This window comes from Eubalaena glacialis, chromosome 5 (genome assembly GCF_028564815.1).
Source record: "Eubalaena glacialis isolate mEubGla1 chromosome 5, mEubGla1.1.hap2.+ XY, whole genome shotgun sequence".
Lineage (NCBI taxonomy): Eukaryota > Metazoa > Chordata > Mammalia > Artiodactyla > Balaenidae > Eubalaena > Eubalaena glacialis.
The window spans coordinates 94,129,293-94,273,471 of NC_083720.1; the positions used below are offsets into that span (position 1 = coordinate 94,129,293).

Here is a 144,179-nt window from a genome sequence, read left to right on the forward strand (position 1 = left end):
AGTTCTTACAAATGAATGCGAAAGACTAACAACTAATAGAAAAAAATGTCAGGAATGGGTAATTCACAAAAGAAGACATACAAAAAGCTAATAATCATATGAAAACATATTCAACTTCACTAATTCTGGGAGACAGAATAATGGCCCCCCCAGGGATGTCCGAGTCCTAATCCGCAGACCTGTGAATATGTTACTTTACATGGCAAAAAGGGACTTTGCAGATGTGATTAAGGATTTGAGGATGGGGAGACTGTCCTGGAGTATCTGAGTGGGCCCAAAGTCATCACCAGGGTCCTCAAGAGAGGGAGGCCAGAAGGTCCGCGTCAGAGCGAAGGCAATGTGAGGAAGGAAGCAGAGTCAGTGAAGGAGATGAAACAACGCTGTGTTGCTGGCTTTGAAGATGGAGGAAGGGACCATGAGCCAAGAAGTGCAAGTGGCCTCTAGAAACTGGCACAGGCAAAGAAACCTGTTCTCCCCGAGAGCCTCCAGAAGGAAGCAGCCCTGCTGACACCTTGACTTCAGCCCAGTCACTGTGCCTGGAGGAGAACACACAGCAGTGCCAGCTGACCTCACTGGCCTACTGACTTCCAGCAGGCCCCCAGTGACCCTACCTCCACTGCCACTGCGATTATACGTTTCCTACCAATTTGCTCTCCTAAACGACTATGTCACAGCTTCTCTGCTCTCCTCAATTTGCCAACTTCCCCCACTTACCTTCCCAATGCATTCCCTTTGGTGGTGCTGTTTGTTAGAGGGACTTAATCCCACAACACAGTCAAGAGCAACCAAGACACTTGCAAACCCTTCCATCCATGTACCAGCATCTGCACCTCACTCCCTGTCCCCCTGCTGCTTTCTATACACTGTGCGCCCACCTAAGGCTAATCCTCCCCTCTCACCTACTCACTGCTGCAGTTCTTCATCATCACTACTTTTTCTCTCTCCACTGGATCCTTCCCATCAGCACATAAACGGGCTTTAAAACAACAACAAACTTCCCCTACCACATTACCCTCTAGCTACCTCTCCATTTCTTCTTCTTAGAGTACAATTCCTCAAAAGAGTTTTCTATAGTTGCTCTCTCTAATTCCTCTTCTACCCTTTTTGAGCCCACTCCAGTTGGCTCCATTCTCAGCACAGATCTGCACGGTGGGAAGCATTTCCATTTACAGAAGAGGGAACTTGTTCAAAACCACATGTCAGTCCACAGCTGACTCTGAAGGCTGGGCCCTTCCTATTCACTGCTTCAGCCTGCCTCTCCCACTGTCCTTATTTTCTCCTGCAAGTTGGACCACCCAGCCAGCCTCCTATAACCCTGGCCTTGTCTGCATGCCTTATAAAGTGTTTATAAGATTTGATTCTAATTAGTGTATGAACCACAACATACTATATTGATTTTGAAACTAATGTATTTCAGATTTTATCTGCCTGTGTCATGGCTTACACTGAGATAATGTTTTCACCTATAGTTATTGCTTTTAGGAAACGTTTCATGAATATTTCCCTAAGCTACACCATATCACTGATTTGTAAGTTTACGCATTATTTTCATTTTCACTAATACATACTCAGTACAAAAATGTAGAAAACGGGAAGCAAAAATACATCAGCCATAATTACACCACCGAATACAAATACTGTTAGCTTAGCACTTTTATTTCCTTCCAGGTTTAAATATGTACGTTTCTTGCCTAGTTATAAGCAGAGCAAATATGGAAAAGTAATCTTGTATTATCCATTAAAATATGCAAAGAAATCAACATAAATAAAAACAGGAGTACTTAAGGACATATGATATAAATGTTTAATTGAGCATGGAAAAAAACAGGACATAATGTTCATCAGTAAAAGAATAGTTACATAATTTGTTTCCTCTTCTGTAAAATCGAAATAATACTAGTACTTTATGGGACTGTTGTAAGAACCAAATTAGGAAGTTTAGAAACCATATGATATATTAAATACAGCTGATCAGAAAGCATATTATTTGTACAACAGCTTATCTCCTCAACCCTATATTCTCTAATTCAGTCCTGTCTAGCTCAGGTCAAATTCCTCTAACCTGGCATCACTATTCTAGACAGCCTCATTACTCTTTCGATTTCTAGGTTCCAAAGAGATGAGGTCATTCTGTCAACGCAACAGATATCAAGGATATTTATTCTTCTGTGTCCTATTTCTCCAAAAGATAAGGTCTGCTGCATTATTTTGTAGGTACTGAACCTTTTCTCCAGCTTTAGCCATAATTTACCAATTCTAACCTTTCAGGAGTTAAGACTGCTCGGCATACACCTGTTTTTTTCCTTTCTCTTTTGGTGGCCACTTCCTCAAAGTTTTCATTCACTTCATCTCCCTGGGGGTAGCAAGCTCTTGGTCTTTTTGATCCTGTATTTAGTTTCCATGTCCATCTTTGGCACATCACAAAATCAGGTATAAAATAAAACTCCCAGCAAATAGAACAGGGCTAGTAAGATAAATATTTCTTGAATGAATGAGATTATTTTTTATTGTCAGAGAAAGAGAAAAGGGTGCAGAAAATATACTATTAGAGTTTATTAATGCCACCCTTAAAACTGGGAAAAGATTAAATAAAATTGGCCTAATAATTTTAAACCATTTGGTTTGAATAAAATTGTTTTCTTATGCCCCTTAATTTGCTAAAAGGAATCTTGTTGAGTAAGCAATATTTTACACTTGAAACAACAGTGTCATCTGGATCCAGTAAATAATATCCTAGTCACTATGTTTGTTTTTATTTGTTTTATATTCTAGCCCCTTGTTTGAAGGTTTCTGGGCTCAAATACAAATACCGATATAATTTGGGAGAACAATTTCATCCAATTCTCTCCTACCCACTGAAATACTCTAGAGTAAAAACACTGTGAAGGGGTCCAGAATATGTCACTGTGGCATAAAAATTATTTTGAGCAGAAGGTATTTGAGTTCCTGAAATCTCTTATCTGTCTGAAAGCAGAGCCTCCCAAAATAACTCAAAGCACCCAATTGTCAGAAACCAACCAAGGAACATTCTTATCACCAGAGATCTTGAGAAGTCACCACACCACGACTAAACAAACATTGTCACAAAAACTATCATATCTCCCATGATACTCCTCAGGGCCCATTTACCTTTCCAAAAACTTGTTTTCTCATACATGCCCTTTCTCCCCCTCCCCTTCCCTTATTAAGAAGTCTTTTGTTTTCCTGTAAATGCCCTCCTCCCCTCCCCTTTCCTCCATTAAGACGGTATATAAGCCCCCAATCCTAACTGCCCCTGTGAGTCACATTTTCTGTGAACTCCTGAACACACATTAATAAAAACACGTGATTAAATTTTGTCTTTTCTCCTGCATATCTGTTCTTTGTCAGTTTAATTCAAAGGCCCCCAACAACTGAGCCTAAGAGTGTATAGCAATTCTTTCTCCCTGACAACCTGATGATCAAGTATTTCCAATATTTCATTGCAAATACTGAATTTTAAATCTCCACACGGGCCCTGCTATAAGAATAAGCATTATTTATGGTTATATCAGCAGAAGTATATTTGGAAGCTACAAGCAAGGTGATTACTGCCCTGGACACCCCTGCCCACCAGGCCTACCCTGGAATTTGGAAATAAGATTGGCATCAGACACAGCAGAGGTATGTCAATGGCCCGGAAGAGACTTCTAAGTGTTTCCATGAGGTAAATCTGGACATAACCAGCCTGAATGTGTAAATAGAAGGCATTAGTGAGAAGGTCAGTTGGTCAACCTTGGAAGGATAAAAGAAAGGCACCCAGGGCCCACCCCAAGGGGTGATTCCTGCAGCATCCAGGGCTAGGGCCACTATACTGGCACAGTAATGCCTGCATAGCAGGAAGAACAGTCTCCTAACTTCCTCAGCTGAAGGGCAGTCCTTAAAATCACCCACATGCTTTTGTTCCAACAGAGTAGGCAATTAATAAGTAAATGCTGTTTACAGAAGGAAGGAAGGAAAGAGGCTCTCACAAGCAACCTTCTGATTGTAATCTGGCTTCCTTGTAACTTCCTGTGGGCACAAAAAGTGCTGACGAGGAGTCTCTCCCTCCTGACAGTTAACATATCTTCCTACACATTAACAAATGAACAAACTTAAGGTCGGTGCAAGGTTCAGTTAGCAGAAGCCAGTTTTCCAGGGTTTCAAGCAATTTACGGTCCAGTTGTGAGGACCAGGCACTCAGAGACCTGACACAGCACGAGGGAGCAGCCCCCAGCCCCCAGCCCCCAGCCCACAAGACTACACCTGTCAGTCCTCCCATCCACAGCACTTACCAGTTATGCAACTTCCTCCCCTGGCCATCCTTTCATTCAACAACTATTTACTAAGTGTCTACAAGAGCCAAACACTAACCTGGATGGAGGCCTGTGAAACAGACAAAACAGGGCCTTCTGTAGACTGAGGTCTGCTGAACTGGACATACAGATTAGCCAGCAGGGAAGTTTAACACAGTGGGATGAAATCTATAGGAGAGGCAGATGGGAGCACCAGATTCTGGGAGGTGGGGAGCTGAAACTGAAAGACGAGTAGGAGCCAACTTTGCGGATGGGAAGTGGTCTAGGTGGAGGGTAAGCCGGGGCAAACTTCTGGAGGTAAGAACAGTTAGGAACTGAAGCTGTTCAGTGAAGCTGGAGTTTAGGAAGTTGGGGCAAGGCAAATTTGAAGCCTGAGGGACTTATATAAACCAAACATTTTGAATTTTATCCTGAAGGCAATGGGGAAGTACTGAGGTATGTTAGCCTAGAGAGAAACCACATGTGGTTTTCTTAAAAATATCACACATGCTCCAGCAAGAACAAAGGAGGGGGCAGGAGGAAGACAGAAGGCAAGGGGCGCCTTTAACTAATATCTTTGGCAGCTGGCCTAATAACTTACCTTTCGTTCATAATTCCCTCCCCTCTTTCGCTATTCATTTGACTCATAAAATGTTTTTAAGGTCATTTCATTTTCTTATTATGGATTACAAGTTGGATTACAAGATGATTTTAACCTAAATATAATTTCATTTTATGGCAACGCCTCTTGTCTATCTCAGAGTAAATGCTTCTCTTAATAAATATATTTTGGATCTTAGACAAAATGCCCTCTGTAATTTTTCTATGAATTTTTGTTTTTTATTTGTTTATTTTTTACCTCTTGCCCTGCCCAGAGATCACCTAAATTCATTGCCCAATTTAGGGAGGAAATGCCCAGAGGGGATAATCCCCAGGGAGGGGAAGATACATTTAACTGCCTGAGGTCCCCACCTGCAGTTCCTCAAAGATGCAAATGGCCCACCTGAGGAAACAGAACACCTACACCTGCCTGGGCAGCAGGAGGTAAAGGCCCACCCAAAGAAAACAAGAGGCCAAAGCCTAAGGTAAATCTGTTTTATTCTCAAAAGTAAAAGCACAGAGGCAGAGCCTGAAGGGGATGGATGCTAGTTTACCATTTCAACAGAAGTCAAGATTATAGACTAGAGCCAAATTAAGTCACCTTCGTACTTTCTTATGGATTTTCCTACAGCTAGTTTCCAGGCCGTTCCCCTGCAGTGATTAGCTATAAAGCTTATTTAGAAAACAAAAGCCTTGTGCTGAGCAGGACAGCCAGAGAGCACTTCCCACCCACACTGGGCCTGGGGAGAGGGGTCCCCTGAGAAAGAGTGGAAGTGGGGGCAGGCCGGCCAGGGAAAAAAGGATGGAGCAGATGCCAAGGCTAAGGAGTGGCAAGTCCCTGGGACCCTGGAAATGTTCTTCTTCAGCCACTTATGAGAGCTCCCACCTTAGCACCGGCAGGGTCCTTAAGAGCTGGTAGAGGGTGAACAAGGACCTACGATACAGCACAGAGAACTATATGCAATATCTTGTAATAACCTATAATGGAAAAGAGTCTGAAAAAAGAATATATATGTATATGTGTGTGTGTATATGTGTATATATATATATAAAACTGAATCACTTTGCTGCATACCTGAAATTAACACAACATTGTAAATTAACTATACTTCAATTTAAAAAAAATGGTTAAAAAAAAGAGTTGGTAGAGGGTAAAGGAGCTGTGGAAGAGGGCTATGAAGGAGGAATGAGCGTGAGGGCTTCTCAGTACCTAGACCATTGGATATCAGAAAGTCTTACTGTCCTTGAAACTCACAGATGATTGTAAGAACAGCTATCATTTATTGAGCACAGGAATAGTGCTTAGCAAAATAAGTACTTGCTATATGCCAGGTCCTGTTTAAGGTTCTTCACATATGCACGCATACATACATACACACACACACATACACACATTTAATCCTCAAGCAGTCCTATCAGGTCAGTTCTATTATTATTTCTATTTTATAGTTGAGGAAACAGTCTCAGAGAGGTTATATATGTAACAAGATATAATTCACAGGTGAGTCCTTCGGAAACTCTACTAAGATCCTACTTACCCTTGAACTTCAGCTATTCTAATACACCTGAATATTGAGGCAGTATTGTATATTTTTGCATAGTGTTGTAGACTCTGTAGCTCGACTGGGTTTGAACCCCAAGCTGTGCCTCTTGCTGGCTGTGTGACTTTGGCCAAATAATCACAGAATGGGCATAATAATGGTAGGTACTCTACTGACCACCTAAGGGCAGTTACAAGGATTCTGTTAGCTAATACCTGCAAAGTCCTTAGAACAATGTTTGGAACACAGTACATACTCAATAAAAGCTGGCCACTACTAAAAGTCCACATTAGATCACAAGGAGCAAATCAGAGTGCAAAGGACTATCATGCATAGCAGTGGGACCTGAAAGCTAACAACCTTAACAGCAAAAGGGAAATGTAAAAGCACAGATAACCAAGTATATATGTAGAAATATGATTGATGGGAGAAGAGCATAATAAAAGACAGATATGTGCATGACATGTGGCCCTTCAGTCCTGCACATTCACAACCAGGTTAGGGTGAAGGAATGGACCTGAGATAATATCTGTAACATTTCAAACAATCATCAAATTGATGAATGAGGATGCCATTCACATTTCTTCTATAAAGGATCGTTATTGGTTAGCTTTATTAGAATCCTAGGGTTTAACAAATCAATTTAGAAAAATGTTGAGTGGGGCTTCCCTGGTGGCGCAGTGGTTGAGAATCTGCCTGCCAATGCAGGGGACACGGGTTCGAGCCCTGGTCTGGGAAGATCCCACATGCCGCGGAGCAACTAGGCCCGTGAGCCACAACCACTGAGCCTGCGCGTCTGGAGCCTGTGCTCCGCAACAAGAGAGGCCGCGATAGTGAGAGGCCCGCGCACCGCGATGAAGAGTGGCCCCCGCTTGCCACAACTAGAGAAAGCCCTCGCACAGAAACGAAGACCCAACACAGCCAAAAATAAATTAATTAATTAAAAAAATATATATATATATATATATAAAAGAAAAACGCTGAGTGGCCTTAGACTTGCCAAATATAAATTTTATAAAATTAAAATAAACTTGTATCGTTCAAATTTTATGACATTTATTCAGAGCAGAACTGGATTTAATGAGAGTAGAACCTATTATTCAATATTAAATATTGAATCTTGAGAATAAAGATGTAAACATAATCCCAATTGAATGAATTAGCTAATTGGTTTTCTTAGCTATTACTATCAATACCTGTTTTTTTGGCCAATTTATACATAAAATAGAAATTTATTTCATAGTAAATTCAAATGCATATGCAACAAACAGACCCTTCTATTATCAAGTACATGAATTGACAAAATGTGTTAGGACTGTGCTGCGTGCTGCAATGGCTACCCTGCTGGGGATAGGTGTTGTCTGAAGGGAAGTATCCTCAGTGCCAAAGCAGAAAACCAGGCACTGTGAGGGTGGATCTAAGCAAGGCTGTCAGGGCCTCTCCTTTGCCATGTCTCTCCCCTACTAGACTTGACTGTGAGAAGGGACCTTGCATTTTGTTCTGCCCAACCCCTAGCACCAAGCCTGGTAAATGATTCCTCAATGTTGGGATTAAAGAGGGCCCAATCTTCATCAATAGTCCAAGAGCCAGGAAGACAGGATCAATACACTCTTCTTATAAACCAGATTATAAAGATTGGCATCACTCCCACTCTCGGTGCTTATTTCCCTGTGGTTATCTCCTAGCAGATAAAACACAGCTTTAGTTAGGCTCAGCTGTAGATTTGATTCACAGCCAGTGACGGGTCCACAGCCTTGGAGGGGAAACAGTGCCTCCTAGAGGCCAACATGTTGGTGGCAGGAGTAATTTGTGAGAGACCCGAGGAGGTACATCCTGGGGACACAATGATGATATTATGGTCCAGTTGATCCCTCTCCACTGGGATCTTCTCCTTCAAGTATAAAGTTTGAAAGTCTGTGGCTCATTTTTACTTGAAAAGTGTCATTTTTTTTTTTACAGAATCATCTATTCGAAACATTGCTAACCTGTTAATCACGATTCCTTTCAATTCCTTCAACTTCAACTTGGTGCTAAAGTCTGATTATTTGTTTCCCCCTACAAATTCTATGTTGAAATCCTAGCACCCAATGTGATGGCACTGTAGGTGGGGCCTTTGGGAGGTGATTAGGTCATGAGAGCTCTGAATGGGATTACTGCCCTCATAAACGAGGCCCAAGAAACCTCCCTTGTCCCTTCTGCCTTGTGAGGACACAACAAAAAGACAAAGGTCTGTGAACCAGGAAGTGGATCCTCACCAGACATGGAATCTGCCAGCACCTCAATCTTGGGCCTCCAGCCACCAGAACTGGTAGAAAATAAATTTCTGTTGTTTATAAGCCACCCAATCTATGGTGTTCTGTTACAGTGGCTCAAATGGAGTAAGACCCTTGGATAATAACAAACCAGCTCTGATGACCCTTGGCTTCAATTTTATGAGAGGATATAAGCTAAAGTTGGCTAGTTCAGTTTAACGGAAAAAAAAAAAAGCTTATTGAACATACCACCACATACCAGGTACTAAGCACTAAGCTATTATTGAACGTTAATGGTAACTTATAACTTATATAAAAGCCAAAGTGTAGTGTGTGTTTGGACCACTTCTTGAGTTGGTGGATGACTCAATATGAGAAACCAAGAGAGCAATCTCTTCTTGTCTACATATGTTCTGGCAAGATCACAGCTTTGTCTCAGGCTGGAAACAACTGGGAAACACTGTTACTGGGTGGACCTCTGTAACCCATTGGTTAGGGTTCTCCTTCTAACAAATTATCTACTTCTCCAAAGTGGGAGAGCTTACCTGAGGGAAGTACTGGGGTTAAGCTATGGCAGTGGTCAGGAGCAGCCAATGACATGCCCAGGGATAGATGTGGAAAATCAGGAGAGGGCACAGGCTCTGCAGTCACAAAAATCTCAGCTTAAATCCCAGTAATTGAGCTTTGTGACCTTCGCAAGTTACTTAACCTCGCTCTTTCAACAGTTTCCTTTTGCATAAAGGGGATGAAAGTAAGGAGGTTGAGACAGTTAATGAAGACAATATATGAAAAGTGCGTAGCACAAGAAATTGTTGGCAGTAATTGTTGTTGTTAAGAAATAATACCAACTACCACTAAACTCAAGTAAAACTGAACAGTCCAAAGGGTCTTTGCAACAGGATGCACCAAATCTCCTGTCCTCCCACCTCCCTTACACTCTGTAAGCCAAGATAAAGGAGAACATAAGTAGCAATAATGAGGGAACATTTATTAAGCACACCTTCTAACCGGACCAGGATGGACACCTGACCCAAGCTGAGCCAGTCAGATTCCCAGAGTCATCCTGAGTCAGTTACTGGGAGCTGAGCTGTGAGGTTACAATGAGAATGGGCTGGGGTCCGGGCAGTGGCCAAAGCCACTTGCAAGCCTGGAAGCAGAGAGGCCGTGAGTCAGCACAGAAAGCGAGAGAATGGAATAGACTCACTGAAAAAAGCACAGACGAGATTATGAAGCCTGACATATCTAGACACACACACACACTACCTGCATGTCGACTCTCCAGTTCTCATGAGGCCAGGCTGTACTTCCTAAAGATTTCCTTGAAGATTCCCCTATATCCTTACAAGAGACTCTTCTTTGACCTGAGTTATTTTGAAGACTCAGGATGGACCCCAGACTCTCACAGAACTTCTTCACAACCTTACGTGACGCAATTTCAGAATAACAGGAATAGAAGCACTATCATGGTTGAGGTGAAAAGTGAACCAGAGGGAGGATGGAGGATGTAGAGATAGAGATGAAAGTATAAACCTCGGTATCTACATGTTTTAAATTTTGTTATTTTCAGAGACCCAGAGGTCTCTGACAGTGAACTGTCATTTAAAAGCGTGAGCAAGAGGCAAGCTACTGAATGAGCAGAGGACTTGCATTTGCATCTCAATGGGGCTGTTCCTGATCTTTACTACTTTTTTAAAAATGTACTCATTCATTCGTTCATTTATATCTTAATCATTTTGTGAAAGAGATGATATATCCTAGGAGTATTTGATAATGTGAGGGATTTAGAAAGGTCACAGATATGTATCTCAGGAATGTCCTGGTCCGAAGGCACTCTTTAAAAAGAAGTACTTGGCTATGAAGGGAAGGAGGCAGGGGAGGTACCTAAACCTGGGAAGACTTCTGGATCCCCAAGACAAACTCATACATGTTAAGGGTGAAATTTATTTCCTACCACTGTTCTCTCTTCATCTGCTTTGCCCGTCCTAAATTACCTCGTGCCACAGGACCCTCATAGTGCTTACTCGGAAACCCACTCAAGAGTACCCTTCCCGGATAGTACCTAATGGGCCTCTCGCAATTAAAATGTTCGTTCTAGCAAAGCATGGCTCTCATTTAGCTCCTGAGGTATATGACAATTAATTCACACTAACATATGAAGGACAGTTAAGCATGATGAGGATGTACTCTTTTCATTGATATTTGCATTTTAAAAGAAGATGTTTGTTGACCCAAAAGGCTAAGTCCTTCATGGCATACTTTTATGCATTGTAAACATCCGTTAGGAAGGTATTTTTTGATCCAAGGGTCCTTCCAGGACCTTTTAAATCACACTGTCTACCCCCATTAGAATATAAGTTTCACGAAAACAGACACTTTTATCTGTTTTCAATCATTGCTGAATCTCCAATGCCTACAACAGTACATTGCATAGTAATTGCTCAGTTAATGTTTGTGGAATGAATAAATGATGATGCCAGGATTCATATCTATCTGGCTTTAAACTGTAATGTTCTTTCTACTATATGAAACTCTATCTCTTTCTTAAAATTAATCTCTTCACCTACCTTACAGTATAAGAGAAAAGAAGGAAAGAAAGAATGAAAGGGAGGGAGGAAAATAGATGGTACCAAGATGGATGAAATGAAATTCAAGTTCAGGCATCAGCTGCAACATGGGGCTCTTTGGGTTTCTCCTCAAAAGCAAACTAATAGTTCTGCCAGGGGCTCCAGATGTTTCTCTTCCGAAACTGTTTCTACTTAATACCTTTTCTAAGCTTGTTATTATTTGTGATTATTTAGAGGGAAAAAAAGGGCATGTTTATTTAAAGAAAAATTTATCCAGTAAAAATTATGGAACAGTTGAAAGAAGAAAACATGCCCCATATCCTTCCACCGAAATATAACCACTCTGAATTCACATCTTACTACATTTCTTTCTAGGCTTCTTCCTATGTATATATTTTAAATACTTACCCAATTTTTAAATTTATTTTATTTAATCTTTTTTTTTTTTTTCTGGCCGCCCCACGCAGCTTACAGGATCAGCTTGCGGTAGCTTAGTTCCCCAACCAGGGATCGAACCCTGGCCCCCTGCAGTGGAAGTGCAGAGTCCTAACCACCAGACTGCCAGGGAATTCCCCATATATTTTAAACTTAGCTATTATCATTCAGTATATACAATTTTGTATCCTGATTTATCACTTTTCTATCATCATTTTTTATTTCTGTCATGTACTGATATTATTATTCTCCATGATGTTCAGTGTAAAATTCTGAGTTAAATGAAGTGACATTTTCTGCTGCCAACTGGTATTAAAATTTTATGTTCTTTCATACTGATTCTGTGACAAGGGAATTTTAAAATTCCAATTCTTAACATTGGCAGGAGACAAAGGAGTTTTACAATTCTCTCTTTCTGTTAAATATTTTTAAAACTGCAAAGAATCAGTAAAACATGGGGTTGTATTTATCTATAATGCTGAGCAGACACCCTTATTCTCTAACCATTTTCCCCTCGAAGTCTTTCCAGACTATGATTCCTGGAGGAACTAATAGCCATTACCCCAAAAGAGAACAACTGCCTTGGACTACATGGAGAGGAACACACCCAAATATAAAGAAATTTAAGTCAGGTTTTATTATTTAATATATACATAATGTTATCTTCATCTAGTAAACAGGACCATTCTACAACAGTTGTATAGATTATAGTTTTATATATTAATATACTGTAGAGGTAGTTTTAGTCATGTAGCTGAAAAGATTTAAGAGAATACAGAATTTCTAAAACCAACAAAAGGAAACTATGGTGTAGGGACCAGACTAGGGTTTGTAGACCTGTTCTGCTATTTACTAGCTATGTGACCACAAGTGATCAACAAAACAAAACAAACAAAACCCTGTTCCCACAGGTTGGGGAGGGATATTTTAAAATATCAACCATGTTACAGGCTCCTTGGTAGATGTTTTTACAAAGACCATTTAATTTAATCCTTACAATGATGCTATTGGGTTGGCAAGGTGTAGTAAGTTTTTATTCTCCCCTCTTTACTTAAGAGAACCCCAATTTTACTGGGGGTAGCAATATGCTTATACCAAAACAGAATAACATAATAATGCATTTCCCAGGCTCTCTTGTAACTAAGGCTGGGCAAAGTTCTTAACAAAATAGGTAGGAGTTGAAAGATGGAGCTTCCTGGAAAGATTTTTATACGAACAGCAGACTGGCAACTACTATTGATTCAGGTAAGAATTATCAATGGATGCTAAAACTGAAGGGTGAAAGTTTGATGAGAAACAGGATATTTATCAATATTAAAGCATATCCCCCCAATTACACTTATTAACATCAAAGGGAAAAAAACAGTTAAATGTACAGTAGAGAAGTTTGGCAGACAACACCTTAAACAGATGATCAAAATTAATATCGCTAATAGTGGGACAAACAAATGTTATGTACCTCCTGAGACGATGCACTGTGAGAAGGGCAGCACTTCTGCGATATTCCTAGCAAAGATGCCAAAGATGCACCATCTGAACTTAATCGGGAAGATCAGACAAACCCCAATTGAGGCGCATGCCACAAAATAACTGATCTATCCTGTACTATTCCAAATACTGAAATCATAAAAGACAAAGAAAGAGGAACCGTTCCAGACTGAAGATGACTATAGAGACAACATCAAAATGCAGTGTGTAATCCTGGTTTGGATACTGGACCAGAAAAGAAAATAATTGGGACTCCTGGAGAAATTTGAATAAGGCCTGTAGATTAGAAAATTGCAATGATATCAGTGTTAACTTCCTGGTTTTGATCACTGCACTGTGTTATTTAAGAAAATGTTTTTGTTGTTAGGAATTAGACACTGAAGTAAAGGGACATCATGCCTATAAATTCTTTTCCAGATGATTCAGGGGAAAATATATATATATTTAGAGAGAAAAAAATGATAAAGTAATTGGGGTAAAAATGTTAAGTTTGATCTGGGTGAAAAATATTTGGGAATTCTTTGTACAACTTTTGCAACCTTTCTTCAATTCTAAAATTAGTTCAGAATAAAATTATAAGAGTAAAAAGAGTGGGGAAGAACAGATAACTTGTTGATAGACAACTTTTGACCTTGACCTTTGCCCTTCTTTCTTTCCAGATAAGGATGCAACTACAACCAGCTTGTAACAAAAAAGATGAAAGCCTCAAGCCAAGTATCTGCTTAATGGAAAGATTCCAGCTTACATCCCAGACAATTTGTTTTAAGGCATTCTTTGGTTTTCTGTTGCAAGGCAGAAGGTAATCAAAACAGATACAGCAAAGTAAAGTTTAATTTGCCCAAGACTACACCATTCAAAAGTGGCAGGACTAGAATGAAAACCCAGTTCTGTTTAGGTTTGCAAACAAAACATGCCATTTTGACCTATACCATGCTGAAGCCCAGGCTTCGCTCTCTATGAAATGGGAATAAGAATTTTAGCACTCCAGAATGAACCTAGAGTGGGAGAGAACCTATAGCAGGGCCTGGCAGAGAGGACAGAGACTCAGATGTTTGCTGAATCAGTAGTTCAGGAAACCAAGCACATCTGTTTTCAGTATTCTGTTATACTGTGCTATTTTTAAGTACTGAAGAAAAAAAAAAAAACCCTGTATTTTTGTGGGTGTAATACTCTAGTTGCAGATATTAGTCAGCAGTTTCATTCAGTTTCTTGGATCTCTTTCACCACTCTCTCCCCTTCCTCTTCTTTGCCTCTTCTCTCCTTCACAGAAGCCTTTCTAACCCCCTCTTTATCAATCAGCTCCTGCAACTCCATCTCCTACCCCACCCCACCCCTCAAAAAGAGGGAGGGGCTGAGTATGAATTTTGGGAGAAAAGCTCTTTGAAAAAGTGGTTCATTCCTCCGGGGAAGGCAGGAGTTAGCCCCCGAGAAGGACCATCCTTCCTAAAATGGCAAGGAAAAATCAAAAACAGGGAACCTAAGTCTCTGGCCAGACCCGAGGAGCTACCTACAAGCCAAGATTCCAAAAGCTCCAGGCAGAAGACTGAAAGGTACAGGAAGGCACTGTACTCAGGTCCAACCAACCCATCAGATATGCAACTCTCCTGAAGCTGAAGGACACAGCAGAACTTAGAATCACTAATTCTATTAAAATGAAATGTGTTAAATTTGTAGTTTCATTGATTTGTTTTAAATGGTTATGAATTTTGAGCTTTTAAAAAAAACAAAGATCTTGATATTTATTATACCATGAAATAAGTACCCAAATACCAGTATAGTCATTTTGCTCTGACCCAGAAACCTGAACCAGACCCAGATAGCAGTGCCCTCACAGGAAGGAGACTGGCTGTGGCAATGACCTATTGAGACCTTGGATTCTGAGCTATTTAGGACTCACTATGCACATACCTGGGAGAGAGGGAGCAGCTTAAGGACGTGGTTGTGGGTCACTTTGGGTCTCACAAACTGTGGCCCTGCCCTGGAAAGGCCATGTGTGTATGCGGGTATTGGAGGTAGGGAGAGGGTAGTGGCAAGCGTAAGCTGGAGCTCTTCTAGTTCTTTATACTACCCACGACTAGTATGGTGTTTGAGATCCTGGGCAAGGCAGCATCACGGAACAGTCAAGCTAAAGAGAAGACTTCTCTCCTCTGCCTCTCTGTGCTCATAATCTTCTCATCTTCCATTCCTCTGCCCATGGATGCCTGAGCTGTGGGCAGACAATTATGTCCACACCCAGCTCCCTCTTCTTTCCTCAAACTGCATGCCAGTTCTGGACCCTCCACCTAATATCTGCGAGTTATTGAGCCTGCCCCAATTATTCATACAGTGTGTTTGCCATCACAGGTCATTGGTTGCTCATAGTCAACATCATTAAAGAACTGGAACTGGGGAGAGAGGGGATCTTTGACATGTGGGCTGGCTTTGAAAAGTTCTGGTCCAGGTCAGTTACCATCCTGCTGGCCTGGAGGCCAAATCTACATTGACCGACTGTACTCTGATCTCAAGAGAGAGCCTACAGACTCCCCTGGTCTTGTACTCACCTGGGCCACAGACTCAGGCAAATGAGACAGTCAGCTGCAACCTGCTCTGGGTCATGAACTGCTGATGAACGTGGCAATGACTCCATACTAAGTCATCTTAAGCTTCCAGGGAATCTTGGCATCACCTAGTAATGCGAACTTCAAAGGACCTAGTCTAGCTGTGCAATGGGGCAGTAAAATCTTCAACCCCATCCTGGCTATTCAGGACCTGCCTGTTCAGCTAGTTATAGAGGTTGGGGGAACACAGTGGGTGTGGAGAGGTGACAGTCAAATTCTCTACAGGAGGTAAGAGTGCCTGGGCCTGGAGCTGATAAATTTGTCCTTTAATAAACAGTCTTATAAAAAGTCCGTTGGAACTGAAAGTGGGATTTCCTAGTTAAGGTGTTTCATAAGTAAGCAATTCTCTTTATTTTCCAAAGAATGGAAACACACCTGGACTGTACTTTTTTAAAAGAGGGTGTAGATATGGCTTTGCTTGAAGATATAAATACAAAGCAATGTAAAAATTTTTTTTTTAATTAATTTATTTATTTATGGTTGCGTCAGGTCTTCTTTGTTGCTGCGCGCGGGCTTTCTCTAGTTGCAGCGAGCGGGGGCCGCTCTTCATTGCTGTGCACAGGCTTCTCACTGTGGTGGCCTCCCCTGTCGCGGAGCACTGGGCTCTACGTGCGTGGGCTTCAGTAGTTGTGGCGCGTGGACTGTAGAGCACAGGCTCAGTAGTTGTGGCGCACGGGCTCAGCTGCTCTGTGGCATGTGGGATCCTCCCAGACCAGGGCTCGAACCCGTGTCCCCCGCATTGGCAGGCAGACTCCCAACCACTGTGCCACCAGGGAAGTCCCAAAATTACTTTTATTAAATAATGCAACATGACCTTTTGAACCTTTCACAGAGTAACAGTACTGATGCGAGCAAATGCTAGTGGCACTGCTGGGAAAATATTTTTCAAAAAAAACTGGCAAGCAGTCAAGTCCATCAGGGGATATAGTGAGCATCTATCCTATTTTTCCTATCCTGATAAACTTTCTCCTGGAACAGTAGTCTAGCTCTCCTTTGAAGAAAGTCCCTGTTCCCCTGTTCTTATGCCATATGCTTTGAATTGAGGGGAGGATTCCCACTGCTTGTTTTAGAGGTGGGCGTGTGAATCAAGGCCAATCAGAGCATCTCACACACAGGGCTATAGGAATTGACCCAACACAAAGGCACATGCCCCAATAAGATCCAGTGAGTCATAAGAGGACTTTTGCTGAGATTCTAAGGAGAGAGGTGAGGAGTCTTCCTTGATGAACTTGGTCCTGGGAGGTTATAGGACTGCAGGAACTGACAGCCAACTTGCCCTTGTACAGAGCCAGAGAAAGAAACCAATATAAAGAGCAGAGTCCAGATATAATGAAAGCCCAGATCCTGGAGAGATTATCTTGATGCCCCAGATCAAGCCATATCTGAAGTATCAGACTTTTCAGTAACATGAGCCAATAAAGTTTGAGTTGAGTACTATTATAGGGTAATATCTTTAAATGTTCAGTTGTTAAGAAATTGATGATATACATCAAAGATATCTGAGTCTCCACTCTAACCTTTGTTAAGTACTTACTCTGCTTCATGTACTAAAGTACTAGGCACATTAAAGCTATTATCTAATAAAATTCTAACAACAACCATATGAGGAAGATACTATTATTGTTCTTCTCAAAACAGGTAGAGCAGAAATTTGCACCCTGGCCTCTAGAGCATGTGAAACTACTTCACTGTTCCAAGTGCTTGCCTTGGTCATGTTTCGCATCTCCTAAGAGAGGTGGCTGGCCAACATTTTAGCCTCTGAATCTTTTTGTTCAAATGACATAGGAAGTATAAACAAATGAAATCAATCAAATGGAGCAGGATGGGGGCCCTCTTTCTTGCACCCTCCTCTTCCAAGGAATTCCTAGGGCTTTAAAAAATATTTTTAAAGCATTTCATGGAACACAATAAGAAAGGATGAAGAATACCTCTTCTTGTATGGAACAATTTCCAAGATATATTGAATGGGAAAAAGTAAGGTGTAAAACAGTGTGTACAATGTGCTACATTTATTTGTGTTATTAAAAGCGAGAGAGTACATATACATATATGTATATCCGGAAGGATAAACAATAATTGTCTATATTAATTGCCTGGGTGGCCAAGGAATAGTAGGGAGACTTTTTGCTAAATACCCTTTTGCACTTTATATTTTAACCATATGAATGTATTACCTGTCTTAAAGAGGAAGAAGAAGGAGTCTACGATGATGACAATAACTGCATTAGTGTAACGAATTTCAAACAAAAGTGAGCTTGCCACTGGGAGGTTGAGATGGTTCTCCCAATGCGCTGCTTTCTGATCCTAAAAATTTAAGTCCTTCCACAGAAGTTTGTCTTTACATATGACTAAGTGTTAATTACTAAGTTGGTTACTGAAAGCCAACAAAATATTCTTAAACTAAAATTAGTTAATACAATTTTCTGAGGACCCTGTTTCAGACTCTACTGAGGAAGTCTGGCTGCCGTGCAATGCAGCAACACTGCAGAATTTCTGCTTCCATGCATACAAGCTGAAAGTGGGAATTTCCTCATTTGGGGAGTTCATTCATCCATTAAAGAGCTACCAAGTGCTGTCTATGCGTCAGATACTGTGCTTAAGCACTGAAGATATAGCAATTTACAAAAGGGCTAAAATCCCTACCCTTAAGGGTTTACATTCAGGTGATGGTGGGGAAATATACAATAAGCAAGATTCCATTAATGCTATGATGAACATTTCTTCACATTTTATGAAACCTAAAATTGGGATGTGTCTTTTGGTAGATGGCATCTTATAGTCAGCAGCGTTTTTGGTTTTTTTTCTTTCTTTCTTTCTCTGAGGTGAACTTGATGGCATCCTAAGAGAATAATGTATCAGACTGATAAGTGCTACAGAGGAAAATAAGCAGAGCAGAGGAAGAAGGAGTATGGGGAGGTTGCAACTTAAAACAGTCAGGAGAGACCCAAGTAGCCTTTGAGCAGACTTAAATAAGGTGAAGGGAGTGAGGCATTTCTCTATGTGGGTAGAGTAGCAAACAACCAAAACACAGGAAAAAACAAGCACAAAGGCCATGAGGGGAAATCAAATTTCAGAAACACAAGCAAGCCAGTGTTGCTAGAGTAGAAGGAATAAAGCAGGAGGTAAGGTCAGGGAGACAACAGAGGGGCCAGATTACACAGGGACTTGTAGACCACCTTTCTACTTAGTGCATGATCATTGCCTTGAGTCTAGAGAGGTGAGATAGCATAGTACGGAAGAGCACAGGCTTTGGAGTTAGATTGCCAATTTATGTCCCAGCTGTGCCACTTCCTCGTGGTATGACATCAGGCAACTTACTCTCTGTGCCTGCTTCACCATCTGAAAAATGGGGCTAATAACACTATCCATAAGGTTGTTGTGAGGATTAAGTAAATCATTTTATGTAAAGTCCTTTGAATAGATAGTCTAGCAAAGATAGAGCACAAATGTGTTTGATAGTGTTACTATTGATTGGTTATGAATTTCAATTGCTGCTTCATCATTATCAATTTATTTTGCTGTGTGTTGTTTGATTAATGAATAAAATTAATATATAATGTTATCGACAATATTTTTGAACCCTGATTTTCCAGTAACTAGTCTTTAAAAACCTGTATGTGATATATTTCAAACACAAATTATCACCTCCACTCGTCCTCCTAAGTAGGTATGGACAACACCCCACCCTATCACCACCACCCTCAATCAAAACACAATCTTGTGCAGTGATATTTCATTGTTATTGTTGAGTTTGCCACTAGAAAGTAAGAAAGGATGGGGAAAGTGGGCCACTGAGGAGAGCGACTGAACTAGGGGATTGTAAGGAAGCAATTCTAAAAGTGGATTTCAAACCAATGAATTTTGTTAGTTGCTCTGTTGTCAGAAAAATCATTTTAATTTACCCAAGTTAAAATTTTGGATTATACGTATTTTAATGATTCATGACATTCTTATACCGAATATTTAGACTTAAGAAAGTGAGAAGTATAAGGGCGTAAGTCAGGCAGTCACAATTTTTTCATGTTTTTCTCTTCCTTTATTTAAGAAATGGTGCTTGAGCATCTGCCACGTAAAAGGAATTATGCTAGATCAGTAAAGGGTACAAATAGGAACGAGACGTGGTCTCTGACTTTTCTCTATAAAATCAGTGGAACTGGATTTGCATGTAATCTCCTTTCTCTTTTCAGTCCATTTCATGGCTGCTCCCCTTTCAGACGCCCGATTGGGGGAAAAATTAGGCACTGTACCCTCTCTGCCTCCTCTTTTTCCTGGAAGCATCAAGCAGCTCTACCCCTTCCCAGACACCAGGAGAGAGGCAAGACTGTGAGGTCAAGGGGAAATCTGGGGGCTCCACCCTCATTTCCTCTGTCCCAAACTGTCCATTCCTCCTGCCCATAGTCCTTCCTGGCCAGTGGAGGCTGTTAGGGAAGAAAACAGGTCAAATGAAGGGAAAACTCATAGCACGCTGTTAGTGACTTACTACATTCACCAAAATTTAAAACAAAGCAGGGCATTTTGAAAAGGGTGGTGTCTTAAAATAATTCTGCTAAGATGTCAAGGCGCTGCTTTTTATTACCAAATAATACATGTGATAGACATCCATGAGCCCCACTTGACCTCAGAGATTTATCTCTGATAATGGGGAAGAGTGGGGCACAGGGAGGAGGGGAGGAGAGGCTCAGGGAGGGGTAAGGCTTAGGGACTGGGTGAAGTTCTTTGCACACATTACCTGGTAATAAAAATGCTGAGCATTTATTGGTTACTTTTTTTAGGCTGCAATGAAATGCCCCCATGGAAAATGTCTGAAGCAAAATGTCAAGTGTCCAGTTTTAAAGCAGAGGACAATGCTTAGTGTACAGTATTTTTGGCAGTATGAGCCCCACTGTTCTCCAAGTCACCCAGGCTTAAAACCTTGGCACTAGGAAAGGAACATGCACCAGAGCCTTTGTGATATGTGTTATCTGCAATCCCACCTTACAGATGAAAAAAGGACCTTTTTCCTCAGCATTATATTCATATATCCTTTAATGTTTTGTACATGTATCCATCAAATCACCTTTTATGGCACAATGCTAAGCCACAGAGACATAAAAATGAATAACATAGTCGTGCCCTTAACAGTCCGGCTCAACAGGCATTTATTGAGAGCTTCCCACATATCAACAACTGCAAAGTGCTAGCATATACATACGTATCTGGATTTCAGGGAGAGCTTTCAGAAGATGCCAGAGTTAAGTCTTAAGGAACTATGGGGCTTCCCTGGTGGCGCAGTGGTTAAGAATCCGCCTGCCAATGCAGGGGACACGGGTTCGAGCCCTGGTCCGGGAAGATCCCACATGCCACGGAGCAACTAAGCCTGTGCGCCAAAACTACTGAGCCTGTGCTCTAGAGCCCGTGAGCCACATCTACTGAGCCCACGCACCACAACTACTGAAGCCCACAAGCCTAGAGCCCATGCTCTGCAACAAGAGAAGCCACCGCAATGAGAAGCCCGCGCACCGCAACAAAGAGTAGCCCCCGCTCACCGCATCTAGAGGAAGCCCGTGAGCAGCAACAAAGACCCAACACAGCCAAAAATAAATAAAAATAATTAAAAAAAAAAAAAGTCTTAAGGAACTAGCAGGAGTTTCCTTGATGAAGTCGAGGGAGGGGAAGGGCATATCCAGGCATATATCCAGAGTATGTGAGGGAGACAGGAGCTAGAAAGACAGGCAAGAGCCAGAACATAACAGGCCTGTACACCAAGCTAAGGAGTTTGGATTTTATTATGGAGAGAATGGGCAACAGCTGGAGGACTTTCAGAAGAAGATCAACACAGACAGATGTTTTGTTATTGTCAGCTCACCCAAGGGTGGACTGCAGACGACTGGAAGGAAGCCAGGGCGTGAATGCAGACAAACCAGTTAGGAAGCTATTGCCGTAATCTTGGTGAAAAATGACAATATAAACTATGTCAGAAACAGAGAGCATGGAGAGCAGAGACCTAGTTGAGCAATATAAATAGACATGACAGGATTGACTACTGAACACATGGGGGTGCAATCCAGAGTTTCAGATTCCTCCCAGCTTCCTCCTTCTAGCTTAGGCAATTATTTGGCTAGTGGTACCAAAGAGCGTGTCAGGGCACGCAGAAAAAGCACATTGATTTTGTTTTCTTTAAGGGAGGCTGGGGAATCTGAGACCTGTGGGGCATCCAAGTGGAGACGTGTATTAATCAATTAGCTAACTAGACCCTGCGCTTTTTAGGTTCAAGATATTTATTTACAAGACTACTCCATAAGCGTGTGTACCTGGCACTCTCATTTCGAAAGAAACAAGGCATACCGATTTGAAAAATGCCATTTTTCATGCTAAAATAAAAACCACACTGAAAATGTAGGGGTTTAGAGTTAATAACAAAACGTCATGCTACTAGCTGCCGAACTGACACGGCAGATCAATGTATTTTCTCTAGTAAGTTAAATGCAGGGTTCGAGTGGTTTCCTCCCCACACCACAGGAAAATAGCGGTGTACCTGGTATTTAGATCCAGGAATTCCTTTTAGCAGGTTGGAAGAGCAAGAGCTGAGAAATGCGCCCTCCCGTGGCAGTGGAATGAGGGGGCTCTAGCACCCTTTTTACCACCAAACAAAGCCCTGTAAAGAAATGCAATTTGCGGGGACGAGAAGGCCACAACGCCGGTACTGCTACACCGCGAAACCAAAAGAACCCTCCCAGGGGCCGGGAACCCTTACCTGTCAGGTCGGCCGAAGGAAAATTTCACTTTCGACTCAACAAAATACGACCCCAGATTTGACAGCTTGCAGTAAGTCCGCTCGGCGACAATTAAACACCCTGAAAGCCAAAAAGCGTACACTATCCGGATTCTCTCCAGCTGGCAGGGCAGGGCTCGGACCACGTGGGTGGTTGAGACCAGCCCGAGCGACCAGCGCAGGGCTGGGGTAGGAGGTGTGTCCTTGCGGAGGGAGGCGGGGCCTGCGCAGTGGGCGGGGCTTGGGCGGACCCAGGCTACCGACCTCCTCTCGCCTACTTTCCCCCTTGCCTTCGCCCTTCGAGCAGCCACGTAATGCCACGTCCCCGCGCATGCGCATTTCGACAAGTGGTGGAGGCTGTTTCCGGGCTTAGGGGGCTGGAGCTGCAGCCGAGTAAGAGGCGGTGGTGGCGGCGGCCGGAGAGCGCTGAGTGCGGGCTTGGGGGCCAGGCCCTGCGGAGGACAGGGGAAGTTATCTTTTCTTTCCCGACGGGGCCGGTGGAGCCGGTGGCTGAGCGGCAAGATGAATTTCCTCCGCGGGGTTATGGGGGGTCAGAGTGCCGGACCCCAGCACACAGAAGCCGAGACGGTGAGAGGAGCGGCGGGTCCGGGACTTGGGAAGGGTCCGGGTAGGAACGGGGACGGAGGACTCGGGGGCCCGAAGGTCACCTCCCGCGTGTCACCGTGGGCCGGGAGTCCACATGCCTCCTCCCCCTTTGCCCCTGTGCCTTCCTTCCTCTCCTGAAACCCTCGAGTTGTTTCCTCACGCCCCCAGCGAAACCCGCAGCGCGGCGGCTCGGCCCTGCTGACAACAGCTCCGCAGGCCGCTTGGTGGTGGTCCGCGGGTGGTACCGCCCGGGAAGTCATCGATCCGGGGCAGGGGTGGCCCGACCTGTCTCCCACGCCCCTCGGGGCCGCGGGCCTGTCCCTCCCGTTTCGCCAGTGTCTACCCTGGCGGTGAGGAAAGTCCAGCTCCCTCCCTCGCGGTCCGGAATGGGGCTTTGGGGAAGACTGCAAGAAGGTTTAAAACCCAGCTGTTGACCAGAGCAGTTGGCTAAGAATAATACGATAGTTTGGGCACAAAGCTGCCTGCCCCTGTCCGTTCAATTGGAGACAGGTCGTTCTGCCAGGTGTTATTAGTTCGGACCCCGTTTTTCAGTCTTACCCAAATATTTGGGAAATACTCCCTCGGACGTTGTAGGGATCTTTCGCGCTCAAACTGCTTTGGAAACACATTTCCCTTCCATTCACCCCATTCAGAAGTCTGAACTCGTGGTAACAGGATTTGCAGCGTCACTTTAAAAAAATTGTTAGCTACTGCAAACAGTATTTGATAAGTTGGCTCGATTTTAGGTTTAGGATAAACTTTCTTCGAAGTTTGGTTAAGTGTCTATTAGAAATGAGTGTATATGACTTGTTTTTAAACTAAGCTTTTAATTTGAGAGTAATTTTAGATCTACAAGAAAGTGACAAACTGACTTTTTTGGGGGGGGCGCTGCGTTGGGTCTTTGTTGCTGTGCGCCGGCTTTTTCTAGCTGCAGCGAGCGGGGGCTACTCTTCGTTTTGGTGCACGGGCTTCTCATTGCGGTGGCTTCTCTTGTTGCAGAGCACGGGCTCTAGGTGCGCGGGCTTCAGTAGTTGTGGGACACGGGCTCAGTAGTTGTGGCGCATGGGCTCTAGAGCGCAGGCTCAGTAGTTGTGGTGCAAGGGCTTAGTTGCTCTGCGGCATGTGGGATCTTCCCAGACCAGGGCTCGAACCCGTGTCCCCCGCATTGGCAGGCGGATTCTTAACCACTGCGCCACCAGGGAAGTCCAAGGTATGGCATTTTAAAGGTAAACTTTGGGTAGTATTCGTAGACATTACTGGGTTGTCTATGAACATAGATCCCATGTTCTGTGTTCCTGAGATCCTGAAGGGTAAATAATAGCTTTCATTTGTCAAACTCTTACCTTGTGCTGGGTACTGTGCTCTTTATAGTTCACATTTTCCTTAGATCCCTAACCACCCTGAAAGATAGGTGATAGTATCCTCACTTTACAAATGAAGAAATGAGGCTTAGAGAGGTGAAGTAACTTGACCTAGGTCACACTGCTAGTAATGGAGCAGGGATTCAACCAAAGTTTGCCTTACATCAAAGCCTAGGCTTTATTGCTGCTGCCCCATATTTTAATACTTATCTGGGAATTTTGGAAATTTATATAATTATTAAAATTAACCTCACAAAATCTGAGTTAGAACTGTTTAAAGCAGAAGCTGAAAGCTGGTGAATCTATCTTCCTTCATTTGAAAATCAGGAGATTTCACATACACACACACACAAACTGATATTTGGCTTCTCTTGTCCATTCCCGCTGTGGCTTCAAGGCAGCTGAGTTGCGCTCTTAGAAGACCATGCTCTCTCCAGGTTACCATAGTCACAGCCCACCTCTTCAGCTTTTGTTCATGTATTTTATCTGTCTGATATTTTTGTTTGAGGCACCAAGTTTTATAGTGTGGTTTTTTAGGGCTTGCTTTGGAGTTAGACCTTGATTTGAATCCTTGCCTTCCACCCCTAATTGGATTGAACAGGCAAGAGATGGCTAAAACCTTATGAGTAAAATAAGGAAAATGCGTACTCTGATGGGTGTAATGAAGATTAAGTGAAATAAGGAATAGAAAGAACCTAAGACTTAGTATGTGCTTAATAAAGGCTAATTTTTATTACATGTGTTTAGGGAAAGAATACTCTTTTTGTTATAGTTAGTCTTGGCACAATGACTTCTGTAGAAAAGGTGATGTACAGTTAACTGGGTATAGGATTTTAAAGCTGAAAGGCCCTTTGCAGATCACCCAGGTGGAACCCCCTTATTTTACAAGTTAGGAAACTGAGGCACAGAGCACTAAAGCAACTTGCGCAATATTGCAGAGCTGAGACTAGAACACTTTGATCTTGCCATAGTGAATGGAACAACATAGCTTTTATATCATGGTTTCAAAGTGAAACTTGAGTATCAGATGTGTATCTTGTATATATAAACTGAAAGGAAAGTTGGGGGGTCCTTGTTCTTGCCCAACGTTGAACGTGTATACTCAAAATTGGAGAACTAATATGTCTTCGGATGAGAATTAATAGTTTATTCTGAGTTACAGTATGAATAAAATTTATTTCACCATCTCATTCCATCAGGAAGAATAATTGGTATAAGGGGGTCATAGGTCACTAATTTAGAAGTATTTATAGAGCATCAACAGAGTGTGTTGGTACAATATTAGATCTTTTAATTGGTGATTTGAAGTGACCTGGATATTCCAGTTGCCAGAGCTTATTTAGAATATCTAACTTCTGCATTATCAGCTAGTATTTTGTAGGTTTGTCCATTCCTGCACAATTAAATTATTTCATTGTGGTTTTCCATCTTTTTTGCTATTCTCATCTCTTCGCAGTGGAAAGCGTCTTTTCATTGTCTAAATTCTACTTCTCCTTTAAATCCATCATCGATCCCTTCCCTGATTTGCACCCTTTACTTCTTTCCCCCACCAAACTGCATAGAATCTCTTTCCCCTCTGAGCAATGTTCACAATTTAAGTAGATTGTGGATTTCTTAGGCTCTTTACCATTTTCTACCCTTTAAATCTGTGCCATCTCTTCTGGACTCTTAAGCGTCTTTTGGGCAGTGTTCATATATATTTTATTTTTATTTTTAATTAATTAATTAATTTTTGGCTGAGCTGGGTCTTCATTGCTGCGTGCGGGCTTTCTCTAGATGTGGTGAGCAGGGGCTACTCTTCGTTGTGGTGCGCGGGCTTCTCATTGCGGTGGCTCCTCTTGTTGCGGAGCATGGGCTCTAGGCCCATGAGCTTCAGTAGCTGTGGCACGTGGGCTCAGTAGTTGTGGCGCACGGACTTAGTTGCTCCGCGGGATGTGGGATCTTCCCGGACCAGGGCTCGAACCCGTGTCCCCTGCACTGGCAGGCGAATTCTTAACCACTGCGCCACCAGAGAAGTCCCCATAGATATTTTAATCTTTGTTTTTCCATAGTAATACTAAATAAATATTTGTTAAATGAATTAATTATGGTGTTATGAAAGAAATCACAAATCTGTAATCATAGCAGCTTACCAATTACTAGGTGCTGAAACAATACTTTTTAAGGATTGTAGGAATCAAAGTTCTGGAATGATTGAAATTCATTACGTCAAACTTTTTACTTAAAGGATTTTTCAGGTTTGCCGTGCTTTGACTGCTTTCCTGCTTTTTCTTAACTAAAGTGCCTTCTAAATGTGTGAGTTGTATTATTGCTTGCATAGTACCTAGCTTTTCATACTTAGTTAAGAGTAACTTTGGACTGGTATTAAGATGTTCTTTAGAAACAAAATAGTAAATATTTGTGTTTGTATCATATGTTAGTCAATAATTCTATAAAGTTTGGAATATTTTAAGTCTAGAATTTCATTCACATTAAACCTTTCCTGTTTTAGAGTCAAATACTTTTTAATTTGATTTCTCTTTTTTACTTTAGTAGAGAAAGGCACTGATTTCTGATGATTGTAGCCTCCTTAGCCTTGGCATACTTTGCTAGGTCCAAATAAACACTAATTATAGTAAAAATCCTACTCATTCTTTTGAGTGCTGAGACATGCTTAATTTTCCATCTACCTTCCAGCTAATATCTTTTTTTAAAGCGAGTTTATTGCAAATTCCAAGAAAAGTGTTAACTACATTCGGTGATAAATCATGGAGGGGGGGTTCTCTTCTCAAATTGTGTCCCAAGGCATGAAAGTTGCAAAAGTCCAGAAAAGATATGCAGAATTACTCTACTGTTAAGGCTTCTCTTTTTCGATCAGACTTTGGTCAGCTGGCTTAAAAAGCAAAAGGGCTAACAATATGGACACAGCTGTAGTTTCTTTTAATAAAAATTGTTATTAAGGAATGTGCACTTAAATTTAGACATAGCTTTGGTTTAGTCAAGCATATGAGATACCATGTTACTATAAATGTGTAGCCTGACTCCTATATCTGGATTCTTGTTTCATATTCTACATTAATAACCAGGTCAGTGTAGTAACTGGTATGTGTTTTCTCTCTTAGCTCTCTTACAATAACAATGTCAGAGAAAGCCTTAATAATGATTTGTGTTTTGATCACTTCTATACCCAACCAAAGATGTCTCTTATATTCTTTTTAAGTAGTGTCTATTGAAAACTACATGGCCTTTTTTTTTGATAAATTTATTTATGTATTTATTTTTGGCTGCGCTGGGTCTTCGTTGCTGCGTGTGGGCTTTCTCTAGCTGCAATGAGCGGGGGCTACTCTTCGTTGCGCTGTGCGGGCTTCTCGTTGCGGTGGCTTTTCTTGTCGCAGAGCACGGGCTCTAGGCGCGCGGGCTCAGTAGTTGTGGCTCCCGGGCTCTAGAGCGCAGGCTCAGTAGTTGTGGCACAGAGGCTTAGTTGCTCCGTGGCATGTGGGATCTTCCTGGACCAGGGCTCGAACCCGTGTCCCTTGCATTGGCAGGTGGATTCTTAACCACTGCGCCACCAGGGAGGTCCCTACATGGCTCTTTTGAAGGTTTATTATGTATAGATTATTTGTATCATTTAAAATTTGCATACCAAAGCATGTCCCAAAGAAAGTGAGTAGATGTACTTGAAAGGGTTCCGTTACTAAAGAAGTGTGTACTGAGTGATGGTCAAAAACAAAACAAAAAACCTGATACTTATTTTTTTTTGTTTTTTTTTGTTTTTTTTGTTTTTTTTTTTTTGTTTTTTTTTTTTTTTGCGAGGACTTTCTCTAGTTGTGGCAAGTGGGGGCCACTCTTCATCACGGTGCGCGGGCCTCTCACTATCACGGCCTCTCTTGTTGCGGAGCACAGGCTCCAGACGCGCAGGCTCAGTAGTTGTGGCTCACGGGCCTAGTTGCTCCGCGGCATGTGGGATCTTCCCAGACCAGGGCTTGAACCCGTGTCCGCTGCATTGGCAGGCAGATCCCCAACCACTGCGCCACCAGGGAAGCCCCCAAAACCTGATACTTATACAAGGTTTATTAAACAGGCACTGTGTTATGTTTTCAAATAGTTTCAAGATGGAGATATAATGTAAGTTGTGTTTGCCAAATCTAATTGATGATATACATTTTTTCCTTCAGGAAACCTTGTAGGTCTAGTGTTCTGAGGAACACATTTTGGTTACTATTGTCCTAAATGATATATTTTTTTAAAGGAATGCTACATTTTAGAAGTCCTTCATTATCAGTTTTATGGAGTTCATGAAGTGTTGCCCATTTGGCTGCCTAAAAGACAAAGTAATTCCTGATGTTTTATGGTTTGAGAAGTAATTGTAATCACTTCTGAATTACCTTTTAGGAGAGAATGTAAGAATTTCTTATATAAATTTGTTTCTCTTTTTATACATTTATCTCTTATTATTTATACTGTTCTGTCTGATTTTTGTGATGTAGATATCATAGAAAAGACATGCTTATATTTTTATACCTCAGGCAGAAATGCCATAAACATTCTTTGTATAAAAAGTTAGTCACCTTTAATTTGAAAACTTTGGTAGTGTTAGACTTTGAGATGCTAGCATTTGTTATTTGGTAGAGAAGTTTCATTATGATGTCTTGCTTAAAAGGGTGTGCTTTTGGAAAACATAGTTCATTTCTGAGAGAAAGCATGGAGAATAAATGCAGTATATTATGTCAGCTGACTTACTGGTAATTGTAATGGAAATAGATTGTGTTAGGTTTATGGATTTATCTGCAGAGAGACTGTTTGACTGTAATGTTCCTACTTTTTTTTTTTTTTTTTAGATTGTAATAATTTAGGTCATCTGAAGATAAGTCTGGCTTTTGCTTTTTTTCTTTTTGGAAAGTCTTCTCAGTAGTAGAGTTTGAGTTAAACCAAATTTCTAGCTCTTTTTTGTATTTGAAAACAGTAATTTTTTTATTCCATTAAAACAATATAAATGAATTGACTATTGATTAGCATGAATTATTTTAGTCCTATAGTCATGGTTGGGGAAGTTCTCTCCAAAAAAGTTATAACTATGTTTTAAGCTTCATGAAGGCAAAGTTATATCAAATAAGTTGGTATTAGGTGCTTGATAAATATTTGTTGAATAAATGATTGAATGGTTGAATTCAATTTTTTTAAATTGACATTCCTGACTTTCTTTTTTGCATGTCAGTTAAATAGTTACTGAATACTAAAAAAATATGGATTTCTGTTAGGAATTGTGAGAAAATATTGCAAACTACATTATGTCAGTGTCCTTTAAATGTGGCTCACCATCCTAGTTTTATGCCATCTTCTTTTTTTCCTCTTTTACTTCTCAGGGGTTTTTTAGTTTCACATTCCTCATCTCAGGTTTTTCTTTCCTAGTCACTCCTATTCCCATTGCTTCTTTTTTGGTGTCCTTTGTGTATTACTGAATAAAAATAAATGACACTATTAGTAAGCTAAACAAACAAACATTAAATTTGGATTATAAGGTTGTAATTCTGATTATGCTCAATTTATCAATTATTAATGGGATTTTTTGTTCTTTTCATATTTTTCTTAATAAGTGGAATTGTGAATCTCACACGGCAATTACTGAAAACAAGAGTCCTGAAACATAATCACCTGCATGAGGTTATACATATTAGTTTATTAGCTCTTTATTTTATTCCACAAAATGACAAACAATACTAGTAAAGTTTAAGTCTTCTTTGACTATCATCTCCAATTTCAGTTCTCTTTCCTGAAATAACCACTATTCTTAGTTTGGTATAAATCTTTCCAGACCTTTATGAATAATCATGCAGTATAGAATTATATATTTGTATGAGCATATTTATCCCTCTTTTTCACAAATGATACACTGTTTATAGTGTTCTACAGCTTATCTTTTTCATTGATTGATATGTCTTAGAGATCTTTGCATGTTAAAACATACAGCTACTTTATTAGAAATTATTTAAAATATCAGATTTTTAGTTGCTTTTCTTAATTACACTATATCCTCTTCTAATAGACTATAAAACATCTTGATAACAGGATCCATATCTAATTCATCATTGTATTTATCTCTGATTAACTCTAATACCTAGTTAGCATAGTATGAATTAGTTGAAATACTGCTGTCTCTTAAGTTTTTCCTTCTTATCACACCTTTCTGATCCTTTTAAATAAAATTAACTCTGGGTTAAATTTTACTTGTACATATTTTTTCTCTTTAGAACTGTTTTTTGTTAATATGTAGTATTCTGTTGTTTAATGCAAGAATCACAAACTCAAATCCCAACAGTGTCAGTTGGGTAACATCATTGTTCAGTGAAGCAGGTCGGGTTAGAGAAGAGACCAGAGGTCTGGGATGAAATTGGAGCCTGCATATCCTGCCTTGAGAGTGTAGCTAGTGCTCAGCTTCAGCCAGTTGTTGCAGAGAGCCAATTTAACGGCTTTGAATCCCGTCCCACCACATACCAGTTCTGTGAACTTGGACAAGTCACTTACCCACTGTGCCTCTGTTTCCTTATCTCTAAAATGTGGATAGTAATAGTGCCTATCAATAGGATTTTGGTGAAGATTAAATAAATTAAAAAGTATAAAGAATTTTAGAACATAGCTGGCACATAGTAAGTGCTCTACATGCCATATTTTAACAGTTCTGTAATGCACTTTAGCATTTAAACATCTCTGAAATCAGGTTGCATCTTGTAATTATAATTGGTGGTATTTCTTTTTTCTTGGCAATACATTTAAAAAATGGTAGATCTTATAATCATTGGCTTCTTAAATTGTATGAAATACAGTGTTAGCTACCATTAGCTATCAGGCTGATGTTTTTCAAGAAAAGGTGGAAATCTGGAGTTTTATATGAAGTCTTTTGATTTTGAAATGTTGGCTTAAAAATTATTTTAAACACTGTATAGGCCAAATAGATTTTTTCAGAGGTTTATAGCAAATAACTACATTATTACTTAGTAGGTAAAATTGAGTATTTTTAACATATTCAAAGTTTTGAGTATTAAGTAGCCTTAGAACTTATCTAGTTTATTCTTCCATCTTGTAGATAACAAAACTGACTTAGAAAGCTTGTATTTAAGATACAGTCAATCCTTGTTATTCGCTGATTCTATATTTGTGAATTCACCTACACGCTAAAATTTGTTTGTAACCCCAAAATTAATACACGCAGCACTTTCACACTGATTTGTGGACAGATGCAAAGTAGCAAAAAATCAGAGTCACTGATGTGTGCATTCCCAACTGAGGTCAAACAAAAAGATATTCTGCCTTCTTGTTTCAACTCTTATACTGTAAACAAGTGTCCTTTTCACAGTCTGTTTAGTGTCATGTGTTTTGCATTTCTGTGCTTTTTTAAAATTTTCGCTGTTAAAACTGGCCCCAAATGTAGTGCTGAACTGTTGTCTAGTGTTCTGAAGTATTGTATAAGAAAGCTGTGATGTGCCTTGTGGAGAAAATATGTGTGTTAGATAAGCTTACCTCAGGCATGAGTAATAGCGCTGGTAGCTGTGAGTTCAGTGTTAATGAATCAAAGGTATATATTGAATAAGATGTCTTTAAACAGACACACGTTAAACACACACAGCACACGTTAAACAAGGTTATGTATTGGATCCATTGATGAAAATGTTACCAGAGACTCACAGGAACCTAGCGCTGTATTTTCTTTAGGCACAGCAGTTCAGTGTCTGCTAGTTCAGTGTTCATGGTGACTATAGAGCATAACTATTATGAATAACAAGAACCAACAGTGTTCAGAAAGTAGACGAACAGTGAGTCAATCAGGTGGTATGTAAGAGCAGGTAATAGAATCAAAGCAAAGTCTAACATATTCTGGAAATTTCTTTAAATGTTTGTGTTATTGAAGCAGTAGTTGAAAACATGCTTATTATAAATAATTCAAATCAGTATACAGTCTAAAGTTGCCCCTTTCTTCCTCTTTTCACAATCTTATTTCCCATTACCAGGAGTAATCTCTAATGAAGTTTGTTGTACATCCTTCCAGAGTGTTTTCTTTGCATTTACCAATATGTTTGTTACACAAATGAGTTTCTTTATGAGTGAAATAGTTATATTCATAGCTATTTGATTTTTTTAAATTTTAACAGTAGGTATTAGAATTTTTCTATTTACTAATCAATGAACATAGGGTTTTTTTTTAGAGAGTTTTTAAAAATGTTTGTAAGTTTCTTTGTTTCAAGCAAATAGACAGAAGTATCTTTTCCTGTTGTTACCAGTATTCTATTCTGTAACCTTACATATCTTGACTGTCCAGTTGACCTTTGAACAACACCAACGCTCTGCACAGTAGAAAATCCTCCTGTAATTTAATTTATAGTTGACTCTGTGTATCCACGGTTCCTCCATATCCTCATATCCTCGGATTCAACCAACCGAGGATCACATAGTACTGCAGTATTTGCTACTGAAAAAAAACCGAGTATAAGTGGACCTGCGTGGTTCATAACTGTTGTTAAAGGGTCAACTGTATTTATATCTCTGTTGATTCAGGCAGAAAATCTGGGAAGGTTACCTGTTTGAAGTCTACAGAATGGTCATCTGAAATGTGGTGCCTTGGTAGTATGCTGTGATAATGAGTACTTCGGTAAAAGGCCTAGGGACAAATATTTCTGATTTTTTACTAAAGTAGACTGGATTAATTTTTTCTGTATTACAACTCATTCTTTTGATCAATAATGGCAGCAAAATGTTAACTGAAAAGGAGCAGGATGGCATTGAAATCTGTGGGATTTAAACTTGTACTTCCTTTCTAACGCTCCCATCATGTAGGTAAGGGTGTTGAGGACTAGGACAAGAGTCTGTGACCTCAAACAAATAGTAAATTTATAAATTTTGCTTTAAACTACTAAGTGGCCTCCTTGGTCGGATTCTGAGAGAGTGAGTGAGTTGATAGCAACAAAGTCTCTCACCTCAGGATCCCATGTGGGACACTGAGTAAACATATCCTTCAACTCTAAAATACTGTCCTTTTTCCTTCTGATGGTAACATCCTCATTCACTCTGCTTCCCTACTTTTCCACTTGCTTCATTTTTGTTACCAATTACCCACACGTCCGCCTATATCCAAATCATTGCTTAACTTGGGACCTTCTGACCAGCTATGCTGTCCAAAGTAGTACTTTCCACCCAGTCTCTGTCTTATTTCCCTAATCATTTCCCTCAGTGCACTTATTATTTTCTGTATTTATCTTGTTTTTAATTTATTCTGTTGTCTCCTTGCTATTATAATTTCATTTGAGTAGGTACCTTCTATAGTGATTCACTGCTGTTTCCCCAAAATAGAATTTTGCAGGGCCCAGCAAGATATTAAGCACTTTAATAGTATTTCTCAAACTGACTGTGGTGAAGAACCAGTTGGATTGTTTTTTTTTGCCCCCAATTTCCAATTCATCACAGACCAATACTTTTGTAAAATATAATAAAAATGAATTTATAGGAAAATGAAATGACAATACACACACACATACTCATGGACATACAGTATACAAGCCCAATTTTTGTTTTGTTTTTTAGTTAAACAACCATGAAGGTATCCAGTTGTTATAGAAGTTTCTAATGCTTAGTCCCAGTTTCTTTTTCTTTTTAAATTATTTATTTATTTATTTTTGGCTGCTTTGGGTCTTTGTTGCTGCACGTGGGCTTTCTCTAGTTGCAGCGAGCTGGGGCTACTCTTTGTTGCCGTGCACGGGCTTCTCATTGCGGTGGCTTCTGTTGTTGTGGAGCATGGGCTCTAGGCATGTGGGCTTCAGTAGTTGTGGCACATGGGGTCAGTAGTTGTGGCTCTTGGGCTCTAGAGCGCAGGCTCAGTAGTTGTGGCACACGGGCTTAGTTGCTCCACGGCACGTGGGATCTTCCCGGACCAGGGCTCGAACCCGTGTCCCCTGCATTGGCAGGCGGATTCTTAACCGCTATGCCACCAGGGAAGTCCTCTTTTTTCGTTTTTATTGAAGTATAATTGACTTATAATATTATAATAGTTTCAGGTGTACAACATAGTGGTTTGGTATTTTTGTACATTACAAAATGATCACCACTGTAAGTCTAGTTACTATCTGTCACCATGCAAAGTTATTACAATATTATTGACTGTATTCCCTATGCTGTACATTACATCTGTATGACTTATTTTATAACTGAAAGTTTGTACCTCTTAATCTCCCTCACCTATTTTACTGATCCCTCACCCCCCTGCTTAGTCCAATTTCTGAACTTACCTTGTCACAAACCACTGCTCTCTGGTTGCACTGACCATGGCCCCGATGAGGGTAGCAGCACTCTAACATTTGTTGAATGAATGAATGAATGAATGAATGAATCACCAACTTCAAGATTATGGCACTGAATTCTTCAGACGCTGTTACTCCTTTGACTTTACCAAAACCAGAATATTCTGAGATATAGAAAAGTGATTGTGGATTCATATCAAACTTCAGCTAGCTTATTCAGTGATGCTTTTTGATTCTCTGATTCTTTTTTTTAAATGACAAAAGAGACATTTGAATACATGCTTAAGGAAAAGCTGTAGAAGTGTATAAAATGGAAAGTGGAAGTGCTCCATGAATGGGCATTTAAGGTCCTTCTGTTTTGTTTCTTTTTCTAATACAGTGCTACAGTGGTTGTTCTTGTAATTATGACTGTACATGTGCATATATTGCCTTAGGACAAATTTCTAGAAGTTGAATTCCAAACAGCAGCTGTTTCAGACATTTTATTCTTTATTCTCAAGCCTCTTAAATTCATTTCTTTCAAATATTCTTTTGTCTTATCTATCTCTTCAGCCGTTCCCCATTGCCATCACCCTAATGCCCCCTTTTTTTTTTACCTTATTTCTTGTCTGTTATAATGAGCTGACATATTTTTTCTGTAATCTCTTTCTGCTCCAGTTTCTCCTTATTATCTCAGCCAGATTAGTTCTTTAAAAGTGAGTATATTAATTTCTTAAGTACTTATGTATAGTGCTGACTTTTTCGTTAAGTACTTGGTAGCTTCTGCTTATAGCTTTCCCAGAGTAAAGCTCCAACTCCCTTAGAACAAGGGACTACCCTGGCTGGGCAGTTAAGCCCGAGGCTTATGAGGGTCCTTAGTGGGCTGTAGTGCAAGTGGAAGCTGTTCACAGGAACTACATTACAATGTTCCCCTGTTTACAAAAAAGAAAAAAAATCTTGCAGTCCCTGTAGTTTGCAACAGGTGCTCAGGCTCCCATTTCTCTGCAAAAGAGGCAATGTAGGATAGTAGAAAGTGTGTGGGCTTTGAAGTGAGACATCTGTAGCTCAGTTAGAATCTGGACTGTACCACCAAACTGGCAGGGTATTTTGGGGTGCATTGCTTTATCCCTGAACCTTAGTTTCCTCTCCTGTAAAATAAGTTTATTAGTTTAGGTATTGGATCAGCTGCTATAACAGAGGTCTAACCTAGATAAAAGTTTGTGTCTTTGTCCAATAAAAGTCCAATTAGAAGGCAGTCCCTAGGATAGGTTAGTTATGTTCCTCAGGGTGGTCCAGGGGCCCAGGTGCTGCTTTTTATCTTGTTCTGCCATCCCCTAGGATGGTGCCCTTGTTTGAATTGTTGAAGGTGCTTCATTACCTGCAGGTTCAAGTTCCAGGCTGAGGGAAGAAGAAAGAGGAATGAAGAACAAATAGCTTCCTTTTAAGGACATGACTTGGAAGGTACAAAGAACTCATTGGCCAGAGTGTAGTCACTTTCTATGCCCAGGTGTAAGGAAGGCTCGGAAAGTAGTCTAGGTGGACAACCTTTGCGCCCAGCTAAAACACAGAGGGTTCTAATAACTAAAAGAAGGAAAGAATGGATAATGAAGCACAATCATATTGCATTGTGTTGGTTTTTTAAGTCAGGAATAAATGGAATAATGGTCTTTGAAATCTTTAGTTTCTGAATAAAAATTAAGTGTACTTGTGCTACAACATTTTTTCTTGGTAAATGTCAACTGAAAAATATAGACCTGTGTTTGGCCTAAAACATGGCTAAGTCTTTGTAAGGTTTGGAACATATATAATATTTTCCTTTCATTTGGTTTCCGTTGTCTATAAAAGGTTGCAACATAGCACTTTATTATGGAGAGATCACTTATTCAGAAACTTCAACTGTGTGGAATATTATCAGGAGGTAATATGGCTTTCGCATAGCAAAAGTAGAAGTTGCAAAGTCCATGTACTCAGTCTTGATTTCAAGCCTGAGTAGTTTGGGGTTTTAGACATATTACTATCTAGCCTAATTATCAGATTTCTCACTCAGTAGCAGATTAAAATCTGCAAAATTTGAATGGTCTGTTAGAAACGTATATGATGGAAATGACAGCCAAAAGCCTGATAGGATAGAAAATTAATACAAAGGAGTCATAGAAGTTTGGTAATAATAAAGTTTGTTAAACATTTATTGAGGATTTATAGGTGCCAGGTACTCTGCAAAAACTTTTATATTCATTACTTCATTTAACACCTAAGACATCCCTATTTCTGATATTGGAGAGGACTTAGGTTTAAATGCTAAGAAAGCTTATAATAATGTTCTTTGTTTAAGAAGACAGGGAAGGTTGTAATTAGTTTTAGATTGCTATCAGAAATCACTAAAATGAAAAGACCATTTTGGTGCCTGACAGAAAGTATCTGAAATAGCTTAATTATGGTTCTGGATAAATAAGTTGTTCTTATATTCATTTTTGACTCTTATTGGTTTGCAGTATGGTAATTGCCTTAAGTCACTAGAAAGAAAGTTCCGATTAAAATCCCCAATCGAGTGTGTCAATTATATCTCAATAAAACTGTAAGAAAAAAAAAAAGAAAAATAAGTAAATAATAAAATAAAATCCCCAATCGGGAAGAATATGTACTTGCCACTAAAACCCAAGTTTAATAGATAAAAAGCATGTTTATAGTCTTCACGTGGCTTGCAGAATCTCAGTTCCCTGACCAGGGACTGAACCCAGGCCACGTCAGTGAAAGCCCAGAATCCCAACCACTAGGCCACCAGGGAACTCCCAGCATGTTTATAGTCTTAAAAATAGTCTTGATACATATTTACCCAAACTCAGGAATGAATGGATTTTATTTCTATAATTGTAAATACTACACTTTAAAATAGTGATTAATTTTTAAGTTCCATTTTGCAACCTTCTAAAAAGCAATAGTGATTTGCTTATTAATGAGAGTCAGTTGAAGCAGAAACATATAATTTGAAGTCATTAGAAATCTGTTTTTAGCTAACAGTTTAATCTTATATAATCCTTTTTTCCCCCCCACGTTATTTTAGATTGATCATCATTCCCAGAAATAAGAAGCATTTAAAATTATTGTAGGGAATTCCCTGGTGGTCCTGTGGTTAGGACTCAGCACTTTCCCTGCCAAGGGCCCAGGTTCAATCCCTGGTCAGGGAACTAAGATCCCGCAAGCCACGTGGCGTGGCCAAAAATAATAATAATAAAATAAAATTAATTTAAAAGGAAAGCTTTCATATTTTAGAAATCTCCTTTGGTATATTATTTTAATAGAACAAGTATATATATGTATGTGCATAATATAAAAATTGTTCATAGATATATAAAATTTATAAACTCAAATTAGACCAGTTTACTTATTTGGACTATAAATGCTATTTTCTACATTAAAATATGTATAGACAATTATAAAGTAAGAAATCATTTTCTACGCCTGGCATTCCTTCCTTATATTGTCTGGTGAACTACTCATCCTTTAATTCTTGATTCAAGAGTGTCATCCTTAATATACCATTCTTAAACAGTATCTGTCTTAGTCTATTTGGGCTGCTGTAACAAAAATACAATAGGTTTGTTGGTTTAAGCAACAAACATATATTTCTCATAGTTCTGGAGGCTGGAAAGTCCAAAGTCAAGGTGCTGGCAGATTCTTTGTCTAGTGAGGGCCTGCTTCCTGGTTCATATACTGCCATCTTCTCCAGTGTCTTCATGTGGCAGAAGGCATGAAGGAGCTCTTTGGGGTCTCTTATATAAGGGCTCTAATCCCATTCATGAGGGCTCCACCCTCCCGCCCTAATCACCTTCCAAAGGCCCCTACCTCCTAATACCATCACACTGGGGGGTAGGATTTCAACACATGCATTTTGCAGGGAAGTAAACATAGCAGTTTCACTTTCAGATAGAATTCACTACTTTTTCTTTTGTGCACCTGCTTTATAAGCATATACTTATATAACTTTAATTTGTTATTGTAGTTTATTTACACAACTGTCTTCCTGTGCAAGCTCTTTGTGGCCAGAGACCATATCTTACTTTGGTTAGCACAAGAACAAACACATACATGCTCAGTGTGTATTTATTGACTGAGTAATGATTGTGCATTCTAGTCTAAAAAAAAATTGGACTTTATAGGCAATAGGGAGCCATTGAGGATATTTTTATTATGTTAGTTTATTTTTATCAATTAAGAGCAGATTTCATATTATTTTGATCAGCAGAGTAAAGATAGAATCTTTTAAAGATAAGTTCAGTCAGTCTTGAAAATATCCTAGAAATTCTGATAAAACGTAAACCAGTTCACTTTATTCCATTATTACTCTTTTCTGCTTATAAAGGTAATACTTGTTCATTATCAAAATTCAAACATCAGAAATAATGTAGAAAATGAACATTTCCAGCAACCCACTAAAAAACAGTATGGTACATAGTGTTAATTTTTTCTATACATGTTCACATAGTATTTTTTTTCTCTTAAAAATTACTTATTTCTATGTTCCTAACTTTCACTCTAGCAGTAGAATCACATTAATAATTCTTTTTTTAAAATTTTTATTAGAGTATAGTGGATTTAAAATGTTGCATTAGTTTCTTCTGTACAGCAAAGTTAATCAGTTATACATATACATATATCCACTCTTTTTTAGATTCTTTTCCCATATAGATCATTACAGAGCATTGAGAAGAGATCCCTGTGCTATACAGTAGGTCCTTGTTAGTTATCTATTTTATATATAGTAGTGTGTATATGTCAATCCCAATCTCCCAATTTATCCCTCTCCCTTCTTTCCCGCCCCCTGGTAACCATAAGTTTGTTTTCTACATCTGTGACTTTATTTCTGTTTTATAAACAAGTTCATTTGTATCATTTTTTTAAATTGCACATATAAGCAATATCATATGATATTTGTCTTTCTCCGTCTGTCTTACTTCACTCAGTATGACAATCTCTAGGTCCATCCATGTTGCTGCAAATGACATTATTTCATTCTTTTTTATTGCTGAATAATATTCTAACATATATATATATATATATATATATATACACCACATCTTCTTTATCCATTCCTCTGTTGATGGACATTTAGGTTGCTTCCATGTCTTGGCTATTGTAAATAGTGCTGCAGTGAACGCTAGGGTGAATGTATCTTTTCAAATTATGGTTTTCTCTGAATATATGCCCAGGAGTGGGATTGCTGGGTCATATGGTAGCTCTATTTTTAGTTTTTTAAGGAACTTCCATACTGTTCTCCATAATGGTTGGACCAATTTACATTCCCACCAACAGTGTAGGAGGATTCCCTTTTCTCCATACTCTCTCCAACATTTATTGTTTGTAGATTTTTTGATGATGGCCATTCTGACTGGTGTCAGGTGATACCTCATTGTAGTTTTGATTTGCATTTCTCTAGTAATTAGTGATGTTGAGCTTTTCATGTGCTTTTTGGGCATCTCGATGTCTTCTTTGGAGAAATGTCTATTTAGATCTTCCGCCCATTTTGTGATTTGGGATTGTTTTGATTTTTTTGCTATTGAGCTGTATGAACTGTTTGTATATTTTAAAGATTAATTTCTTGTCGGTCACTCTGTTTGTAAATATTTTCTCTCATTCTGTGGGTTGTCTTTTCATTCTGTTTATGGTTTCCTTTGCTGTGCAGAAGCTTTTAAGTTTAATTAGTTTATTTTCATATTTTCATTGTTTATTTTTATTTTCATTGCTCTAGGAGGTGGATCAAAAAAAGATCTTGCTGCAGTTTATGTCAGTGTCTGCCTATGTTTTCCTCTAAGAATTTTATAGTATTCACATAGTTTATTAATGGTATAGTTTTAAACCAAAATGAGCTCATGCTAAATATACTATTAACTGTTCTCTTTTTTCACTTAATGTATCTTGGACATCTTTTCATGTCAGTGCATATGGATCTGCTTTACTCATTTGATTAATTGCATAGTGTATGTGTACTATATGTTAGTTAACTGTTTTCTGATTGGTGGATGGACCTTTAGATTCCACCCCCCCCCCGTTCTTTTTTTCCCCAATAAACAGCATAAATTTATTGCTCACAGTTCTGGAGTCTGGAAGTCTGAGATCAGGGTGCCAGCATGGTTTGGTAAGGACCCTCATCAGGGTTACAGACTTCTTATTTATTATATATCCTTATGTGATGGAAGCTAGATTTATTTTTTAGCTGTTAAAAATATTGCTACAAAGAACATTCTAGTATATAACATTGTGTATTTGTGGGTATTTTGTTTTGTTTTGTTTGTTTTTGGCTGTGTTGGTTCTTCGTGCTGCGCGCAGACTTTCTCTAGTTGCAGCAAGCGGGGGCCACTCTTCGTTGCGGTGCACGGGCTTCTCATTGCGGTGGCTTCTCTTGTTGCAGAGCATAGACTCTAGGCGCACAGGCTTCAGTAGTTGTGGTGCGTGGGCTCAGTAGTTGTGGCTCACGGGCTTAGTTGTTCTGCGGCATGTGGGAATCTTCCCAGACCAGAGCTTGAACCGTGTCCGCTGTATTGGCAGGCAGATTCTTAACCACTGCGCCACCAGGGAAGCCCCCTGCGGGCATGTTTTTAAAGGATAAGTTCCTAGAAATAAGAATGCCTGGTGGAAAGGGTGTGAACATTTTAAGTTGTAATAGTTTTTGCCGAATTGACACTTTTTTAGGTTACTTTCTGTCTGATAGAATATAAGCCAGTTCATTAATCTATGTCTTTCTCTATCCTGTATAGCTCTGTTTTTAAAATCATTTTATTGAAGTATATAGAAAAGTGCACGTCATATATGTAAACCTCACAACCTGAACACACCTATGTATCCAGCTCCCAGATCAAGGAACAGGACATTACCAGCACCCTAGAAGTCCCTTTTGTGCTTCCACTCACTGCCCACCCCCATGAGCAACCACCATCCTGACTTCTGATAGCTTAGATTAGTTTTGCTTGGTTTTCTTAGTTATAAAAATGGAATCATATAGTATTACTATATGGTAGTATTATTTTAATTTTTGTGAGACTGATAGATGAAAAATAACATCATTGCTATTTTAACTTATATTGAATACTTATCTTCATAATGCCTAAGATTATTATCTTTGTGTATATCTCAAAGCTTTTTTAAAAAATTAACAAGGCTCTGGACTTTCCTGGCGGTCCAGTGGTTAAGACTCCATGCTTCCAATGCAGGGGGTGTGGGTTTGATCCCTGGTCCAGGAACTGAGATTCCACAATGCCGCACAGTGCAGCCCCCCCCCCCCACCAAAAAATTAACAAGGCTCAAATGTTAGCATGTTAGAACACAAAATAAAAGCTTGAAAGTGAAAACAAAGCAAACCCCCAAACTCTAGGATTATGATCATCTCCCTCCAATATTCCTAAAGCTAAGTGTCTCCCCCAGATTAAATAGCCACCTTCAACAGATAATGATTAAAGAGCTTCTGGACATGGAAGTTCGTATTCTGACACAAGTCTGTCTGTACACCAACCAAAGATGGGGTTGATCCTAGAGTTCAAGCATTGCAGGGTACTGGGACTAAGTACTCTAAGCAAGATGGGAATCTCAGATTTAGAACCAGTGCTTGAGGTCTAGGGCTAGGAAAAAAGCAGCAAATGCCTTCCTATTTTCTAGGTAGCTCTAAACAACCTAGAAAAAAAATTATCAAAAGATGTACAAGACCCGAGAAGCAAGAAGAACTACAATCCTGCAGCCTGTGAAACAAAAACCACATTCACAGAAAGATAGACAAGATGAAAAGGCAGAGGGCTATGTACCAGATGAAGGAAGAAGATAAAACCCCAGAAAACCAACTAAATGAAGTGGAGATAGGCAACCTTCCAGAAAAAGAATTCAGAATAATGATAGTGAAGATGATCCAGGACTTCGGAAAAAGAATGGAGGCAAAGATCGAGAAGATGCAAGAAATGTTTAACAAAGACCTAGAAGAATTAAAGAACAAACAACTAGAAGAATTAAAAAACAAACAAACAGAGATGGACAATACAATAACTGAAATCAAAACTACACTAGAAGGAATCAATAGCAGAATAACTGAGGCAGAAGAATGGATAAATGACCTGGAAGACAGAATGGTGGAATTCACTACTGTGGAACAAAATAAAGAAAAAAAAAAGAAAAGAAATGAAGACAGCCTAAGAGACCTCTGGGACAACATTAAACACAACAACATTCGCATTATAGGGGTCCCAGAAAGAGAAGACAGAGGGAAAGGACCCGAGAAAATATTTGAAGAGATTATAGTTGAAAACTTCCCTAACATGGGAAAGGAAATAGTCACCCAAGTCCAGGAAGCGCAGAGAGTCCCATACAGGATAAACCCGAGGAGAAACACGCCGAGACACATAGTAATCAAATTGGCAAAAATTAAAGACAAAGCAAAATTATTGAAAGCAGCAAGGGAAAAACGACAAATAACATACAAGGGAACTCCCATAAGGTTAACAGCTGATTTCTCAGCAGAAACTCTACAAGGCAGAAGGGAGGGGCATGATATACTCAAAGTGATGAAAGGGAAGCACCTACAAGAAAGATTACTCTACCCGCAAGGATCTCATTCAGATTCGATAGAGAAATCAAAAGCTTTACAGACAAGCAAAAGCTAAGAGAATTCAGCACCACCAAACCAGCTCTACAACAAATGCTAAAGGAACTTCTCTAACTGGGAAACACAAGAAAAGGACCTACAAAAACAAACCCAAAACAATGAAGAAAATGGTCATAGGAACATACATATGGATGATTACCTTAAACCTGAAAGGATTAATTGCTCCAGCCAAAAGACACAGGCTTGCTGAATGGATACAAAAACAAGACCCATGTATATGCTGTCTACAAAAGACCCACTTCAGACCTAGGGATGCATACAGACTGAAAGTGAGGGGATGGAAAAAGATATTCCATGCAAATGGAAATCAAAAGAAAGCTGGAGTAGCAATACTCGTATCAGATAACATAGACTTTAAAATAAAGAATATTGCAAGAGACAAGGAAGGACACTACATAATGATCAAGGGATCAGTCCAAGAAGAAGATATAACAATTATATATGCACCCAACATAGGAGCATCTCAATACATAAGCCAACTGCTAACAGCTATAAAAGAGGACATTGACAGTAACACAATAATAGTGGGGGACTTTAACACCTCACTTACACCAATGGACAGATCATCCAAAATGAAAATAAATAAGGAAACAGAAGCTTTAAATGACACAATAGACCAGATAGATTTAATTGATATTTATAGGACATTCCATCCAAAAACAGCAGATTACACTTTCTTCTCAAGTGTGCACAGAACATTCTCCAGGATAGATCACATCTTGGGTCACAAATCAAGCCTCAGTAAATTTAAGAAAATTGAAATCATATCAAGCATCTTTTCTGACCACAACGCTATGAGATTAGAAATCAGTTACAGGGAAAAAAACATAAAAAACACAAACACATGGAGGCTAAACAATACGTTACTAAATAACCAAGAGATCACTGAAGAAATCAAAGAGGAAATCAAAAAATACCTAGAGACAAATGACAATGAAAAGACGACGATCCAAAACCTATGGGCTGCAGCAAAAGCAGTTCTAAGAGGGAAGTTTATAGCTATACAAGCCTACCTCAAGAAACAAGAAAAATCTCAAATAAACAATCTAACCTTACACCTAAAGGAACTAGAGAAAGAAGAACAAACAAAACCCAAACTTAGCAGAAGGAAAAGAATCATCAAGATCAGAGCAGAAATAAATGAAATAGAAACAAAGAAAACAATAGCAAAGATCAATAAAACTAAAAGCTGGTTCTTTGAGAAGATAAGCAAAATTGATAAACCATTAGCCAGACTCATCAAGAAAAAGAGGGAGAGGACTCAAATCAATAAAATTAGAAATGAAAAAGGAGAAGTTGCAACAGACACCGCAGAAATACAAAGCATCCTAAGAGACTACTACAAGCAACTCTATGCCAATAAAATGGACAACCTGGAAGAAATGGACAAATTCTTAGAAAGGTATAAACTTCCAAGACTGAACCAGGAAAAACCAGAAAATAGGAACAGCCCAATCACAAGTAATGAAATTGAAACTGTGATTAAAAATCTTCCAACAAACAAAAGTCCAGGACCAGATGGCTTCACAGGGGAATTCTTTCAAACATTTAGAGAAGAGCTAACACCCATCCTTCTCAAACTCTTCCAGAAAATTGCAGAGGAAGGAACACTCCCAAACTCATTCTATGAGGCCACCATCTCCCTAATACCAAAACCAGACACAGATACTACAAAAAAAGAAAATTACAGACCAATATCACTGATGAATATACATGCAAAAATCCTCAACAAAATACTAGCAAACAGAATCCAACAACATGTTAAAAGGATCATACACCATGATCAAGTGGGATTTATCCCAGAGATGCAAGGATTCTTCAATATATGCAAATCAATCAATGTGATACACCATATTAACAAGTTGCAGAATAAAAACCATATGATCATCTCAATAGATGCAGAAAAAGCTTTCAACAAAATTCAACACCGATTTTTGATAAAAACTCTCCATAAAGTGGGCATAGAGGGAACCTACCTCAACATAATAAAGGCCATATATGACAAACCCACAGCAAACATCATTCTCAATGGTGAAAAACTGAAAGCATTTCCTCTAAGATCAGGAACAAGACAAGGATGTCCACTCTCACCACTATTATTCAACATAGTTTTGGAAGTCCTAGCCACGGCAATCAGAGAAGAAAAAGAAATAAAAGGAATACAAATTGGAAAAGAAGAAGTAACTGTCACTGTTTGCAGATGACATGATACTATACATAGAGAATCCTAAAAATGCCACCAGAAAACTACTAGAGCTCATCAATGAATTTGGTAAAGTTGCAGGGTACAAAATTAGTGCACAGAAATCTCTTGCATTCCTATACAGTAATGATGAAAAATCTGAAAGAGAAATTAATGGAACACTCCCATTTACCATTGCAACAAAAAGAATAAAATACCTAGGAATAAACCTACCTAGGGAGACAAAAGACCTGTATGCAGAAAACTATAAGACACTGATGAAAGAAATTAAAGATGATACCAACAAATGGAGAGATATACCATGTTCTTGGATTGGAAGAATCAATATTGTGAAAATGACTATACTACCCAAAGCAATCTACAGATTCAATGCAATCCCTATCAAATTACCCATGGGATTTTTTACGGAACTAGAACAAAAAATCTTAAACTTTGTATGGAGACACAAAAGACCCCGAATAGCCAAAGCAGTCTTGAGGGAAAAAAACGGAGCTGGAGGAATCATACTCCCTGACTTCAGACTATACTACAAAGCTACAGTAATCAAGACAATATGGTACTGGCACAAAAACAGAAACATAGATCAATGGAACAGGATAGAAAGCCCAGAGATAAACCCACGCACCTATGTTCAACTAATCTATGACAAAGGAGGCAAGGCTATACAATGGAGAAAAGACAGTCTCTTCAATAAGTGGTACTGGGAAAACTGGACAGCTACACGTAAAAGAATGAAATTAGAACACTCCCTAACACCATACACAAAAATAAACTCAAAATGGATTCGAGACCTAAGTGTAAGACTGGACCCTATAAAACTCTTAGAGGAAAACATAGGAAGAACACTGTTTGACATAAATCACAGCAAGATCTTTTTTGATCCACCTCCTAGAGTAATGGAAATAAAAACAAAAGTAAACAAATGGGACCTAATGAAACTTCAAAGCTTTTGCACAGCAAAGGAAACCATAAACAAGACGAAAAGACAACCCTCAGAATGGGAGAAAATATTTGCAAACGAATCAACAAACAAAGGATTAATCTCCAAAATATATAAACAGCTCATGCAGCTCAATATTAAAGAAACAAACAACCCAATCCAAAAACGGGCAGAAGACCTAAATAGACATTTCTCCAAAGAAGACATACAGATGGCCAAGAAGCACATGAAAAGCTGCTCAACATCACTAATTATTAGAGAAATGCAAATCAAAACTACAATGAGGTATCACCTCACACCAGTTAGAATGGGCATCATCAGAAAATCTACAAACAACAAATGCTGGAGAGGGTGTGGAGAAAAGGGAACCCTCTTGCACTGTTGGTGGGAATGTAAATTGATACAGCCACTATGGAGAACAGTATGGTGGTTCCTTAAAAAACTAAAAATCGAATTACCATATGATCCAGCAATCCCACTACTGGGCATATACCCAGAGAACCATAATTGAAAAAGACACATGCACCCCAATGTTCATTGCAGCACTATTTACAATAGCCAGGTCATGGAAGCAACCTAAATGCCCATCAGCAGATGAATGGATAAAGAAGTGGTGGTACATATATACAATGGAATATTAGTCAGCCATAAAAAGGAACGAAATTGGGTCATTTGTTGAGACTTGGATGGATCTAGAGACTGTCATAGAGAGTGAAGTAAGTCAGAAAGAGAAAAACAAATATCGTATATTAACGCATGTATGTGGAACCTAGAAAAGTGGTACAGATGAACTGGTTTGCAGGGCAGATGTTGAGACACAGACGTAGAGAACAAACGTATGGACACCAAGGGGGGATAGCCGCGGGGGGGGGGGGGGGATGGTGGTGTGATGAATTGGGCGATTGGGATTGACATGTACACACTGATGTGTATAAAATTGATGACTAATAAGAGCCTGCTGTATAAAAATATAAATTAAATTAATTTTAAAAAATTAAAAAAAAAAAAAGATGTACAAGACCCAAGTAGAATAAATTATACTCATACTCAGGAAAACTCTTTGGCCTAAGAAATTCTTTAAGCTGAGAGTACTGAGATTTATCTCTTTTCGGGAGATATTTATGTAGTTTTTTTCATGGTAAAAAAAAAAAAATAGTAGGAAAACTATCAATCAATTATTTAGTAAAGAGAAAGTTTTATTTTCATTTTGGAAAGTCAATATAATTACTATGAAGTAAATACAATTTAAGGTAGGAATAATTTCAAAATGTGAGTAGTTAGAATGAATTAAATCAAAAAGTAATGCTAAGCTCAGTTAACATACTGCATTTGCAGTATGAAGAAATGCAAATCAGTATAGTAAAAACTTCTAGAAATCCTGCAGTGCAGAAACATATTTAATTTTGTATAACCTTGTGTTTCCCACTAGTTCTGTGATCATAGGAAGTCTGTTGATATCTTCTGGGACACTGGAAGTCTATAGAACATAATTTGGAAAACACTATATGTATTTAAGACATTAATTTCAATACATAGGATGTAAAAGTTTGTGCTATGCTAAAATCATATTTGTAGAATCTTACTAAGAACTGTCATTAATGAATAAATAATAACAAAATAGTAACAAACTGTTAGAGCTATAAAGGACCTGAGTATAGTGGTTTTAAAAACTGTTCTTTATCAGATGTTTTCCAAGTATTTTCATCTATTCTGTGGCTTATTTTTTCATTCTCTTAACACTGTCTTTTGAAGAACAGGAGTGATGAAGTCCAAACTACCATGTTTTTCTTTTATCTATTATACTCTTAGTATGTGTCTGAGAAAACTTTGCTTACTTTAAAGTCATGAGGATTTTCTCCAGTGCTTTCTTCTAGAAGTTTTTATAGTTTTAAGTTTCCAAATTCTTTTTTAATGCAATTTTACATAAACACACAGTTTGGTACTTTTGCTACAGTGGACTCACAATTTACATATAGTTTTACCACTTGCTCTTTTCCCCCCCCACTGTTTGTTTATTTATTTATTTATTTATTTATTTATTTAATTTATTTAATTTATTTTTGGCTGTGTTTGGGTCTTTGTTGCTGCACGTGGGCTTTCTCTATTTGCGGCGAGCGGGGGCTACTCTCCGTTGTGGTGCGCGGGTTTCTCATTGCGGTGGCTTCACTTGTTGTAGAGCACGGGCTCTAGGCGCGTGGGCTTCAGAAGTTGTGGCATGCATTCTCAGTAGTTGTGGCTCGCGGGCTCTAGAGCGCAGGCTCAGTAGTTGTGGCGCACGGGCTTAGTTGCTCTGCAGCATGTGGTATCTTCCCGGACCAGGGCTCGAACCCATGTTCCCTGCATTGGCAGGTGGATTCTTAACTACTGCATCACCAGGGAAGTCCCTCCCCACTATTTATTAAATCACAGTATTTTCATGTCAGTACAGTTAATTTTTTTGAATAGCTGCATAGTATTCAACTGAAGAATGTACCACAATTTATTTAGTTTTTCTTCTCTTGATGGACAGTTGTTTCCAATTTTTTCCTATTGTAAATAATGCTCCAAGGTTTATTTTAAAGTTCAGTTCAAATTTTAATTCCTGCAAATTTATTAAAAACTTAGAACATTTCACCCTTCTAGATTTTGAGGCACACTTTAAATTTTTGATAAACAGTTCTGACTTTCCTCGTTCAAATATATAGTGGAAACGTTAGGGTGAAGTTATGATGTAAACAATCATTATTTTAAATTTGTTTTTATTAACTTCCCATCATATACCATAACCCTAATGGATTATGCAACCCTCTTGGTTCAAACAGCTGTAATAGGTATGTTTAGAAAGCTCTGGTTCTACTAATTTCTCTTAATTCCTCAATTTATATGACTTACTTTATTTGACTTCTCTTCCACCACTTCCATTTTTCAAGTCTCTGTGAAAAATCTATTTGATCTCTAACAAGATTATAATAATACCTAGTTATTTTGATTTGTGAAAAGACTATTTCCATGACATCCCATTTATTGATTTTTTTTTTCCAAAATAAATGGTATAAATTTGGGGGAAATTTTCATGTTTCTTTTTTGTTTTTTTTATTCTATTAATGCTATTTCATTTTTCCCTGACAGATTCAAAAGCTTTGTGATAGAGTAGCTTCATCTACTTTACTGGATGATCGAAGAAATGCTGTGCGTGCTCTCAAATCATTATCTAAGGTCTGTAACACTTTATCAGTTATTAAGTTTATTAAGTTGGATATTAGTTACTTAAATAACATTTTTCTTCTGTGCAGAAATATCGCTTGGAAGTGGGTATTCAAGCTATGGAACATCTTATCCATGTTTTACAAACAGATCGGTATGTCTCTATTTAATGATTTTTCTCCCTAATTTTTCTTGAAATTTTAATTAATTTGTTTTAGAGTCACTATTCCAGAAATGATTGACATACTAAGGCTATTAAGTTTTTACTTTCAGTTGTCATTTCAATAAACAGTTATTGGATACGAGGTGCAAACCACTGTGCTAACTAAGCATTAGGACAGACATAATCTCAACCTTCAGGGGTTGAAAGTTTTCCATTATATAAAAATGTAATGAAGTTACTGCTAATTAAAAGCGTAAAATTTGGAGTTTGAATTGACCAAGTAAATCTGTTGATTTTCATTCAGATATACTATAATGTACTGTTCTCTAATATAATATGAATATTATGGTATATCAGTTATCCAGACTTTCTTTTTTGGGGGAGAGAAACTGTACTAATAGAATGATGTCTTAAGGGAAAAATCACTCAGCCTAGTTTTTGCTCTTTCAATTTCTCTTTAGGAGAGTATCTGCATCTTTGGTTTTAATTAACAACTATACATGAATAATTTTCAAATTTTACCCCTAGTTAATAAATATATCCTAAAGCTTTAGCTGTTCAACAGACTTTTCTACCATATCAAGAGCTCTCAGAGGTATCTTAAATTATAAATGTTCAAAAGTTAATTTGTCTCTAGTTGTCCTACTCCTATTCCACCACATCCCCCCTCCCCGCCCAATCCACTTCAACTGCCTTTTGACCCAAGTTCATCCCAGTTAGCACCTTTCCATTAAAACAGGAAACTGGAGGATTTGTGCTGAACTTATCCCTCTCCTTAACCCATTATGCCCATCCAGACCAAAAAAAGCTGGAATCCATGAATTTTCTTGATTTCCATTGTTGGGCTTAGTTCTGGCTCTCAGTATCAATCACTTAAGCCATTTTCATAGCTGCTGTATTAGTTATCTATTGCTGCATAACATATTACCTCAAAACTTACTGGCTCAAAATAACAAATATTTATGTCACAGTTTCTGTGGATCAGGAATTCAGAAGTGGCTTAGCTAGGTGGTCTGGTTCAGGGTCTCTCATGAGGTTGCATGCAAGATGTCGTCCAGGAGTACAGTCATCTGAAGGCTTGACTGGGGCTGGAGTATCTGATTCCAAGATGGCTCACTGACACTGCTGTTGGCAAGAGGCCTCAGTACCTCACCTTGTTGCTCTCTCTGTAGGGCTGCTTGAGCATCCTCATGATATGGGAACTGGCTTCTCTCAGAGCAGGTGATTCTAGAGAGAGAACAAAGCCACAATGCCTTGTAAGACTTAGTCTCAGAAGTCACATATCATCAATCCCATCACATTTTATTTTATTAGAAGCAAGTAGATAAATACAGCCTACACTTAAAAAGAGGAGAATTAGGGTCCACCTTTTGAAAGGAGCTGTATCAGAGAGGTTTTTTTGACATATTTTAAAACCACCACCACCTCAAACTGTATTCTTTGCCTCTGATCGCTTTGTCCTTCCATTCATTTCAAGAATTTCATTTCATTTACATTTCTGTCTGAAATGTAAATCTTCTATCACTCACCTATTTAATGTATTTCACAGCCCCGTGCAGTGTGAAGTCCAAGTTCCTCAAACAAAGCAAAGCATATAAGCTTTTTAAAGATCAAGATGCTGCTTGTGTAACCTCATAACCCCTTTTGTAATTATATTTCAGCAATGTCCAGCTGCTTGTTCATACCAGTTAGAACCTTTCTGTCCTCCTCAGTGTAACTCACATTGTCTACCTTTCAAAGCCTACTAATTCTAATGTGTTTGAATAAATCCACTGGATATGTCAGGACTGTCTGTTTTATTAACACCAGAGTGGGCAACTGCAGTAGGCAGAATAATGGTTCCCCCAAAAATATTTATATTCTACCAGCACAACCTATGAATGTTACCTTAGATGGCAAAGGGGCTTTGAAGATATGATTAGGTTATGGATTTTGAGATAGGGGAGATTATGTTGGGTTATTCAGGTGGGCCCAGTATACTCCTGAGGCTTCTTTTTTTTTTTTTAATTTTTATTTATTTATTTATTTATGGCTGCATTGGGTCTTTGTTTCTGTGTGAGGGCTTTCTCTTGTTGCGGCAAGTGGGGGCCACTCTTCATCGCGGTGCGCGGGCCTCTCACTATTGTGGCCTCTCTTGTTGTGGAGCACAGGCTCCAGACGCGCAGGCTCAGTAATTGTGGCTCACGGGCCTAGTTGCTCCGCGGCATGTGGGATCTTCCCAGACCAGGGCTCGAACCCGTGTCCCCTGCATTGGCAGGCAGATTCTCAACCACTGCGCCACCAGGGAAGCCCATCCTGAGGCTTCTTAAAAGTAGAAGAGGAATGCAGAAGAGGAGGTCAGAATGAGGTGATATGAGAAGATCTCAGCCTGTCTTTGCTGGCTTTAAAGATGAAAGGAGGCCTCTAGAACTGGAAAAGGCAAGGAAATGGATTCTCCCCTTAAAGCCATCAGAAAGGAAGGCAGCCCTGCTGAGACCTTGATTTTAGTCCAGTGAGACCCATTTCAGACCTCTGACTTCCAGAACAGTAAGGTACTATATTTGTATTGTATAAGCCACTAAGTTTGTGGTAATTTATTACAGCATCAGTAGAAAACTAATAAAGTAACCCAAGTTAGTTACCTGCTTTAAACAATATTCCAAGTTATGAGAAAATGGGCCTTGGATAAAAAAAACTTCAGTGTGATTATTATACATACATATAATTTTTCTTTTTTATTTCATGTGTCTTTATATATACATTTTCTCACTGAGTCTTATAAAGTTGGTAATGAAACCACTAACATCTTGATATGGAAAACAGAATCTACCTCTATGTAAAGTGGCCCTTATTGTCATTTTTAGTGCACAGTAGAAAATAAATGTGTAGATACTCTTGATATAAAGGTTAAGAAATATATTTTTTAAAACATTTATAGCACATTTACTGTGTGCCAGGCACCATGTTTAGAAATAGGGTGTACCATATAGCCTGGTGAATGTGTGAACTAATAATTGATCATGTTAGAGGCTGATGGGTGTTTTATTATGACCCTTAGGCAACAAACAAAGCCAAACTTCTCTGAGCCTTCTGGTGTTTCATTCCTTCTCTTGTGCTAAATTCCCTTTCCATTTGCTTCCAATACTTATCTGTTATCTTCTGTTCTCAAAATGTTCTGTGAGTGTTTTCTTAACGTCATTGATTGCAAAGGTCTATATTCTGGAGCCATCTCTTTCCACTTCTCATCTTCATTACTCTTTTATGCTTCTGCTCTTGGCCTAACTAACACTCTCAGAATCCTTCAACTGAATCCCCTTCCTGCCTGGCTACATCACAGAGAGTTGTGTTCCCTTTCTTGGCCTGGCTTGAAACTCTCCATCTGTCCATGGGTCTGCTTCTCTTATAGCCATCTTGAGGAGAGACTGCTCATTCTCCCAAGTCCCACACTCAGAGCCTGAAAGTTGTCTGATGGAAACCGATGTTTCCAAACCATGGCACCTCAGTAGTTTTTTGTTGTTTTTTTTTTTAAGTGTACATTTCAATGGTTTTAGTATATTCACAACGTTGTGCAACTATCACCACTATCTAATTCCAGAACATTTTCATCACTTCAAAAGAAATCCAGTATCCATTAGTTGTCATTGCCTATTCCCTCCTCCCCCCAGTGCCTAGCAACCACCAATCTCCTTTGTGTCTATATAAATTTGACTGTTTTGGACATTTCATATAAATGGAATCATACAATGTGTGGCTTTTGTGTCTGGCTTCTTTCACTTAGCATAATATTTCAAGGTCCATCCGTGTTATAACATGTATTAGTATTTCATCCCTTTTTTGTCTGAATAATATTCCATTGTATGGATATACCATATTTGTTTATCCATTCTTCTGTTGACAGACATTTGGGATATTTCCGTTTATTGGCTGTTATGAATAATGCTATTATGAACATTTGTGTACTAGTTTTTGTGTGAACATATGTTTTATACAAAGGAATGCAATTGTTGGGTCATGTGGTTTAACTTTTTAAGAAATTACCAAACTCTTGCATGGAGGCTGCACCATTTCATATCTTCATCTGAAGTGTATAAAGGTCCAGTTTCTCCTCACCAACACTTGTTATTGTCCCTTTTTTAAAATGGCCATCCTAGTGGGTGTAACTTGGCATCTTATTTTGGTTTTGATTTGTATTTACCTAATGACTAATGATGTTGCGTATCTTTTCATGTACTTATTTACCATTTGTGTATCTTTTTTATTTTTTTAATGATGATTATTATTATTATTTTGGCCCCGAGGCATGCGGGATCTTAGGTCCCTGACCAGGGATTGAACCCGGGCCCCCTGCAGTGGAAACGTGTAGTGTTAACCACTGGACCACGGGGAAAGTCCCCTTGTATATCTTTTTTAGAGAAATGTCTAAGTCTTTTGCCTGCTATTAATTTGGTTACTTTTCTTTTTATTATTCAATTGTATGTATACATTCTGGATACAAATCCCTTAACAGACATATGATTTGCAAATATTTTTTTTCCCATTCTTTGGGTCGTCAAAGGACACTTTTTTTTTTTTAATTTATTTATTGTATTTATTTTACTTTTCTTTTTGGCTGTGATGGGCCTTCGTTGCTGCACAAGGGCTTTAGTTGCGGCAAGCGGGGGCTACTCTTCATTACGGTGCACGGGCTTTTCATTGTGGTGGCTTCTCTTTGTTTCGGAGCATGGGCTCTAGGCGCGCGGGCTTCAGTAGTTGTGCACAGGCTTAGTTGCTCTGCCGCATGTGGGATCTTCCTGGACCAGGGCTCGAACCCGTGTCCCCTGCATTGGCAGGCGGATTCTGAACCACTGCGCCATCAGGGAAGCCCCAAAGGACATTTTCTTGATAGTGTCCTTTGAAGGACAAAAGTTTTTAATTTTGACAAAATGCAATTTATCTGTTTTATCTTTTCTTGCTTATGCTTTTGGTGTCAAATCTAAGAAACCATTGCCTAATCCAGTGCTTTGAATATTTGTACCTGTGTTTTCTTCTAAGAGTTTTATAGCTTTAGCTCTTACATTTAGATCTTATATCCCATTTTGAGTTAATTTTTGTATATGGTGTGAAGTAGGGGTCCAGCTTCATTTTTTTGCATGTGGGTATCTAGTTGTCCTAGCACCATTTGCTCAAGAGATTGTTCTTTCCTCATTGAATGGTCTTTGCATCCTTGCCAAAAATCAATTGAAATAAATGTTAGACTTTATTTTTAGACTCTCTATTCTGTTGATCTCTATGTCTGTTCTTATGCCAGTGCCACAGTCTTGATTACTATAATTTTGCGGTAAGTTTTGAAATCAGAAAATGTGAGTCCTTCAACTCTGTTTTTCTTTTTGAAGATTATTTTGACTATTCTGGATACGTTGAATTCCCATACAGATTTTATGATCAGCTGGCAGCTGGGATTTTTATAGGGACTGTGTGAATCTATAAATCAAGTTGGGGTATATTACCATGTTAACAACATTACATCTTCCTATTCATGAACACAGATTATCTTGTCATTTATTTGAGTTTTAGGTAATTTCTTTTAACAGTGTTTTGTAGTTTTCAGTCTTGTACTTTAGTAAAATTTATTCCAAAGTATTTAAATCTTTTTTATGTTATTTAAATGGAATTGTTCTTTTAATTTTATTTTCTGATTGTTCATTGCTAGTATACAGAAATACAACTGATTTTTATTTATATTGAGCATATGTCTTTCAATTTTGCTGAATTTGTTTACTAGTTCTAATAGGTTTTTAGTGGATTCCTTAGGATTTTCTGTGTACAAGATCATGTCATCTGGGAATAGGTGTAGTTTTAGTTCTTCCTTTCCAATCTGTATGCCTTTTATTTCCTTTTCTTGCCTAATTGCTCGAGCTAGAACCTCAAGTTCAGTGTTGGATAGAAGTGGCTGGAGGAGACATCATTATCTTGTTCCTCATCTTAGGGGTAAAGCATTTAGTCTTTCACCGTTACATATGTTAGTTGTTGGATTTTCATTTTCAGGAAGTTCCCTTCTGTTACTACTTTCTCAATAGTCTCTTAAAAGATGTCCCTCAAAATTTCTCAAAAACAAGAATGATAAATAATAATAATTTTAAAGACCCACTTCATTTGAGATTTATATCCTCTGGTTGTGACCCCTTTTGTCCCTCATCTTTGCTTTCACTCCTAGTCACTTCTTCATATTCACTGAATCTTTCTGACCTGTATCTCACTCTTGCTTTTCACTCTATATGCCATCATCCTCCATCATGCTTTCACAATTTGTCTGTTTATCAACAACTAAAAAATCTTATACTTCCTGAAACAAAAGAGAAAAGAAAAAAAGAAAAAAATCTTACACTTCCTGACATTATAAATAGTACATGTTTACCATAAGATTTTTTTTTTTTTTTTTAGAAAATAAGATATAAATCAGGGAAACAAATTCTAGAGGTCCAACTAGAGATAACACTGTTATGTTTATATAAACATTATATGTGTTATATAAAGATTATATATATATTATAAAGCATATATGTAAACATACAGACTTATAAAATTACTTGGCTTGTACTAATTTTGCTGGTTTTAAAGTTGGGTTTATTTTACAAATTTATTTATAAGGTTTTCTTAAAATACATATAGACACACATGAATGTATATATATATTTTTTGCTAGATTGGATCATTCTGCACATTAATTGTGAATATTCAGTTTTTTCCTACTGGCACTAAATCAAGGGTGTTTTAATTACCATGTCATTAAACATTCTTTAAAAATACATTTTATAATTGCTGCTATAGGTATGGATTTATCACACTTTTTAAAAAAATTATTGGACATGTAGATTGCTTCTAATTTTTCACTATTATAAATAAAAATAAACCTTTATACATCTTTACAGTTTGCACTCTGATATTTTCTTAGGGTAGGTTTTCAGAAATGGGATTAATATTTCCTACAGTCTTGTTAAATAAGAGTATAAAATGGTCATAACAGCTATACTCTAACTAGCAGTGTATAAGTATAATAATTTCTTTCTTCCAGTTCGGATTCTGAAATAATAGGTTATGCTTTGGACACACTATATAATATAATATCTAATGATGAAGAAGAAGAAGTAGGTAAGTTTCTTTTACTGTGTTCTCTGTACATAAAATCAACTGGATTGTGCCAATTTTGCTGGTTTAAGGTTGAGTTTATTTTATAAATTTATTTATAAGGATTTTTTCTTTTTTTCTTCTTTTTTTGTTTTCTGTTTTTTGGTTTTTGTTTTTCATCAATAAAGGGAAGACATTAGCTTAGTTCCAGAAAAATATCTTTAAGATGATTGCTTTGTACGTGATTTGGAGATGGAATTAGATTCTTCTTTTTTAAAAAATATTTTTCCCTCTCTTCGTATTGATTTTAGTTGAGCAGAATGAATATTAGTATTCTCTAGATTAAATAATCATTTTTGGCTATTGATTAAAAATCAGACTATTTTATTAATATGTTACCTGGTGAGCAATATGAAGTTAGAGGGTTTTTCCTGATATATACTTAAACTTTTCACATAAGACTTATGTTAACTTACAAAGAGCAACAATTTTTTAAATTTAGAAGGTTTTGTCTTGTTTTGTTTTGTTTTGGTCACGCCGCGCGGCTTGCAGGATCTCAGTTCCCAGACCTGGGACTGAACCCAGGCCACAGCAGTGAAAGCCTGGAATCCTGACCACTAGGCCCACCAGGGAACTCCCAGCATGTAAAATACTTGACTGGAAGTCTATACATTTTGTTCCATTTATTGTAAAAACATGCACTGAGTAACATTTTACAATGCTGTTGAAGAGTGCTTTCCTCATATCACATTGGCTGTTGTAGTAGGACACAGTGGGTCTTTCATTTTTCTAGATAATCAGAAGGGCGATATTCATGCATTTTGTGTCTAATTTAGACGGAAGTTATAGGGTCTTCCAAAATCTGAGTAGACAAGGCATAAGGAAATGTAGATAATATTGAGTTTGCACGTATTTTATTGAAATAAAAGTAGAACAAAAATATATGTAGATATTAACTTCACAAAATACCAGTAGTAGGAACATTTGAAACTGGGCTGTGCTGAATAGTCACAATTTCTTAGACTTGAATATCCTTTTTCTTAAATTTTTATTTCTCTGTGATACCTAGCTGACAATTTAACTTTATTAATTTCTTTAGTAAAAAATCTTTAGCAAACATAATTTGGTTCCCATGGAAAAAGAGGCTGTCGGTCACATGACAATACTTAAATACAGTACACGCAAGAACACACTTTGAAGATAAAGATACTTATTTCTCCTAGTCATTTCTCAGATGAGAAAATTAGATACAATACACTTGTTAGAAAACATTAAAGAAAAAGACTCTTCTTAGTTGTTTCAGATGGAAAATTTAGCTCTTTTCTAATTTGTAGTGATAATTTTTGTGTTTTAAAAAACTATATAGCATCAATTAGGTAGTTTTCCTTTATTATAAATTTGCAATCTAATAATGTTTAAAGTCTAACTTTTTGCTTCTCTTAATGTATTTGGCCTCCTTATTTTTCATTCAACATCTAAAAATGATTCTTTGGATGAAACAGGATAAACGATTCTTTGGAGAAACAGTAGTAGAATCATTTCTTCTAGGAAAGATTAAAATATGAAGTTAGGGTAATAGCCTGAAAGAGTCAATTTTTTAAAATCTAGATATTGAGAAATATGGCCTTCAGTTCTGTTATTGATACTCTCTCTTTACTGCTTCATCAAAAGATACTTCTTAGCTGCCATAATGAACTTCATTTTAGAGTTCTTTACCTTGAGGATATTTTAATAACCCTTCAATTTATTGATAAATATGTCTCATAATCCTACATTTATAGCATATGCTGTATCTCTATTAGGATATCTCAGATTTGAGTAAAATGAGTATGAGTCTCTTCTTTCAAGAGATTATATTGTATATTTGATGTTTTTAAGCTCTTATTTATTTTATTGTGAATACTATTACATAAGAAAGTTTTTTTATCACCCACTTTTTATTTATTTCTGTCTACCTTTTCAGATGATGTTGAAGGTAAAAGATTGCATTTAATATGCATGATGCTTTTAGGCATAATTTCTGATAATATAAAAGGACACTGTCAAGTGAGTTTCTTCTGGCTGGTACAAAAAATCTTGAGATTTGTTTCACTATATAAGAATTTCTTCATTAAAGAGGAATATTTGATAATCTTATATTACTATTTATTGTTTCTATGGCTACTAAATCTATTTTCCAGAACATAGAAAATATTCTAGTGTGTATTTTAACAAAATTAAGCTTTTTCTCTGGTAGGACAATCTATTCGAATTACTTTTTATATACTTCCTGGGGAAAAAATTTTGAGGCAGTTTATTTAAAAATAAAAATAATATTTGAAAATGTATACATATATATGTATACATATAAATTTCACCTATATTCAATAAGAACTGGAAGGTATTCCAGTTCAGAGAATACTTGTATGTTGATATTGTCCCTTTAAAATAATGCATGCACAATAATATCTGGTTACTGACATTTTTTATATTAATTTATAAAACTCACCAATACTGTCTTTCTTTTTTCTGGTGGTCCTTTTCAAGTTCGATTTACTTTTAACATTGATACTTCTTTTCCTCATAATTTAAGTAACCACATTTTATTTTGTTTTACCATTTTTCGTGAGATCCTTAACTTTTTAAAATGAGGAAGGAAAAATCCTTTTCTAAAGTAGGTTTAAAATGGCACATAACAAAATTGCCTATACCTAACAAGAAACTAACAAGGAAACTAACTTATTAAGCTGTATAGCATTACCTTTTGTGAAATTTGAACCCCTTGTTTGAAAGCAGATAATATTGAGCATTATGCCTTGACTCTTGTGACAATGCTATTTCCTTGTTGAGTAGTACAGATCAGTAGTCGTTGTTTCTATTATTATTTCATCATATTTGTACAGAGCTTTAAATTTTACAGTGCTTTTATGTCCATTATCTTATTTGATCCTCATAGCAACCTGTGAGGTAGGTGACATTTTTGTCTTTTCTAAAAAGATGAGGAAATGAAAACCCAGCGATCATGTAACTTACATAGTATTGTCTAGTAAGTAGGGTAACAGGATTTTTTTTGATACATATTTTTGTATTCCTTAGATTTCTGATTTAATAAATTATGGCCATTTTTCTGACTAGATTCTTTATTAAATCTTGTAATTTATATAACTAGTTTATACGATGCAGACAAATGTTAAAAAAATATAGGTGTACTTGTTTAACTAATTGACCACAGTGTAAAAGAAGGTTACTTGATATTCCCTCACTCTGAGATAGGACTACTTTTATTAGAATATCTCTTTCTATAAAGCCGTTTTGTCCTCCATAATATGGGTTATGAACTTGATATGGAGTGGAGTTCCAAAGAGAAGGTCCAGAATGTTTTTTAATATTGTTTATACCACTGGAAAAAATACAACTGTAAATACATGTGAAGAATAAATGTATATACAAATATTTAGTTAAAAGCCAGTTACATAAATAGGCCTGAAATGTTTCCAGAGGTGTATAAGGACTTTTTAAAAAGTAATCTTTAATTTCATGTACCTGTCATAGGTTTATTTTCACTATAATATCAAAGGGCCATTTTGTTCTTAATTTTTCATTTATCTTACAATAAAGGGACATTTACAGGTTATGATAAGTATACCAAGTAGTATATCAGCTATAGGATGTAAAAAATAGACTTAGCTCTAGAATTTTTTAAATATATTGGATGAGAAAGGATGGTTAGTTGTCTCACACCTTTGCTTTCATGTGAAATAGATATAATATTTCATGAATCTAGTTTTGGTTTACAACCTTTAGATATAATTAGTGTAGTAGTTTTAGCTTAATTTACTTCTACGTCAAAATAGCTTTGTATGTTACTTTAATTGCTTAGCAAATTTTTGTAGGACTCTACATTAAAATTAGAAGTGCTGTCTTAAGACTATAACTTAAAGGAAGTAGAGTATATCTCACTAACACTTCTTTAGTTGACAATATTAAACCAGAAGGAGCTGTAGATTCCTGGAACTGGATCATATTTTACTAGTTCAATTCAAAACATAGATCTTAATTATATACTGCTAAGCTATAGTATTTTATACAGTATAGCTACAGAATAAATCCAATGCACAGTATTAAGTCTACTTCCTGCTAAGTTATTAGCGTGTGCTCAATGCATACTTTGAATTAAGCTTTTTCTTGGGTTAAACCTATGTTCCTTAAAGTATAGCACAAAAGACCTAGAGTTCTCTGTATTAAAAGGTGTCTATAGTTAAATAAACGTAACATAGTATATCCCGCTCTGAAACTTCACAAAATTTACATTAGTATAGTAAATACTGAGAATCCTGCAGTAAAGAAACCTGTTCAACTTTGTTTAATCCAAATACATTTGTACACCTGCACTTGCTTTCATGAGATACCTGTTAACGTGCCACACAATCCTGCATTTCGAGAAATACTAACCAAGGCTTAAACCCACAGCTTAATTGTTTGTATTTATCCACATAAAAATATTTCAGCATTTTTTAAATATTTCATAGGAAGAATCCATCAGGTCTGTATATGGTTTTCCTCCCTTCCTTCCTTTATTTATTTATTTATTTATTTTTGGCTGCGTTGGGTCTTTGTTGCTGTGTGCAGGCTTTCTCTAGTTGCGGCGAGCGGGGGCTACTCTTGGTTGCGGTGTGCGGGCTTCTCGTTGCGGAGCACGGGCTGTAGAGCGCAGGCTCAGTAGTTGTGGCGCACGGGCTTAGTTGCTCCGCAGCATGTGGGATCTTCCTGGTCCAGGGCTCAAACCCGTGTCCCCTGCATTGGCAGGCGGATTCTTAACCACTGCACCACCAGGGAAGCCCTTCCTCCCTTCCTTTTAAGATTAACTTACAAGTTTTTGAATATTCTCCCAAATGTCAATGAATTTTATTTTGAGCTCTTCTCTAGAAGTCACAATCTTTGGGTCCAAGGGCATTATCTGTCTTATAAGCAAGATTGGCCACTTAGTATTTTAAATAATAAATAAGTTCCTAATATTAAAAATTGGGAGGTTTTGCATCAGTTTTTAGATTTTAAACTTCTCTTTTTAAAAAATCTGAAGACCGACAACACCTGGGCCTGCATTCTCCCACGGCAGAGTCAGCTGGAGCTGAGTAACTGCTGCTTTCCTTAGATCGGGCACGTACTCTCCATCCTTTCTGTAGTCTTATACCTGGCCGGCTTCATTCACATACATTACTGTCTTGCCCCTGTAGTTGAGTTTATATTGTCTACTGTATTCACACTGCTCAAATAAAAACCATTGTAAAATAAATTATATTTCAAAAGCATTTCATTAATTATATACCCAAGAGTTGTTTCATGCAATAAATATGAAAATATGCAAATGCAAAATAGCCCTACAAAGCATCGCAATTAGGTTATTGCATTGCTGTGATAGTACTTTCTAGAGGGAAACAGTTCTAAGGTGGAGGCAGTTAAGTCACTTGCCTTTTCAACATAGATTTCTCACATATTTGGAGAGCTATTTTCTTCACATGTGTGGGCCACTTTTTGTAGTTTTCTTTATCTGCTTTTTTATCTATAGAATTTCATTAGAATCTGGCTAGGTATTTGTTCTTGGTACCATCCGCCACAGAGCCATGGTTTGTTAGGGTTCCAGGGTAGGTAAAAACAAGATAGGCTCATTAGCCCAGTGAATCTTGTGAAATTTTATTGGATACAGGGCATTTACCATACCATGGGAATCAGGGCTCTTATTCATAGCTGATTCCAAAGAGGGAGATTTTCAGAAGATTTTATTAGCTCCCAAATTTCCATATCTTTTCCAATTTCTTTGTCATCTCCCTTTCCATCATCATGTCACCTTGCAAATAAAATGGGGAGGGTGTGCACTCTTGCTACTTACCCAGTCTGAGTTTTTTTCCAACTCCATGGTAAATTCAACTTTGAGCATCGAAAACCACAATGTACCATGCAAAATTTTACGTTCAGAGGTGTTTGAATAATTAGGGCACAGGATTTTATCTGCTCCCAATGGAACAACAGGAAATCTTTTAAGCAGATCAATGATAGATATCGTCCCTTGAGTCCACGCTAGTTATGTTTGAGTATTAGACTTCCTTCTGATTAATATTAGACCTTTGTAGCATCAAGCCTTTGCCACCTTAACTTAATACCCTTGACATAATAATTGTGCAGTAACATGTAGATAGCTTTCAAGTGTACTTTTTTTCATCCCTTCATGCCCCCCTCTATCTGTTTTTCCTGAAATAATGGAAATATTTCAGTGGAAATAATGACTGCTTCCCTAAACAATTCTTCTGAAGCCACCATTAATCTAAAAAATTCAACTTGAAAGGCAAAAATTAATAGTTTACTAATGTTAAAAATGCAGGACATTTATTTTTATTTGGCATCCAAACAACCATAAACTCAAGTAACTACTTATTTTGGGAGATTGCGTGCAACTTTTATGAGAAAGAGATATAAGGTAAAATATCAATAACAGGATTTGCTTACAGACAAGCATGTTTCTGGGAATATCATAGGATATACGTTTTTTTAAACATCTTTTGCATCTTGGTGATAATACTCATTAATAGTAACCTTACAAGAATCTCAAAATTTTTTTGAATCATCAAAAGAAGATTGTTATGTTCTGTATAATTTTAAAACTTGAGGGAATTCCCTGGTGGTCCAGTGGTTAGGACTCTGCACTTTCACTGCCGAGGGCCCAGGTTTGATCCCTGGTCGGGGAACTAAGATCCCACAAGCCGTGTGGCGCAGCCAAAAGAAACAAAACTTGATAATGCATGTAGATATATAGCATATAATAAATCTTAGGACTGTGGTTCTTAAGGGCAGTTTGGCCCCTCCTGCCACCTAGAGGACATTTGTTAACATCTGGAAATATTTTTGGTTGTCACAACTTGAGGATACGTAAGGGAGTGCAACTGGTATCTTGTGGGTAAAGGCCAGGGATGCTGCTAAACATCCTAAAATGCATAGGGAGTCTCTCACAACAATGTCATTGTCAGTAGTGCCGAGGTTGAGAAATCCTGCTTTAGAGATGATGATGTTGCTGGTGTGAGTTGAGCACTTATTATTCACCAAGTACTGTGCTACATGTTTTATCAATCCTTATTTCGAATCCTCAAAGAAAACCCTGTGTAAAAGAAAATTGTTCCCATTTTACAGGTAAGGAAACTGAAGCTTGATATATTTGGGCTGTTTGCCCAAAGTAATGTGACTAAATGGATGAATATGGGCTTAATTGGTCTGACTCAAAAACCTTTGTGAGCTTCTTCCTTTTTACTGTATTGCCTCTCAAGAAAGTATTTGACTACTCCATACCCTAGCCATTCTGTTCATAAACAAATTACTTTTGCCTGTGTTAGCAATTTCTCTTTTCTCTTTTAGCAATTTCTCATTTCTCTTTCATGTTAAGTTCAGAGGTAGTACTTGACAGTTAATTGCTCCTTTCTCTTTGAAACACTTTTTCACTCATTTCTCAGTCTCCACTGTCCCCTGATTTTCTTTCTGTCTCACGGCGCTACTCTTTCTTTGCCTCCTTTGCTGTTTTCTTTCGTCTCCCCAGCCTCTTAACATTGGAACATCCCAGGACACGGATTACTTTCCTTCTCTATTCTTTCCTTTGGTGATCTCATCTAGGCTTGTGACTTCAAATATAGTCTGTATGCTTGCCTCTCAAATATATGTGTCCAACCCAGACCTCTCCACTGATGTCCATAATTGTATATTCAAATACTTACTTGATATCTCCAATTGGATTTCTTTTCCCCACACACAGATTTATTGAATTATAATTGAAATATAATAAATGTACAGATGTACAATTTCATGAGTTTTGACATGTATAAACCCATGAAACCATCACCACCACCACCAAAATAATGAACATATCCAAGTTTCCTTGTGCTTGTTTGTAATCCATTCCTCCTCCTTCTAGCCCCATTCAATCATAGATCTGTGATTACTGTAGATTACTTTGCATTTTTCTAGAATTTTATGTAAATGAGATCATACAGTATATACTCTCTTTTTGGTTTTTTTGGTCTGGCTTCTTTCACCCAGCATAATTTTGCTGAGTAGTATTGATATTTTGTTGTGTGAGTATATAACAATTTGATAATCCATTCCCCTGTTGGTGGGCATTTGGGTTGTTTCCAAGTTTTTAGCTGTTACATTTGAAGCTTCGTACTATGTACAAGTCTTTTTGTGGGCATGTATTTTCATTTCTCTTGAGTAAATACCTAGGAATAGAATGGCTAAGTGATAGTAGGTGTATATTTATAAGAAACTGCCAAACTGTTTTTCAAAGTAGTTGTACCATTTTACATTCCCACTGGTGGTGTATGAGAATTCTAGTTCCTCCACATCCTCTCCAGTACTTGATATGGTCTGTCTTTTTAAATTTTAGCTGTTCTAGTAGGTGTGAAATAGTATCTCATGGTAGTTTTAATTTGTATTTTCATAATGAATGATTATATTGAACAATTTTTGATGTGATTATTTACCATCCATATACCTTTCTATTCTTTGGTGAAGTGTTTATTCAGATCTTTTGTTCATTTTTTACTGGATTGTCTTCTTATACTTGAATTGTAAGAGTTCTGTATATATTCTAGATATAAGTCCTTGTGATATATATTTCACAAATACTTTCTCCCAGTCTGTGACTTGCCTTTTTATTTTCCTAACATTGTCTTTTGAAGAACAAAATTTTTAATTTTGATTAACTCCAGTTTATCAATTTTTTTCTTGTATAATTTGGGCCTTTTGTTTCCTATTTATGAAACCTTTGCCAAACCTAAAATCACTAAGATTTTCTCCTGTGTTTTCTTTTAAGTTTTATAGTTTTAACTCTCATGATTAGGTCTGTGAGCCAATGGGTCTATTTCTGGACTTCCTATTCTGTTGGTCTCTATGTCTATCGTTTTGCCTACATGACATGCGTTGGTTACCCTACCTTTATAATATATCTTGAAATTATGTAGTGTAAGTCCTCCAACTTTGTCCTTTTTCAAAATTATTTTGGCTCTTTTTGGTCCTTTACACTTCCATATCAATTTTAGAATCAATTTGTCAATTTCTACAAAAAAACTTACTGAGATTTTGATTGGGATTCTATTAAATCTACAGATTGATTTGGGGCAAACTGACATTTTCACAATACTGTGCCTTCTAATACAAGAACACAGTATATATATTATTTAAGTCTTCTTTAATTTCTCTCAACACCATTTTGGAGTTATCAAAGTAAATAGGTCTTATACATCTTTTATCAGATTTATCCCTAAGTCTTTCATACTTTTTGATGCTGTTTTAATTGGTGCTGTTTTTAAAATTTGAATTTCTAATTGTTCATCACCAGTATATAGAAATGCAATTAATTTTGTATGTTGACCTTTTATTCCACTTAACTTTGCTAAATTCACTCTCTAGTAAGTTTTTTGTAGATTCCATAGGATTTTCTACATAGACAAACATGTCATCTGTAAATACAGTTTTACTTCTTCTGTTCTAGTCTGTATGCCTTTTATTCTTTTTCCTACCCTATGGCACTAAGATCTCCAGTACAATGTTGATTAGAATTGGTGAAAGTAGATATTCTTGCCTCTTTCCTTATCTTAAGTGGAAAGCATTCAATCTTTTACCATTAAGTTTGATGTTAGCTATAAGTTTTTTGTAGATGCCCTGTATCATCCAGTCTTGTGACTTTAAATATCATTTTTATGTTTATCATTCTAATGTATATGTCCAACCCAAACTTATCCACTGACAGCTATGCTTGTGTTTATCCAACTGCTTACTTGATTGATATCTGCACTCACATTTTTATGTGTCTCAAACTTAACACATCCAAAACTAAACTTATGATTCTCTCTCTACTCTCAACTTGCTTCTTCCAGTGTTTCCAATCTCAGTAAGTGGCAGTGCCATCCTTCCACTTCTTTAGGCTGAAACCTTAGAACCACCTTTCCTTTTTTTTTCCCCCCCTTCTCATACCCCTGTAAGGAATATGCCAACAAATCTTGTTCCTTCTATTTTCATAAGAATTATGACCAGTGTCTAAGTCACTTTCACCACTTACCTTGATTATTGCCTCCTAATCGCTCTCATTATTTCCCTCTTTCCCTGACATCTTCTTAGCACAGCCAGACTAGTCCTTTTAAAAGTAAAGAATTTTTTTGTTTAAGTAATGTAGTTTTAAGGTTCAGAAACAGTGGATTCTTTTACTGATGCAAGAGATGATAAAAGAAATATTTCTTAGGGTTTCTGAAGGATAAACCTAGCATATTAATCAATATGCTAGAAATTAGGTTTTATTAATAACCCAGAATATTAAAATATTTCTTTTCTACTTCTGGTCTCTTCTCTTTTCTCTTTTCTCTACAAATAATTAGATGACATTATTACTGTCACTGTTGGATTGTCTTGCTTTTCTTGTCATCTGCTGGGTTTTTTCCATTTCTAAAGTATATTAGTATTAAAATCTCACATTTAAAAAAGAACTATTTGAGAGATAATAAATATGTTTGATCTTAACTGCCAACTCCTTTGGTTTATAGTCACTTTCTGGAGCAATATGTGGAAAAGGCTTAGCTGTGTCTGGAATGGGTAAGGGGATGGGGAGTAGTGTATTTGCCATCTCTAAATTGCATTTATAGAGTAGGCAGATTTTAAATGATAATTTGCTTTGGCAATTGTTGCTTCAGTTTTTAGTGATCCTTTACATTTTTTTGACAAAGTACATTGAAACAACAAATACCTTAAAGACTTTTAAGTGTTAAGGACGAATGTATATCTTTTAAAGAATAAGTGAAAAATTAAATGCAAATTCTGGTTTTATTGCCAAATAACTATGAGATATATATGTTGATTTGCTTGAAAAAGATACTGAAAAATCTGTAGATGATTGGGTTAATTTTAAAATTAAATTATTTGACATAGTAACAGAGTCAGCAAGGACTATATGTTCAGTAATGTTTGGGGGGGAGGAGCTTTTGAGGTATAATTTACATACATTAAAATTTCTTCTTTGCGATTGTATAGTCCTGTGTGTTGGGCAAATGTATACAGTAGCATAACCACTATCACATTTGAGATAGAATATTTCCATCACCCCAATAAGTTCCCTTGTACTCTAATTAGAAGTTTAACCTAAAAATGACCTTGAGAAAATGTGAAAATCTAAATATATTTTCTTTGAATATCATATTTAAACATTTAAAGAATAAAAATTTATTTAAATGACCTTGAAAGTTATTTTAAGGATATGTCTTTCCAGCATAATTGTGATATCACTTCCAGGCACACTGTTCCAAGAAAATTATCATTTCTGCTTAGCTTTTTCAACAAAAAGGATACTTTAAAATAACAAAGCATCATATTCAAATACTTTATCTTTGAATATTACAGAAGAGAACTCCACAAGACAGAGTGAGGATTTGGGAAGCCAGTTTACAGAAATTTTCATTAAGCAGCAAGAAAATGTCACTCTTCTGTTATCTTTATTAGAGGTAAGTAAAGAACCTTGCTATTTTTGTCATCTTAATAAGCTTCTTTTGTTGCCCTTTTGGGTGTTATTGAGGAAGCAACATATAGATACCTTTTTTAAAAAAAAAATAAATTTGTTTATTTATTTATTTATTTTTGGCTGCGTTGGGTCTTCGTTGCTGCACGCGGAAGCCTAGTTGCGGTGAGCAGGGGCTATTCTTTGTTGCAGTGCACAGGCTTCTTGTTGCAGAGTCTGGGCTCTAGGCACGCAGGCTTCCGTAATTGTGGCTCATGGGCTCTAGAGCGCAGGCTCAGTAGTTGTGGCGCATGGGCTTAGTTGTTCCGCGGCATGTGGGATCTTCCTGGACCAGGGCTCGAACCTGTGTCCCCTACATTGGCAGGTGGATTCTTAACCACTGCACCACCAGGGAAGCCCCTGTATACCTTTTCAAGATAGTGAAATTTGTTGTATCATTACAAGAGATTCACATGTGTGTTTTAAGAACTATGTAGTCTCTTAGAATACTGTCTGCTTCTTATTTCCATTTTTACAAAGTACTGTTATATCTAGTCAGTAACAGTTTAATCAGTTTGATCAATTTATATTAACTTTTCTTTTTATTGCTTTTTATTTCTTAAATTAATTTTTTAAAGTTTGCCAAACTCTTTGTTTATAGTTTTTGGTACCATTCTACTAGTTGAAAAGTTTTGCTTGAAAATGTGAATTACAAATGTTAAATATTTTAAATTCCTATATTGTAGGAGTTTGATTTCCACGTCCGCTGGCCTGGTGTGAAGCTTCTTACTTCTCTTTTAAAACAACTAGGGCCTCAAGTGCAGCAAATTATTTTAGTCAGTCCTATGGGTAAGTGACTCATCTTCCTTATATTATTTTGATTTAAAAGTGAGGATCATAAAAAACAAAAACAAACAAAAAAATAAAATTGAGGATCATTCCTAAAGGGGGGGGACTGAAATGATGTGTTAATAAATTGTTTATAATTTGAATCACTATTTGTGTTTTTGATCTGCCAGTGTTTTTCACATGGTTATATGTTTCTAGGTGTTTCAAGGTTGATGGACTTGTTAGCAGATTCCAGGGAAGTTATACGTAATGATGTAAGTCAAGTTTGAAGAAAAGTCTAAGAATATGCAGCTTTTTTTCTCTTTTTGCAAATGAAATCTTTGTTGACCCTTATTCAGAGTCATAGAAGTTAGATTTGGAAAGTTGGGGTAATGGTTTAGACCTTTTGAAGTTATATACAAGGCCACATTATTTCTTTGTTTCCAACCTATTCAGACCGATTCAGTATTTTGGCTTAGACAAATGACTTTGCTATTCAAATTTATGCCTTCCACAAGTTTAGGATTTCTTCCATTCTTTTCTGAAAGGTTGTACTGACACCAAATTCTACCTCCAGAAAGAGCAGAGGAAACATCCCTAGACACTGAACTGCATAAACTTAACAAAGTGTAACATTTGGAATCATCACCCTTAATTGATTGAATACATATTTCAAAGTATTTTCCTTGTAATCTCTATTTAACTATAGAGGATGATTTGCTCGGGAGTTGATTTTTCATTCTGATTTACTTTAATATTTGCATATACATTCAAGTATTTTATATTGATTCAATATTGTTTTGTTGCTTGAACATTCTTTTCTGTTGTTATCTACAACTTGATCAAAACCATAATACTTTAGGTAGCAATTGGAAAAATCTTTAAAATTAAAATTTAGAGCTAAGGGATCTTATCAAGCTAATTCAGTCTCCATATTTACACTGAGAAGCCCAAGACTCACAGAAACCAAGTGATTTGTTCTTTGTTAGTGATGTCTTATTCATCTTTGTGTTTGTGGTACCTGGCCCTGTACCTTTCTCATCTTAAGTGCTAATAAATACCATTTGGATTGCTTTTAGTCTCACAACTGTTTCGTGACAAAGCAGAGACAAAACTGAAATGCTCTTGACTTCTAATCCGCATAGACAGTTTTTTTTTAGCTTTGCATTTAAAATTTTGTAGTACATATGTCAATGCAGTAATATAAGTGGTGAAATGATATAGTAGTATAACTCATGAGAAGGACAGTTTTTATTCTTTAATATTCTTTTAAGAATTGTGTACCTATTTATTAGGAATTTCGAGCGTCTTTTCTTGACTAAAATATTAGTATGTATCTTAAACCTGAATTTGGTGTTCTGCTCTTCTCTTTCTTTTAACTCTCTACTCTTTTTTTTCTTTTCCTAACCTTTTTTCCTCAGTTTTTATTTGAGACAGATAAAATGATTCACTATGTTGGCTTTCATTACTTTTACGATTAGAGATTAAGTTATATTTTTGCTGTAATGTTTAGGTTTTGGAGTTTTACAGCCATCTTTCCTTTGGCTTCACAGATTCATTTAAATTCTTTGTGGAGACTTACTATCGAACATTATGCAGTAAAACACAGCGTAATACACCACAGTTGACTCCAGCAACCAGAGGAAACTAACTGGCACCTGTGGCAGTTACTGGTGGCACTCTGTTACTGCCCAGAATAATACACTGCTTTCCCCCATTCCTTTGTATCTTTTTCTTTCTTTATCCTTCTTTTAAAATTCTCTTTTCATTTCCTTCTTTTTAATATTTCTTATTGCATTCAATGACAGTTATTAACATTGACTAACCTCTCTGGGAGCCTGTTGGTAAAGATTTTTAGCCTCAGTTTGTTTTATGTTTGAAACATTTATTTTGATCTGGATTTACAGAATTAGTTGGTCATTTATCATAGATACAGTGAACTATCATATTTATTTATGTTACTTAGGGCTTAAAAATTAGCAAGAAAGGTTGAGAAAACTCTAGCAAGTAACTACCAGCTCACTTCTAAATGATAGACAGTAATTCCATTCTTTAATTTTTAGTTTTTTATTATGAGAAATGTAAACACACACGAAAATAGAGAGAATACAGACAAACCCGTCCCCTAAACCCATTAATTTTCAAGATTTTATTATACTTGCTTCATCCACCCCTCCCCTCACCACTCTCCTTTATTTTTGACTAGAGTATTTAAAAGGAATCAAACAATCTGTATAATTTCACTATTACATACTTCAGTATACATGTCGTGTGTGTGTGTGTGTGTGTGTGTGTGTATTTCCTTATATAACTACAATGCCATCACATTTAATGAGATAACAACTTTGTCTTAGCTCTCATTAAATAAGATAACTATTCTGTACTCAAGTTTCCCAGTTGTCTCATAAATGTCTTTTACAGTTGGTTTCTTCAAATCAGTTTCCAGACAAGGCTCTCTCATTACATTTGACTGTTAATGTCTGTTAACTTTCTAAAGGACTTGATTAGGTTCTGGTTCACCTCTTTGCTTTGATATTTCCTAGATGATGCAGTGTACTTAATTTTGCAACACATCAGGAAATGTAATATCTGGCTGTCTCACTTGTAGTGATCAGTGGGTTTGATTCAGGTGGTGACAGCCAGATCCCTCCATGGATACCTTCATCCATTACATCTGATCATTCATTAATGATCATTGCCTGAATCAGTTATTTTGTTAAGACTTTCAATATGATGATTTCTATAATTCTGTCATTCTTTCACATTTATTCAGCTGTAATCTTCCTCAAAGAAGAACTTTACTTCATCAACCAGTATATTTTATTACCCTGAATTATAATTCATAGATGAAAGGGAGGATAAATAGCTAAATCCCTTTAATTACTGGTTTTTATTTTATTTTATTTTATTTTTTAAAGCAACCCTAGGGGTTGAGCTATTCCTTTTTATTTTTTTAATTAATTAATTAATTTATTTATTTATTGGCTGCATTGGGTCTTCTGTTGCTGCACGCGGGCTTTCTTTAGTTGCAGCAAGCGGGGGCTACTCTTCGTTGCGGTGCGAGGGCTTCTCATTGCAGTGGCTTCTCTTGTTGCAGAGCACAGGCTCTAGGCACGCAGGCTTCAGTAGTTGTGGCACATGGGCTTCAGTAGTTGTGGCTCACGGGCTCAAGAGCGCAGGCTCAGTAGTTGTGACATGCGGGCTTAGTTGCTCCGTGGCATGTGGGATCTTCCCGGACCAGGGCTCGAACCCATGTCCCCTGCATTGGCAGGCAGATTCTTAACCACTGTGCCACCAGGGAAGCCCTACCAGTTTTTAAAGTAAGGAATTGGTGCCCACTTACTTTCAATGACCAATGAGTATACTTTCATTTCTAGTAACATTTTAGTGGATGTGTTTGATTAGAGGAATATGTCTCTTAATAGTCAGGGAAAAGAAACTGATATGTATTGAGAACTTAGGTTCTATAGGAGTTATTTTATCTCCTTTAGTCCTCATAAAAACCCTATGACAAAGATACCATCCTTGTTTTACACATGGCTATACTAAGACTTACATTACATAAGTTACATACAGAGTTTATGTAATTTGCTTCAAGTTGCACAGCTAGTAAGTAGACCTTTAAAAAACCCACTGTATCGAACTCATAACCTTAGTGTTCTTTCCACTGTATTTATTCCTCCCTGTGTTAGCAGTTAAACTTAAGTTAACATTAAGTAGGAGAATATGACATGTAAAAATAACCACTTTTGCTTTCTCTCTCATCTTAATGTTGAGACTGGACAGTAAGGGAAATGAGTAGGAAAAGCCCAGTAAGGCTGTGGGCATTTTTTGTCTTATGTGAATACTTATTTGCCCAGTACTGACAGCCAACAGCTTATTTGACTCTTTGGAACTTTTGAACTACTTAGTTGCTTTTCCTCTTCCTCTCAGAAATATCTGTTTTTTTCATTAAATATTTTCTGTCTCTTTGACCATTATGGTATTGTTGGGCTCCTGTGGGCTCATAAAATACTTGTTGTTTGATAGTGAAATAAGCAGAAATGGTTAACAGTGAATATTTCTTTAATAATAAAGAGGTTGCAAAATATATAACCTAAATCTAGCTCAACAGGAGCTGAGAAAACTAAAAATCAGAAGCAAAGACTACTGAGAATTGTCTCATACGAGACATGGTGTTCATGAGGCATGAATTCTCATTCTTCCTTTTTTCTATCAACTTAGAGTCAAGTTTTGGGAATTTCCGGGCCAGATAATTACAAGAATATCTGAACTTTCCCTGCTAAAATGTGGTGATGTTTATTGATTTATATTGTTGATTTCACAATTTTTTATTGTTACTATTGTGAAGCATGTACAGAGGCATTACTGAGACAGATATAATCATGTTCAACTCTCTTAGACCACAGTGAAAGCCAGGTAATGAATGATTGATGAATTGATGAATATGCAAGAATTGTTGTATGTTTATATTGTACGGTGAAAAGAGAACTGAATTAGGAATTGGTAGACATGGGTTCCAGTCAAGGATCTGTCTTTTGAGATTTATGTAGCTTAGAGAGGTAAATTGCTCACCTTCTCTGTCCTTGTTTGCCCTATCTATAAAGTGAAGGAGTTGGACTTGTGAAATTGCTGCCACTTCTAAAACTCAGTGGTTTTTAAAGTAATTTTTAAATATCTTGTAAAAGTTGTATTCCACTAAACATTATCTTTCTTCTCCATAAGGGCGTCTTACTACTACAGGCACTAACAAGAAGCAATGGAGCAATCCAGAAAATTGTTGCTTTTGAAAATGCTTTTGAGAGACTACTGGACATTATTACCGAGGAGGGGAACAGTGATGGAGGTATAGTATGAAGAGATTGATTTGGAAAGATTCCTTTTGTTCTCACTGACTTGTTAACTTTTCAGGAATGCAACTGAAGGGAGAAATGAGGACATACATTTTCTTTGTTGTTTTGTTAGATGTTGAGAGAGGCTTCCCTGAGGGAGGATGGATGCTTTATATTCTTTCTTTCTTCCATTATGGTGTGTTGAATATGGATTTCTTTTTATTTATACTGCTTAATATTTGTTAAACTTCCAGAATCTATTGATATCTTACATCATTTCTGGAAAATCTCAGCTATATCTCCTCAAATACTGCTCCATCACATTTTTTCCTGTCTTTCTGAACTCAGATTCAGTTCTCTGTCGTATGATTAGATTCTCACTTTATCATCTTACTTTCTTGTCTGCATTTTCTGTCTTTTTATCTTTTCGGGCTTTCTTCTGGATTATTTCTTCTGACCTGTTTTCTATTTAAACAATTCTCTCTTCACCTGTATTTGATCAGCTTTTGAATGTGTCCATTGAGTTTTGAATTTTTCTTTTCTAGAAGTTCTGCTTGTTTCTTTGGCAAATTTGCTAGGTAATTTTTTTATAACTTCGTTTTCTCTGCATGTATTTTCAACTTACCTTTTATTTCTTTGAATATAAGAAACAATTACTTCACGATCTCTGTCTGATAATCGCAGTATTTTAAGTCTTTGTGGGTCTGGTACTTTGCTCTGCTGGTTCTTACGCATGGTACAACATTTTCTGTGTACATGGTTTTCTTTGACTATGTTTTGTGTCGTACTTAGCAGAATTACTTATAGGAATTTGAATCCTAGGATGAAAGTAATTTCTTTCAGAGAAAATGTGCTTGTTTCTGCCAAGCCCTGGGGGTGCAGTTTGTCTGGGATCACGTCATTCCAGGTTGAAGGGTTGATATTCCCTGGACTACTCAGGCAATGCAAACCCGAGCTACAAAACCTATGAAGACTAGTTAACTTTTCATTTTTTGCACTCTGAGGATATATCCTTTTTTTTTTTTTTTTTTCCCTTAGGATATATCCTTTTGAGGTCCCATTTTATTAGGTGAAAAGTTTTCTGTTAGATTCCTTCCCTACCTTGTGTATACCCTTGGCTTTGGTTTGTTTTCCCTCTGTTCCATGAGACTGTCAAAATGAAAAGTTTAGATTTATCAAGATTGAGAAATGAACTGCCAGCCAAAAGGTACTTTTATACTTAACTAGCTGTATAGATACCCATTTTCTTGTCAGTTTTAGCCTGCTGTACTATCAGTTCTTCATTGCTCCTAGGCTTTTTTTTTTAATTCAGCATTTTTGTTGTTTTTAATGAGAAATTGATCAAAAAACCTAGCACTAGAGTCAGAGGAGAAAAATGAGTTTATTTGCATTCACTGAACTGGGGTTAGCAAGTAGTGTAGTATAGTTGACAGTTGGCTTACTAATGTGGAAGGCAGGGCCAGGCTGGAGATAAAGATTTGAGAGTCTTTACAATATAGGTAAAACAAAATTAGATAAACGAGAAAGATTAGATGAGTCACTTCTAGTAAGTGAAGAGTGAGAAGGGAAGTGCTAGGACAAACCCTAAGGAATACAAATTGTTAAGAGATCATAGAGGAAGAGGTATTGGTAAAACGGACTGAGAAGAAACAGGCTGCGAGGCAAGAGGAGAACCACACTTAGAAGGGTTGGGGGAATTGGTAGCACTGTAAGAAGTCACTGAGTTATCAAGATAGGACAGAAATGTATCTGTAGGACTTAGAACATGGACATCATTGGTGACCTTGGGGACAGCACTTGTGTTTAGTGGTTGCCTCAGAATCCAGATTGTAGTGTCAGAGGAGTAAATTAGAAGAGGGAAAATAGAATAGCAGAGAAAACTCATACCAAGAATTTGGTAAAGTCAGGGGAGAGCCAGGTGAACAGAACTGGAGGTTGACAAGGAACTATTTTTCTCTTCTTAAATTTTTTATTGAGATATGAAATATTTCAAGCATACAGAAAACAATAGAAAATAGTATAACAAACACTTGTGCGCCTACCATCCAGTTCTTTTAAATAAAGTATCCTTCTGAATATAATCTCACAACTTACTGTTTTGGTTTTTTTTTAATTAATTTTTTTTTTTTTCGCCACACGGCACGCGGGATCTTAGTTCCCCAGCAAGGGATTGAACCCGCACCCCCTGCAGTGGAAGCTCGAAGTCTTTACCACTAGACTGCCAGGGAAGTCCCACAACTTGCTGTTTTTTATTCAACCTTGTGTTTCTGAGATTTATCCATGTTGATATATGTTACTCTAGTTCATTTATTTTAAGTGCTATATATTATTCTGTATTATGAATATACTATGATCTATTATTTTCTGATTAAGTTGACAATTAGGTTGTTTATATCTTTGCTAATATAAACTGTTACAGTGAATGGTCTTTATGTATTTACTTGTGTATTAAGTTTCTCTATATACCTACAAATAGAGTTGTACTTTTTTCACCATTACCAGATATTGTCGAATGGCTCTCTTAAGTGGTTTTATCAATCTGTACTCCATCAGCAGTGTTTTCAAGTTCCTGTTTCTTCACATCCTTGTCAGTCCTTCCTTGCCAATTTGATGAATGTGAGATAATATCTTATCGAGATTTTATTTCATTTCTTAAATTAATGAGATTAAGCATATTTTCATGGGAGTAGTCACCATCTATTTTTGTTTATCTTTTACCCCTCTGAATTACCTTCTTGCCCGTTTTTGTATAAGATCGTTTTTCCTTTTCCAGTTGATTACTGGGAGTTCTTTATGTATTCTGGATACTAATCATTTGTTGATTATACATGTTTCAGTTATCTTCTATTAGTTTGTTTATAGTGTTTGTATTAAAGTTTAAAATTTTAGCATAATAACGTGTTGGGGTTTTTTTATAGTTTATGCTTCTATGTTTTGTTTAAGAAATCTATCTCTACCTCAAGGTCATAAAGAGAGTTTCCGTCACTTTCTTATACTGAAGTCTTTTAAAATGTGTCTTTTACATTTAATTAATAGGGATTTTGCATTTGAATGATGTTATAAGATTTGTGATCAAATTTCCATACGTGTGAAGGTCTGTTTCTGAGTTCTCTGTTATCTTCCATTAGTCTATCTAGTTCTACACTAAAACCACACTCTTTTAATTACAAAAGCTTCATAATAATCTCCTATCTATTAGAATATAAGAAAAATTTCCTATCTTGGCCCTCTTCAGAATTGTCTTACGCGTCTTTCCCTTTTATTCTTCATATGAATGAAACTTATTTGCTAGTCAAGTTATCTGAAAATCCCAGTTGGGATTTTGATTGGAAATATATTGAGTTGTTTGGGGTTTTTTTTAAGTTATTATTTATTTATTTTTGGCTGCGTTGGGTCTTCGTTGCTGTGCACAGGCTTTCTCTAGTTGTGGTGAGCAGGGGCTACTCTTGGTTGCAGTGTGCAGGCTTCTCATTGCAATGGCTTCTCTTGTTGCGTAGCACAGGTTTTAGGCACGCAGGCTTCAGTACTTATAGCATGCGAGCTCAGTAATTGTGGCTCATGGGCTCTAGAGCACAGGCTCAGTAGTTGTGGCACACGGGCTTAGTTGCTCCGCGGCATGTGGGATCTTCCCAGATCAGGGCTCGAACCCATGTCCCCTGCATTTGCAGGTGGATTCTTAACCACTGCGCCACCAGGGAAGTCCCGGAAATATATTGAGTTTAAAGATTAAGGAGAATCGTCATTGACTTTTTCTATCCATGAACCCAGGTATATCTTTTAATCTATTCAGGTGGTCTTTTATGTCTTTCAGTAATGTTTTATAATTTTGAGCACAAGAGTTGTATATTTTTTTTTTATTAGATTCATTCCTAGGCATCTCATACTTTTTGTTACATGTGAATGGGATCTTTTTTTATTACATTTTCAAATTGGTTACTACTTGATTTTTGTATATTGATCTTGTATCCAACCATCTTATTAAACCATTAGTTCTCCTTGGACTTTCTGCGTAGATACGATATTTTCTACAAATAAGTGTAATCGTTTTTTCTTTCATTTCAGTTCTTATACCACTTTTCTTTTCTTTGTCTCATTGCACTGATTAGAATCTCATGTATTGCTGATGGGAATGCAAAATGATACAACCATTTTGGAAGACCGTTTGGTGGTTTCTTACCAAGCTTAACATACTCTTAACATACAGTCCAGCAATCACACTCCTTGGTATTTACCCAAATGAGTAGAAAACTTATATCTATACAAATCCTGCACATGAATATTTATGGCAGCTTTATTCATAATTGCCAAGACTTGGAAGCAACCAAGATGTCCTCCAGTAGGTGAATGGATAAACAAACTGTGGTACATTCAGACAATGGAATATTATTCAACGATAGAAAGTTATCAAGCCATGAAAAGTCCTGGAGGAACCTTAAATGCATATTGCTAAGTGAAATAAGACAGTCTGGAGAGGCTACATACTTTATGATTCCAAGTATATGACATTCAGAAAAGACAAAACCATATAGAGACAGTAAAAAGACCAGTGGTTGCCAGGGATTCGGGGGTAGGAAGAAAGAGGAATGAATAGGTAGAACACAGGATTTTTAGAGCAGTGAAACTGTACTGTATGATACTGTAACAGTGGGTACATGAAATTATACATATGTTGAAATCTATAGAATTTACAACAAAAAGAGTGAACCCTAATTTAAACTATGACCGTGAGTTAATAATGTATCAATATTCATTCATCCGTCTAACAAATGTACCACACTAATGCTAAGTGGTAATAGCAGTGGAAACTGAGACGGAGGGAGTATATGGGAATTCCCTTTATTTGTTGCTCGGTTTTTCCGTAAACCTGAAGCTGCTCTGAAAAATCAAGTCTGTTTTTTGGAGTTTTTGTTGTTGTTGTTGTTTTGTTTTGTTTTTGACCCTGCCGCACGGCTTGTGGGAATCTTAGTTTAGTTCGCCAACCAGGGATTGAACCCAGGCCCTCAGCAGTGAAAATGCAGGGCCCTAACCACTGGACCGCCAGGGAATTCCCTAAAATCTGTTCATTTTTTAAAAGCAATTAATTTTTATAATCATGCAGCTTAACTAGTAGCGAAAGTGTGCATGTACTACACAGAGGAACCTACTCGCTGTGAGCATCCAGCCTCTTTTTTTCATATGCTTTGCAGAGGAAACAGAGCTCATTGGTTAGGAAGCCTGAGGAGTGGCCGGATATCTGTAAGGAAAACCAGGAGGGAGTCGTTAGTGTTTTAGAAACCAAAAGAAGAGGAAGTATCAAGGAAGAGGCATAAAGACAACAATGTCAAGTGCTTCTTAGCGATTAAATAATATATGACTGATTCATTCAACAAATGTTTAGTAGTGACCTACCATGTATACATCTGATATCTTGTCTCTCTTTTTTTTTTTTTTTTTTTTTGGCCTCACCACGTGGCATGCGGGATCTCATCAAACTTGCGCCCCCTGCGGTGGGAGCGCAGAGTCTTAACCGCTGGACCACCAGGGAAGTCCCGAAATGTAGACTTTTTTTTTAAAAGCCATTTTACTTTCTTCTTGGAATGCTTTTCTGCATCCCACCTACTTCCTGTGACTAATTCCTGCTTATCTTTCCCATTGGTGTTTATTTTATTATTATTTTTTTATTTTGGCCGCACCATGCGGCATGTGGGATCTTGTCTCTATATCTGCTGAGGATACAGAGAGGTAAGTAGGACATTCACAAATTCCTGTCTTCATGAATTATAATCTAGTGAAGACAGATACTACATAATAATAAAAGGAGCAGGCTACTGTGAGAGCATATAGCTGGTGATCCTAACCTACTCACTGGATCTCGCTAATCATTCCTGAAGAAATGATGTGTAAGCTGGATTTGAAGAAAATATGTGAGTTACTGAGGTGAGTGGATAGTTGAAGATAGAAGTCAGGAGATCACTGGGGGACCTGAGAAGGAGCAGGCTCACTGCCATGCATACTGAAGAGATGCTGAGCATTGAGATTTTTCTTTTGAAAATGTTTGAGGATTGAATTTTCCTTCAGGTTTTATCAAAACCTTAACATTCCACTTTACATTCTTTCCCCAGGTATAGTAGTGGAAGATTGTCTGATTTTGCTTCAAAACCTGTTAAAAAACAACAATTCCAATCAAAATTTTTTTAAAGAAGGCTCATATATTCAGCGTATGAAACCTTGGTTTGAAGTTGGAGATGAAAATTCAGGCTGGTCCGCACAGAAAGTGACTAATCTGCACCTAATGCTACAGGTATACTGTCCTTAGACATAAATGTGATAAGAATTTTGACAGTGATCCTTTCAAAGGAAAGAAAATGGCTTGTGTTTGATAAATCCAGGATGTTGAGTTGGTTTCAGATGGGCTTTTTAAAAAAAAAAAAAAAAAAAACCCTTTTAATATGGAGATTTGCAGTTATACGCAGAGATAGAGATCCCCCCACACACCCCCATCAGTTAGTTTCAATAATTATTAACATCTGGCAATTTTGTTTCATGTTTTATCCCCCTCTCTGGCCCTGCAGGATTATTTTAAAGCAAATCCAAACATGCAGTTTCCTGATAAGTTTTGCACTAGAAAATAACAGATTAGCTTGTTGAGTTGAATTTTTAAAATCTACTATCTTCAATTAAGGTTCTAATATCATAAATTTTAATACTCAGAATATTAAGTTCAAAGAAATTCATTCAGTAAACATTTACTGAGAGCCAGGCACTGGATGCTTGGAAATGAATGGTAATGTTCCTGCCCCCAAAGATTAATAGTCTTGAGTTTTAAATCTAATACAAGTTAAATTGACAAATCACGTGTAATTTTATTTAAGCTTTATGGTGAAAGCTTGGTGGTGATAGACAGTAAAAGCGAAGACAGTAGGATCCCAAATGAATTCTACATCAGAGAAAGTGGCGAAGTTTTTAGAGTATTTTACTTATTTATCCCTTTATTGAATTCCCCTTCTCCAGACCCTTAAGCTTATACGGGTCTCCCACCTTACTGACTCTCTAGTGATTCCTGTGGGTCTTCGAGTGTCTCTGAATTGTGCCTGCATCTCTGAAGTTGTGTTCCTCAAAACTAGATGGTTAATCAGACTGGTAATTAGAATCCACATATTGTTGCATGCTCTGGGAGTTGCCTGCATAACATTGATTGATAATGAGGGTGACCATATGCCCCAATTCACCAGGCCAGTATTCATTTTGTAATTACTAATAGTGACCTCTTTCACTTCAAAAGTGTTCCAGTTTAGATAATAAATTATATAGTTAGCCTATTTAGAATATGCCTAAAAACTGTTAGGAAAATATTTTACAGGAGAACATTGGCAGAATCTTTCTATTTATACTCCCGTCTTCATTGTCTCTGTTTTTACATGTCAGTATTACACATTTCAAGGCTGTTAGTTTTTTATGTTTTAGAAATAGTGTCCCAGTGGTAAGCTTGATATTTTTGCTCAACACTGCTTTCTTAATAAAGGAAATTCCTCTAGAAAAGTAATTTTCAAAATGTGTTTAGAGAAAATGAAGGGACATATATATTACATATATATTTCTTGCCAGAGTGAAAATTGAAACTGCTTGAGCAGCTTACTCATGTTTTATAGCTTAGGGTACTATGTAAATAATTATTTTTGAAGAAAGTCTCACTTGTTATAAAGTAAAAGTACTATTTTACCCCCTAAAAAAATTTAGAATAGAGTGCTGCATATAAACAGAAAAACACAGTATTCTAGTTATATAGTAAGTTAGTTCTTTCTGTAAGTATTCTTTACTTTTAGAAAGTGAATAAACTAGATACTAATCTTGAAGAACATAAACTTCAAAATAAGGAAACTGAGTTTAATTCACTTTAATATATTCTCCACTCAAAGACTGAGTAGTTGATGTAGTCATAGCTTCACAGGCCACAGGTTATCTTCTGCTTTTCACCCTATTAGAGGGCTCTTTCTTGATAGCTTTATTGCTTATATTTAGGGTTGCTTGTATTTCAAGTTCTCTATTATGCACCAAATGAAAATGCATTATAAATGATGATAAACAATCCTTTTTGGATAGATATTTCCATTTAGAATTACTCATCATTACAGTTATAATTATGGAATTCTAGGCCACTAAAAATTGAAATTGATCCACTTGAGGATAGTTCATTCAAATTTTGCAAATTAAATTTGGGGGAAGCATCTTATTGAAAAATTTTTTAGTTGTAAAACATTTAAATTTTTTCTTGGAATGATAATTTTATGACTAATTCTACCTACAGGAATCCGTTCTATGCCGTTTTTTGGATAAATACTGCCAGTGACTCTCAGAAAGCTCATTACCTTATGAGAGACTCCTTTTCATTATTATTATATTTGTTATGGTGATCTGCGATCAGTATCTTTGATGTAACTATTGTAATTGTTTTGGGGCACCACGGATCACACCCGTGTAAGATGGAGAACTTAATTGATAAATGTGTGTGTTTGACTGCTCCACTGACTGACTGTTCCCCGTCTCCCTATTCCCTGAGACATAACAATATTGAAATTAGGCCAGTTAATAACTTTACAGTGGCCTCTAAGTGTTCAAGTGAAAGGAAGGGTCGCATGTCTCTCACTTTAAATCAAAAGCTGGAAATGATTAAGCTTAGTGAGGAAGGCATGTTGAAAGCCTTCATAGGCCAAAAGCTAGGCCTCTTGCACCACTTAGCCAAGTTGTGAATGCAGAGGAAGAGTTACTAAAGGAAATTATAAGTGCTACCCCAATGAACACGTAACGATAAGAAGGTGAAACAGCCTTATTGATGATATGGAGAAAGTTTTAGTGGCCTAGGTAGATGATCTAACCAATGACAACATTCCCTTAAGCCAGAGCCTAATCTGGAGCAAGGCCCTTACTCTGTTCAATTCTGTGAAGGTTGAGAAAGGTGAGGTAACTGCAGAAGAAAAGTTTGAAGCTAGCAGAGGTTCATGAGGTTTAAGGAAAGAAGCCGTCTTCATAACATAAAAGTACAAGGTGAAACAGCAAGTGCCGATGTAGAAGCTGCAGCAAGTTATCCAGAAGGTCTAGCTAAAATAATTAATGAAGGTGGCTACACTAAACAGCAGATTTGCAATGTAGATGAGACAGCTTTCTACTGGAAGAAGATGCCACCTAGGACTTTCATAGCTAGAGAGAAGCCAGAGAGAAGTCAATGCCTGGCTTCAAAGCTTCGAAGGACAGGCTGACTCTCTTGTTAAGGGCTAATGCAGCTGGTGACTTTAATTTAAAGCCAGTGTTCATTTACCATTCCAAAAATCCTATGGCTCTTAAGAATTATATGCCACATCTTTTCTGCCTGTGCTCTATTAAATGGAATAAAAAAGCCTGGATGACAGCACATCTGTTTACAACATGGTTTACTGAATATTTTCAACCTACGATTGAGACCTACTGCTCAGAAAAAAAAGATTCCTTTCAAAATATTACTGCTCATTGACAATGCACTTGGTCACCCAAGAGCTCTGATGGAAGTGTACAAGGAGATTAATATTGTTTTCATGCCAGCTAACACAGTGTCCACTCTGCAGCCCATAGACCAAGGAGTGATTTTGACTTACAAGTCTCATTATTTAAGAAATACATTTTGGGGGCTTCCCTGATGGCACAGTGGTTAAGAATCCACCTGCCAATGGAGGGGACACAGGTTCAAGCCCCAGTCTGGGAAGATCCCACATGCCGCGGAGCAACTAAGCCCGCGCAGCAACGAAAACCCAACGCAGCCCCCCCAAAAAAAAATATATGTTTTGGTTTCTTTGTTTTTTAATATTTATTTATTTGTTTGTTTGTTTGTTTGGCTGCACCAGGTCTTAGTTGCAGCATGCGGGATGTAGTTCCCTGACCAGGGATCAAACCCGGGCCCCCTGCGTTGGGAGCATGGGATCTTAACCACTGGACCACCAGGAAAGTCCCTAAGAAATACATTTTGTAAGGCTGTAGCTGCCGTAGATAGTGATTCCTCTGATGGATCTGGGCAATTGAAAACTTTCTGGAAAATGAAGAACATTTGTGACTCATGGGAAGAGGTCAAAATATCAACATTAACAGGAATTTGGAAGAAGTTGATTCCACCTGTCATGGATGACCTTGAGGGATTCAAGACCTAAGTGGAAGAAGTAACTGCAGATGTGGTGGAAACAGCAAGAGAACTCGAATTAGAAGTGAAGCCTGGAGATGGGACTGAATTGCTACAGTTTGTGATAAAACTTGAATGGATGAGGAGTTGCTTCTTATGGATGAGCAGAGAAAGTGGCTTCTTGAAGTGGAATCTACTCTTGGTGAATATGCTGTGAAGATTGTTGAAATGACAACAAAGGATATTACAAAAACTTAACTGATAAAGCAGTGACAGGGCTTGAGAGGATTGACACCAATTTTGAAAGAAGTGTGGGTAAAATGCTATCAAACAGCATTGCATGCTACAGAGAAATCGTGAAAGGAAAAGAAAGCCGATGCGCTAAACTTCATTGTCGTCTTATTTTAAGAAATTGCCACAGACACCCCAACCTTCAGCAACCACCACCCTGATTAGTCAGCCGCCGTCAGCATCAAACTCCACCAACAAAGACATTGTGACTCGCTGAAGGCTCAGATGGTGGTCAGCATTTTTTAGCAATAAAGTACTTTTTTAATTAAGGTTTGCCCATGCTTTTTTAGACATAATGTTATTGCACACATAAGGGACTACAGTATAGTGTAAACATAACTTTTATTTGCAATTAGAAAACCAGAAAGTTTGTGTGATTTGCTTCATTGCGATATTTGCTTTATTGTGGTGGCCTGGAAGAGAACCTGCAATATCTCCGAGGTATGCCTGTATTTTTTAAAAAGCAGGAATAGAAGGGTAATAAATTTAAAACAAAAACCAACAAATAAAAACCACTGACATCTAACTAGAAAGGTCCAAGAACAAGAGCCAATGTGTAGTCTTAAAGCCTGTCTCCTGTGACGTCAATTTATTAATGAAGCCTCTTTGAGAATGTCTGCTAGGCCAGACGTGGAAACATTAACTATTTTAATTCTTCATAGTTTACTGATTTAACGACTGACTGAGTTTTTCCACAAATTCTAGTGATTGCCGGTCACCTTTTTATTCACCAGCAGTAAAAATAGCACTTTTCATACCCATTTTATTTTTTATGTTTTATCTCCCCCCCACAAAAACGTCCCCTTTCTTAGTGAAGTCGTTATCTATCATATGCACCAACTATAGCAATAAAATTGTTTTAGTCTCCTCTGTTATATCATTGATTACTTCTGTACATTTAGGGTAACATTTGTATAGCACCTTGTCATTAATAAAGTATTATCATAAATATGCCATTTGATCTTGATATATATATATATATATATATATATAAGATTTTGTACACACATATACATATAACTCTAGTTTTAAAATGTAAGGTATATACAAATTTATTTTGAAGATGTAACTGTGCTGAACAGTTGTTTGAGATAACATTTTTCATGGCTCTGAAATTTCATGTTCAAGGTTAGACTAATCATAGCATCATAGAACCTTAGGGATTTAATTAGCATTAACAGTCAATGAGGCTAACCCCTTGCCTAATGCACAAATCTTCAGCCATGTCTCCAGTTGTTTTTACCCTCTCTTTAAATATTTCCAGTTTGGGGGGAATTTTATCACACCTCAGGCCATTCTATTTTCAGACCTGCTTTATGATTAGGTCTTTCATCCTTACTTCCATAAGAAACCTACCATCCTCTTACTTATTCATTATTCATTTTTTGAATACGGACTATGTTACAAATACTGTGCTTGTTGTTTGGGATACAAAAAATGACTGGGGCTTCCATGGTGGCGCAGTGGTTGGGAATCTGCCTGCCAATGCAGGGGACATGGGTTCGAGCCCTGGTCTGGGAAGATCCCACATGCCGCGGAGCAACTAAGCCCGTGAGCCACAACTACTGAGCCTGCGCGTCTGGAGCCTGTGCTCCGCAACGGGAGAGGCCGCGGCAGTGAGAGGCCCACGCACCGCGATGAAGAGTGGCCCCCGCTCGCCGCAACTGGAGAAAGCCCTCGTACAGAAACGAAGACCCAACACAGCCAAAAATAAATAAATTAATTAATTAATTAAAATAACAATAATAAGTAGGGCAAAAATCTTGTTTTAAAAAAAAAAAATGACTGAGGCAGTTTCTACTCTCTGGGAGTTCACAGTGACCTGAAAGAGATAAAATTAAGGAAATAGCATAATGTGGCATGTACTGTAACAGAACTGTGGCCATGAGAGCATGAAGGAAAGAGCTCCTAGATCTGGCTGAGCAGTTGAGGGAATCCTTCACATAGGTTTTCTGTTCATATAGATCAAATTTGTCTCAAGACTTTTCAAATCTTTAAAAGACAGATTTTGTGTTCTCTTTCTTTCACAGCTTGTTCGTGTACTGGTTTCTCCAAACAACCCTCCCGGTGCTACCAGTAGCTGCCAAAAAGCTATGTTCCAGTGTGGCTTACTGCAGCAGCTTTGCACTATCCTAATGGCCACTGGAGTTCCTGCTGATATCCTGACTGAGGTAAACCAAATAAAGGCAGAGGCTACTCTTTGGAAGCTGAAATCAGGAAGCCTAGGAAGAATTAGATATCAGCTGAATGAAAAATAGGAATTGTTAACCATTCTTGTATGTTAAATTCCTTCTTGACCCTATAAAATATTAGCATAATGATGACAGTATCAATTCCAAAAGGTGTATTCATTCCTCAAGTTTAATAATATATAAATAATGTTAAAGCTTAGAAGATTGCTCATTAATTTTATTGTATTCAACAGAAGTGTACAGTATGATTTATGTTTTTAATTTTGAGCAGAGTATGACTTGGTCAAGTAAGATTTGAGTCTTATTCATAGAATAATAAATTCTTCTTCCTTGACATATGGCATTTTCTGTTTCTTGCCTATTAAGAAAAAGAAGTTAGTTTGAAGAAAAGAAGGGTTTAGTTTATTTAATTTTTTTTCTCAAATTAACACATGCATATTAAAAGCACAGATAATAGGAAAAGTTTTATAGCAAAAACTGTCTTTGGACTCCCTCCTCCCTACCCTAAGCCCCACTTCCCCCCTATATAACCCTCCCACTTTACTTCCTCCTTGTCACCCCAGTAATTTGTATTTAAATCAATAATCAGGGTTTATAGTTTTATGACTATTCCAATATTGTTTCCTGCTAAGCCAAATAGAGCCCCATATCTTTTTTTTAATAACCCTTTTTCTTTCCTGAGTTATAATAGTATTCTTTTTTCATTTTACGGATTTTCTATGTATCTATACATATTAACACTATCATCTGCTTAACACATTGTTCCCCATTCCAGACCTTCTTCTGGAAGCCCTCCATCCTCCTGCTCCAATATGGGCTGCTTATTCTCTATTTCTGCCACACATCTCTTATCCTGGGACTTTCATTCACCATCCTCCAACGATCCTTTTTCCTCTCTCTTAACTTGGGGATTCCTTGGTTATCTGGATTCTGTGTCTTTTTCTCCCACCCCTTGGTTCATTATCTTATTTTACTTAACTTCCTGAGAGAGGGCAAATGGCAAGATAATTTGTTTTTAGCTCTTTCATGTCATTCCTCCACCTGCAGTATGACTCTGATGTTTGGTTAGGTATGGAATTCAGAATTGGAAATCATTAACACTCAACTTTTAGAACATTATTCAAGTGTTGCTGTTAAGAAATCCGAAGCCATTTTGAATCGTCATCCTTTTTGTGTAACCTGCTTTCTCTCTCTACAATCTTTCTTTGCTTATGGTATTCTGAAATTTACTGGTGATGTGCTGTACTACACACCCCACCCCACCCCCGATAATTTTTGGGCCCTTTCAAGCCAGAGACATAAGTACTTCCGTTCTGAGGATGTTTTACGTATTCCTTGACCATTTCCTCTTTTCTGTTTCTGCAACTCTATTAATAGATTGTTGGACTTTCTGGATCCAGTTTGTCTTTTTATTCTGTTTTCTTGGAGGTTTTTTCAACTTCATCCTTAAATTGAATTTTTAATTTGTTACGTTTTAAATTTGTTCTCTGATTTTATTTTTAAGCATCCTTTTCTTGTTTCATAGAAATGGATTCTATCTCATAGGAGATATTAATTATAGTTTTTTGAGATTTTAAATGCATGCGGTCAAGTATTATTTTTAGTTAGAGGCCTACGCTTAATGTTTTAAAATGTTATCTCAAGAAAGTGTTACAAGACTATAATGCTGTCACTGATTTTTTTGGTGTCTAAGTTTTGCCATTTAAAAGCAAAAAGCAAAAGAATATAACATTTTCTTCTTTTGAAAACAGGTTTTTTCCCTTGACTGACTTTCTCTAAATTCTCTCCCCCATCCCCATTCATTACAGACCATTAATACTGTATCAGAAGTTATTCGAGGCTGCCAAGTAAACCAAGACTACTTTGCTTCTGTAAATGCACCTTCAAACCCACCAAGGTAGGAGAAGGGAAATACTGAGATCCCACAGAGGAAGTAAAAACTTACTTTGGGATTTTAGGATATCTCATATACACATCTTATTCTTTTAAGAAGTTCAGTTATGTGTTTTGAAACAAATTATCTGACAAGATAAGTATGTTGGTATTTTAAGAGTTTGTGGTCTTTGGAACTTATGTATTTGGGCTCAGGTATCACTTCCTAGCTATGTGCCTTAAGCAAACAGATCACTTCATTTCTCACAGCTGCAGTTATCTTTTCTGTGAAATGGAGATGAAAATAGTTACTCGCTTGTGTTCTGGCTATGGTTTTTCAGTCAATAAAAATGACTAGTTATTGATTTGTGTACCTGGATTGCAATGTTTCTTTTTGTTCTTTTCTTTTTAAATGCAACAGACCAGCCATTGTAGTACTTCTTATGTCCATGGTTAACGAAAGGCAGCCATTTGTATTGCGCTGTGCTGTTCTCTACTGTTTCCAGTGTTTCTTATATAAAAATCAGAAAGGACAAGGAGAAATTGTGTCAACACTTCTACCTTCCACTATTGATGGTAAATAATTTAATTCTTTTTTTTTTTAATATTTATTTGGTTGCACCAGGTCTTAGTTGCGGCAGTCAGGCTCCTTAGTTGCAGCATGCATGTGGGATCTAGTTCCCTGACCAGGGATCGAACCCAGGCCCCCTGCGCTGGGAGCGCAGAGTCCTATCCACTGCGCCACCAGGGAAGTCCCGTAAATAATTTAATTCTAATTACAGTTTTAAAGTAAGTAATTGTCTTTTAAGCTTTTAATGGTAAAATATATCATAAGTGTGTAGTAGATATTTAAATGTAGAATATTAGAATGTAATAGAATATTTAAAATATTGCATTTCCTTGAATTTGTTTTAGAAATGTAGTTTTTAATTAAGGTAATAATTTCTGGAGTATTACCATCATCGGTTTGATGCCTAAAGTATTCTAATATTTCTTTGTTCTGCAACTTTTCTTCCTAAGTACTTTTTTGTCATCTTTCCATTTGTTTTTGAAAAAACAGACTTTTGAAAGTGTTACTTAATACTACTAATTAACGAATTTTTAAGTAGCATTTCATACTATTTTTGTGTGTTTGGAAAGCAACATAATTAATTTTTACCTTATTATCTGCCTGCCATCTTTGTAGCAACAGGTAATTCAGTCTCAGCTGGTCAGTTGTTATGCGGAGGTTTATTTTCTACTGATTCACTTTCAAACTGGTGTGCTGCTGTGGCCCTTGCCCATGCTTTGCAAGAAAATGCTACCCAGAAAGAACAATTGCTCAGGGTTCAACTTGCTACAAGTATTGGCAACCCTCCAGTTTCTTTATTGCAACAGTGCACCAACATCCTTTCACAGGTAAAGTAGCCAGCAAAACTGCTCTAAGTGTGGGGTGGGGGGCGGGGGGAGAAAGTTTCACTTTGATGTCAGTGATACAGGGATTTAAGGATGTCCTTAGTAGATGTAGATGAAAAAGGAGAGAGGCAAGGACTGCTCATTAGCTCATTGTCACCAGAAACGGTTTTGTGGAGAGAACGCAATAAATATTCTTATAAGAATGGTTTTGTCAAATTGTGAATAAGGTCTGCATCATAATGGGAACACATGTTCTGGACAGAAAGGTGGTTTTTTTGGATTTGTTTTCTTTTTATATCATCCACACAATTCTTGCATATCATTTTCTGTTTCTGCTTAATAGCTGAATTCGGGTCATTTATGAGAGGGAATAGAATAGAGTGGTTCATAGCTGTGCACCTCGCTCTTTCTCTTCCCAGAGCAATTGATCTTCCTTTCAGAAAACAAAAATAAAATACCACTCCAATGCTTATATAGTTAAACAGTAAACCCCCTGATGTCTGTGAGCTCTCAAATCCTCAAAATGCCAAGGCGTATAATTTACCTAGTAAGATGTAGGTAAACAACTTAAAATGTTTGCATTCCTTTAGACTCCTAATGAAAACAGCGAAGCTTCATTGAAATGTGGATGCTAAGGCATTTAGGAATGTCCCTTACTATTATTAGATGATTTGCCCACACGTGCCAGCCTTGCTGTTAAACAATTCAGGTTCATACTTTAGCAAAACTGTAAAGTCATAGACATTCAGAGTCTCTCAAGGAGAGTAAAAATGTACATAAGTCTAAAATTGGTCTATCCACTGGTATTATCCTATCCCTTCCCCCTGATATGCAGAGTCCTTCTTAATTTTTAATTTTGCCACACTTGTTGAATTGTTTTATTGTGAGCTTTTAGAGGCCATCAGTGCTATCCAAATGAAGTTATAAACGAAACCTTGAAAATTAACTGCACTGAAATGGGAGTTGAACACTTCCTTTGTTGCTTCCTTTGTTGCTTAGAATAGGTTTACTTTGATTGAAAGCCTATTTTATCTTTGTCATTTGTCTCTTAGTGATTTTTTAAAAGTACCCCAAAACATTCATATCCTTACTTATTTAATACTTGTCATTCTCTTGTTGCTGTGTGTGGAAACAGCTATTCATTTCTCTTTTTTTTCCTTAATTTTTTATTGGAGTATAGTTGATTTATAATGTTGTGTTAGTTTCACATGTACAGCAAAGTGAATCAGTTATACATGTATCCATTCTTTATTAGATTCTTTTCCCATATAGGTCATTACAGAGTATTGAGTAGAGTTCCCTGTGCTATACAGTAGGTCCTTATTAGTTATCTATTTTATATATAGTAGTGTGTAACAGCTTTTCTTGAGCCAAACAGAAATTAACTGTCCAACAGTCATCACCACATACTTCACTCTAACATTACATTTACAATTAATGCATAATGAGAAATCCTCAAGATAGTGGTGTGTTACCAGTCTAAGTAATGACAATGCTATAAAATTATCCATTCCCCTCTAAAATGTATATACATTGTTATATAATAAAAGATTAGAACTATCCTGTCCCAAATTATTGGCCTGGGTTTCTAGAGACTGTATTTGAGGGATTTTTCTAGATTTACATTTTTCTAAAGCAGTAATATTTGTGAATAATTTTTAATGTATAATTTGCAGGGTGATAAGATCGACCGACGGGTATGTATTACTTGTTTGGGCTTAGGCATTTTCCTCCTACAGCAAGCCTTTTTCTTTGTCTTGGGTTTTGCTGATTGGTTTTTTTAACTGCTTGTTTGAAGTTATATTCTACTCACACTTGTATGTGTCAGCAAGTTAATCTCTATCGTGGCGCTCCAGTTTTTCTGCGTGGGGTATTGTAGTGGTGTTATTAAGGACTATGGGAATGAGAATCTGAAGCTATACTTGTGCTTCTTCTGGGGATGCTTGCACTTTCTGGAATTCCTTGGTTTTGGGTTTTTGGTGTGATTTTTCACCCAAGCTTGCTTCTTTATTTCCAATGAAACCATTTCAAAGGTAGTAAAATTTAGGATTAAGCATTTTGGCTTTAATCAGTATATGAAAGAATGTGATGACTTTTATATTACTTAGGTTATTGAAAATATACAATAGTAAGTATAATTTTGTAATTTGAAAGAGTTTAAATATCTTGAGTTATTCTGGATGTAACACATATGCTACACTACCACTGGGGATTAGTTTTTAATGCGTGTTGGGGGAGAGTGTGATTTGTGTTTGGTTTTGATTTGTTTTTTGGAGTATTTGGCAAAAATGGCATGTGCCTTAATTCCATACTTGGAATTTGTGTTCATAATTTGTGTTCAATTATGCAGTGTGGATAGTAGTAACTGAGGTCCTATTAGGAATTGTATCTTTGTGTATGAGCATGATTTAACACATGTTAATAACTCACACACACATATTTGGCAGCTTTAGCTGGCAGAATTTTTTATATTAGGTAATGTACTTTATAAGTATACATGTCATTCATTTAAAAGGGAAATTTTTGGAGGTATAATTTATATACAGTAAAATGCACAGACCTTAAGTGTTCAATCTGATGATTTTTGATGGTTGAATATACTTCTGTAACCACCACCCAAAACAAGATATAGAGCATAGTATTCAGAAACCCAAAAAGTTCCATCATGTCCCTTTCCTTTTAATTCTGTGTCCTCAGAGGCCACCACTAAAAAGTGAATCTGATCATAATATTCTAGAACCTCATTTTAATACTTAAACACTGGAAGTTTAAACTGTTAGCTTTTCATATTTTTTAAATGAACAATGCAAAAATACTAAACTTGAAATCCACAGAGTAGGAGTATGAGGGATTTTTATTTAGAAAATATAATTGGGGCAACATAGTAGCTTATGTTAAAGGTGATTTCAGTTTCGTTTATTTTGTCTGTGGTTCTCTTCCATCCTGTAGAATCTTTGGTTTTGTCAGCGGTTCACAAACTCTAGGGGGCTGAGAAGAGATAGGTACTTTTTCTTGACTTAAACCTGTAAACAAACATGCAAACAAATGTGTTTGTGTAACACATAAACAAAATGAATAGTTTTAGTCAGAAAGTGAGGTGTGGCATTCTTTTCCTTTTTTTCTTTTTTTTTTGTTCGCGCTGCATGGCTTGTGAGATCTTAGTTCCCCAACCAGGGATCGAACCTGCGCCCCCTGCAGTGGAAGCGTGGAGTCCTATCCACTGGACCGCCAGGGAATTCCCAAGTGTGGCATTCTTTTAGCTGGTTTAGCTGTTTATATTGTAAGGAATCCATCAGAAAGTGAGAGATCTCTGAAATAGAATGTTTTGATAGCTTTTATTGCTCAATTTCTAATTTTACTTGTTTGGAGGGATAGAGCAGCTTGATCAGGGTTTTGTTCGATTTATATTATTATCAACATTTTATGATAGTATACTGGACAAATACTGTAACATTTTTGCACTCTCTAATAGTTTATTTTTCTTTTCATTTTGGAAAATTTCGAAAAATAGAAAGTAGAAAGAGAATAATGTCCCTCATTCTACTACCCAAAGGTAACTACTGGTAAAATTTCAGGCTTTTTTTTCCCCTATACTGTTTATTTACATAGCAGTGATCATACATTAGATTCTATTTTGTATTCTGCATTTTTTCTTACAAGTATTTTCCGTGTTATTAAACACTAAATCAACATCACTTTATATGGTTGCACAGTATATATTTCACTAAGTAGATATACCCTAAGTTAGTTAACCATTTGCACATTTAATTATCTCCCATTTTTCCCTGTTATAAATCATGGTTTGATGAACATCAGAATAACGTAGTCTGCACAAAAGACCATTATTACGAAGTCCTCACTTTGCACGTTTACAGTATGCATGGATTTCTGTTAACTCAGCAAAGCAAGGACTTGCCTGCATTTCACTGATGTTTAAAAAAAAATTATCCCAGCAATTGTATCGTTTTTTTCTTTTCCCAGTTCAAACTTCCGCCATCTATTTTAAATTGGAGGCATTAGTTCTGCTATTAATATGCTAGTAGGTAGAGAGTCGTAGAGTCACAGAGTTAGATATGATGGTAATAGTTTATAACATTTGTAGAGCACTCACTGTGTACCGTGCACTGTTCTCTAAGTTCTTTATGTGTATTAACCCATTTATAATCCATGAGATAGGTATTAACTCTTACCCCTGTTTAAGGATGAGGAAGAGAAGTTAAGTAAGTTGCCTGAGGTTTCATGGCTGTTGAGTTTTAGAACCAGGATATGAATCCTGGTATCCTGGCTTCAGAGCCTATCCTCTTAACCTCTTTGAGATCATTTAATCCAACCACCTCTGTTTACTAAATGAAGAAGTTGAGGCCCATGTAGCGTATTGAACTTGTCCAAGGTAAGGCAGTAGAAGATTTGGTTCTTCTAATTTCCAACCAAATGTCGTTTTCACTGACACCATACTGCCACTCTTAGAATTAAAACTTTAGTCCTTTAAATTTGACATGGGTAAATACATGGTTTAGAAATCAAAATGATACACGAAGTCTTGGCCCCAACCCTGTCCTAGTTACCTGCCTCCTATTACTCTTTTCTTCTACATCTGGAAGTGTTTTTTCTGTATATGCCCTGATCTGCACCTTGGTGTTTTGTTTTGTTTCACTGAATAGAATCTTGCACTTCTCCTTGCAAAGTAAAGTAAGATTATGGTGTGCTAGGTGCTCTCTTCCCCCACAGCCTCCCAACAGTGTGTTGTCACACTTGTACTTGTGCCAGTCTGCTGATAGGTGGAAAATGTTATCTCAATGAGTTTTAATTTATATTTTTCTTACTAAAAGGCTGAATAGTCTTCTATATATTTATGCATCATTTGAAGGTTTTTTCATTAAACTCTTTTATCATCTGCCCATTTTTCTATCGGGTTGTTAATCATTTCTTCTTTATAGGAACTCATATTAAGGAACTTAACCCTTGTCTGTGATAAGTTACAAATATATTTTTCCTGATAGGATCTTGGTGTTTTGTTTTGGATTTTTTTATTTTTTTTTTTTTGGTATCAGACTTTTATTTTATCGCTTCTACATTTTAAGTCATACTTAGGCTTTCGCCACTTCAAGATGTTAAGGAATTTGCCAGTATTTGCATCTCATACTTTCTGATTTCATTTTTGCATTTAAATTTTTGTTCTCTTTTTCTCTGAATTGTGTGAGATATGGATCCTCTGCTCTTTTAAACTGCTCTCTAGTTTTGCCAACATCTTTGAAGTCTGTCTGTGACCACTGATAGTTATATTCTGTCTTTTTCACATACTAAATTTCCATTTGTAGCTGGATCATTCCTGGACTTTCCGTTCTGCTCCTTGATTTCTGTCTGTTCATGAAGTAGTATCACCTCATTGCTCTCTTTCATTTTTTTACAGTTTCTCTAGTTATTCTTGCTTGTTTATTTTTCCATTTGAACTTGAAAACCAGGTTGTTTCATTCCAGAAAAAAAAAAGAAAACCTGTTGATATTTTTATTTGGATCATATTAATTTTACAAATTAATGCAGAGTCAGTATCTTCATGATCTTGAGTCGTTCTCTCTAAGAACATGTGTCTTTCTGTTGATTTGTGTCTGCTTTTGTGCTCTTTAGAAGTGTTTTTAAACTTTCCTCATTTAGGTTTTATACAGTTTTGATTAGGCTCATTCCTGAGTACTTATCTTCTTTTGTTGCTGTAGTAAACAGGGTGTTCCATTCTATCTTCTACGTGGTTCTAACTAGTTATGTTTGACTGTGCTCTTCTTAACCTTCAGTTAGACCCCAAAGGACCTACTTTTCAAAATTGAATCTGATTCCATTATTGTTTACTCAGACATCAGCCAGTGATTTGATAGAATGCCCTTGTATATACAATGTCGGTATATTTGGTACCTGCAAATGGTATTCCAGTAATAAACTTTTTATGAATAACCAGGGGAAATCAACAAAACATTCACATTTATAACTTGAGTAATTAGTTGTAAATTCTCTGTGGCACATAGTCAGTTGAGAATAACTGTATATTTTTAAACTTCACTGTACTTGGGAAACATGAAAATATATTGTGGACAGTAATGACATAAAGGCAAGGAAAAAGTAAAAATAATGCCTTATGTAAAAACTAAATTCATGCTGATTAATGCTTACTTGGCAAATCATTTGAAGAGGTCTGATTTGAATTTGTTTAATTAAATATTAAATATACTTGAAAAAAGATTATGGAAAGGCCAAGATGCTGACATCAAGGTTCATGAAATTAGAACTGTCTGGCTGAGTGATAGAAATTTTTCAAAACACAGTAATGGTTACTTTAAATCCATTCCTTGTCTAGATTTTTGAATAATTGCATTTTGGATATTTTCTGAAATTACTCCCAGAGCGATGCATTACTGTGCTAATTTCCATTATTTTGTTTCAAGCAAGTTTTGTTTTTCTTAAACAAAAGTACAGGTTATGTAATATAATGTGGGCAATGGCAATATTATGAGCTAAGAGAATATCTCATATAAGAGATACAAATGTGTTATATTAAAATTTAGGAAACTGTAATGTTGATGGACATGCTAGTTTTCAGTATTGTTTAACATACTTGGCAGCAGTATAGTTAGTGGTTTGAGGCACTTAGCTAATTTAAATAAATCTTTTTCTCCTTCATTAAGTTTGTGATTTCTCATTATTTGGCGTTTCTCAGGGGGTTTGTAACATGGTTTATTTATTTTCTTGTTAGAGAAATATATTCGTTAATGAAATTTGACTAAATAATTCAGGAGATTATTTCTTTGTATTTTTCTTGATGTTTTTTGAAGGAGATAGAATTTGTCCCTTTATGAGAAAATTGTTTTTAAAATTCCTGTTGAAACATCATAAATTTGCCAGCAAATTTATGTTTTTGTAAAGTGTTTTAGGATTGATAAAATTTCTTAAGCATCCACATCATATATTTTCTTCCTTAGCATATCAGATTTTCCATTAATAGTATTTTAGATAACCTGGTGTATGCTTATGAGCGTGGATCAAGTCTAATTTCTGCTCTCTGTTTATTTTGGGAAGTGCAGCCCAGAGAGTACACAAGAATGCATTCTCTTGTTCAATTTTTAAAATCTAGATTCCTGACACATCTTTTATAAGATGTTAAATATCTTTTTATGCAGATGGGGAGGGATCTTAGGGCAACTTTAAGTCTGAAAAAAATAAAACAAGATTTCTGCCACCTTGTTTATTGCAGGGAAGCAAAATACAGACAAGAGTTGGATTACTAATGTTGCTTTGTACCTGGCTTAGCAACTGCCCCATTGCAGTAACACATTTTCTTCACAATTCAGCCAATGTTCCCTTTGTATCCTTTATGTTTTAGTAAGATACATGTAAGTATTTACCTTTTTTATCTTTTCTATTTCTTCTTCTCAATTAGAGTTAGCTCCATGCCCGAAATATTTGAATCCTCTTTATCTATGTTGCAACTTTTTAAACTGTTAAGGTGACACCAATGCTTACTTAAGCTGTGTGTGTGTGTGTGTGTGTGTGTGTGTATACATGTACCATTGTTTTATGTTTGCTCAGACTGTGTATAGAAATTTTTGTAGAAACTCTTAACATGAAATACATGTCAAATTCAAATTGTAAAACAAAGTACTCTGGATATTATGAACCATTAGTTTTCTTAACAAAGATTTCAGCTTACAGGACAAATTGCAGAAAATCTTGGAGAGGAAGAACAGTTGGTCCAAGGCTTATGTGCTCTTCTGTTGGGCATTTCGATTTACTTCAATGATAACTCACTTGAGAGCTATATGAAGTAAGTAAGGGGAAAATGCCAGGGGAAAATGACTTGCTAATGTCATCAAGAGATAATGATAAATTTTTTCTGCCAAAGTGTAATGTAGACCAAGCTTTTATGTTTTGTTATGACTTTTTTTTTAAGCATCTCAATATGCTTATCTCTGTAGAGAGAAACTAAAACAACTGATAGAGAAGAGGATTGGCAAAGAGAATTTCATAGAGAAACTAGGATTTATTAGCAAACATGAGTTGTATTCCAGAGCATCTCAGAAACCCCAGCCAAACTTCCCCAGTCCAGAATACATGATATTTGATCATGAGTTTACAAAGCTGGTAAAAGAACTTGAAGGTAAGACAACAAAGTTTATCTTGATATTCATTAGAAAGTAGTACCTAGGATTATATTGTATATGTATATTCTGGGTACATGCAGATTATATGATAAGCCTAAAAGTATTTTTTTTCCTAGCTCTTGGTCTGTGGCCCATTTAAGGACTTTTGGCATTCAGTAAGATTGGAAAGATGATTTCTTATCTCTCATGCAGTTAGGCCATATGTTTTTACTGACTAAGTCTTAATAATAAAACAGTATTTTAAATAAGTCTTCTTTTACAGGTGTGATAACTAAGGCTATTTATAAGTCCAGTGAAGAAGATAAAAAAGAAGAAGAGGTGAAGAAAACACTAGAGCAGCATGACAGTATTGTGACTCACTACAAAAATATGATTCGAGAGCAAGTACGTACTGAAATTATATACAATCTCTGTTATACTAAAAGTATAGATACTTCTCTACTTTAGGGAGGAATTTCTCTCGGCATTTACAAATGCAAGAGGATACACAAAGTAAAACTCATCGTTTTCCTAAACAATTCAAAAGCATCTGAGTATTCAACAAACTGAGAGCTTAGTATGTGCTAAGCAAGTCTAGTGGTAAAGATGATCGAAGGTATGTGGCAGCATTGAGAGGCACCTAATTTAGCTAGGTAGGAGCAGGAGCTTGGAGAATACAGAGAAGCTGAGTCCTAAAAGGATAACTATGAGTAAGCTAGGCAGAAGCAGAGAGAGGGACGAGAGGTGTTATTGGCATGGACACAGAACACTCGTTGGCTGTATGAAGGAGAATTTGAGAGGCAAGGCTAGAGGGAGGGAGCCCAAGGAGGAGGTGGTGGTGGTGGGTGGAAATTGGGAAACTGACGGTTGACGATGATGATAGCGGCTGCTGTTTTGTGTACTGTGTTCTAGGTGCTCACCGAATGCAGTTAAACACCATCTCATTTACTTTTCACAACATCCCTGCAAAGTAGCTGACATCTGCAGTTCAGAATAATTGAGGAATCTGAGACTTAGAGAATTTAAACTTGTCCAAGGTCACTCAGTGCTTGGTGGAACAGAATTCAAATACATGTGTGTTACTGGGACTCTAAAACTCACACTGTGTGGTGTAGAGGGGACGGTCCTGAGAAATGTGGAAACCAAAGAAGATAAAACTGACAGGACTTGGTAGTGATCGGACGTGGGGACGAGGGAGTAGAAAGGGTCAGATACAATCCTTAGATCTCTGTCTTGCGCACCCGAATAGATGATGTTAAATTAGATAGAACAAGAGGGAGCTGATTTACTAGAGTGCGTCATGATGAGTTAAGTTGAAACTACATTTTCAAAATCATCAGCTGACATTTTCTTTGCAGGATACCGATGAACCCCACACTTGCGTAGTGCTGAGCACCTTAAACCTTCCATTACGTTCCTTCAGGATGTTTCTTGGTTTTCTTCTCTCATTTAATTCCTCACTGTGGTATATATATACCTTTATTGGAATGGAATCCTAGAAAGTGCTGCAGTATTATGGTGTTAAAATTCCAGAGTCATGAAAACAGTACACGGGGGCATCTCATGTGGGGCAGGCTGCTACCCCTTCCCTGCACTGCCCTCCACCCCCTGCTGATTGTGACAGCTTGAGGCAGGTGTGGCTAGTAAGAGCTTTTGTGTAGAGCCTTCTAAATGAGAGCTGCCTATGTATTCTTCTCTTCCCCACAATCTGTATTGTTGAGAATGAAATTCTCAGAAAGAATAAAAATATACTAGTGTTGTATTTAGCGTTCAGTCTGAGCTTTTCAGTTTATAAGCAAATTAGTAAATTAGAATCATCTTTGAATGATCCAAATTTGAATCATTACACTACCCATGGTTATTAGGATTTTTCATCTGTCTTAGTGCAAATTTGGAGTCATTTCCAGATGGTAAAATGTAATTTTTAGAGCAATGGGAAGTAAATACTTGGAATGTGATATTATAGCCTGCACTTGGAGCTGATAAATATGGTTGATTTGGAAGAAGAAAAGAGTGATTTGACACAATTACTATAATCACTTTTCTTTAGAAATGTTAATTTTAAATATTCTCATCACTTAGAATGCCATTTGGCAATTAGGCAACAAGCATTGAGAGCTGTAAAATGTTTATATAAACTTTGAATTACATTTGATAATGCATCCTAAGGAAATTCTCCAAAATTCAGGAGAACAGTTATATGGACTAAAATATTTATTGTAATGATATTATCATTTAGAAAAATGGAGAGCAACCTCAATGTTGCTTTTGAGTATAAATTACATTGCATCTACTGATTAATATTGGGAAATTTTGATTGAATAGTAAGCAAATTAAAGGTTACAAAATGTATGTGGACGGATTATGACAAGTTTAAAAAACCTGGGTTGGAAAGAATTAGAAGAAAATGAAGACAGATCAAATTCTAACTAGTTACACTAGGGTGATAAGAGATGAAACCTCTTTTTTTCAGAATTCTAAATGTTCTGTTATATGATTGTCTTTTAATGTTAAAAGTAACAGAGGTACATACATATATATACATATACTAAGCTTCTTAAATAATTTGGTATAAATATCTTAAATAGTTTGATGGACCATAAAATGAAGTTTTTAAAACTGACCTCCCCCCACCCCCAAACCAAAATTACAGTGAGATTGCAGACTGTGCCATATAATGGGGCCTTGAAATCTTACAGTTCTGCTGCATGTTAATTGGCCTTGGTGCATATATTAATGTGTTATTGCTTAATTATTGAATGCTTTTGGAAATATTGAGTAGTTTAACATCCTCACCCAAAATAATCTCTAATTTTTAATTTGTTCATCCTCTTAATGCTAACTAGTCTGAATTTAAAACACTTCAATTATGTTTTGGTTCACAGGATCTGCAACTTGAGGAATTGAAGCAGCAGATTTCTACGTTAAAATGTCAAAACGAACAGCTCCAGACAGCAGTCACACAGCAAGTATCTCAGATTCAGCAACACAAGGATCAGTATAATCTTCTTAAAGTACAGCTAGGTAAGTGTAACTAGCCATTCCTGCTGTAGTGTCCCCAGGAGCTGGACAAAGTCAGACAGATTATCCTTGTGGACTGGTCTTTCTGTAACCTTAAATTAATCACTGTGACAGACGTGTAAGTCAGAGTTTGAAGTCCAAGCTCTCTGCTCTGTGTTTGATTATCTGATCCACTGATTCTCAACCTTAGCTACCTATACATTAAGATCCCCTGAGATTTTTATTTTTTTAATACCAATACTGAAACCCCACTGAGGTTTCTAATTTAATTAGTTGGGGGTTGGGTCCAGGCATCAGTGATGATTAATTTCAAGCTCCCCAGGTGATTCTAATGTCTAGCCAGTTGAGCCAGCCAGTTGACTGGTCTAACCTTTCCATTTTCTTATCTGCAAAACGGAGCTGATAGTAGCACCTGTGTCATCTGAGAATTAAATGAAATAATATATATAAAATTCTAGTTCAGTGCCTGGCACATGCTAGGAGCTCAAATGCTTGTAAATAGTCTCATTCTATACTGCTTATGATTGGAATGCTAGCTACTTAGAAATATAGTTAATTTTATTTATATGAAGGTGACCAAAATTTTCAGAAGAAAATATCTTTTACTTCCTCTATTTATGACAGTAATTTGTCAGTTCTTTTAGTCCATATAGAAAGCTATTCCTTTGTGAAGTTTTTAAAAAAATATTTATTTATTTATTTGGCCGCACCGGGTCTTAGTTGCTGCATGTGGGATCTTTAGCTGCGGCATGCGAACTCTTAGTTGTGACATGTGGGATCTAGTTCCCTGACCAGGGGTCGAACCTGGGCCCCCTGCAATGGGAGCGCAGGGTATTAGCCCCTGGACCACCAGGGAAGTGCCCTGTGAAGAATTTTTAAAGGATTTTATTTTCCCTTATATTAATTGACAGAATTGGAATTTCAACTACTGTAATTCTTTTTTTTTTTTAAAAGTCTTTATTGGAGTATAACTGCTTTACAATGGTGTGTTAGTTTCTGCTTTATAACAAAGTGAATCAGTTATACATATACATATATCCCCATATCTCTTCCCTCTTGCGTCTCCCTCCCTCCCACCCTCCCTATACCACCCCTCTAGGTGGTCACAAAGCACTGAGCTGATCTCCCTGTGCTATGCGGCTGCTTCCCACTAGCTATCTATTTTACATTTGGTAGTGTATATATGTCCATGCCACTCTCTCACTTTGTCCCAGTTTACCCTTCCCCCTCCCCATATCCTCAAATCCATTCTCTAGTAGGTCTGTGTCTTTATTCCTGTCTTGCCCCTAGGTTCTTCATGACCTTTTTTAGATTCCATATATATGTGTTAGCATACGGTATTTCTTTTTCTCTTTCTGACTTACTTCACTCTGTATGACAGACTCTAGGTCCATCCACCTCACTACAAATAACTCAATTTTGTTTCTTTTTATGGCTGAGTAATATTCCATTGTATATATGTGCCACATCTTCTTCATCCATTCATCTGTTGATGGACACTTAGGTTGCTTCCATGTCCTGGTTATTGTAAATAGAGCTGCAGTGAACATTTTGGTACATGACTTTTTGAATTATGGTTGTCTCAGGGTATATGCCCAGTAGTGGGATTGCTGGGTCGTATGGTAGTTCTATTTTTAGTTTTTTAAGGAACCTCCATACTGTTATCCATAGTGGCTGTATCAATTTACATTCCCACCAACAGTGCAATAGGTAAACTACTGTAATTCTTAATCTTAGATCACTAAACCATGCAGTTTAGTCTTAAGACTATGCTGTTTTTCTTCCCAGAAACCCTGAAAATATCAGTTCATTATTTTTATCAATACACTATTTTTCGGAACTTCCCTGGCGGTCCAGTGGTTAAGACTCCATGCTCCCAATGTAGGGGGCATTGAGATCCCTGGTCAGGGAACTAAAATCCTACATGCCGCACCTACGGCGTGGCTGGAAAAAAAACAAAACAAAACAAAACACTATTTTGCAAAGATGAAATGTGCTTACAAAAATCCTACCAAAGTAATTATTAAGGAAAGTATGTATTTATTTTATACTTGAATCGTCAATTCAGAAAATGAAAAGTTTCGTGCTGGCTTTTCAAATTTTATGCCTGTCTAATAGGAAAAGACAATCAGCATCAAGGTTCTTACAGTGATGGGGCTCAGATGAATGGTATTCAGCCAGAAGAAGTTGGTAGGTTGCGAGAAGAGATAGAAGAATTAAAAAGTAATCAGGAACTTTTACAAAGCCAACTGGCTGAAAAGGACTCTTTCATTGAAAATTTGGTAAGTGAATGTTGACATTTTTTAAACAGGAAGTCAAGAATAATTCTCATTATCCAGCTTGTTTATTTTTCTGGATTCCTTAAGCTACAGTATCATATTAAGGTTTTAGAATATGAGCTCTGGTGTCAGACTGTCTAAAGCTTCAGTGCTTCCTAGCTAACTGAATTTGAGCAACTTAGTTAACCTCTTTAAACTTGTTTCCTGAGCTATAAAACGGTGGTGGTGATATCTGTCTCATTGCTGTGAGAATTAAATGAGATGCTCTGTTAAAAGCTCTTTTACTGATTTTTTTTTAAAGGTAGATTTTATTAATTTCTTTAAAAATTTCTATTTTTTTACTTTCGGCTGCGTTGGGTCTTCGTTGCTGTGCGCAGGCTTTCTCTGGTTGCGGCGAGCAGGGGCTACTCTTCGCTGTGGTGCGCGGGCTTCTCATTGCAGTGGCTTCTCTTGTCGCGGAGCACGGGCTCTAGGCGCATGGGCTTCAGTAGTTGTGGCACACGGGCTCAGTAGTTGTGGCTCGTGGACTTTAGAGTGCAGGATCAGTAGTTGTGGCGCACGGGCTGAGTTGCTCCGCGGCATGTGGGATCTTCCCAGACCAGGGCTCGAACCCATGTCCCCTGCATTGGCAGGCAGATTCTTAACCATTGTGCCACCAGAGAAGCCCTGTATAAGGTTCTTTTAATACATGGAAATCACTCAATAAATACCTGCTTTTATGCTTTTTCTTCGTATGACCTCAGTTAAGTGCCTAGATTTAATAAATTACTTGGTATGAGTATAAATTTATTAGCCATGGAAAATTTGTAGACAATATGTGCTATGTTGAAATGTTATTTTGGGTATAAAATTTAAAATGTCAAGGTGAAATTTTTTGGTAAACGTATACCAGACATAGCTTATATGTGTACAGTTTTGGTTTTTTTCTGTCTCTTTAAACTGAATTTATTTCATAGTTTATTTCTATGCTCTTTGTAGAAATCGTCCCAACCATCACCTGGCACAAATGAACAGTCTTCAGCAACAGCTTCAGCAAGAGATTCTGAACAAATTGCAGAATTAAAACAGGTCATTTTTCAGCTTGATCCAAGCTCTGTTTTGTCTTGTTTTAATTATAATAGCATAACAGCACTGCAGTTCCATTAATCTAGAACTGCTTTGTCAGGTGTAAGCAAAATTTGATAGTGAAGACAGCCATTTGAAAATCCAGAAACTGTTTTAATTATACAGTAATGGTATTTTGCTTTATATTGTGTTTTTATTTTTCAGTGATGTTCTTTTTAACAGATCTCAGCATCTTACCCAGATTATTTATAGATTATCAGTATACTAACAATTAAGGAAACTTTAAATATATTTGTAAGCCACAAATATGAAGATATAAAGTCTTATGCCTAATTTTCACGATAACTGGTTGATTAAATGTATTGGGCATTTAAGTCATTCTATCCAGAAAAATGTTGGTTTTTAGAATTGGAAAAGGGAAAAACAGGAAGTAAACTTGTGTATATCTCAATTAGATGACTCTAGCTAAAAAGCAAAATAAACTTTTTCTGCTATAGTAATTTATATTGTTTAGAAAAGCAAATAAGCCTTTTCTTCCTTCCATCCTCCCCTCCTTCCTTCCTTTCTTATAAAAGGAATATATGTTTCTTTTAAAAAAAAAGTGATACTAAAGAAAGAAGTGAACAGCCTGGCCAAGCTAGGACTAACTTCCTTCTCCCTCCAGTAGCCAGCTGGTCCTCACCCACTGACATGTCTGATCTGATGGGAATGACTGGACAGAGAGAAACAAAATGTCTTATTTTGATAGTGTCTTTGTACCCCAGAGTAGATTCTACAATCTACTTAAATTATATTATTTTAAAATAATAATAATAATTTGTCATTAACGATTTACAACTCTCCAATATGTGTCCATAATGTTTTATTCTTGTGAGGAAGAGTAATATCTATTTTGATTTTATTAATTCTAGAACTATATTAAAATTAAAGGGAATTAAGTTATTAATATATACCCTTAGTTTGTAAATCCCAAGTAAAAATTTTTACTTTTTGTGTTTCCCAAAGATATATTTTAAATTTTATTTATTTATTTATTTATTTATTTGGTTGTGCCAGGTCTTAGTGTGGCACACGGGCTCCGTCGTTGCGGCACATGGGCTCCTTAGTTGTGGCACGTGGGCTCCTTAGTTGTGGCATGCATGTGGGATCTAGTTCCCTGACCAGGGATCAAACCCGGGCCCCCTGCATTGGGATCGCAGAGTCTTACCCACTGCACCAGCAGGGAAGTGCCCCAAAGATATATTTTAAATGACAGTTTTGTTTTTTATAATATGTAGTAAAATATGGTATAAAAAGAAAACCAGAAAGGTTCATAATTTCCATGTTTACATGACTCATTTTGATAACCGAAAAAAAGCAATCAAAGAAAAGGCGTGTATGTACATGATAGAAAGTTTTAAGAGAATGAAAAAGCTTTTTACATGACAGCATCCCACTACTTACCACAGTATCTCCAGACACTGCCAGATATCGTGTTGGAAGATAGCCCCTAGTGGAAAACCACTGTTACAATTGCTTTATTTTCCTGTACTTTTTCTGGGGAGGAGGGAGAGAGCAAGAAGTTTGGAAATTTCAACATCTATAATATATAAACTTTCAATTAATTCTGCCACTTTCACTACAGTACCTTTTTTTTTTTTTTTTTGGCCACACTGTGTGGCATGCAGGATCTTAGTTCCCCAACCAGGGCTCGAACCTGTGCCCCCTGCATTGGGAGGGTGGAGTCTTAACCACTGGACTGCTAGGGCAGTCTAATGCTTTCATCTATGTTTGGTGGCCCCCTAGTCTAAAACCATCCTATTTTGCCCTTTTCAAATAATATACCTTTAATCTTCCACCAGGAGAAAAGGAAAAGTTACCTGATGCATGAGATTAGGACAGGGATTTGGTGGTCTATTCCTAAGCCGGCTTTCAACCAACCCTGCTGTTTTTGACTCCATTTTTACTCACACTTTCCAAAACATCCCAGGCCCTTTGGTAGTTATGCATTGTAAGTCAGGTAGCAGCATGGCTTTCTAAAAGGTCAGCCTACGTTTCAGCTCTCTCACGTGTGCTGAGTCAGTTGCCACTGTCATTTGCTTTCTGAAATTCCCCAATTTATTGCTGTTTTCTCTTCTCTTACTCTCTGTCCTTGTGGGTTTCTCCCTCCTGCCCACCCTTCCTCTGTCCCTCTCTCCCTACCTCCTTCCCACCTTCCTTTCTCTTTCCCTTCCTCCCTCCCTTTATTATTTTTTACATTGGATCTCACAAGGAAGCAGAGGTGAACATGTTTAATCTACACGTTTAATTCTCCATCTTGAACCCACCAAGTTCAACAATAGTTCTTCCACTTAAATTTTAAACCTTGGAAGTTGTGATTTTAGAGAGAAGGTCCAAGAAAGGAAATAATTTTTTATTTTTTCCTGTAAATAGACATTTCCTTGATGAAATTAATGCTATTTAATGTTACAACTTAAGTATTTTTGTCTCTTAGGAACTGGCAACATTAAAGTCTCAGTTAAACTCACAGTCTTCGGAGATCACCAAACTACAGACAGAAAAGCAAGAGCTGTTACAGAAAACAGAAGCATTTGTAAGTTAATTATTGTTTTGTTCTCAAAGATAGTAAACACAAGGTTAAAAGGTTATTTATCAGCCACTATGGAAAAGAAGCAGATTGGTCAGATAGCACCTTCCATTCAGGTTATCCATTAGCCAGAGTTCCAGTCACATAGGCTTCTTGGCCATGAGGACAGCCATATTATAGTCAGACTCACCAGGTCAGTTTAATCAGTTACTTACGGTTCATTTTGTTGGTATTTTATATTTCACCCCATCTTTGTCTCCTTCAGTCTAACCCGGCAGGTTTTCTGCTGGTATAAAATTGTCACAAACCTTGTTGGTGACCCATGCAATTCACAGGGTTCCAAGCCATCAAGCAGGGTCCTCCTGGATCCCTCCTGGGGAACCACATCTCTATTACAGCTTCTACAGAGATGGTTGATTGTGTCCACGTGTCACACGAGTAACCGCCTCACAAATGGCTGTCCAGCCACACCCTTGATGTTTCACTAGAACATGCTTTGTCATTTATTGCAATAGGGATAGGCTGAGAGTCTTCTGAATCTTCAAGCTCTGATTCCCTTTTCTTAACAGCTCCTCCTTCAGTTGACCTCTGTCCTCTCACATTTCACTGTAAGCGGCAAGGAGAGACCAGCCACACCTTCAGTGCTTTGGCTAGAGGTTTCCTCAGCTCAGTAGTTCATCACTCGCAAGTTCTGCTTTTCACAACACTCGAACACAATCCAGCTAAGTTCTTTGCCACATTGTATATAACAAGGATCACCTTTCCTCCACTTTCCAATAGCATGTTCCTCATCTCTGAGAGCTCACCAAAACCTGGAACATCCATACTTCTACCAACATTCTGTTCATGATGATATATGTTTTCTCTAAGACCATAGAAGCTTTCTCTATAGAAAGCTTTATGAGCCCTTACTGGAATCACCTTTAATGTCCATATTTCCATCAACAGTCTCTTCAAGCTAATTTAGGCTTTGTCTAACATGAACCTCAAAATTCTTTTAGCCTCTGCCAGTTCCAAAGCCCCTTCCACAGTTTGAGGTATTTGCTTACCCCAGCCTTCCTCATACTCTGATGAGAGCTGATGCCACACCACTCCTGACTCAGCCTCCTGCTCCACTGAAGGGGCAACTTATCTATGCAGGGAAAGCACTTTATTGTGGGTAAATACATAAAGAATTAGACTTTCTGTTATTGGAAAGAAAATTTCCAAATAGCTAGGAAATTAAATCATCTTTGGAATCTCGTTTTGATTGTAACTGTAAAGAAACATTTTTTTTTCCAATTTCTACTTTCAGGCAAAATCAGTTCCTGTACCAGGAGAGAGTGAAACTGTAATAGCTACAAAAACTACTGATGTAGAAGGAAGACTGTCAGCATTATTACAAGAAACTAAAGAATTAAAGGTTGGTTTTGGTGAAACTTTTATTCATTGCATATTATATGAAATGAACTCCAGGAAATTTGATTTTATTTCACTTAATTTCTCGAATTCTTAGATTTATGAAGAAAGTTAATGGAGTGTAATTTTATCTCACAATACGTCCATTCCTATTTGGATGACTAAAGGTGGCACAAGTGAAGGGTTTTTTGTTTTGTTTTGTTTGTTTTGGCTGTGTTGGGTCTTCGTTGCTGCGCGCAGGCTTTCTCTAGTTGCAGCTAGCGGGGGCTGCTCTTCGTTGCAGTGCACAGGCTTCTCATTGCGGTGGCTTCTCTTGTTGCAGAGCACGGGCTCTAGGCACACGGGCTCAGTAGTTGCAGCACATGGGCTCAGTAGTTGTGGCTCGCAGGCTATAGAGCTCAGGCTCAGTAGTTGTGGCACACTGGCTTAGTTGCTCCGCGGCATGTGGGATCTTCCCAGACTAGGGATCAAACCCGTGTCCCCTGCATTGGCAGGCAGATTCTTAACCACTGTGCCACCAGGGAAGTCCCACAAATGAAGATTTTTAAATGCCATTTCAAATAGTGGTATTAAATATATAAAATAAGAATGTATATGAATGTACTTTGAAAGTAAAAACATAGATTTTAGTAAGAGTAAAAAATAGTTAAGTTTGCTTATCAATCTTTAACCACAGTAAGAAACGAGGAGTATAGATTTGGCTAATACACAAGCCACCTGTAGGTTTTCCGTAGGCTGAGGAACATAGGCATATTAAATCCTGCCAGCCTTTTGTGTGACAGAGAAATCAAAATAGATAACATGAAGAAAGGAATGAGGTAACAGTAATAAAAATAAAAGGTAGGAATTAAAACATGGAAAAAGGAAGATAATGTGTGATTTTGCCTTTTGGATTGTGGTCAAATTATTTTATTTTTAAACCATTGATTTTACTTGAAGCTATTTTTCTTTTCCATTTAATTGTATGTGTGAAGTTGGATAGAATTTTATTTTTAAACTTGAATTCTAATTCTGATGCTAACCAGGCTTCTGCTATAAAATGTTTTGTGTCTTTATTTATTCCTCTGATTATCTGAAATGGTAGGATTTTTTGAGGAATAGGTAATTAAAACTATTTTTGGTTGTTAAACTCTATTTTTCACAGTAACCATCTTTGATGTATAGCCTAACATAAATTCTCATGTTACTAAATGAGTGTGTGTGTGTGTGTGTGTGTGTGTGTGTGTTTTAAACCTCCTGTTCCTCCAACCCCTAACCCCAAATTCTTCAGACTAGACAAGCGCAGCAATTTATCAGAGAAGGAACATATTTGTTAAAACCCTAGGAGAGTGAATACTAATTTTAGATGAGTGATCTTCACCTTTCTTTTCCTAGAATGAAATTAAAGCTCTGTCTGAGGAAAGAACTGCTATTAAAGAGCATCTGGATTCATCTAACAGTACCATTGCCATTTTACAAAATGAGAAGAACAAGCTTGAGGTGGACATTGCAGACTCTAAGAAAGAACAAGATGATCTCTTGGTGCTGTTGGCTGATCAGGATCAGAAAATATTTTCATTAAAGAATAAACTCAAGGAACTTGGTCATCCAGTAAGATTGCCGTGTTTCCAAAAATGATTTATATTGTGTTTCTTTATGATCTATTTTTAAATATTGTACTGTGACATGGGAATGTTGTGCCTATATATCGATACTACAGGCAGAGATCCGTAGGTACGTGAACGTGGTATCATCTGCACTGCTCTTACGGTATTCAGTGAATTGACTTAAGACACAGATTAGATGCAGTTTCCAGCGTTTGTTAACTGTTCTCTTTGGGGCTCTGAGCCTAGAAAGTGAATTGATTTGATTGCTCCTGTGGTCACAAGACTCTCGCTATCCAAATGTGTCGTCCTCTTTTGCCGTGTTGATTCAGGTTTGTGTGTAGAGAGGTGTAGCCATCTGGCAGCAGGTTAACCTATGTATCTCATCTCATGTTAAAATGACAGGGAGCCTTGAACATTAAATCAAGGAAATCAGATGGCCTGTAATCTACTTTAATTTCTGGAGTAAAGAATTTATCAACAGAGTAGATATCATTATGTGTTGAATGTGAAGTGAGCAGATCCTCAATGTTAAATGTATATTTTCCCTTTAGGTTGAAGAAGAGGATGAACTTGAATCCGGAGACCAAGATGATGAGGATGATGAAGATGAAGATGACGGCAAGGAACAGGGTCATATCTAGCTTTACAATCTCTAGGAATGATAGGGGTTACATTGTAACTTTGAAGACGGAGTCTTAAGACAGTGCTTTGGTTTGCCTCCACAGAAAGTAAAGATTTAGAAACCAAGTGGCAGACATTCACTAATACAACTATTGATGTATTTTTAAAATGAAGCCGCCACCCATGTTGATAATCCTGTTATCCTAACTTTATGTAGAACACACATCTTTTATCGAACTGAACTATCCCAAAATATAATTTGCAAAGAGCTTCAGACACCAAAAATATAATATTTTCAGGCATGTGGTGGCAATGCTCTTTGCCTTTTAGTTCATTGGTTGTTTATATAAGTTCTGTATTTGTCTGCTATTTTTACTTTTCAGAATTTGTGACTTTAAATACTAACACGATTGATTTAATGTGTGTTGGAATCATTGTTTCTAAATTCAGTATTGGAGTTCTTAGCTAATGATTTCCTTTTAAAGGAATGGATTTACTTAAAGGCAAGATAGCATTATTCTGGGGGATAATATATCATCAGCCCTCCATCCAATGTGACCCCTAAGATGAGTAGGATAGGACAGTTTAGAATGAGTGCCTTGACACTTGATATGGCTGCATTCTGTACCTCAGTGAAGAAGAAGGATATTAGCACACAGTGAAGAGGATGGTGTTTCTGAGAAACTTCTGCAACAGTGTATCAGCATGTGTTTGGTTTTGGTTTTATTTTTAAGCTAAACATTAAAACAAATTACAAGTTAACAGCTCATACAGCTCAGAATTAGTATTACTGTTTGATTATTATAAAACATATTATGTTCCTAGTTTTAAAAAGATCCAAACTATGGTTTATATAATTTATTGGCATTTTTGCTGAATAGGTTTAAGTCAGATAATAGATTTTTAAAAAGCAATGAAGCAATGTGTCAAAATTTAATGTTTTCGTAATAAAAATAGATATTATGTTCACTTAATCCCTGGTCATGGTTCCCTTTTTTAGATTTTGAGAGTAGTAGTCTTGGTACAAGATGAGGCAGAAGGAAGGGTGAGAGGAGTCCTTCTCTTACTAAAAGGACTTTGCTATAACTGCGTGATAACAGCAATCTTATCATTTAAAGCTAATAATAAGGATTCCATAAGATTGGAGAGGGCTAATTGGAGCAAAAGCAGAAGTTGGAGAAGGGTTTGGATGTTTCTAAATTGAGCATTGGAGTTCTTTCTTCACAATGATTTCTATTTAAAGAAGTAGGCTTTCTTAAAGGCAAGACAGCAAGAGTTGGGGCATTATGTATATCATCTGCCTCCTGGCTTCAGGAATAATTTGAGCAGTCTACTAAGGGGCACAGATTTTGAAAGAAGTATCTTCACATGTCTTGAAAGGGGAGATGGCTGTGTGTTACAGAGCACCCGTGAATACTGCACCGCGCCCCTGCCTAATCCCACCGCTGCCACGCCATCCTGAGATGGCATCTGCCGTCAGAGAACCACATGATTATTACTGGACCAGCTCAGACCGTGTGAAGTTTTCCTAAACTTGACACCACGTAGTGAACATTTCAGGCTAATGTTACAAGGATAAGGAAAAATGTGTCAGGAGTAAGAATAATACTTCCAGAAATAATGGAATACCAAAGATCTTCAGAAAGAAACATCTGCAAAATCAGTGATAGTTTGCCAAAGTTCAGTCACTCAGGCTGGCTTGGAGTAGAGAAGACACAAGAAGGCCTCGAAGCTGCGCAGTCCAGCCTGGAGCCCAAACGGACACCTTCCTAACATAGCTATAGTTTTTTTTGGGTTTTGTTTGTTGGTCTGTCTTTGCCTGGATTGCTTCTGGAGCCTCCTAAACTGGTCTCTGCGCCTCCAGTTGGTTGCTGCCTCTGCAGGCCATCCTCCATATTCACCACAATAAGCTTTCTGAAATGCAGATAGGAGCCAAAGAGATCGCAGTTGCCTCCTGTTTGGAGCCCTTAGCCATGTGGGTAAGACTCTTTGTGCTCTACCACTCTCTAGTTTAGCTCCCGTCAAGTATATTTTAGAACCATACCAAGATATTTGCTATCATGGCATATATCCTGCTTTTTCATTTCTCACTTTGCTTTTGCACATGTTCTTTCCTGTGCCCATTTGTCAGCCCTCACATTAAAGGCTATTTCCATGTATTGAGAGCTACAACAGTGGAGCAATCCTGAAGCACAAAACATATTTGTCCTTATTTGAAGTTTTATTCAAGTGTAGTTTACACCTCTAGCACATTGGAAAGAAAAGAATAATCGTCCAAGGTTACTACAAAAGATAAAAGTAACAGCTCACATTTTACAGTCTTAAGTTACTACTTTGAAATTATGCTGAGAGAAGATCAAACCCTTGTTTGAAAGTTGTTTTTTTTTTGCAGCCAGGTAAGGGCCTCATAATGTTCATCAGAACCAAAATCTTTACTGTTACAGCAAAATGTATTAATTCATTCAATGAATATTTACTGAGTATAATGTGCTGAATACCGCTTGTAGGCACTGGGGATATGAATGAGACAAAGTCCCTTCCTCATATAACTTACGTTCTGGAGGAGAAAACAGTAAACCAGTACATAAGACAATGTCAAATGCTTTGTAGCTTCTGGAAAGGAGCTTGCATTAACCAGAGGAGTGATTAGATCTGATTTGTATTCATAGATTACTTTTTCCACTAGGTCGAGAATTGTCTATGGGGAGGAGGCTAAGAAAGAAAGCCAGGGGACTAGGTAGGAAGCTATTGCCCCCATCTAAGCAAAAGCAGATGTAGTTCAGACTACACTGTAGGGGTGGAGGTGTCTAAAGTGGTAGGATTTGGGATACATTTTACAGGTAGAGCTGAGAGGATTCATTGATGAATTGCATGTGTCTGGGGAGTAGAGGAGGAAGACAAGAGTAACTCCTGGGGGAAGGCGGGCGGAGCAGGTTTGGGGTGAGATCTAGAGTTGTGTGTTAGGCTTGCTAAATCTGAGACCCAAGTAGACAGATTTATACAAATAGATGTTCAGTAGGCAGTTTGGAGCTCATTAGGGTTGGAAAAAAATAGCATGGAGATGGAATTTAAGTCCACCCAGTAGGATAAGTTCTTACGGGGAGTGAGTGTAGAGAGAAGGCAGCCAAGAACTGAGCCTTTGGGCAATTCAGCCTTCAGTGGTGGGGATGGATCTTAAGAAATATTAAATGAGTAATGAAATAATCTTACTCCAGAGCAAATTTGAGCCTTGGAATTAAGGGGAGAACTGAGCAAGCTCTGACCTTTAAACTGATTTCCTACTGCAATTTTGGAAAATGAAAACTTAATTCTTTTCAAACAGCTTTAATGAAACACATTATTCTATTAACATAGACTAGTTTACTAGTGAACCTAATTAAACTGTGGGGTTTTTTGTTTGGTTGGTTTTTGTTTTGTTTGTTTGTTTTGAGGAATCTGCCCTGCTAACCAAATAGAAGACATTTATCTAAAGAAAATATCTGTTTACAATTACATTATATCCTTTGAAAGGTTTTATTTTAATGCAAGTTATTTTATCGAATTGTGCCTTTTGCGGGTTAGTGACTTGCTTCCCTTCCAGAAACTCTAAAGTTATTCTTGCAGTTTTTCTATGTCTACAACTCAGAAACTTTAGGATTTTCTATAACCTTTCAAAATGAAAATTAAAATGTTTCCAGAGAGAAAAACATTAAGGTATGACACATATCTATCTTAAATGTTTTCCTTTCCTGCGGATTGACTCATTTTGTCTAGACATAGGTTTTTCCATATTCACTCTAAGCAACCGTGACTAGTTGTTTTAGTTTGAAAAAGCTTAAACATTGACCTTGCTACAGTTATATGTTACTCTTGATTTTGCTCCTTACAGAAACATGAGATCACTTTGAATTATGTTTTTCTACCATGAGAATGTAAACAAGTGAGTTCCAGTATCTACTTTACTAGTCTTTTTTCAGCTCTGGCTTTTAATTCTAGATTTATTTAAATAAATGTATTATTCTCTGAATCTAGTGGGATATCTAAAGGGGTAAAACTCACCATTTTGTGACTCTTAACAAGTTCTGTCACCTCTCTGTGATATTTCATGCTAATACCCTGTGAAATAACTTGTTGCCTAGTATCAGGGAGAAGATGAGATGCAAACTAGTTGCTGTGGTGGACATGGAGTGGAACTTTCTGATTCTTTTTTACCCTCGTGTTCTAGACCCGAAATGAGGTTGCATAAATAAAGCCTGTAAAACAAAAAATGTAGGCAACTGTTTTGCAGCAAAAATGGTTAGCCTGTTTAAAAGCAGAATGAGCTGAATAAAAGCTTAAGTATTACCTAGGTTTCTATACTGCACTACAAATTACCACAAATTTAGTGGCTTAAAATAACACACATTTATTATCTCCCTAGTCTTTGGGTCAAGAGTCAGAGCACAGCTTAACTAGGTCCTCTGCTTTTGGTCCCAAGGCCGCAATCAAGGTGGCAGCCAGGCTATATTCTCATCTGCAGGCTCAACTGGAGGAGGATCAGCTTCCAACACTCATTCAGGTTGTTGGTAGAATTCATTTCCTTACAGTTGTAGAACTGAGGGCTTCAGTTTCTTACTGGCAGTTGGCAGAAGTCTGCCCTCAGCAACTAGTGGTCACCCCTAGTTCCTTGCCTCATGGGCTCCCTCAACATGCTTGCTGACTTCATCAAGCCAGCAAGGGGAAGCTCTAGCCCCAGTCAGCCAGCAAGACTGTGTTTTGTACGAAGTAATATAGGGACTTCCCTGGTGGCGCAGTGGTCAAGAATTCGCCTGCCAATGCAGGGGACATGGTTCGATCCCTGGTCCGGGAAGATCCCACATGCCACGTCACAACTAAGCCTGCAAGCCACAACTACTGAAGCCCGCGCACCTAGAGCCTGTGCTCTGCAACAAGAGAAGCCAACGCAGTGAGAAGCCCGGGCACCACAACGAAGAGTAGCCCCCGCTCGCCGCACCTAGAGAAAGCCGCGCACAGCAACGAAGACCCAATGCAGCCAAAAATAAATAAAATTAAAGTAATATAATCACAGGAGTGACATTCATCACCATGCTGTAGTCAATTGGTTAGAAACAAATCAGGTCCTGCCCGCTCTTGGGAGGGAATTACGCAGAGGCATGAATACCAGGAAGTGGAGATCATGGGATGCTGCATACTTTTGTTTTCTTGAACCGTATTTCTTTTTTTTTTTTTATTTTGGCTACGTTGAGTCTTTGTTGCTGCGCACAGGCTTTCTCTAGTTGCGGTGAGCAGGGGCTACTCTTCGTTGTGGTGCCCGGGCTTCTCGTTGTGGTGGCTTCTCTTGTCGTGGAGCACAGGCTCTAGGGCACATGGGCTTCAGTAGTTGTGGCGCATGGACTCAGTAGTTGTAGCGCACGGGCTTAGTTGCTCTGCAGCATGTGGGATCTTCCCGGACAAGGGATCAAACCCGTGTCCCCTGCATTGGCAGGTGGATTCTTAACCACTGCGCCACCAGAGAAGTCTCCCAAGTATACTTCTTGTTTATGTTCATGTCCTTAGCATGTCATCTGTACTCTGCTCCAAATCGTCATTCCAAGACCAACACTGAAGAAGCAGGTTCTTCCTTGGACAGGCAGGTCTCTTGGCAAAGGGAAAAGAGAGATGGCAGAACCTCATGGTGGCTCTTAGAACTTCTGCTTAGAAGTGGCATCACTTTCATTCACATTTCAATGGCCAAAGCAAGTCAAGGCCAATAATCCTTCAGTGGGAACAGGCCTGAGAGGGAGGGGCAGTGAATCACATGTGAAAGTATAACCAGTAAATGTTAGTGTCCTTCACCTCCATCTTTTCCCTTAATGATCCTGCTGAGGAAGATAGTTGTAGAGCATGAAGAGGCAGTGTAAGACGTGGTTAGTGGTTAGGAGTCTAGATTCTGGACACAGACTGCCTGAGTGTGAATCCTGACTGCCACTTTCCAGCTGTGTGGCCTTGAGCAAGTTAGTTAACCTCTCTACGCCTCAATTTCCTCCTCTGTGAAATGAGACTAATAATAGTATCTATGTCACAGAGCTGTAGATTAAATTAGTTATGTATGTAAAGTGTATAGAACAGTGCCTGGCACATGGTAAGCCCTATATAATTGTCAACTGTTGTTGCTGCTGCTGTTATTGTTAGTATTGAAAGAAACCTGGCTTAAAGTCAAAGGACTTGATTTAAAATCTCAGCTTATTCTAGGCCACTAGACTCAAGTGACTTGAGATCACTTATCCTATTACTGACCTTCAGCAAGTACCTTAATCTCTGAGTACTGATTATTTCTTCATCTGTAAAATTGGAATAACATTCATTTCTAGAGAGGCTGTGTAGGATAGCGGTCCCCAAATTTTGGGCACCAGGGGCCGGTTTCGTGGAAGACAGTTTTTCCACAGATGGGGGCGGCAGTGGGGGGAAGGCTCAGGCAGTAATGTGAGCCATGGGGAGCGATGGGGAGCAGCCAATGGAGCTTCCCTTGCTCACCTGCCGATCACCCTCTGCAGTGCGGCCCGGTTCCTGACAGACCACGGACCAGTACCGGTCCATGGCCCAGGGGTTGGGGACCCCTGGTGTAGAACAGTGAGTAAAAGCATGGACTCTAGAGCTGAGTTACTTGGGGTCAGATTCCAACTACACCACTTTTAAGCTGTGTGACTGTGGGCAAATTACTTAACCCCTGTGTGCCTCAATTTCATTACCTGTAAAATGAGATAGTAATCGTACCTTATGTTCATGGGAATATTATGGGGATTAAGTGAATTACTAAGAGTTAATATATGTAAAGGTGTGAGAACAATGCTTGTAAATGCTCAAGAACTGATGGCACATATCCAAAGTGCTTAATAAGTTTTAACTAGTATTCTTTTCTTACAGAGTTTTGAGGATTGACTGTATGAATAGGCATGAGGGACTTCCCTGGTGGTCCAGTGGTTAAGACCCTGCGCTCCCAATGCAGGGGGCCCGGGTTCGATCCCTGGTCGGGGAACTACATCCCGCAGGCATGCCGCAACTAAGACCTGGCACAGCCAAATAAATAAGTACTTACTTTAAAAAATAGGCATGAAAAGGTGTTTTATAGAAAGTACTAGTCAAATGTGAAGACTTAGAAATCTGCAGTATAGTCTTCTGTGGCTATGTAATTAGGCTTAACCTGGCTTAGCATGCCCAGGCAGCAGTAAACATTTTCTTTTGGAAGTCTGTTCAGCTCAGAGCAACCCCCTTAACTGCCTCCTTTAGCTGGGGATGGGCCCTGGCTGCTATGTTTGTAGCTTGTGAATTGTAGATACAAAAGCTGACACTTGGTCTTGCTTCCAGTATAACTGAGCACTTTACATATCAAATTTGGGACAAAGCTTTGCACCCTGAGATAAACCAAAAAAATTGGAGTCATTCTGACTGGTTCTGATCTCCAATAATAAAGCCTTAACTATTTCCTGTGAACCTGGACTCCCTAGCCAAAATAATTTTGTCCCTGATTTTTGCCATGCTGCTATCTAAAGATACATCATGACCTTTGTGAAACTGATAGTCATGTGGGAAAGTTGCTGTTTTCCCACCATGAGCAGACAAGTGTAACTGTCATAACCTTTGTAATTTGAGTTTCTTTTCCTTTAAATACTTGTGTGGTTTTTTTGTTTTCGTTTCTGTTTTAATCTTGGAAGGCTGTTCCCTTGTACTCTTTGCAAGTAAACTTTATCTTTTCTTTTCTAAATGTTCCTGTCTTGACTATAGTAGTTGATTGGACTAGGGGTTGCACCCCTGACCCAAGAAGGGCCAAATTCTCTGCTCCAGGAATTTATATTCGTGTTCTCTTCCAGCTTCTTAAACCAGGAAGGTGTGAACCGGAGGGCTGTGGAGTAGCCGTCTACACCAGATACGGAACAGAGAGGTGGAGAAAGTTCACTGCAGAGAGGAATGAAGCAGAAGCAAGGTGGGGTGGGAATGAGACAGGGGTTGAAGGACAGCCCTAACAGCCAGTACGCCAGTAGCCTCCATCCTATCACACTGTTTTATTCACTTTGTAACACCAATCACTGTCTACAAATGTTTGTGTCTCTACACCTCCAAGAATGAAAGTAAGCCCTGTGAGGGCAGGAAAATTGTCTTGTTCATCTCTGAATCCCAGTGCCTAGATCAATGCTTGACATATAGAGGGCAGTCCATAAATACTGACTAGATAAATGAATTCTATTTACTTGTTCGTATTCAAATTAGAAATCTGAGAACGTCTGTCCCATTGTTTCAAAGATGTCAATATCTGCTTTGAGTAATTACAGATTTAGCAGAATTAGGGACATTGACCAAATAATAATTGCATGTAATTAATTTTGAAGCCTGAGACTTCAAAAATTATAAAGAACTTGCATTCCATGGAATGGGTTGCATTATAGCATCCCTTCAAGAAGGCAAAGTTCATGGGTCATCATGTAGAATGATCTGGGATGATTTCTCCCAGCCATCCCTGGGGTTATAATGATGAGCCCTTAAGAAAATGAGAGAGGGCAGCCGTCTTGTTCCTGTCTTCACTATGAAATCTAGGGGCATAGGCATATAATTGCTTGGTTTTATGTGTGACTTACATAGAACATTCATTATCCCTTCAAAAGGCCTTTTTCTTACAAAATGTTTAAAGGAATGCCCTTTATAAGTAGCTAATTAACGTGGGCATTTTGTGCAATTAATAGTAATGGACTAAAATTTTTCATATATTATCTACCAGTGCTTATTCATGATAAATCTGTTTTGATCATAATGAGTGTTTTTCTCTGGTTAGGTATTTTATCTTTGTTAATATAGAGATAAATAATTTTCCACCTTAGTTAAGGAGTAATATGGATCTGTATGGTTCATTTTTGTTTCTTTTCCACTAACTTTACCTTCCTGAGTCAAAATTTCTCTGTGGGGTAAAATGTCATTTAATAAACTTAAGCACTCCTTGAGTTTTTAAAACAAAAATGTTTATTATGTCCGTTTGTTCTCAGAGTTTCCTTCTTTTTGAGTTTTTAAGTTTTCTCTCCTATGTGTGTGTGTGTGTCTGTGTGTGTTGCATGTGTGGTGTGTTGGAAACAGGTAAACCATTTGGGAGGGAATAATTGCTTTTTTAGAGAACTAACTTTCAAATTATGTGGCAGAACCTTTTTTTATTATTATTATTAATTTTTATTGGAGTATAGTTGCTTTACAATGTTGTGTTAGTTTCTGCCGTGCAGCAAAGTGAATCAGTTATACATATACATATATCCACTCTTTTTTAGATTTCCTTCCCATTTAGGTCACCACAGAGCAGTGAATAGAGTTCCCTGTGCTATAGAGTAGGTCCTTATTAGTTATCTATTTTATATATAGTAGTGTATATACGTCAATCCCAATCTCCCAATTCATCCATCCCACCCCCCCTTACCCACCTTGGTAACTGTGTTTGTTTTCTACATCTGTGACTCTATTTCTGCTTTGCAAATAAGTTCATCTGTACCATTTTTCTAGATTCCTATGTGGCAGAACCTTTGACAATATTTTAAGCCCTTCTGACCCATATTTAGCTTTACAGAGGGTCTGCCGATGATGACGACTCCAGAAGGAACAGAGCATGGGACACCACAGCTTGTTCCTGTCTTCACTACAAAACCAACAGATCTGCTCCACTGTATTTAAGTTTATTTGGGCAAAGAAACATTTACTTGAAGTCCTCTTTTATGAATACTCTTTTGAGCCATGTTCTCCGTACTTTTTCTTCATTCTTTCTGACTTTCATTTGCTTTATGTTAGTGTGACAATGCCTATGCTCTTGTGATAATTGTATATATTTTTTCTTTCTCTTCTTTTCTTTAAGAAAGGAGGTTATTTTTGTTCAAATTGACTTGAAAGCATTCTCAGAAGTGATTTGTGGGAACTTGGATGAAAACGGACCCATTGTTGGTCACTGTTCTTGAAAGTTTTCTTACTATTTATTAATTACCTAACGACTCCTCATGCAACAAATCTGATTCTTTTTTTTTTAACATCTTTATTGGAGTATAATTGCTTTACAATGGTGTGTTAGTTTCTGCTTTATAACAAAGTGAATCAGCTATACATATACATATATCCCCATATCTCCTCCCTCTTGCGTCTCCCTCCCACCCCTCTAGGTGGTCACAAAGCACTGAGCTGATCTCCCTGTGCTATGCGGCTGCTTCCCACTAGCTAGCTATTTTACAGCAAATCTGATTCTTTACCATTCTTTGCATTTAAAAAAAAAACTTTGAAAGTTTTGGGCTTTGGTCTCTATTTTCCATCTTTCCTATTTTGTTTAATTGAAATTGCCCAAACTGATTAAATTAAAATATAATCAAATTGTGAGAGAATTATAAGTCTGCATGAATTAAAAATTGTACTCACTGTCAAAAGGATATTAGAATAGAGAATGACCTTGGAGGACTGCTGTGTTTTAGAAATCTGTACACTGAAATCTATCCCTGTTATTAAAGAATTACAGATGGGGAAGATTTATCTATTAAGCATTTATTACTGCATCAGCCTCACCAATTATCTATTGACTATGTCTAAATGATGGTAAATTTTTTAAAGGCTTGAAATATAAATGTTTCCTGTTGGCACAAGCACAGAAGCTGAATCTACTGTTAATGGCCTGCTTATCCAGTTGCCTTTAATGGAGATAAAATAACCATTAGGATCTAGTCCAAGCCCTTGTGTATTAGATGAAAATTTTGCAATTAGTGCAACAGCAGCTTTTGGTTTTGAAGTCCCTGCAGCTGTAAGTTTGACTTTAAGCAGTTGATTACTTTCTGCAGTGGTAGATTATATTATTTCTGTGTGTTTCTTATAACCACATGAAATTTCTATTGTTTTTACTTTTTAGCAGATCTTCATTTATTCAAGGTCTTTTTGATGACGTGCCTGAGCCAGAATTGGCTAGTAGGTTGCACCTTGTATGGCAACTTGGTGTACTGGGTTGAGATCGTGAGACCACATTTTGCTCAGTGGGAAAAGGTACCCTGCTTGATTAGTGATGTCAGCCATGGAAAGAGAATGGATATTAGCGATGGGCTGTGCATCTGATATCAAGTAAGCACGGTTAAGCCTTTCGACAACCTTTGAAAGGCACTGAGTTACCATTACTGTGTGGAGGAGGAAAATTTTTCCTCTCTTAGGTTTGTTTAGTGAATGGGGTCTGAATTTAACTGACAAAAGACAGAGTTAACAGGAGAGAAGGAATACAAATTTATTCATTTTTTATGTGCACAGGAGTTCACAGAAGAGTTAAAGAAGTGGCTAGACTTGGGGACATATATTACCATTTTAACAAAGGAAAAGGGACTTGAGGTTCAAAGGACAATAAATTGTAGAGAAGTGACTAGAAAATTTATTGGAGAACTAATGGAAGATAAGGGTTATTTTAGTAAAGTTTGTTTAGGCAAACTCATCTCAGTGTTGACTCCCAGTCTCTGATGATGAGTGTTCTTCTCTTCCTGGTACAGTGGGGACACACCTTCCTAAAGGGAAATTTATAGCCTGCTTTCAGGCAGATAAGGGGAAGGCAGAGAACTTTCCTGTAGCTTTTTATTCTCAATTGCCTTCAGCTCAAAATAATCTGTGTGCCAGTGTGGCATATTTGTGGGTGGACATCCTGATCCCCTTCAAATGCTAACGTATTTTTCAGAGGGGAAGATTGCAGTGTAGGAAAAAAGTGAAAGTGATTGTTTTCCCAGCTCCTTAACTTTGATTTTGAAAATGTTTTCTCCTCTCAATCTCCCTTGAAAGTCAGCAAGTCTATACAGCAAGTGAATTAACTTACATTTCAAAATTTTGTTTCTTACTACAAGAGCTTTTGTGATGTCTAAGACTCTGAAGTACAAAAAATTATTCCAAATTACAAAAGGGCCACATTAAATCTTTCAGGTTGCTCTGTATTTTCCCAGCTGCATGTTTTTCTTCCTTTTCTCCTATTTCGTCATCCCATTCTAACACATGCTTTGGTGATGACAGCCCCATCTGTGTGAGTATTTCCTTTTACTTTCTTCTTCTGGATTCTTTATTAATACACATGCTTTCCTACATGCAGTACGGTACAGAAAAGTTCCTGTGGTACTTCACATTTGTAAGCACTAGGATTTCTATTTCCACTTTCATTTTTCAACTTAATGTTTCTGTGTTATGTCTAGAAATACAATAATATAGTCATTCTGGTACTGCAAGATTCCCTTGTGTCTGCTTCTTTTTGTCTTGATTTAATCTTCATGCCTAGTGGTGTGCTGGAGTTGCTCGTCAATTTTTTAGGGATTTTGTGAGCTGGTTTTTAAACATGGCCATTATTTAAAATTGAATTATATAAACTTAACAATTAAATAAATTATATTAAAAACATAGGTAGGGCTTCCCTGGTGGCACAGTGGTTAAGAATCTGCCTGCCAATGCAGGGGACACGGGTTTGAGCCCTGGTCCGGGAAGATCCCACGTGCCGCGGGGCAACTAAGCCTGTGCGCCACAACTACTGAGCCTGCGCTCTAGAGCCTGCAAGCCACAACTACTGAGCCTGCGGGCTTAGAGCCCGGGCTCCGCAACAAGAGAAGCCACCACAATGAGAAGCCTGCGCACCGCAATGCAGCCAAAAATAAATAAATTAAATAAATAAATTTTTTAAAAAATCAATTGAAAAAATAAAAACATAGGTAATAAGTACTCTAAACTCAATTCAACACTTCCTAATTACTTTACTATTATCTATGCTCTTGAGGATGTTTATGCCAACTCTATCTGTATGGAGGAAATGCTATCTATGGTGTGCTGCTGCACACCTCTTCACAACTCTGTATTTAGTGATGTCATGGCAAAAACCACAGATTGGAGCTTTATCCTCCCAGAGAGCCAGTTGTTAAACATATGCCGGCACACCACTGCTCTAAGCCCATAAAATGCTGCTTGATCATATATTAAGTTTTAATAACCAAATCCTCACTTTTGCTGTGTTTAACATCATTCTTCTTTCTTCCAATGTCAAGATTTGTGCAACCAGTTCATAGAAAGGTTTCTATCAAGACATATGCTTTGTCCTCTCAACCTTGTCCAAACAGGATAGTTTTACCTTCTGCAACAGAAGCTGTCTAACAGAAGATCAACTTTTGTTTTATCGAGTAGGTTAGCTTCCTCCTTTGAGTCAGCTCTAAGTTTTTCATTTCATTTGCTGCAGACAAGCACCACTAAAATTTTTGAGCAAATCTCTGTCAGCTGTACCGTAATCAAATTGAGTAGTTGCTGCAGCTTTTCAATTCCAGCCGTCTGCATAGGTGGCATAGTTTAGTTTCTAATTCATGCTCACTCCTTTATCATCTCTACCAATTCACTCTCTGAAGATACATTGTCAATGCAGCCATTTCCACTTGAAGGAGACTCTGTTTGATTTAACAGAAGAAAACTGATGTATTTTTATTTTATTCTATTTTTTAAAATTTATTTATTTTTATTTATTTATTTTTGACTGTGTTGGGTCTTCATTGCTGAGCGCAGGCTTTCTCTAGTTGCGGCGAGCGGGGGCTACTCTTCGTTGCCGTGTGCACGGACTTCTCATTGCGGTGGCTTCTCTTATTGCAGAGCATGGGCTCTAGGCGCATGGGCTCTAGGCGCGTGGGCTTCAGTAGTTGTGGCGCACGGGCTTAGTTGCTCCGCAGCATGTGGGATCTTACCGGCCCAGGTCCCCTGCATTGGCAGGCGGATTCTTAACCACTGTGCCACCAGGGAAGTCCCAAAAACTGATGTATTTTTAAAAATTTCCTGCTAAAACAGTCCTTTTCTGAGGCTTTTCTTTTAAGAATTTTGCAATTTAGAATTACTCTGTTTGTTATCATCTGGGCTTTCTCTTTTACTCTGGTGGCTACAGCTCAAGTGTTGGAGACCAACAACATCGGAATTATCTCAGTAGTCTAAAGAGTACTGTAGGAATTAAAAGCATAAATGACCAACATCAGAATCTTTCCAGGAACTTCCCTGGTGGTCCAGTGGGTAAGATTCCTTGCTCCCAATGCAGGGGGCCCAGGTTCGAACCCTGGACTGGGAACCAGATCCCACATGCATGCTGCAACTAAGACCCAGCACAGCCAAAATAAATAAATAATAAAATAAATTAAATAAATTTTAAAAAGCTAGAAAAAGACTAACAAGACTTGATCTATTAAAAAAAAAAAAAAAAGAATCTTTCCAGATTTGGTAGACAATTTGAGAACAGGCGATTCCAATGCCTAGGGCAAGGGGAAAAAATGCAAAAATAAAAAGATAGGACAGGGCAACAGATGGCAAAATCCTATGGCTTCCCACTTTTGCCTGCAATTGGCTGAAAAAAAATTTTTTTCAGAGATGGTTCAGAAGTTGTGCTGTTTTATTTTTAGGTAACAGTGAGAAATTGCCTCAAAGTCTATGTACCAACATCGCTTTCCTGGTTCTATGGCACTTCCTTATAGAAGAACTTCATTTCTACGGGAGTTGGTGATTGAGGTGAATCCTGTAATAAAAATAGGTTCACAGGCTACATCCCCAGGGGTGATTGACTATGACCAGGACCTCCTGAGCTTTGAACGCTTCCCTTGAAATTTGCTTCCACATGCAGACAGCGGCACAGGCGGATGTGGGTCTGGGCCTTCTCCCAAGAGAAGGGAGCACTGAACACTTCAGCTTACATAACTCCTCGGGGCTCCTTAGTTGTGGGGGGGGAGGTGGGGAAGCTGCTGCTCTGAAGTACTCCCTTTGTGGGGAGACCTGGAGTAGTCAGAACTTGGGGTGTCAGGGGAAACCTGGCTGACACACCACAGTAGGTCCCCAGGTTCCCAGGTACAGAGGCCTCTCCATTTCCCTCCGACATCTTGGACTGGGCAGAGGGTGCAAGGACAGGGCCTCTCGGAGCTGTGCTTCCCAACAAGGGAAGAGCCGGGGTGGATGGACTCTGTCTAGGAATGATGGGCACAGGCAGAAGCTGGACACGTGCCACCATGCTGACAGTGGGTCTCATTCCATCTGGCGCTCCAGAAACACTGGAAAGCCACAAAGCTAGCAAGTGCGCTGCCTTCCTGTCGTAAGTGTCCTCTGGTCACTCTTTTAGTCTTTGAATTGGCTGTAAGTAGAAGGACAGAGAGATCAAGTTAGAGAAAGCACTTCCTGGCTGGAGTATACAGGTGGCGCCATGCTAATTGACAGTTTTGGCCTAAAAGAACCTCTTTTTTTTTTTTTTTTTGAGGGAGCAGTGCACATATGACTTCTGTAGGAGATAAAGGGAGCATCTGAGGCTGGGGTGACATGCAATAGGTAAGTGTGGTTGAAGTTGGGCTAACCTGGGAAACTGGTTTGGCTTTTGCCTGATTTGCCTACATTTTGAATGCCATCTGTCCTCTGAGATACAAACTTAGAGAATGGGGAAGCAATTCCTGGGGACAGGTCCATGTCAGTGTCTGCAAGTAGAAAGGTCCTAAAGCATCCTTAGATCCCTGCTGTACCCTGGTCACTGCCACCCACCACCAGAGTCATTTCCATGCTGGTGCTTTGACTAAACAGTTAAGATGGGCTAGATATTTTCTGTCCTTTCATTTTTCTCCCCTTTATTACCAGTGTGTCACAATGGTAGGACATCTTCAACAAAGAAATCTTTTTGGCACAAGTGACCTATATTCCACAAACCCCATGACTGATCAGGGTCCTTTCATTTGGTCTAATATTTTTATATCCTTCTTGTCTCCATTGACCTATTTTTCATCACCAGTTTCCCATTAGAGTAGTAAAGTGCCATGAACAAAAACTATAAATGGGTCAAAGTTTTTCTTGAGCCCAAGTTCTGTTGGTCTTGCTAAGGGAGCCACAGAGCTTTTTAGGCAAGAGTTAGAGCCTACAAACATCCTAGTCATTATGTCCTAAATGATTAAATTTTTTGTTGGTGTAGTTGTTATTTTAGTCTTAGGATTTCCTTCAGGATGATATTAGAATTGAAATGGTTAGTTTCAGCTTTATATCTTCTAAACTTAGCCCAGGACCGAATTTTTCTGGTATGACAGAAGAATATTACATGAAAAAAAAAAAAAAAAATCTGTTCTCGCTGAATCCGAAACATTTCTATTTGGGTTCAGTACACAAGAGGTTTGAAAAATTCAGACACACTCATATTTTACCAGTCCCTCAAATATTACCAGAGTGCTAAGTTTCAACAATTCAAGTATGGACTTCTCTTGTAAATTATCTAAAACAAAAGTTCCTAACCTGGGAGAAATTCTGCCCTCCAGGGGACATTTGACAATGTCTGGAGACATTGTTGGCTGTCACATACGGAGGATAGGGGGGCTATTGGCATCTAGAGGGGACAGGTCAGGGATGCTGCTAAACATCCTGCAATGCACAGGGCAACTCAGCAACAAAGAATTATCCAGCCCCAAAAGTCAATAGTGCCGCTATTGAGAAACCCTGATCCAAAGTAACAATTCTTTTAGGAAACATAAATGCTATTATTGACTTACCAGCATCTGAACTATATAGTAGCTTTTTCTGTACCCAGGACTGCTGTCACCGCTCTCTTCTGGCAAACCAAGCACCCCTTTCTAAAAACAGAAAAATGAAGTTGTCTTAGAACCCCTTTTTTCTTTTGGTCTGTTGCTTCCTTTCCAAATGGATACCTATTACTCAAAATGTGGAGAAGAGCTACTCAAAGTACATATACTAAGTGTGTGGCTCTGGCAAGATACATAACATCTTGGATAAAATGGGAAACGTGCAAACAGACTCAGGGCAAGTCAAGGGCCAGAAGCCATCTCTGTCCCCATCCCTCCTTCTCACCGGAGCCCTGGCCTCACGTACTCTCTTGCCTTGTGTCTCTGTGTCTCTGCTCTGCAGCCAGAACCAACCTTGGCCTTCTCATCCCAGTTTCCTCCTCTGCCGGGACCTCAGAGACGGTGCAAGTTGGTCTACGAGTCCATGTGCAAAATAACCCCTGACACCACCCCACGCCCCCTCAGCCAGATCCCAGGAGCAAGCCAGGTTTCAACTTTGATTTTTATCTCCTCCCCCCAAAAACACACACCTTTTCAGCTATGTGTGTATATTGGCTAAAATTCCTTTTTTTTTTTCTAACTTCAGAGGATTTCCACTTAAATCTTCACATTAGGCCCTTTGTGACATCCTGTAATGTTGCAAAATGTTTTTAGTCCCTTGGATGAATTAAGTGAATAATAATGCCAAAAATATCTCATGAAAAAAAATGTATAAATAGAAAGCATCGCTCTGAATATAAAATTATCAAAATCTGTGGTTAAAACAGTATGCGCTCATTTCTGATACCAGCCCTATGAAGAAGGCATACAGGAAGCACAGATGTCCTTTGTTCCTGAAGCCATAACTGGGCTGCTGTGAACTAACTATTTGTGTCCCCCTACAATTCATGTATTGAAACCCTAATTCCCAATGTGATAGTTTGGAGGTGGGGCCTTTGGAACGTAATTAGGTTGTGAGGTTGGAGCCCTCATGACTGGGCTTGGTGCTTTTATAAGACAAGACACCAGAGAGCTTGCTTCCTCTCTCTCTGCCATGTGCAGATACAAGATGGTCGTCTGCAAATCAAAAAAAGAGGCCTCACCAGGAATGGATTGGCCAGCACCTTGATCTTGGACTTCCCAGCCTCCAGAACTGGGGGAAATCAGTTCTTATTGTTTAAACCACCCAGTCTATGGTATTTTGTACAGCAGCCCAAGCAGACTAAAACATGGACTCAGCAGGAAAGAGCACCAAGATCAATTAGCAATGTCCATCCTGATTAAGCCAAATGGGCAGCGATGGCATGTATGCTCATATTTCCCATTAATTCTAGATATATAGTAGACATATATCTATATCTATCTATCTATCTATCTACCTTTTTGGAAAGAGCAAGAATTCTTTCTTTTTGGGGGAATCATTCTTGTATCCCCATACCACTGGTCGAGAAATATATGTTGAATAAATCACTCGTACAAATTCTAAAATTCACACATGACCCTGTATTTTACTCTATCTCCCACAGAACGGGTGAGAACCAGGAACAATATTGCCGAGTCTAGATGCCTATGCTGGGTGACCAGCCAGACTGACTTGCTAGGTTAGTCATTTGTTCCCATAAATCAGTCAATAGCAACACACAATTAAAGTTTCCACAAAATGACAAATTATATGTTATAGACTTCTAGGTTGCTCGTGAATAATGGGGACTGTAATGTCAAAGCCCTAACTTTCACTCTGAGGGGCCCCGCCCGCAAAAGAGTGGATGCCATTCTTCTCGAGGCCTAGTAGGAAAGCCACTGCCTACTAAAATATATGCTGGAGTCTCCCATTTCATCTTCAATATTTACATGAATTTTGAACTCCATGCCACAATATGCTTATTATACTATTAACATGTTTTAAATCACCAGTTAAACATTTCTCAAAAAAAAAATCTTCCAGGAAACTAACTGACAGTCTTCAAAGATGTATCATGTTGAGCTCGTGGCTTGGCCCACCTCTGACCCGCCACCGGGTCCTCTGCAGGAGCACATTGTGATAGATGAGAAGGGTGGGTGTGATACATGACATGCCCTAAATGGACTTTGGTAGGTGTGGTAGGTTGAACTGTGTTCCCTAGAAAGACCTGTACCAGTTCTAACCCTCAGTACTGTGACTGTGACCTTCTTTGGAAATAGGGCCTTTGCAGATATAATTGAGGATCCCAAGATGAGTTCATCCTGATTTAACCCAATAAGAGAGTTTTAAGACACAGAGAAACAGGGGAGAAGGCCTTGCGAGGATGGAGGCAAAGACTGGAATTATGCTGCCACCAGCCAAGGAACTTCAAGAGCCAATAGAAGCTGGAGGAGGCAAGGAAGGATTCTCCCTGAAAGCCTTTGGAGAACGCATGGCCCTGCTGACACCGTGACTTCTGACTTCTGGACTCTGAGAATAAACTTCTATCGTTTTAAGTCATCAGGTTTGTGCTAATTTGTTACAGCAGCCCTAGGAAATACACGTAAGAACTACAAAAATTACAATTCCAAAGATAATACCGCCAGTATCTGAACCCTGCTCTGGCCATGTGTCAGAAGTTCATTTTAACCACTGATCTCAGGCAAAGGGGCAAAGCTACAATGAATCTGAAATCCAGTCTCCAAACAGCTCTGCTAACTACCCTCACAGATGCTTTGCAAAGTAGATCTTTATCTTAAGAACATTATAGGTGTTTTTGACCAAATGCAGGCTGTAACCAAAAATATACAAATTTGGATGAATCCCAAGAAAAAATTCTTGCCTATAAAAATTGGATTTGTATCTCAAAATACTTTGACCTCATAAGTGGCCTTGGCTGAACATTCGTCCTTGATGCTCACCTACTGCCTATTACCATTTTGTAAAAGTATCTAGTGGTTTATTTAATTGTTGTGAAGATTGCCAGAAGATGTATTTCAATATTTTTAAAAGTATCTTAAAATAACATAAAGGCCTAATTCATCTGGCATTGGCAAATATGACTTGGAAAATCAATTCCGTATATTTTTAGACCATACTACCAGACAATTTGGTCATATCCATACATGTAATTAGAAGAGCTGGAAAATGGGGCACTCTCTAGCAGTATAAATTGAAAACTTTGAAAATGTTCCACAAAATGCTAGAAAAGGAAAAATCATTTTATACATGGCTGATGAGAGAGAATCGATTAGAAAACAAAACCAAAATAAGCGTGTTTAAGATGCTGAAGGTGATATTCATGTTCTGACTTTATAAATATTAAAAACATTATTATGGGGACTTCCCTGGTGGCACAGTGAGTTAAGACTCTGCGCTCCCAATGCAGGGAGTCTGGGTTCAATCCCTGGTCAGGAAACTAGATCCCACATGCATGCCACAACCAAGAGTTCACATGCCACAACTAAGGAGCCTGCCTGCCACAACTAAGACCTGGTGCAACCAAATAAGTAAGTAAATAAATATTAAAAAAAAAAAAAAAGTGCTTCAAAGAAGTGCAGGGAATGCGAGTGTGTCTGGGATGATCTGACTTGACTGGGGGGGGTGAGGAGGGAGGGTCAGGGAAGTGTTGTTTAAACTACACTCCCAGGGATGACTAGCAGTTAAGAGGTATTGAGGGAGGAGCAGGGCCACTCTGGGTGAGGGGTGGAAGGAAAAAATATTTCAGACGAAATAAGCAGCACATTGGAGACTCTGAGTCAGATCTCTGTTGTTCTCCTTTTCCATCTCCCTCTGTACCCATGGGCTCTTCTGTGCGTCTTCAAACAAAAACCTAAACTTAAATATTTTTTTAGGTAGAATGTGTTGTGGAGTTATTCTTGAGCAGAAGGGCCTTCCCCTTATCCAATTTAGTCTCTCCCTCTCCCTGCCTTGGAGTCAGTAACTTAAACATCGCTTCTGAACATATATTGATTCCTAAGTTACCCTTAGTCACTTTCATTTTAGCATAAATGAATTTAGATCCTTTCTTGAAAGAAGGAATGGATATAAGAGGGTATAAGAATGGGGGAAGGGCTTCCCTGGTGGCGCAGTGGTTGAGAATCTGCCTGCCAATGCAGGGGACACAGGTTCTAACCCTGGTCTGGGAGGATCCCACATGCCGCGGAGCAACTGGGCCCGTGAGCCACAATTACTGAGCCTGAGCGTCTGGAGCCTGTGCTCCGCAACAAGAGAGGCCACAACAGTGAGAGGCCCGTGCACCGCGATGAAGAGTGGCCCCCGCTTGCCGCAACTGGAGGAAGCCCTCACACAGAAACGAAGACCCAACACAGCCAAAAATAAATAAATAAATAAAATTAAAAAAAAAAAAAAAGAATGGGGGAAAAAATTTGACATAATCTATCTTATCTCCAGAATATAGGAAATCTCGATGTCATGTGCCTTTGTGTTCCTATAGGTAAATCTAGATACCCTGGAAGGGGAAGAAGTGGGAACACACCAGTGACTAGTCACCATCTGAGATGTGAGAACTCCATGGAGAAAGACCAGAAGACTCACACGCTGCGCCATGCTGAGGCGCTGAAAGCACAAGTGAAACTTTTTTATTTATATAAATAAACATGTATGTGCGTATACATAGATGATGTCTTGATCATTCAGCCTTTCCTTTATTTATTAAACACCCACTGTGTACCATGGGAGGTAGAGCACAGAGGTGCTGGAGCAGGTGGGACTTGAAATACTGACTTTGACACTTGGTAGCTGTGTGACCTGGGGCAAATTATTTAACCTCTTCATGCCTCATTTTCCTCATCTATAAAATGGAGATAATATTAAAAGCTATTTCGCGCTTCCTTGATAGCACAGTGGTTAAGAATCCGCCTGCCAATGCAGGGGACACGGGGTCGAGCCCTGGTCTGGGAAGATCCCACATGCTGTGGAGCAACTAAACCCCAGGTGCCACAACTACTGAGCCTGTGCTCTAGAGCCCGCAAGCCACAACTACTGAGCCTGCGCACCACAACTACTGAAGCCTGCGCACCTAGAGCCCCTGCTCCGCAACAAGAGAAGCCACCGCAATGAGAAGCCCGCGCACCGCAACGAAGAGTAGCCCACGCTCGCCGCAACTAGAGAAAGCCCGCGCACAGCAGTGAAGACTCAACGCAGCCAAAAATAAAATAAATAAATTGAAAGTAAATAAATAAATAAATAAAAGCTATTTCAAGGGTGATTATGAAATTTGAATGAGGACATGCACTTAAAAGTGCACTTATGAAGCACTTAACATAGTGCATGGAACACGGCAGCCCTCTATAAGTTTTTATCTTTTATTATTACCATCATGCTCTGAGCGAGCACAAATAGAGAAGAATTCATAGTCTATTTAAGAGATCAAATAAAACGAGTGGATTTCTGCCTGCACTGCTTACTGCTTCATCCCTTGCTCACAGTGGTTACTCATTAAATATTTGCTGAGAGGATCCATAAACTGGATGCAACTCAGGGTGAGTTTGACCTGAGCAGCGCCTTGCACAGCTGTCTAGGTCAGAAGATGGATATTTCAAGAGCAAAACATACCTAAAGCAGAAGTACCTAATGGTCGTATGTGTCCTAGAAAATCAGGCTCTGGTTAAGCACGTGACACCACCAAGATCCTGGCTGCTTCTTGACCCGTATCACCCCAACCCCATGGTAGGTGGTCAATATTCTTCAGCCACAGAGGCCCTTGAGGTATTTTCCAGGGATCCTGACTCCACAGGGTGGTGGCTGACCCTGTAGGCTTCTCCAGGAGCCACTGGAGACCCACCGAGCCCTGTGAGTCAGTGAGCCTGGTTCCCTGAGGGCAAAGAAAACGGGGGACAGCTACCCAGCTGGACTTGTCTTTCTCCTGGGCTTAGTTCCTGGTGTCGGGGAGACACTGCAAGTCACACCTTTGGAGGCAGGAACCATCTGAAGAGCTCTGATGTGAATATTTGTTGACTATTGAAGGGCACCAGAATATGCCACCCCAAATTATGCCTCTTTGGCATCTGAGTTATTTTGAGCTAAGGCCACTGAGACCCAGTAGATGCAGGAAAAGTTCTAAAAACAGGGGATAAGTTTTCCTTTTGTAAAGATTTCCACTTGTGAACGATGTCTCCCTCTCTGGTACCAGGAAGAGGAGGGCTCTTAACAACTTTTACCAATGGAGAAGGCATGACTTGAATCTGCATAACAAGCCTTCTTAAACTGCCCTTGTTACTGTGCTTTCTCTGGTCACCTTCCCATGACTGGTCTCCCCCACCCAGAAACCCCAAACCTCTTTCCTTTGTTTTAGCCTAAGATAAGCTATGAGCCCAAGTTCTAACCCCCACTTTGGGTTATTCATCGCTGGGTGCTCCCTTGTGTACATGCGTGATGCACATGTTAATAAACTTCCGTTTTTCTCTTGTTAATCTGTCTTTGCGAGCTTACAGGACCCCAGTTGGAGAACCTAAGATGGGTAGAGGAAAAAGAGGTTTTTTTCCTTCCCTACACTATTTCCTGCCTACTTGTCACTCTAAAATCCTTTACTGAGAGCTTTCTATATTCCAGGTCCTGTGTAGTGTGCTTTTCACACATTATTTCATTTAATCCTTGCAGTAACTACATCAGATGGGTATTTTATATGCATATTTTGTAGATGAGGAAGTCAAGGTTAGAAAGGTTAATAACTTCCCCAAGGTCACATCAAAGGAGGTGGTACAGCAGGGTTTGAATGTCTGTCTGACTCCAGTTGATTCTTTCTGATCCCCAGGCCTCTGTTTCTTACTTGGCCCTTTGGAGTTGGACAGGGAAATGGGCATGCGTGAATATTTTACTATTTACACAGAGCTTTTCTCAAAACAGCCTAGAGCAGTGGTTCTCAGGTAGATCCAGGCAAAATTGAACTTTATTTGGTATTTTCCAGGAAATGTCCACCATTTTGGAAAATCAAATCACCAATGGCCCACCACTTGCATATGTGCGTGTTGTATTCATGGGGATCTGCCTGGAAACCAAGGAGCTGACAAACACTGTCTTCTAACAGTGTCATGCCTGAGCATCTACATATTGAAATATCTATAAATCACTCTCTTTGGTTCTGCTTTATAGCATAGTTAGAGCATTATATTAGTTCTTTGAAGGTAAGTAAACAGGTAGATGGTTTTATCTATGCATTTCATTACTGGAGACTCACCTGAGAATTACAAAATATTTGTATTTAAAAGGGGGTGTTGGGTCTGATAGGTCTGGAAGAAGGAGGGAGAACAAAGCTAAGTGGAATCTGGGAGCTTAAAAAGACTGCAGTACTGTCTAGACTTCCTGCCCTGGTTGTGGGTCTCTCCCCCAAGCATCTCCTGTTCTGATGGCTGCCCTGCTGACGTCTGCTTTGGGGATCCAAGTAGAGGAAGAATCAGGATGAGTGGCAGCCCCTTGGCAGCAGATAGTCCTAGGAAGGCACCCTGAGGAGGGAATAGGGCTCTTTGGCCACCAGAGAATGGCTGCCAAGAACCCTTAAAGATTTCCCCTGAGGAGTGAGAAAATGACAGACACAGAGAAATGCTAAGACAAGGTGGCAGTTGAGAGAGAACGGGAAATACAAGGTAGACCCAGGTGGTGGCAAAGGAAGCCTGATGCTCTGCACAGGAGACTAGGTGTGTCGGGGCAGACCTGTGACGGCACGTAGGCTGGTTCCAGGTCATTTGCTGCCAACTCCCGAGGCCACTGGTAAATGCTGACCTAGCTAAGGTGGGTGTTCTGCTTGGGTTCAAGTGCAAAGCTCAGCTTTCACCTAATTAAGGGTTTTCTTTTGCCCTCACCTCCCTGGATAATTATAGCTAATAACAAATATAACTTACACTATAGTTCACAGTTGCCATGCTGCAGACACTGGTCCAGGTTCTTTAATTGTATTTGTTCATGCCTCACAACAGCATCCTGAGGTAGGGACTTGTATTTCTATTTCTATCTTATAGATGAGGAAACTGAGGCAAAGTGAGGTTGAATAATTTGCCCAAAGCCCTGGCTATGAAATGAAGATCAGGATTCCAACCCAAGTACTTAGGCTGCTATGGACTGAATTGAGTCCCCCTCAAATTCATATGTTGGAGCCCTACCCCCCCCCAAGTGTGATGATATTTACAGGGGGGTCTTTGGGAGATAATTAGATTTAGATGAAGTCATGATGCTGAGATCCTAATGATAAGATTAGTGCCCTTAAAAGAAGAGACCAGAGAGATTGCCTGCTCCCATACTCTGTCTCTCTGCCATGTGAAGATACCGCAAGAAGGTGGCTGTCTGCAAGCTAAGAAGAGAACCCTCACCAGAACCTGACCATGCTGGCACCTGACCATGCCCAGCCTCCAGAACTGTGAGAAATAAATTTCTGCTGCTTAATCCACCCAGTCTATGGTGTTGTATTATAGGAGCCCAAGCTAAGACACAGGCCCGCTGTACTGCTCCCAAGACTTGCTCTTCAGGCCCCTTGGTTCTATATATATGTAGCACAGTTCCAGGTGTTGGGGTACCTCTGTACCTGGGAGCCACCTCCCTGTCATGTACAATGACACTGTCTACTTTTATTTTCCCATGAATCTAGGGTCTTCCTCTGACACACACCTGACCAGCACTCCCCATAGTGGGCCATCCCCCACCCACCACTCAGCCTTCTGTATTGATGAAGTCAGCTGGACTGACTTTATGTAGGCAGATTACGCTGATACTCTGTAGTATTGTCTAAGGAATATTAACTCCCAAAGATGACCTCTCTTTCCCTCCCTGTGATATTGTCTGATATTCCACCTTTAGAGAGTCATTCTTTTGACTGAATTTACTGCCTCTCCTAATATTCAGTTCAATCCAATAAACATTTATTGAGCACTGTGCAAGGTGGCAGGGATAAAGAGATGAAAGTTATTACCTTTTATATTAAAGGGTTGTCAGGCCTGCCAGTTCCACTGGCCCCTTATGAAGGAAAAGCAACCTGGCCAGTCTGGCCACATATAAGGGAACTGCTCAGTAAGAATGCTCCATATCAGAGGAGAATTAAGCACCCATGTTTGGTCAGGGACAATGGGAAGTGAAACCAGGCCTGCCTGGAAAGAGGGTCAGAGAGAATAAATTTCCCAGGGTCCCAAATAACTTCCAGAAATCTAGAGAACCACCTCAAGAAAGGCCAAGCGGGGAGCTATGTCATAATAATTTTAAAAATTTAAATAATAATAATAAAACAGAAATAACAAAACTAATCCTCACTAAGCTCTCATTACAGCTAAGGCACTGTGCTATCTATCTGATCTTCCCAACAATGCTACAAAACAGGTTTTAATAACCAGTACATGTTTAAATTACCTGCTCAGTTAAATTTTCTTAAAAGCTTGCTGGAATGACGTTAGGAAAGCTATAGTAAACAATCTGAGTAAAATGACCCTTTTATCCAATAGATACTAATTTTTTTATTAGTATCTATTTTATCCAATAGATACTAAAACATCTTGTAGGTATGGGGCTGTTTTGTTTCCTTCATCTCTTCTCTTAAACTACCCACTCCTCTAGAGGTTTAGCAAAGGGGAAAACATATTTAATGACTACAGTCTTATCATTTCAAGTTTGAACAACAAAGAAAATCTTTCCCAGCCACAGACTTTGCAGATGCTGTCTCTGCCTTTTCCCTTCAGCGAATCTGCTGGGGGAGACCACAAGGAAGAAGGAATTGGAAACCTCGCAGACAAATCAACAGGCTCGCTCACCTAACAGACTTCTACCACCGTGGTCTCTGTTTCCTGTTTGTTTTTAATCATGTGCTTCATCAGTAAACAATTTTGAGTGTGTGCCATATATATATGCATATATATGTGTATGTATATATATCATATAATTACTTACCCATTTTAAGCATGTTCTACTGCATATTTATTATGTATATTATAGAACTCACTAAAAAATAAGTTTAAAAGTATGAATTTAAAAATTAAAAAATTCTAAAATCTTTTCCTACCCCTGTGGGTCTTATTGCCCGCCCCCAGGATACAAACATTCCACTCTACTCCAGTGACAATTTCATGTTGCCATATCCACCAGAAATAGCTCCTGCTCTAGCTGATGTCTGAAGGTCACTAAGCCCTGAATCCATAAATCAATAAATCAGAGCGTAGGCATTTCCCTCCAGACCCCTCAAGACTCACCTGTTGCCGCTGGAGCATTCTAAGGCAGGAGGCTCCACCACAGAGCGATACCCACCAGACATTCTCTTAACGCCACAAAATGCCCGTGGCTTTGTGTGTTTTCTAGACGGGAAGCCTTACAAAACATGATGTCAGCTGGGGAGTGACAGTCTGTTTTCAGGATTTGTTTTTGAGAGAATTGCTTACCCCTGGCTTTGCAGCCAACCACACGCCCCTGATCATACATAATTATACCGAGGCTGGAGGGGAGCATGCACTTCAGAAGCTGGGTGAGGCCAGTACAGTACACGGACTGTGAATTCCTGACCACCAGAGAACCCCTCAAAGAAAGAGAACCAAATCCTGTAGACAAGTAACATTTGAAATATTTTGTGTGTAAGTTTTATTTTTTTTCCAGATAAATACCATTGTCGTCAGAGAAAAATACAAGGCAGACGTCAAATTCTAATTAAGTGAACCTAAGTTACCTCATGTCTTCTCCTGTGCTGGCCTTTGCTCTGATGTTATGCGTGGTGGGCAAATAGAAATGTACCAGAAAGTGTACACATCCACATCCTGCAAGGGAAGTTCCGCCAAGAGAGCTTTCTAGAGAGCAAATTTGTATCCTGCACACATGTACAGTATACTTACATGTACTTCAGTTCTATATTCCTGGTGTGAAACCTATTTAGTTATTGTATATGTTCTTTTAATACCCTACTAGCTTCAGTTCATAAAGATTTTATAGATTTAGTTAAGAGTTTTGCATTTTTGTTCATAAATGAGATTTATCTTCGAGATTATTATGTCTACTTTGGTTTTGCCAAGAGGTTTTCAACCTTTGTAAAATGACTAAGAAAGAAGCTTCTCCGCTTTCTCTATGCTAACTTATATTAGTATTTATCACACACATATATTTCCTTATATTTTTCTAATCAAATTGTGGCTCTCCTCAAAGGATATTCACGTCTGCAGGGTTTCTGTGAGGGTTATAGCACTAATGCTTTTCTTACCCAGCTTGAGCTACAAGAGAGTGGAGGACCTTCTTGCCCTGAGGCAGACTGGACTGTCTTAGATAAATATTTTGATTACTAGGCCAATATCAATGAATTCCTTGTGAAATATTGAAACTAGCCTTGTAAGACTATGGGCTCTTTCACAGCTCTGTTATTTGTTTAAGAAAGCACTACTAGTCACAAATCCGAAAATGGCATTTTGGGTTTAAGATTTGTTTGATGGTAGCAGTAGTCTAGTGTATAGACATCACTTTTTTCCCTTACATGAGTGCTTCCCAACCAGATTTCCAGGTATCTTAATTTTTATGTCACAAAACAAAATGTAGATATTTTGCTTATAGATTATATCTATGTATATGTTTATGTAGATGTATGTATGTGTAATATGTATGTCTATATTACATAATACTTTTTTCTTTGGGGGAGATAGTCTGTAAAAAATCAAACTGGTAGACTGTCTAAAGGTCAGATTGCAGCTCACATCAAGAGTCCCCTCCCCTCTTGCCCCAATATTTGTGTCTCTCCCCACCTCAGACACCTCTGTATTCTCAGTTATTCTGGTCCATCTTTAATAAGATTTTTTGAAACAGCATTATTTCTTCCTGTTTTAAAGATATAAAACTCTGGCTAATTTATTTTGGCCAAGGGGAGAATACCAGAAGAGTCCTGGTTCTAGTGTAATCCCAAGAGAGACAACTGAAGAACAGGTAAACTTGGAAACTCCAATTCTAACTCACAGTGAAGAAGGAAGGCGAGGATTGGGGAGATTGATAATATTTATTATGTGGACGTGGAAATGTGAATTACTAACCATTGCCTGAGACAGGATTTGCTCTTTTTGAAGTCTAATATGAGTCTAGGAGGGCTCGGGAGTTTCCTGCAGGATGGATTTTCCAGCAGTCTTGCTTTGGATTTCAAAAGCCCGGTGAAAAAGGGAACGGAGGACCCTGTGCTTGTAGAGTTGAAGACGGGAGGGTTTAAGGATACATGGAAACAATTTATTCTTGCTTGGGAGGGGAGGCACTCTGATCACGAAGCTGGTTTCCACTGGCGGAGTGTGATCACTCCGGCTGTGCAGACTCCCGCGACTTCTCCAAATACGTGTGTGTAGGAGGGGGCGCTGCACGAGCTTTCTCCCTAGTTTGCTCAATTCAAAGTTAGAATGAGTGTTTGTGCAACTGATCTTTCAGGTTAAGGTCGATCATTTTCCGCATATTTGAAAGAAAGCATGTTTTGTCCTTGTGCTTGAAGCTTTAAACTGACAACGTATTTTCATCAATACAAGGACTGGATTTTCAAACGTGGTTTGCCAAATTTCATCTTTTCAGACTAGCTCTTTTAGTTACGTGTACAGAGCCTTGCTGAACCGCCAGATATCACAGCGACGTCATTTGCCCCAAGCCCTTGAAGGAAGGAGCTAATTTATGTTGTTTATCTTTAAATTTGTAGAGTGTCTTTACCTTTAAGTTTTATTGGAACTGCACCACTAACAATGATAGGAAAAGGACGCGCTAAATGAGATCAGAAAAGGGGTGTGGAATATGTAGATGAGCGCAGTGACTGCTGGTCATGCTTAAGCTACACATATTTTTACTAAGATTTTTGGCAATATCTCGATATCAAAATATTGCTGCTGGTAGTATTAGCTTAGAAACTCTTTATTCTAGAAGTAAGGGGGTCTATAGACTGCATGAGAAAAGTGATCCTATCTTTAGAGTTATTTGACTCTGAGGGTGAGGTGCCCGACCAACCTACGATTTCACGTTTGTTTAAACGAAAAAATATCATGATCCTAAAGTTGGTTTTTTTAAGCGCGAGTTTTCGTTTTTGTCCGTGGAGCGTGGTGTTCCTTGCGATTCCCCCAAGTATTGAAAGTTTGCTTGTACGGTTTGTGGTGTAAAGGAACTGTGTTCTATTTTTTCTTAATGTGTGTTGTTTAACAAAAAAAGTGAATTCTAAGCGCGTGTCAAATTCTTTCGTAATACTGCCTTTGTGTTTTTTCTTCTGCAGGTTTACTTTTACTTCGGAATTATGTGCGTTTCTAGGTAGATCTATGCAGTCTTTCTTGAAACTGGAATGAACCGGTAGCGTTCAAAACTTTGACCAGAAAAAAAAATAAGATCGCGGTTATGGTCGGGTTATAGTTAACGAAAACGCAATACTTGGAGGCAGAGAGCTGTCTTTCTTATTTTCCCGGGAATGTTTTTGTGTTTTTTATATCGCTTTTATGAATTATTTGCTGTAGAGCCTTTTGTTTTGAAGTCAACGGTTTAGCGTCTTGCTGCTCCTGACACCTTTTATATAGGCCGTTCTTTTTTTCCCTCTAAGGCCACTTGGGTAATGCGTGATACTTTCCACTTCAAATCCTTAATGACACGTGCTAGAGCTGTTTTCCACGCAGTAACATTTTCACAGGTTCCAGAGATCGGGACGTGGGAGGTTTGGTGGGCTGTTATTCAGCCTACCACATCAATGAAGCCTGCAGATTTGTCAGGAGCAAGAGAATGACACCACTAAAAGGGGTTGGAAGTGTGTAAATGTGCGCAGTGTCCTTTGGCCTTGTTCACGTTGTACATGTTTTTGCAAATATTCTGGGATCCAAGATGTTACTGCCTGGCGTTTACAATTTGGAGACGTCTTTCTTTTGTAAGTGATGGTCTAGCGCTTGCAGGAATAGAGTTGAGCGTCTGTGTGGAGTGTTCGGACAGTTAAGGTAAGCGGTGCCAGGATCCACCTCCTGCTCCGTGGGGTGGGGGGGCGGGGCGGGGCGGGGCCTTTGGGGCGGGGCCTTGGCAGCGTGCAGGACTTACCGCTCAGGGCCAGAGTGACGATGAAGTAGCTTTTTCAAGAGCGGGGTTCGTTGGTTTGGATGTTTGAAAAACCTGTGGCAGATTTTTCAACAGCTCCACGTGTTGAAGGATCTGATTCCCAAATACAACCCTGAAATGAGCCCGAGGGCTAACACCACCTTCCCAGAGCCACTGCAAGACTTGTTTGATGTTGCAAAGAAAAAGAAACACTTTTTTACAACAGGTCCTGACTGTTATTGTCTCCTCCAAAGCGTCAACAATTTGCAGTCAGAACCCGGTTCCTCCCACTGCGATGATCCTTCTGATGTGCTGTCGAAAGTTCAATTCAGCCTGAGGTCTCGGTGCCACACATCTCGTCGCCCGACCACGTGGGCACTGCAGGCACCATATAGCACTTGTCGTTGTCGGCATCGTCATCATACTAGGGTTATCAAGAGGGAAGAACCAGGGTTCTGGTAAGTGTTAACACTGTGTGTGTGAAAGAAAGAGGGAATGAATTTATATTTTCTCTATTTCTATTTTCTATTTGTACCTGTGTTTTAAATATTCTGTGTTTTATTCTATGTAGTTCTCTTTCAGGTCATTAACAAAAGCAATCCAAGGGTTGAAAGAAAGAAAATGTTAAGTTGTTGCTGACCTGTAGTAGGTAGTTAGGTCTATGATGGTTGTGTCTGTACTGAACATAGGCAGACTTTTTTTTCTTGTCATTATTTCCTGAACAATACAGTGTAAAAACTACACAGCATTTACATTGTATTAGGTATTATAAGTAAGCTAGATATGATTTAAAGTATACAGGGAGGATGTGCATAGGTTGTTTACAAATACTAGGCCATTTTACTATATATAAGGGATTTGAGCATCCACAGGTTTTGGTATCCGTCGGGGGTCCCGAAACCAATCCACACAATGTAGAGGGACCACTGTGCTTCCGAGAATCTGTGTGGAGCCATGGTTCTCAAACCCAGCTACACATTAGGATCACCCCAGGCATTTTTAACATGCTGATGCTTTGGTTCCTTCCACAACCAAGAATGTCAATTCAGTAGGTCTGGGATGGGACCTAGGTGTATTTAAGGTCCCCAGATTATACTAACATGGAGACAGGGCTGGGAAGTTCTGGGTAAGCATTTCCGTCCAGGCTTCAGCTATCAAGATGCATGTAACATACCCTTTATTAGCCATGTAAATACTTGCTTTACTAAGTCTTCTATTTGTTCTCAGTGCTTTGGTCATGAAACTGTAATTTATAGCCCTTACGGTATCTGCTATACCGTCGAATATATTTTATGTTTAACAGCACCCTCCCTGCGATAGCAAATACTGTTTCAAAGCAGTGAGAATCCCATGAGGACTGAAGTCCAGACTGTCCTCTTGTCATCTGTTTCCCCAGTGCCTGGAACCAAGGAAATACTTAAAATTGTTTGTTGGATGGATAGGTAAATGATCAGAGAGAGTTAAGACGATATATTGGACTACTAAACTCAAATATATTTAATGATAGAGTCTAGATTAGAAATATCTGTGTCTGAGAATGCTGAGCTGGGTCTAATCACATAAGTAGTAACAGAGGTAAATGTAAGGTCCTGTCCTTCAGTCCAAGAGTACAGGCACAGAAAACATCTAACATGTTTTTAGCAATGCATGAAAAGGACTTAGTGGTTACCCAAAAAGACAGTAACAGGGACTTCCCCGGGGTCCAATGGTTAAGACTCCACGCTCACAATGCAGGGGGCCCAGGTTTGATCCCTGGTCAGGGAGCTAGATCCTGCATGCATGCTGCAACTAAGAAGATCCCGCGTGCCGCAATTAAGACCTGGCACAGCCATATACATAAATAAATATTAAGAAAAAAAAAGACAGTTACAGCCCTAAATCATATTAATAGATGTAGGATCTGGAATGTTGGAGACAATCACCCCATTTTTATTCCAGATCACATCTGTGGTACTATGTGCAGTTCTGAAAACCATCATCGAGGATGGGGACAATATAAAAACTAAAGAATATTTGGCAAAGACTCCCAGGATATTGAAAAACCATACCATGTCATACAGAGGATGGTTGGAGGACTGGAGTTTTCTTGGAGGAACTTGGGACTGTGAAAGTTATCTTTATTTATTTGAAGGGTTAGCATTGAGAAACCAGGCTGGATTTATCTGATGTGACCCCAAAGAGTTGGATTAGAACCAAATTTTAACTCCATACAAAAAAATGACTTTTCCAAGATCAAAGCTAGCCAGGAAAGGACTGTGGAATGTCTCTCTTACATAGACTGAGGTATTCTGGCAGATATCTATATGTCAGTGATGTTCTGGAGGAGCACTGGGGGGTCCTGCTTAAACACAAATACTGCTTCAGTAGGTCCCCAGTGGAGCCTGATCTCTCTTGCATTTCTGTCAAGCTCCCAGGTGATGTCCACTCAATGGCCTCTAAGTCCTTTCCAAGTCTGAGACTTTGGTTTCTATGAAATAGATGCATGTCCCCTCCTATGCAGACTCCATTCCCTTTGACTTTAGGTGTAGCCCTGTTGCAACCAGTTGTAAGGAGAGACCTTTGGGAAACTTCCCAAATGAAGCCAAAGTCCCCTATGAATGCCATGTAGTGATTTTTCCACCACGAAGGAACAGAAGGGACTAATAGACTGTGATCACTGTTCTTAATTAAGAGGTAAAATGGTTACCATTCTCTTTCCTGAAAAGTGGACTGTGGATTTGTAGAGGTGGAGAATGAGTAATATCTGTAAAATCTTTTTTGTTCCTTTTTGCCTTGTACATCTGTAGAGACAGATTAGGGAGAAACTTGTAACTTTGCCTCTCAAATAAGACAAAAGGAAATTTTAAGTGCATTTCCGCATGGCTTCATCAATTTCCATCCCAGTTAAAAGGGTCAAAACACCATCTCCTCTTGCCGGAAACATCCCAGTGGTCTCTCAAGGGCTTGGATGTAGGCTGAGGACAGTCTTGTCACCCACCCCTCCCCAAGACTGGCAGAGACTGCAGGCTGCATACCCCTCCCAGACATTCTTTTTCCTTCCTTCCTTTGTCATAGAATCTCTGGTTCTTAGCTAGGCATATGACTTCCCAGAAAAAAAGAGATCCTGTTTCCTAGATTCCTTTG

At 38.2% G+C, this 144,179-nt stretch overlaps 1 protein-coding gene and 1 non-coding gene across 5 annotated transcripts; both read left to right on the forward strand.

Annotated features, from left to right (window-relative positions):
• Positions 1–22,826: 22,826 nt before the first annotated feature.
• USO1 (USO1 vesicle transport factor) lies at positions 22,827–118,926 on the forward strand. 4 transcript variants are annotated; one of them, XR_009701112.1, is made up of 27 exons: positions 22,827–23,108; positions 49,621–49,707; positions 49,785–49,849; positions 56,889–56,965; positions 68,345–68,445; positions 69,185–69,287; positions 69,486–69,541; positions 73,992–74,112; positions 80,200–80,378; positions 86,540–86,680; positions 88,510–88,598; positions 88,995–89,149; positions 89,760–89,971; positions 91,645–91,665; positions 97,206–97,316; positions 97,657–97,775; positions 97,927–98,108; positions 98,375–98,496; positions 100,977–101,115; positions 103,231–103,394; positions 104,370–104,459; positions 106,930–107,028; positions 108,317–108,424; positions 109,795–110,010; positions 110,558–112,606; positions 114,496–114,546; positions 118,454–118,926. XR_009701112.1 is itself a non-coding variant. In XM_061192381.1 (25 exons), the coding sequence occupies exons 1-25, from the start codon at positions 23,043–23,045 to the stop codon at positions 110,645–110,647; spliced, it is 2,913 nt and encodes a 970-aa protein (XP_061048364.1). In that variant the 5' UTR covers positions 22,827–23,042; the 3' UTR covers positions 110,648–112,897. The 4 variants fall into 4 exon arrangements, 1 of the variants encoding a protein (XP_061048364.1); XR_009701113.1 differs by lacking the exon at positions 114,496–114,546; XR_009701114.1 differs by lacking the exon at positions 91,645–91,665.
• TRNAE-UUC (transfer RNA glutamic acid (anticodon UUC)) lies at positions 63,588–63,660 on the forward strand. Its single transcript has one exon. It is a non-coding gene; the product is annotated as a tRNA-Glu (tRNA).
• Positions 118,927–144,179: the final 25,253 nt, after the last annotated feature.

What these genes read in the sequence shown, in the direction of transcription:
- USO1 (XM_061192381.1), top strand. Translation starts at nt 23,043, where the DNA reads ATGAATTTCCTCCGCGGGGTTATGGGGGGTCAGAGTGCCGGACCCCAG. An exon ending in GCTGGTAAAAGAACTTGAAG is followed by an intron (nt 98,109 to 98,374) that starts GTAAGACAACAA and finishes CTTCTTTTACAG; the next exon opens with GTGTGATAACTAAGGCTATT. An exon ending in ACTCTTTCATTGAAAATTTG is followed by an intron (nt 103,395 to 104,369) that starts GTAAGTGAATGT and finishes TGCTCTTTGTAG; the next exon opens with AAATCGTCCCAACCATCACC.